Source organism: Miscanthus floridulus, chromosome 4, assembly GCF_019320115.1.
Source record: "Miscanthus floridulus cultivar M001 chromosome 4, ASM1932011v1, whole genome shotgun sequence".
NCBI lineage: Eukaryota > Viridiplantae > Streptophyta > Magnoliopsida > Poales > Poaceae > Miscanthus > Miscanthus floridulus.
The window spans coordinates 34,712,622-34,856,800 of NC_089583.1; the positions used below are offsets into that span (position 1 = coordinate 34,712,622).

The 144,179-nt window shown below is 44.1% G+C and overlaps 1 pseudogene; it reads right to left on the reverse strand.

The window, feature by feature from the left end:
• Window positions 1–36,262: 36,262 nt before the first annotated feature.
• Window positions 36,263–37,732, reverse strand: LOC136548377 (putative F-box/LRR-repeat protein At3g28410; annotated as a pseudogene).
• Window positions 37,733–144,179: the final 106,447 nt, after the last annotated feature.

Consider the following 144,179-nt stretch of genomic DNA (forward strand, 5'->3'; position numbering starts at 1 on the left):
GTGGCTGTCAAGCCACTGCCGGTTAGAGACACAAACCGACAGTGATAGTTGTCATCACTGCCGGTTCGGTCACATCCCAAATCAATTTCTGGTTTTTAGAGCCAAGAACCGATAGTGAAGGGTCAACACTGTCGGTTCTCCTAATTCCGGCAGTGAGGCCAACAGTGAAGCGCTATTCTATAGTAGTGGAGGATGGGTCCTCTAGATCCGCAACAGACGGTTGTAAGCGACCAAGGACAAAAATAAAATATTATGGATATATATTGGTATCAACCTATAATAATAACATAAGTTATGGAAAGAACTAAAGAATACGGCCTGCGTATAATTGGTTCACAAAACTTGGTGAACAGAGATAGCTGGGCTTCCAACTGAAGATTTTCTCTTCGTGAGCAGCACTTCCCGCACAACCATTACCTCCACCAATCGCCCAGAGATTCTTCACATGTTTTGGAAGGCTCCAGTCTCCACTGTCCAGACCAGTGGGCAGAGCGACGATGTGGAGAGGTGAGCTTCGGACGGCTCCAGGCCGAGGATACGGACAGGCCTGGTGGCTTAGCGAAGTAAAGCAGCCCAGGTGATGACTGATGCGGACCACACAATTACATGCCACCTTCGCTGTCCGCTGATGACGAACCTACAGTGACGTCACCTTTCATGACGCTACAAGAGTGAGACACGGAGCGCCGGAGAGGAGAAATAATGTCTTCAATTACTTTACCTTTTTGGGACAAAATTAACCAGACGTTATTTTCTTATCTTCTAAACAAATGTCAAGTGTCACTATTAGCTAGTAGGAGACGAAAAAGGAAAGGCGGATGGTGCAAACTCTGTGTCCCACTTGCTTACTAGGTGATAAAAACTTGCACTACATATATAAGATAACCCTCCTTAATGTGGGTATTACCATTATTGCCGCTCATCAGAGCATACTGATGATAAGTTGAAAGTGACGGGTGTTGATAGTCTCATAGGCTCAGACCCTGTACATCACTAGTATGACATTCATCATTATCATCAGTGATGAGTCCACTGGTACATAAAAGGATTATACTGGCCGTAATTTTTGGATTTCCGCTAGTTGTTTGTGAACCGCCAGTGTAAAAGGCCAATGAAAATCTACATATTACATTGTCATCACGATAGTAATTACATTGGCTGTGACCGGTAGTGATAGTTGAAAAAAAGATGGAAAATATGTGTTTTTTAGATTCAAACTCGAGACCTCAAACGTTCGTATTCCCTCGAGTGCACCTACACGACACATGTGGTTATACAGCTGATGCTGTTCTTTTAACTACACATCTTCGAATCTTACGTTATCTATTCGATACTGAAAACAATCTCAAATGAAAAAAATTGTTAACTGCAATGTTGTAGATCTTATTTTTAGGAGTCAGCAGGGGAGCCCCCTACTTAAATTTTTTCATTATATAGAACTGTCCAAGTTACAAGGCTTTCCAAGACAAAAAAGAAAAAAGACAGAAATGTTACAAAAGACTCTCTCCACAAAGTAAGAGGAACACTAAAGATGTAGAATTCATCGAGTACTAGAGCTTCAATGCTGACTTTGTTTTCATTTAACATTGTTAACCATATCAACTTTGATCCGAGAACTGGTGGTTGATTGTTAGTTTTGTTGTAATGTATGTAAATTTACACTGGCGGATGGTATAATATAAAATGGTTTATATTGATGGCATCTTTTCACAATCCATTAGTGTAAATGATTTTCTAGAATTTGTAAATTAGGCTAAAACAATAGCAAAAAGAAATTACAAAGCCATAAGTTTTTCACGCAAGATATACTAGTCTGGGGCTATAGAGGATCAAACTCACGATCTCAGCCAAGACTAAACAGCAGATATGTTCTTTTTCTTCGCTTTAGTGAGTATTGTAATGCATATTTAAGTGACTGAAATGGACAGAAAGCCATATAGGTAAGGTATTTTCGTTTTCGGGCCTTATAGATAAATTAAAAAAAAAGAGGTCATAAAAGAAAGAGACAGTTTTTTGAAAGCTAAACAGGTAGTTCTCTCAATTACCTCAGTTGTGTGTGTGTGGGGTTTGGGGGCTCAAGCGTTACACAAGGACTTTGCCAATGTCAATAATCCATTATTACTCTATTTGTGATTTTTCCATGTCCCTTTCACTATTTTGCAATAAGCTTCCTCTCCTTCACAAACTACACTAGTCAGGACTATTATCCAATGTTTGGCAAATATTTTGATGACTACTAGTATGTTTCAAGTGGCACTATTCATATTAAAATTGCAGTTGCATTATTAGTGTCCTAATAACGTCACGGTCAAGGCGCTTGTTTGACAGGCTGCCTCTGCCAGTAGTTACGATCGCAGCATGCACTGTCGAGTGGGGCAATGGCAGCGTCTCCACTCTGACGCTGACGGCTGACCACCACGTGTCGCTTGCTCTCCCTACTCTCTCTCTAGTGCTGCGTGAACGGCAGAGGAAGAAGCTTGCGTTATGGGTGGGGTCCATTGGAACGAACGGCCAAGATCGAGGATGACCTCACGTCGTCTAGTGCACTTGCGTGGCACAGATCCTAGGTATCGGTCCTGTAGTTTTCAAAAAAAAAAGGTTATGGTCTTGTCAAGCCTTTGGCCCGTGCAGAGGCGGGATTTTTTTTTTAATTTTAATCCTTTTTTAATAAATATTTTAATATTAATTGCTCCCAAAAGGTATTTATGCAAACTGGCCTTTTTGGTCGTGCCAACCGCGCTGACGTGATAGTACCACTATCGTGCCACGTGCGCTGGCGCGATAAGCCGAGCCACGCTGGCGTGCATGGTTGACCAGAGCTGGCATGGCGGAGTGTGGGCCCCGACTTATCGCGCCAGCGACTCCGGTGCGACAGCACTGTCACGCCAGGCAGGCTGGCATGATAGGGCGAGTTAGGTTTTGGCCGGCCTGGCCCATTTCTTTTCTCTCTCTCTTTCTCTCGGTCTCCCTTTCCTTGCCCCCGACGTCGCGCGCCGCCGCCGCCCTACCACCAGGCCCGGGGCGCCACCACCGCGCCACCCCCGGCATCCCCCACTCTGTCGACCCTCTCTCTCCCTCTCCATCTCCCTCCGTTCCTGAGACCCCCAGGGAGTAAGAGGGCACAACCTCGGTGCTTGGACGCGGCGGCGCCGTCAGCCGGCTTCCCATCACCAGCGAGTGGACTCCCAGCTCCATGGAGTGCAGTACAGTGCCAGGTTAAACTCCCTGTCCTTGATTTATTGATTTGTTAGGTCATTTGACTAGGGTTAGCAAATTTGGGATACTATGAATGGTTGTAGCGTTGGTTATTAAAATTTGCTGTGTTGATTAGGTTTAGGATATACTCTTCCCGTGGATTCGACGTAAACTATGTGTTGCATGGACCTAGTGTTGGTATTTCTTAACGCATACGGAAATAATTTGCAAGCACATGGAATTACCATTGTAGCATTTCACCCGAAAGTATTCAGGGTATCGTATTTTCTTAGGGAACGGATGTGTAAGAGTCTCTTAACTAGTTCACCTAAGATAACAAGAAGAAAGATAGCTCAGGTACCGAGGTTTTCTAGGGATAGAGATCCTAAGCTAAGATAGCTTTGCCACTATATACTTAGTTCGGGCACCGGATCACACCTGGTCTGCCAGGCGAGGCCAGCCTGTAGCCTACGTCAAACGTGGACATGGGGGAATACGAGGGACGGACAGGGCTATCACCACATGCTGCCTACCCCTCAACCGTGGGGAACAAGATAAATGAAAGTAGCCTCTAGCCTAGATACCATGTCTATGCTATTGACTACTACTCTAGCGCCATACAGGGTTGTCCGTCTTTATCAGGAGCCCTCTACAAGAGTATCCGCTATGAGAACAGACGATGAACCCGCAAGTAAATAGTAAACAAGACTAACTTAAAGTAGAACTCACTACCAAAGATAAACACAAACCTTTGCACTCCAAATAGTACTAGATTCATTGAGGTACAAGTAAACAGGGAGCCGACCTTCCCAACATTCCTTCTGCTATGTGTACAAGGGGTCCCAAGTACACAAATGGAGGTAGCCAATAATTCTGGTACTTCTCCACCTCTTTTCCTTCCTCACTCACTCCCTAAACTAAACTAAAGAGCTAAGATATGAAAGTGGAGCTCCTCCTTTTCTTACTACATTGTGTATCTTGTGTTGTGTGCTTTCCAAGTGTGTTGTAGAGGGAGGGTTGCCCCTCTATTTATACATGAAGGAGAGGCGGTGCTATGACTATTCCTATCATGAAGCCCATGCACCACCGCCTTCTACATGGAGGCATGCAACTGCCACATGAAGGAGAGGACGAGCAGTGCCAGGTGGGGGGCTCCTGACCCTAGGGGGTGGCCAGCCCTTGACTGGCTCCCATCACCACCGCCTTCACATGGTAGGTTAGTGAGTGCTCCTAGGCCGCTCCTTAGGTGGTATTCTGCACAGATATCTTAAATTGATGGACCTTTCTATTTATTCTTTGCGCAATTCAGCATTGGAAAGCGCCTTTTGGTGTATTCTCCAATGTATTTGTGCATATGTCCTATAAAAACAATAATCTTTCAAATACATGTGGAACTAGGTCAGTGGTAAATGCATGTGTTTAAGTTTGTTAATTTCTCCCTTTTTATGTCATAATTGGCGGTCGAATTTGGTCGTTAAGGACCACCAATAAGCTCCCCCACACTTAGTCCTTTGCTCATCCTCAAGCAAAGTTTAGAGATAAAAGTAATCAAGAGCATAACATCCTAAGATATATGCCTTACATAAAAGTTATTCCAACACATTCTTTATACCAATGGGATATGTGGCGTTAGCTAACATGTTTCCTTGGGTTGTTGAAAAGTGGAATAGTCCTTAAAACAAAGTCATCTCCCCAATTTCACATCTTAGCAACTTGGAGTTTCGGAGGTTTTTTTCTCAAGAAAAAACATAGTTCACTTTATACTCCTCAAATAGCATTCTCAAATCACTCAATGGTGTATAAATCCTTACCAAGGCATAGCAATGTTTTGCCTTCTCCTACTTCTAAAAAGGTTTATGTGGAGCTTTAGGTAGGGATAAGCAATATAGCATACTTGTATTGCATGTTGTAAAGTCAAATCGAGGATCCAAGGAGAGAAGTGTCATATTCTTAGATCATGACGTGCATGTGTGTGGCCTTTTATAGATATGACCTATCTCTATAACTTATTATTTTGAAATATGGCTATCTTTCTTCCTTCCCCTTTTTTCAATACATGAGTCTTCAAGTGCTCATCATTTTTTTTTTCTTTTTGAACGTTGGACCTTTATGTGTCCATTTTTTTACTTGGACCTTCATGTGTCCACATATTTTTTATCTTAAACTTTTTGCATAGCCTATGTCTCTTATTTCTAAACCATATATTTAGAGAGAGATCACTATCTTTTAGAATATGGAGTATTTACCTAACAAGTGTTTTTTATCTATTCCCAGTGTAGGAGCAGAGTTTTTGGTGGGTCTAAATGGAAGCATGTTTTTGCGCACTCCCAGTGTAAGAGCAACATATATATGTGGGTGTATGTGATCTTAATCTTGGGAGCATGATAAATCTCTCAACAAGGGTCAACAAGACTCGACCAAACTCAATACAATAACAAGGAGCGTATGTGGAAGGCTTGAAACTTACAAGATGTATATTTGGCTTTGGTAGGAATGGCTCACCAATTGAGGAGTATGTGATACTACGGTTTTATAACAATTTTTTATCAAAATAAATTCTCCAAGTACCTTGAATAGAAATAGTAGGATTTCTAAGTCAGAACTATATCACACCTCACAACAACTTAGTCAACATAATTTTCCTATTAGAATATTTTCCCACAAGCATAAGTGTATGTATATGGAACAAACTTTATGCAAGCTTCTGTCTTAAACATGTTATGAACATGTCGCTTTTCAAAATTTTAAGTGAGGTGAATAGGGGCATTGTTCATTAGGAGAAGATATTAGGGATAAATTGAGTTTAGTTTTAGTGATCAAGATTTATGTTTGTTTAAACTCAAAGTTAGAGGGAGTTGAGGGTTATGTTGCACAAACCATCATTACAGATGAAGGAGCTACGAGAAGTCAAAGATGGGTTGGCTAAACCAGAGGTCTAGCCGATCCTCTTTGGGGCCATCTATTCTATCCTTCTACACGTTGGATCATTTGATGTTGTGCAACATGTTGGGGGATCTCAAATGTGTGTTAGTTATGCTTGAGAGATCTCCCCCACACTTATTGTTGTACCTACTTTTTATTTAACAAAGAAAAACAAAAAGAAACAGACAAGAGCTCTACAAGTTGAAACCCTAGGGAGCCTTAATTTTATTATAATTATTACTTTTATTTTGTTATTTATTATTACTATTATTATTATTATTATTATTTATTTCATTTTATGGTTTCACCGAACTTTCTATCATTTAGCATAAACAAGGCTAAGGTAAAGGTCGAAAAATAAACATAGCCTTGATTTATCTCCATAATAGATTACTTCCATTGTTTATGAAAGTAGTACTCAATGTTCATTAATCAAATTTCAACACAATGTCAAATTTTGATCAAGGAAGGCTATTTTAACCTAAGGACCATGCTTAATTAAAAAGCCTAACGATGTACCTTAAGAATACACCCAAACCAGAACATATGTCATGAACAAAGGAAGCATGAACTTGTATAAGGGTGAACATTTTATTTACCTTTGCATAACTGAGTTTTACCCACGACATTTATAGATGGAAGCTTTGAAGCTGCTGTAGGGGCGGTGTATATGGTCCATCTCAGGTTATCACCAAGGTTACGTCACACACACAACTAGTGTGTATGGACAATGGGCTTTAGTGATAACAAAGGTCTACAAGAGGAGAATGCTCCTTCTTTCTCTTCTTTTGTTTTCTCTATCTTTTTTTTATCATTCATTTTTTATAATAGATTTTTTTCTTCTAAGAGTTTTATTTTGAATTAAGAATTCAAATTTTTAATCTAGAAATATTTATTTGGAATTTTAAAGATAGCTAAAGATTTACCTTCGGCAAGGGCTCACCGTTTTAAGTCCGTTGAGCAGGACTTCTCCATTGCATTTTAGCTTGAATTGGCATCATCTCATCCTAGAGATGGACAAGGATGATTGCACTTTTTATTTCTGCCATACCATCTTGATCTTCATGTGGTTTAGCTTGGTGGGTGTGTGATCCATGTTTCTTTTGATCAAGGTTTCATCCCTGCATAAGGTTAGTGGACAATACATACCCGTGGGATTTAACGAATATTTTGAAACAATAGTGGTTGATGTTATGAGATAAAGGTTTTCCTCTATGCTAAAGAAAAGTGGTGTTCATATACGTTCAATTAGCAAAGAGAGTCCTTTCTTTTTTTTGATTCAAAAACTTTGTTTATTCAAAGTTCACCAAATGAGTTTTGATTTATTTTCGTTATGAATTCATCTAAAGGACTTACCCACATAAATTTGATAATATTCTACACGGGTTAGTCCATGCATGCAACTAGAGTCTATATTTAGCAGTTTTAGTTCAAAAATCAAACTAGACTCCATGTCCAATTTGATTAAGGTAGGCTAATTCACCTAAGCACCATGCTTAATTTAAATAGCCTATGGAAGCATGATCATTATATCCAAACTAAGCACCATGCCCAATTTAAAAGGTGTACGGCCAACATCCAAACCAAAGCATACTGGAATAGAAAAAGATGCAAGAAAGTAACATGAGATTCACTTAAACGGAGGTGAGAACTTTGAATGGTGAACTAGAGAACCATTATTGTTTTTTATATGCAGGCAATGCAAACAGGGTGGATGAGTTGAATTTAAACAAGCAAGCCATGGTTTTTGAAAAGGAAATTAAATGAGTGACATGCATGCAAACATGCAGTGGTAGAAAGTGATGAGGACATCGCCACGCTGGACACACCGACGCCATGGTCTTCCCCAAGTTGCAATTCGTTTCCAACTCAGCTGCCACGTCGTCCTCGGATTCAGCAGACACGTCGTCACTGTTTTGGTCATAACTTCCTCATACGACATCGAAACGGGCCGTTCTTGGATGCGTTGGAAAGGGGACGACGATGCCGTCGTTTTGGATCTGGTCCCAGCTCCAGAAGGTCCGTGGATCATTCTGTGTGACCACGGCAAGGTGCTGCATCACCTATTTGGGCCAACTTGGCCATGTATCGTGTCGGGCCTTAAGCCCAAGTTGTGGGCGCCCAACCCCTGGCCGTCCCCAACCCTAGGTCGAGTCTTAGACTATAAACACAGCCGCCGCCGCTGCTATACAATTGGGTTTTGTTTAGAGTTTAGTTTTCCCTCGAGAAACTGAATCGTTCATTGTAACTGTGGTGACAAATCCTTTTACAGTGATCCAGGGCCCCTGTTCTTGATCTCCTCCACTGTGTCGATTAGTCCTTTGGAACCGAGTTCTTGAATCCTCTATTGATATTCGTGTCATTCATATTTGCAATTTCAGATTGCGTGTTTTACCTTCTTGCTTGTGCTCTTCGATTCGCTTGCAGGAAAAGCCTTCTTGGCGAGGTCAATCAAGTTGTGCTTGGTTGATAACCAACGGAGCGGTGGTGTAACTGGTTGCAGGGTTCGAATCGTGTCTGATTTGAAGCCAGGATCGCCAACGTCGAGATCTCCACAAATCGAACTTACCGGCTACCTCTCAGAAGATCAGGGCCTGTACTCATCAGAAAGTAACTAAAAATAGGAAATATATGTTTGGGTTGGTTCTCTCATACCTTGATTAATTGTACCATCTCCCACAATTTGTGATTGAATTGTGAGTGATGTAATGTAGTTGTTCCATCACATTTGATGCTTTTGTTTTTCACTTGATGATGACCTTCTCTCTTTTCTGCATATGGTTACCTTTCTATGAAATGGCAGGGTGGAGGTGTTGATTGTTCATGAATGATCGGGCACCCTAGGCTCGTGATGATTGTCTTTTTTTATTATAATAATTTTTTAGTGAGGCAGGGCTAACATCATTTTTCTTTTTAACCAAGATGGCCTTTTGGTGAGACTCTCACCATTCTCCCCCACACTTGGACTTTTGTGAAAATCAAGTGTGTAGTGTTGGGGGTCTCCTTTTGAGTCTGTCGTATCACCAAAGGTCATCATGGTATGTAGTCGATGCAGCTCCTATGATTTCGAGCATCGTATGTCCCCTATTCTTCTTGATCTTAACCTGTCATGGTTAGCAAAAAAGAATACCCGAAGGTGCATACTAACTTGAAAATATGATCTTGCTGTTATTGATAAGAAAAAGTTGTGTGTGTGTGTGTGTTTTATGATAATTCGGGGTATCTCCCGGCAGTGCTTAGTTTATGGTTATAAGCTTGACCGCCAAAGCTAGGACAGAATTTATAGCTAGAAGCTATGATTGGCTTCGAAGGTGGTGGCTCTAAGAACATGTCCTAAGGAGCAGAAAGATATATATATATATATATATATATATATATATATTGAATGAAAGGGCTACATGGTGAAAAAGAATAGAAGGAATAACATTTATTTGAAGGGAAAGATAAAACACAAGGATACATGGGTCAACTAGGTTCGGAGATAATTACAACAACCATTCCTCGGCAACGGCACCAGGAATGCTTCTTGGTATTTTTAAACTCATACAGAAATAATCCGCAAGTGCATGGAATTACCGTTGTAGCATTTCACCCGAAAGTATTTCCTTAGGGAATGGATGTGTAAGAGTCTCTTAACTAGTTCACCTAAGATAACAAGAAGAAAGATAGCTCGGATACTGAGGTTTTCTAGTAATAGAGATCCAAAGCTAAGATAGCTTTGCCACTATATACTTACTTTGGGCACCGGATCACACGTGGTCTGCCAGGCAAAGCCGCCCTATAGCCTATGTCGAACCCAGATGTGGGGGAATACGAGGGACGGATAGGGCTATCACCACTTGCCACCTACCCCTCAACCATGGGGAACAAGGTAAACAAAGGTAGCCTCTAGCCTAGACACCATGTCTACGCTATGGACTACTACTCTAGCGCCATACAAGGTTATTCGTCTTTACAAGGAGCCCTCTACTAGAGTATCCACTACAAGAACGGATGACAAACCCGCAAGTAAATAGTAAACAAGACTATCTTAAAGTAGAACTCACGACCGAAGATAAACTTGAACCTTTGCACTCCAAATAGTACTAGATTCACCAAGGTACAAGTGAAGAGGGAGTCGACATTCCCGACATTCGTTCCGCTATGTGTACAAGGGGCCCCAAGTACACAAATGGAGGTAGCCGACAATTCTGGTACTTCTCCACGATAATTCTCCATTTCTTTTCCTTCCTCACTTACTCCCTAAACTAAGCCAAAGATCTAAGATATGAAAGCGGCGCTCCTCCTCTTCTGGCTACATTATGTATCTTGTGTTGTGTGCTTCCCAAGTGTGTTGTAGAGGGGGGTTGCCCCTCTATTTATACACAAAGGAGAGGCAGTGATGTGGCTATTCCTAGCATGAAGCCCATGCACCACCGCCTTCTGCATGGAGGCATGCAACTACCACATGAAGGAGAGGACGAGTGGCACCCGAAGGAGGCGACTGACCCTAGGGGCGGCCGACCCTTGACTAGCTCCCATCACCACCGCCTTCGCATGGTGGGTCAGTGAGTGGTCCTAGACCGTTCCATAGGTATTCTGCATAGATATCTTAAGCTGCTGGACCTTTCTATTTATTCTTTGCGCAATTCAGCGTTGGAAAGCGCCTTTTGGTGATTCTCCCATGTATTTCTATATTTGTCCTATAAAATGAATAATCTTCCAAATACATGTGGAACTAGGTCAGTGGTAAATGCATATGTGTTTAAGTTTGTTAATTTCTCCCCTTTTATGTCTTAATTGGCTATCGAATTTGGTCGTTAAGGACCGCCAACACCTAGGTAGTTGATGCATGGGGGATTTGGTTGGGTTAGTGTGTTTCCTTTGTTGACATGGACATAGGTAGTTGATGCATGGACCTATTGTAGTGTATTAGTGAATGGCTATGATTTATTTCCAAAATGCGTAGTTCATTTCTTGTTGTGTTCGTTCATATTTTGTAGATGGATCGGTTAGTGCGATCGCTTTATGGTGGCAAAGTTAAAGGAAATGGGGAGTTTCAAAGCATGCAAGAACATGTTTAGTTCTTTAGTACACCTCCTACCTTTCATGGTTTGATTAGGCAATGTCAGGATAAATTTGGGTGGCCACTAAGATTGAGAGGTCGATTTGACTGTGGGAAGAAATGAGCACACTTTGTGTTGATGTCTTTGTCATGTGAGGATGAATGGAAGAACTACATAGAAGTTGTCAGGTGTAATAGTGTTAAGTGCTTGGAAGTTGTTGTGGAGAAGGGGTCTAGCCCAATTGTGGTGGCTATGGATGATAATGTGGATGTGGAGCCTATAGAGAACATTACCCAAGACAAAGAGTTACAGGCGGTTGTGGTTAGAGAAGTTGACAGGTCATGTGAGCCCGATGCATTAAATGATGATTTCGAAGAAGAAATGTTTGTTGAGGATGGAACACATGATATGGATGACATATCCCAAGGATTGGAAGATGACGAAGTTGATGTTGCCTCCACGGATGAAGATGACTTTACTTTGGGGCCAAGTACTTTGGATGATGTGTTGAAGGACGAGTATAGGTCTGAGCCTAGTAGCGAGGACGAAGGTGATTATTTTGAGGTAGGATTTGTGGATGCAATAGGAGTCCCAGCTGATGGGTCATTGAGAATGGAGTACAATGACATCGAATTGAGGCAATTGAAGGTTGTTCATGTCGAGGTACCCTCGGTACCAAATTTCATGGACATTAGTATGGTTTACCAGGCAATATGTGACACCAGTTTGATGTTGCTGGCTGATGCGGTATTAGATACTGAGAAGGAGGAGATTAAGAAGAGAATGGTATTTGATACATTGGAGTATCTTAAGTATTTCCTGATGGATTATGCCATTCGGTTTCACAGGCCGTATTATGTTACTCACTCCAACAAGAAGAAGAGGTACATGGTGCTTTGCAAGAATGGATGTCAATGGGGTCTATGGGCTCAGAGGTAGAGAAACAAAAACTGGAAGATTCGCAATGTGAGGCAACCTGACACCTATCGATCTTGGAAGCTAAAGGGCGTGCATGCCCAAAACATAGCCTGTTACCTTGGTCGTCGTCTTGTTGGCACGGTTGGGGTTGATAGTGACACATCTATTTTAAGCATGATCAAGACCATATTTGGGTTCACTGGTTATAGAGTGAAGTACTCAAAGACATGACGGGCAAAGCAACATGCTATAGAGTTGCTATGGGGCAACTAGAAAGAGGCATACAACCAAGTTGTTAGGATTACAAGTGCCATGAAACACTTTAATCTAGGCCATAGGCGATATCCTTATGTGGGTCGCATTGTGAAGGACGTGGATGGCGTTTCGAAGCATGTTCTATAGAGAGTTTTTTGGTGTTTTGCTTAGTCCAGTGGAGGCCTTCAAGCATTGTCGTCCCTTAGTACTTATTTATGGTACCTTCTTGGTAGGCAAGTATAGGGGCGTATTGATGATTACTGTTGGAGTGGACCTAGACAATAAACTTGTCCCTTTAGCATTCACTTTGGCTGAGGGTGAGAACAATGATAGTTGGTGCTGGTTCATGAAGCTTGTGGGATAGAATGTCCTCTGTTCATCTTGAAACATATGCATGATCTTAGATCGGCATCACATCGATAGATATGAAAGAGCATGTAGATGGATGCCCTCCTCTTGAGCATCGGTGGTGCATGAGGCACTTTGTTGCCAACATATGGAGAAGGCAGAAGAAAGGAGGTAGTGTAGAAGTTGAAGTCACTATGTGGGTGTCAAACCAAGGAAAAGTTCGAAGAGATGCTTGTGGAGTTACATAAAGTCCTCAGTGCTAGGGCAAAGAGTTGGCTTGAGGATCAGATGCCTCAAAGGGAGAAGTGGGCTCTTGCATTCAATGCCAAAGGTCTTCGGTATGGCTTGATGACTACCAATTCTTCAAAATCATTCAACAAGGTGTTCAAGGGTATTCGTGCAGTCCCCGCGTTAGGTATTGTGGAGTACTCATTCAGGAAGTGCAATGAGTACTTTGTCAATCGATGGAACACAACAAGGGCGTCCAAAGAGAAATGGGGTAGAGCTGGTAGAAAACACTTGGATCTCTTAGAGACGATAGCTTCCAACCAAATAGGGGAGGCCTTTGGGCCATCAAGGTTAATCTACAATATTAGGTCAGCCGGAGGAACGAACCCGAGGGGCAAGAATTACGGTGGTAGGAATTATAGGGTCGACCTTGACAAAGCAAAATGCTCTTGTAACATTCCACAACTCTTCCATGTGCCTTGCTCGCATGTCATCACAGCTTGCAGATGCAGGGGTCTAGACTAGGAAAGTCAAAAGTTCATGTCACCTTTTTAACTCATGTCAAACACTCTCAAAGTGTGGGAGTCAAGCTTCAAGCCTTACCTTGGTCCAACATAATTGCCCGAGTACTATGGGTTGGATTATGTTCCTAACCCGGACCTTTTGAAGACAAAGAAGGGTAGAAGGATGAAAAAGCGGCTCTAAGGAGTTTTGGATACATCAAACGGGTATGGTGAAGATATGTATGGTTTTGGAGACTTTGATGAGGCACCAGGACAGGTCCATTGCTCCAAATGCCACAAAACTGGTCATACCGCTGCCACTCATAAGAAGCATATGAAGTTAAAGAAATTAGAAACATGGAACGGGAGTACTAGTGGTTCTAGGGTTATAAAGGTACATAGATTAAAATAGTTGTTGCTTATATATTCCATACATTTCTCCATTGTTTTGTACCATATAACATGTTTCATTTACTATTTGCATATTCTAACGTTGTGTTATTGTTTTCACACTTGCCGCATGGCGCACCCACACTACCCCCTTCTTGAGACCTATGATGACAAGGACCACTGAGCGCACTTGATGGTCGACGAGGGTATGGTAAGTGATTTACACACAATATTTTGTTTTTAGGTATAATGTGTTAACCCCGCTATCGATTGTAACATTTTTTTGCAGGCCTTTGTCCCGCTGTGTCCCTGAACTCACCGACCACTGGAGTGGGACGAGTGCTACGCCTAGTACCTATCAAGAGCCATAGCCGGTTTTCTTGGCCTGCTCGAGTTATCAATCCTAGTCCCCTCATCACCGCCTTCGTTGACAGGTGGTGTCCAGAGACCATAGCTTCCACCTACCCTCTGGAGAGATGTCTATGCTCATGCAAGACATTGGCTACCTTTTGGGCCTTTGCTTGGACGGTCCGACAGTGATAGGCATGATAGATATAGAGAACTAGAAGGATTTGGTGGAGTAGTTTACCAGCCATCGACCACCCAACTCTGAAGAAGGGAAGAAGGAGTAGAAGACTTTGGGTGTCAGCTTAGCCTGGTTGCAGCAATGCTTTAACAGGTGCCCACCCCATGCATCAGTGGATGTCATTGAGAGGCACGCTCGTGTCTGGCTATGTCACATGATCGCAAGCTTCCTCCTTCTAGACGCTTCTAGGAAACACCATCTCCTAGATGTTCCTAGCCCAGCTGCGTGAGCCATGGGAAAACATCGCCCAATATAGTTAGGGGTCTGCCACTCTTGCTTGGTTGTATTGGTAGCTATGTGAGGCAGGGCAACACAAATTCCAACACAGGTGGTTGCATGTACATGCTTGAGATTTGGATTTGGGAGAGCATTCCTATCGGATGGGTGCATAGAGGCCAAGTTCCGTTAAGTACCTTACATTTGTTTGGTATATGTGTTTCATATGGTGCATGCTTATAATTGTTTTGTTTTTTAGGCATGAACACATGGTGATTGTAGCTCCCCCGTATGCTACCTTTGGAAGTCAATTAAGTCAGTTCGGGGTCAGCCGTTATGGCGCTATGTTCAATACTCGAATGATTTGGATGTTTTAACTTTGAATCAGGTATGTTCTACCACCAATGCTTCCATTTGTTTTCTTAACAAAGTATCAACAAGGCCATGTACTAATTAACACAATTTATAGGTTGAATGTGATCCATATGATAGGCGAGATGTATGTGATGTAGACTAGGCCCGATCTTTCGAAAGGTATGATAGCATCGATTGGTGGAGACTCGACGTTCATGATCTAGGCTTCGAACCAAGACTGATTCAGACCCCCACAACCGTTACACCACTGCTCTGTTGGTTATCAACCACACGAATGCGATTGACCTCGCCGAGAAGGCTTTCCTGCAAGCGAATCGAGAACACAAGCAAGAACGAGATAAATGCAATCTGAAATTGCAAATAAATATGAGGCTTATGATAATGAGAAAGAGTTCAAGTCTTTATTCAAAAGGACTAATCGCCACAGGCGAACAAGATCAAGAACTGGGGCCCTGGTTCACAGCAAGCAGCCTTGGCGGCGACAGTTGCAGCAAAACGATGTCTGTTTTATGAGGAAATCAAGAACTAAACAAAGCCCAAACCATAAGGAGAGCGACGGCTGGTATTTATAGAGTCTTCGACTGTCACCCCCCTGGATGCGCTCCCTAATGGGCCCAAACACGATACACGGTCCAACGGAACCAAAAGACGGTGTCGCAGCACCCTGACAGATTCTGGATGCTAACTTGTTTCGACGATTCCCATTGATTCCGAAGGTCTTTTGATATGAAACCAACTGGGTTAGCTTCCTTATCCAATTAGCTTTCTATCCATATGTGGATCATCGAAAACGGAGTCTGGATGCATCCTGGGTGACCAGTTTAAGGCAGACTGGTCCTGGAGGATGAGGCAGACTCGAACTTGAGTTGCTTTGGGCCTCCACCTCGGGGACTCGAACCGAATTAGCCTCGGACCTCCTTCTTGACTTGGACACCCTTGCTGGCCTCCTACCCCTCCATACCATGTGCCAAACATGGTCATATGCATGGCTGTCATGTCCTCATCATCCTCCCCTTCTTGACGAAAAGCCATCCTCGGTGTCAATTGTGCTTGAAACTAATCCTGCACAACATAAAGGAGAACGGGGTTGCGAAAACTAAAGGGAACTGAAATAATTGTGAGAAGGAATGTGACCATGTTTCCAAGTTTGTAGCATGTCATCTCGCATAAAAATTTTAGCAAGCATGTAGACTCCATGATCTGAACGCACATGATGTATGTCAACACTATCCTGCAAAAGATTAGAATTAACCAAAGACAATGCAGGAATAGATGATCTAGCAGACATAGGTAGCAACCAACAATGCTCCCCTTCTTTGAAGTGAACTTGTTTCTTTGAGGAACATGAGAAAATGTTTGTATTATTACTGGCTGACCTCTAAACGATCATAATCTTGTACAACAAAAGGAGAATTCATATTACTGCGAATGTATACGTGATGTATCATGTATTGTCCCTTATTGTTATATTTGCCAATAACATGATATGTATGTTTAGAAAACTAAGGCAAATCAACATATTTAAATAGGCTCTCCTCCAAACATTCTAGGTTACACAAAACATCAAATTCAATGTAACCCAAAGTATATAAAGAAGACAATAGTTTGAACTCATCAGTTTTAGTAGCAATATGAATAACATGTTTATTTTCAGCGCAAGTGGTTGGTTCCAAAACATGTAAAACTGAAGCATCATCAACCAATTCATCTTTATCACAAGGAACATCAAGCAAATCATCATGGGACAAAGATAAATCAAGAGAGGGTTCCACTAACAATTGCTCTATGATAGCATGTTGTGTGGAAGAATTTAGTACATTAAAACAATTCTCACCTTCTGTGAGTGTAGCACCATGGGCATTACCTGTGTTTTCAGCAGGAGTAATAGGTGCATTGTGAAGTGATGGTTCTGAATTTGCATATGAGGTTGTGAGCTCCTTATTTTCTTCCATGTCATCCTCTCGCTTATGTACATTATCCTACAGAAGGTTAGTCATAGCAAGAGGAATAACAACATACTCTTCCTCTAAATGGTACACCTCATCATATGAAGTCAAAATAGGATGTAGATTAACAAAGGTTTCTCACATAAGAAGTTTCATATCATTCCAAGTTTGAGGTTTATCAGAAGGATCTAAAGACTCCCACCAAGATAAAGCAGAATGTCGTAAAACACTAGCTGCATTTTTTACCTTCCTCCTTGGACACATAAAGCGAGTAGCAAATATGTTATCGATGGTAATTTCCTACTCTATGTACTCATCAGCACCTATACCATCATAAGTCGGTGGATACGAACAACCTATCATTGTTAGAAGACAGCAAAAGACAACACAAAAGTATTATTCCTACCAACTACTTAGGTTGTGGATAAGGAAAAACAAGGCACTCAACTCTCAAGCGTCTTACCACGGTCTTACAAGTGTTCTTACCAAACCAACAGGCGGTGCAATCGCTACGCTTTGCTCTACCCTGGAGCCACGCGCGAGCGAGATGGAGAGGGCGAGAGAGTGAATGAGCGCGTGAGAGCAACGGCGACCGAGTGCTCTCCTTTGTGGCATGGTAGGGTGGGCTGGTGTTGGTGTATGGCCGCCACGCGGCACACACGGCCTGCGTTGGTCGGCCACGACATGCGCGGCAACACCAATTTCAGTTCGGATGAAACCGCTTGAAACTCAATTTCCTCTCCACCATAACTCCTAATCCGTGGTGAATCAGTGGAAACTGTGTTGGTAAAAGTTGTAGAGCTATGTGAGATCTCCAACTTTGCTTTAGGGACTAACATCTAATTCATCATGGTTAGCAAGTTACAAAGCTCTAAAGTAGTGCACTTGAAACTAAAATCAGCATTTTGGACTTAACAAAATTTCTAAGTCTAGAAACAACATTTTGTTGATTCTTGTGAGACCTATTTGACCTTGTTAGCCACTGAATTAGCTCATGACCCTTAAATAAAGTTTGTTCCACATAAGATAAGCTACAACTTTTATTATGGGTGCACTACCATGCAAACAAGCTGTGCTATAGTTCAACTTTGGTCAAAGTAGGATCATGAAAAATTGGCCGATGTCATGAATACAAACATCGTTCCATTTACCATCCTAGACATGTCTAAGGTGTTTTTGTGACCTCACAACCATCTCTTGCATTGGTCACACATGATCACAAGCATATGCATGTATATAATCAACGTCACATGTGATAATATGTAAAGAATAAGATGAAATTCCATATGCTGATGCTCATGCTCATGAATGCTTGGATGATGCTTGTGCTCATAAAATGCAAGTGCCAAATGCAATGCTTAACACTAGGGTGTTATAGCCCTTTCTATCAACAAAATATGGTCGGTAGTCTACCGAGGGGTATACATGTGGTAGTAGATGAATCGGTGGAGGTGTGCATGATACGAACCAGATGATAACAGCGACACAAGACAGAAGATTTATACAGGCTTAGGCCATCAGCTTGACGTAACACCCTACATCTTGTGCTCTATTATTTTGTATTAATTGTATTTCAGATTCGATATCCCATCTAGCGGACCCCTGCCTCTCCTTATATACTCTAGAGGGGTAGGGTTATAAGGAAAATATCGTATTTGGTATTGTACAATATATCACATCTTCATTCAGTCTTGCGGTGCACGCCTAGATCTTGTGGGCTGGGCAACCTTTGGGCGCGGTCCATGTCTTGTATTGTGGGTACCAGGGGCCATACCCTCATAGCTAGTCCCTGAGCACCTTGTATCCTTTGAGCAACGCTGTGTTGAACAAGTCTGAGCAGTTTGATGTGAAGCCAATCAGTTTAACTAGTGATCCGAGCAGTGGAAGTCAAAGCCGACTAGTTTAACTAGTGAACTAAGCGGTGAAAGTCAAAGCCAACTAGTTTAACTAGTACATAGATCTCAGACTTAGCCAAGTAAGGCTTGCCAGAAGGATGTAAGGGTCTCAAGATAAAAATTTAAAAATTCTCCACCTTAGGTGAAGTGTAGCCACTTAGACTCCATTTGCGAGGAATTATCCATGATTTAGTCAATGAGGGTAAATCAAGAAAAGAGCACTACATTCACCGCTAGGTGACGTCTCCGAGCCTGCTGGAAGATAAAGAATGAATCTTGTAGGAGGGTCAAAGAAAATAAATATGAAAGCTTGTTGACATCATCTAGCATGTGCGTATCAAGACCCAGACGTGCTGCCCAAGATCAGCACGCTGATTCGAACAACATGGAGCAAGCTGATAGCACACCAATGAGACATAGCAAGATCCAAACGCCAAGGCAGTTCCCAGCTTAGCTGGCGATTCTTGCACAAAGAATCTGAATGCTGAGTCCCTACCTTAACTAGCGATGAAGCAACAAACAATCCAAACACCGAGGAGTCCCCAGCTTAGCTGGCGAGCCCCCAGCGTAGCGGACGATGAAGTGACAAACAATCCGAATGTCAAGGAGTCCCTAGCTTAGCTGGCGATAAAACGACAAACAATCCAAACGCTGAGGAGTTCCCAGCTTAGTTGGCGATGAAGCGATGAGTCCCTAGCTTAGCTGGCAATGAAGCGATGAATAATCCAAACGTCGAGGAGTCCCTAGCTTAGTTGGTGATGAAGCGATGAACAATCCAAATGCCGAGGAGTCCCCATCGTAGCTGACGATGAAGTGGTGAACAATCCGACCAGTTGGTTGGTGAAGAATCGAGCATTGAGCAGCCCAACCAACTAGTCAACGGTGAAGTGAGCACCAAGTAGAAGTGAGCGCCAAATAGTCTTACTAGCTGGTTGGTGACAAAGGTCATGAACCTAGCGGTCCGACCAGTTGATCGACGGAGAAAACGACAGCAGAGCTTGCCAGAGACATCGACCTTAGGTGAAGTGTACACACTTAGGCTTCATTGGCGAAGTTAGATGATCATCATCCATGACTTAATCAAAGAGGATGTTAGTATTGATACATATGCTGCAAGGTGCAATGTATACATTGTAGTCCCCGAGCCTGACAGTAGGTGAAGAAGACACCTAGTGTCAGGATCAATGAATATCAACGATTGAGAAAGAAAACAGGAACTTAGCCAACCGTTAAATTTGATACAAGCACCACAAGGTGCAATGTATACATTGTAGTCCCCGAGCCTGATAGTAGGTGAAGAATGCACCTGGTGTCAGGGTCAAATAAGTACAATGATCAATTAATCAGAATAACTACGTCCTAGCTTAGCCGAGCACACAGCTAGCACCTAGCTTAGCTGAAGACCAGTAAGAAGAAAAATAGTACACTCACTGCTAGGTGAAGTGTACACACTAAGTCCCTGAGCCTGCTGTAAGATGGAGTAGCATCTTGTAGGAGGATCAAATAAATAAGTGAAAAGGATGAAATCCCCATGCTTAGCACAGGACATTGGAGTAAAATTTGGAGAGTGTTGAGCACTTAAAAATGGAGTGCTTAGCACTTTACCATTGGAGAAAATTAGAGAGTGCTTAGCACTTAAACCGTGGAGAAAATGGAGAGTGCTTAGCACTATACCGTGGAGAAATTGGAGAGTGCTTAGTACTATATCAGGGCAAAATTAGAGAGTGCTTAGCACTATACCATGGAGAACATAGGAGAGTGCTTGGCACTTGACCGTGGCAAAATTTGGAGAGTGATTAGCACTTGACCGTGGCAAAATTTGTAGAGTGCTTAGCACTTTATTGTTGGAGAAAATTGGAGAGTGCTTGGCACTTAAACCATGGAGAAAATGGAGAGTGCTTAGCACTAAACCATGGAGAAATTGGAGAGTGCTTAGTACTATGCCATGGAGAACATAGGAGAGTGCTTAGCACTTGACCATGGCGAAATTTGGAGAGTGCTTAGCACTTGACCGTGGCAAAATTTGGAGAGTGCTTAGCACTTAACCATGGTGAACATTAGAGAGCATGGAGAGAGCTTAGCACTATACCGAGGAGACATGTGGAGCATTCTATCCCAAGATTCTTGTGCATGCTTAGGAATATGGGCATCACCGAGGAGCCATTGCCGCCCACTCATGATGCAGGGCACTACTGCTCGTGCATGTTTAGGTGCTAAGTTGAGGACAGGCTACTTCTGGATAACACAAATGAAAACGTGACTGGTGGATGGTGATGAAATTGCCTAGCCCTCGAGCTGTTATGGCCTGTCGTCATGACGGCGGTCGCTGTTGTCACAACACTGTTCTTTGCGGTTGTCATCATCATGGCACAGCATGGCTTGCTTATGACTCAGGCGGCTCACTTAGCAGCTCGCTTGGTGGCTCGGGCGGCTCGAGTGGCTATGCGGAGTTGTAGGCAAATTGGTGTAATTAGAGCCTGATGGAGTCAATTTGTGTGGGGAGGTGAAGCCCTTGAGCATGTCTGACTGAAGCGAGGGCGCAGTCCCATTTGAATGGTGATAGTATGCGTCATCTTAAAGATGTTTAGCATGGAGAAAAGTCATTTGGAGAATAATCATGTAGAGAATAGTATGAAGAAATATCATGGTAAAAACTTTATTAAATATTCATATATACGAAGGTACTTATCTTTAGACATAACGTATGATCGGTGGCATATGACATTATCTGGTCGGCGTTGACGAAATTGCTCGGCCCTCGAGTTTTCCAAACTGTCATCATGGCGGCGGTCGCGGTTGTCATGGCGCCATTCTTTCGTGGCAATAATCATTGCGATGCGGCAGGTGGTTAGAGCGAGTAGTCCAAGTGACTTGCCTAGCGGCTCACTTGGTGGCTCAGCCGTCTCACTTAGTGACTCACTTGGAGGCTCGAGCGGCTCGCTTAGCGGCTGGCTTGGCAGTTTGCTTTCAATGTAGTTGAACTCAGCGACGAGAAATCAAGGTCGACACCTATGTAGTCCAACTCGACGATGCGCAACTGATGGTCCTTTTCTCACCCTTGAGCCAAGCTTGCAAGACGGTTGCTGCGTGCAGTCGACAAGGTCCGTGCTATCAGCGTGAGACGACACTGAGCAGTCATGAGTGTAGCCTGCCAAAATAATCACGCACACATATTTAGATATCTAGATGTATATATATCTCATAAGATATTTGATTAAATATTTAAAGATTGACTTAGCTTGATTAATTTGATGGTATCAGATTTGATGACCAAAAGCCTCTGTACGTGTGCATGCGTGAAAGGCACATATACACATACACATACATGCGGAATTTGCATGCATGGACTTGGTTCAATTGTTGATGTGGCCTTTGATCCTTCTGGTGATGATGCACGTAATGACCAGCACCGCTTGCGATGTCTGATCAAGGGTCGCATGGACCCCATCATGTGGCAGCGGTTCCATCGCTAGATTTGTTGAAGACGAAGTGCAAGCACTGCTATACGTCATGATGCTGATCGTCGAGGTCACCTGTTGATCCCGCGACAAGTTGCCTTGAGACGCTGCAGTCCCACGACAGGAAGAGCGCCACCACCAGATATCATCATGGGATGACGCTCGTAGGTTGTCGAAGGTTGTCACTGCGATCTAACAAATTCCCAGGGATGATGTTGATGATCTTGAGGTCCATCTAGTTTGCCACAGGATTAGCATGCACACCTCCTACCTGGCGTGCCACTATCAATGAAATCTTGTTGGTAGTCTACCGAGGGGTATACCCGTGGTAGTAGATGAATCGGTGGATGTGCGTTTGATACGCACCAGATGGTAATAGAGACATAAGACACAATATTTATACAGGTTTAGGTCGTCAGCTTGACATAACACCCTACATCATGTGCTCTGTTATTTTGTATTGATTGTATATCAGATTCGGTATCCCATCTAGGGGACCCCTGCCTCTCCTTATATACTTTGGAGGGGTAGGGTTACAAGAAAAATATCCTATTTGGTATTATACAATAAACCACATCTTCATGCAGTCTTGTGGTGCACGCCTTGATCTTGTGGGCTGAACCACCTTTGGGGTGCGACCCATATCTTATCTTATGGGTACTGGGGGTCATACCCCCACACCTCCCCCTTATAGAAATCTCGTCCCATGATTTGAAAGACCTACCATTTTTCATAGAAAGTTAGATAAACCTCTCGTAGATAATTCTCCCTTTCCCATGTTGCATCCACTTCACTTCCATGATTACTCCACATCATTTTGTGAAACTTGATCACACGGTTTCGAGTTACTCTATCCTTGCTATCTATGATTTGCACCGGCTTCTCTTCATAGGCTAGATCCGATTTTAACTTGATATCTCTAACCTCCACTCTTTCTTCTGGAACACGTAAGCATTTCTTTGATTGGGATACGTGAAAAACGTTGAAGATAGCCCTCATTTCTGGAGGTAACTAGATCTTGTAGGCTACTCTTCCGCTTTTCTCATTGATTGGATATGGACCTACATATCTACGTGCAAGCTTTCTTTTCACACCAAACCATTGTACCTTTTTCATTGGTGACACTTTCAGGTATACATAATCACCTACTTCAAATTCAATGGGTCTTCTTCTCTTGTCTGCATAACTCTTCTTCCTTGATTGAGCGGCTTCAATATGTTGTTGAATGATATGCACCTGCTCTTTAGTCTCTTTGACAAAATCAATACCATAATATCTTCTTTCTCCAGGTTCAACCCAATTCAAAGGAGTTCTACATTTATGGCCATACAAAGCTTCAAAAGGAGCCATCTTAATACTCTCTTAATAACTATTGTTGTAGGAAAACCTAGCTCAAGGTAGCCACTTTTCCCATGAACCCTTTAAAGAGATGACACAAGCTCTCAACATGTCTTCCAATATTTGATTTACACATTCAGTTTGCCCAGAGGTCTGAGGGTGATAGGCAAAACTTCTGACTAAGTTGGTGCCTAACATCTTGTGCAAATGTTCCCAAAAATGAGTAGTGAACTGAGGCCCCCTGTTAGACACAATGTTTCTTGGCACACCATGTAGACGTACTATGTGGGAGAAATATAACTTAGCATACTCATGCGGTCGGTAGTCGGTTTTGACTGGAATGAAATGTGCAGACTCAGTTAGGCAATCCACAATCACCCATATGGAATCAAAATTCTTATGAGTAGGTGGAAGTTCAACAATAAAACCGATTCTAACTTCTTCCCACTTCCAACCTAGAATAGACAATGGTTGGAGCAGTCCAGTAGGCTTCAAATGAATAGCCTTGACTCAGCAACAATTATCACATCTAGCAACATAAGCTGCAATTTCCTTCTTCATTTTGGTCCACCAAAAACAGGTCTTCAAGTCCTGATATATTTTACTACTACCCGGATGAATGGATAGTTTATAAGAGTGAGCCTCACCAAAGATCTGGTTTCTAAGTTCCTTATCCTTTGGCACTACCAATCTATCTTTAAACCATAGAACACCATTGTCATCTATCCTGAAATGCTTAGTCCCTTGCTCTTTTGTCTTTCTTTTGATGTGGAACACACCCTGATCGGTCTTCTGAAGCTCAATGATCTTGCTCTCAAGAGAACAACTGATCATAATATTGTGGAGCACAGTAGGATGTAACAAATTGAAGCCATATTCTAACAAAGAATTACAATGAGACTTTCTACTCAAAGCGTCTGCATCAACATTTGCTTTGCCAGGATGATAATGTACTTCTAAATTGTAATCTTTGATCAATTCTAGCCATCTTCTCTGTCTCATTCAATTTGGGTTGAGTGAACATATACTTAAGACTCTTATGATCTATGTAAATATGACACATTGCCAAGCAAATAGTGTCTCCAAATCTTCAATGCATGGACAACTGCTGCTAATTCTAAGTCATGGGTTGGGTAACTGACTTCATTCTTCTTCAGCTGACATGAGGCATAAGCAATGGCTCGGCCTTCCTGCATAAGAACACATCCCAAACCGGTACCTGAAACATCACAAAACACATCAAAAGGTTTCTCGATATCAGGTTGTGCCAAAATAGGAGCTGAAGTCAACAAAGTTCATAAAGTGTCAAAAATAGCTTCACATTCCGGAGTCCACACAAACTTCTCATCTTTCTGAAGCAATCTTGTCATTGGCTTGGTGATTTTAGAGAAGTCCAGAATAAACCAACGGTAGTAACCTGCTAAACCAAGAAAACTCTGAACTTCGTGAACTAAAGTCGGGGCCTTCCAATCCATAACTTCTTACACCTTAGAGGGGTCTACAAAGATCCCATTTTTAGACAGCACGTGCCCTAGAAAAGGTACCTTCCAAAGCCAAAACTCACACTTGCTAAACTTAATATACAACTTATATTCTCTTAGCCTAGTTAGAACAACTCTTAGGTGCTCTGTGTGATCCTCCTCGTTTTCTGAATAGACTAGAATGTCATCGATAAACACAACCATGAACTTATCCAGCTTGGGCATGAACACCGAATTCATCAGATACATGAAATATGCAGGAGCATTTGTTAGCCCAAAGGACATGACCAAATACTCATATAAGCCATACCTAGTGGAGAAAGCAGTCTTAGGTATATCTTTCGGCCTAAATTTAATTTGATGGTAATCAGATCTCAAATCAATCTTGGAGAACACCTTAGCCCTTGACAACTGATCAAACAAGATATCAATTCGAGGCAAAGGATACTTGTTCTTGACTGTTACAGTATTAAGTGGTTGGTAGTCCACACACATCCGCAAGGATTTGTCTTTCTTCTTCACAAATAAGGTAGGACAACCCCACAGAGATGAGCTAGGTCGAATCAGACCTTTCTCTAAAAGCTCTTGCAATTGAACCTTAAGCTCGGCTAGCTCATTTGGTGGCATTGTATACGACCTCCGAGAGATGGGTGTTGTACCTGGTAATAACTCAATCTTAAACTCTACATTCCTATCGGCTGGCAACTAGGGCAATTCATCTGGAAACACATCTGAAAACTCACATATGACCAGAATATCAAGGAGGGTCATGCTCTGAATAGCACAGGCTAAGTTTTGGAGATGAAAACTCCTAGGAAGTGGCACTAGGAAAGCATTGTTACTCTGGGGTTACCCCAACATGATGGTTCTAGTTGAAGTGTCAATGAGAACTCCATGGCCACTCATCCAATTCATACCCAAGATTACATCTATCCCCAACCCTGGCGATACTACAAGATCTGAGGTATACTCTCAGTTGCTTATTGAGATGCGCACATCTCTAACTATCTGGTTGGTAGAGATATTATTTTTAGCTACACTTATGCAATAACCACCCTTATCTACAGTAACTACCCTCTGATCATGCTTGGATGCAAATGTTTGACTCATAAATGAATGTGAAGCTCCAAAATCAAACAAAACAACTGTGGGGTATTGGTTTACAAGAAATGTACTTACAGTAACAACTTCACCTAAAGGGATCTCTTCTAAGGTGGTATAGTGCACGTGTCCCTATCATGCATTTGGATACCCTACTTCTGGTTGTTGTTCTTCTTGGGATAGGGGAAATTTCTTCCTAATGGCTAGGCTTGTTGTAGTTCTAGCATGGCATGTTGCTAGGTGGAATGCTGGAGCTTCCTTGTCCTATGCTACCCTTTGGTAGGGCAACAGAAAAGGTCTTGCGATACACTTTCTGGGTCTAACTGGTTTGTACCTTCTTCTGAGGTGGTCTATACTTTGGAGCAGGTGGGCGGAACTGAGGTCTTGCTGTAATAGGAGCTTTTGACTGAGATGCACTTGCTTCATAAGCTCTCTTACGACTCTTAGATGCTGAATAGATGTTGTTCTAATTCACCTAAGTTAAAGCATCACTAACAAACTCATTGAAAGTGGCACACTTACTATTAGATAGAGTCTTCATCAACTTTAGACTAAGCCCCATCTTGAAACTAGCAATGTTTTTTGCATCAGTGTCAACAAACTCTGTGGCATACATTGAGATATTGTTGAAGGCATGCAGATACTCGGTTAGGCTCTTGGTACACTATGTCAGCTTCATGAATTTTGTATGCATCATGCTCATAAGACCTGGGGAATATAATGTCCCCTAAATGCAGCCTTAAACTGGTTCTAGGTAATTTGAGCACTCTCAGGCAAAGTGGATTGATGATGACTCCACCAAATGCCTACAGGCCCCTGCAGCTGGTGTGATGCATACTCTATGTTCATGTGCTCTATGACCCTTAAGAGATGAAACTTCTATTCAATTGTATTAAGTCATTCATTTGCCTGCAATGGCTCCTCTGCTTCTTTAAAGATTGGAGGTTTGGTGTCAAGAAAGTACTTAAAATCGCTGAACTGTTAGGTTCAACCCTTGGCATTGGTCCCTTCCCCATCCATGGCCGGCATTCTGCGTAAGACCATGCACCACTTCTCCCATGGAATGTTGGGTTTTCATGAGCTGGGCCATCATCTCTACTGGCGTGGGATGCGGTGGTGGTGGGAGGTCCTTAGTGTCATTGCCATGGGAACCACTACCACCCGCATCATCTCCACCTGCTCCCCTACGAGTGCACATCATCTACAGAATTGCAATCACCAGTAATTATTGATGATGTTAGAAAAATTGTAGAGGAATTATATAATTATGCTAAACTAAATTTACTAGAGAGAATTTACATTCATACAATAAAACAGAGGCATAATAATTCATTTCCACAACACAACATCACCAATTATATTACTTAGCGATCACGCAATGCATTCACGTACATGCCAAATACTTGCCAGCGCACAAACTAGACATTTAGTGAGGTTCAACAATGACATGGATAAAACATGCAAGGTTCCAAGATTACATCAAAGGAGTACATCATGAGATCAAAACCTAAATTACAAGTTCATTACAAAAAGGATCGAAGATATAGAGCTAGCGCATCTAGCTAGGTACTATAGCTAAGCTATGCCTCGGAGTGTTGCTATCGATGTCGGACACATCATCCCCATGGTCGTCCTCAAAAGGCTCGACCTCCTCCTCCTCCTCCTCCTTAGCCTCAGCCTCGGCATCCACCTCCATGCCATCGTTCTCAGTAATCAACACATTGGGATCTTCTTCCACCGCTGGAGCTAGAGGAAGAATTGAGTTCACCATGTTGTTGACATGATGAACATCCAACTAAAGCTCCTCAATCTAGCGTTTGAGTTCCTGCTCTCTGTGATCAAACTCGGTTGCCTGCCTAGTAGCCTGAAAGACAGTCCAGATTCTAGCTACCTCCCTAGCCTCAGCAAGGTGAATGACCTCATCCCTCTTAGCATGAACGTCCTATATCTCTGACCTAGCTACATCTCTTTCTACAACAGCTTTCACCAACTAAACCTGGCGAGCTTCCAAAGCTATAATAGCATTATTGGTTTCCCACTGAGCGTCTCTAGCTACCCTCCGATGCCTGCGCACGTGCCCTATGCTCGCTGGAGCTCTAGCTTGCAGTTGACGTAGCTGTCTTGGCAAGAGTAGAACATCTTTAGGATGGCGAACATAGCGCTCATAGTAGCACTAGAGCTCTCTCCTTGCTCATCATGGTCTCTCACCAGTGCATTGCTGCCCGGCTGCATCCAAGCGGTCACTGACGGATCCACCTGAGGAAAGGTTCTGGCTAGACCGTTGATGAGCTCATCACCAAACACCTGACAGATCTCATTCAGTGCCGGCAAAGCTACCACTTGGCACGTTCCAAAGGAGACTGCCCATTTGACTCAATACTCCAACCTTGCCACTATGGATTGTCTGCACAGGCTGGAATGGTCACCCGCACATCATACCATGGCCGCTTCTTAGCTGCCACTTCCCTCCAGAAAGTAGCGGGGTGGCTCAGCATATCCAACAGAGTTAGCACCCTCCACAGCAAGGTAGGAGTGCCAAACACAGCCAGGAACATGTCACTGCGAGGCGGGGTTCTTGGTGTTACCATCTGTAGCAAAGTGTGCAACTCTTGTGAGAGGATATCAGACGTGAGAAGAAATTTAATGAATGGGGTAAGCAATTATAAGGGAGGGAGGAATGGAAAAATGTAAATGATACATGCACGTTCCGTACGTCCTCATGAATCTTAGAAAAAATTTAAAATTCTAACGACATACACAGTGGCATACATACGTTCTCTCAATATATGTAACTAATCGGGCTACACGTTTCGTTGTTAGTGTACCTGCACAAGAATTTCATTTCAGCCCAACCCAACAATTATATATGCCAAAATGTAAATGTGGACTCGAGATTGCAACTAAATACTTCCATATATATATATACCCATACATATACTTCTATATCAAAACTACCCAAAAGTAAATATATGCTACTCATACATATAAATATGCATCTACAGCCGTATCGAAGCTAACCCACAATTAAATACCTTAGTATATATATGGGACATATATATACTGCAGTACCAAAGCTACCTCTCCCCTTAGACCGCATGCTCACCCTTGCGGTCTTGCCACTCTTACCTTGGGCCTAGAACCAATTGATCCATACATTACCACTCAAGTAATGGCATCCATACAATAGCACGCCCTATGGACGACGAAAGTAAAAACCCCCATGTTAGTACTTATTTAGCCACCTGATAGTCCTTAACTGGGCATAAAGGATATGACCACTAGCACACTCTAAATTTAAAATTCAAATTTTAACACACCAAGTTCAAATAGCGGAAGCAAAATAGTTTGACATCAACATCACACTTAGTTCAAATACATGCTAGTACCATGATCATTTCCAACAAAAGCATAACAGAGAGGATAACTTAGGAGTAACATGCTCCGTGGTTTAGTCCTCATCCACGGCAGGATGAAGGTAGTTCTTATAGTACCCATGATACATCATATCATCTATAATAAGAGAGAATAAACCCTGAGTACGAGAATGTACTCAGCTAGACTTACCCATCGTAAACCAGAAATAATATGATACCAAGAAGTATGCAAGGCTTTATCGGTGGAGTTAGCTTAACAACATTTTGCATAAAGCTTTAGCATCAAATTGAATATCTATTCAATTAAGCATCTCTAAATTAGCACCTATACTAGAGCAATCATGTGATTAAGCTAACAAGCATTAGTAACCATATCCGGTGTATTAATTTGAGCATCCTCATAACCATCAAGTTTCATCAATTAATGCTATGTTGCCACTGCTCAGTCAAGTTCTCACTATCCAGGAGAGATGATGACTTGAATAGATTCCAACCAGCTGGAGAGTTATTCCTAACACAAACCCATACTTCACCTGTCGGGGTCGCGTTAGGTCACCTTTGGTACAACTTAGGTACAGTCATGGGTCCGATCAACGCCTGCACCCTTAGGGATACTACCAGTCCGCCAGGAAGTTCAGGCTTGGCCTGCCCTTGGACTCACGCCACTAGCTCCCCGCACACCCCTACTTCCTCTAGTGTGCGCACTTTCACTTACCAGGTCCTAGCCTAAGTTGAGCTACTCGCCTTCACGGTCGAAACGGCTTATCTGGCCAACGAAATGCTAGGCATGTGTTCATCATGATATGAGGACGTACAATGAATCGGTCCTTAACCGACACAGATGGGGATAAATAGGCACCAAGACTTCCATGCCTTGTTGCTTCTCTATCACAATCCCACCTAGTCTCCTTTTATTCATCAACACATGGTTATTTCTACGATAGCAATTATAGCCAACCGTGACTAGATATCTACCTATATCTTGCTGGGCATAGGAAATCACTCGAGTTCTATCGATCTATGCATGGCTAAGCATATATTCAATCCTAGACCTACATAGGATTCAAGATATATTTATCTGAACAAGGAAAGTATATGTAGCAAGTGGTTCCAATCAACCCCTAGTACTTAATGCATCAACGTAATAGGTCTTAAGTTGATATTTAGAAAACATAGGAGGCTTAGAATACTACAGGGCTTGCCTTTCAGAAACAAGGAAGTTTGGTGATCAAGACACTTAGGAAGATTTTCTACGTTGACTCCTTCTGCTTGAACCTCCTGCTCCTAGGCTGCCTGCTCCTCCTCCTGATGCTCAGGTTCGAACTCAAGTAGCATCACTCCTTTCGGGGAACCTATTGCATGCATATGCACAAATAAGTATCATGAATGCATAAGAGATGAGATGACCTGATGAAGTGTATACGCATGAGCATGGTTATCCACAAGATGTTTGATAAGTTTAACATTCATTGACCAAGTAGATGTATAACTTTCTTCTAGTCGATCTTTACTGAGTAGGTGCATATCTCTTCTATAGTACAAGAAACATACACTCACCAAGTTCTAGTAACCAAAGGTAAAGTTGTTCATCATCAGTAAGAGGCTTAGAACCTATAGCTAACAGCTGATCTCAATTAGCCTAAGCATCTACACAAGCATCATATAAGAAAAACAATTACAATTTGACTTAGTCATTTCTTGGACTGTAAACAACAGCTACTTATTTTGGCCATATCTAGAGTTCTACTCAACCTAATACTATGATCTTGGACTTTATGAAAATCTTATAAAACTGCCTACAACTTTCTTATAGTCATCTCAAGATGATTCAATGGCTATCAGGGTCAAACAAAGTAATTTCCCAAATTTATCTAGAAATTCTAGAGAATATGTATTTCTAGAGACCAACTTCCAACAGTTATAACTCTCAAACCATTTAGCCTATTGTCATTAAAATTTGACACAAGCAAGATAAGTAAGTTATATACAACTTTTTTATTGACAGGATTCATATCAAACATCATTTTACCAATGCAATTTACTTAACAACATAAACTATCCAAAACAGTCACTATAATTGAATTATAGAGCAATTAATATTTTACTGCATACAAACAATCAAATTTGGGCACAACCAATGATAATAACAGTTCATAGACATCATATAAACTTTAGAAAATATAATGGTCAAGCCCAAGTAAATTATTTAAATGCCTTTATTAATTTATTTGGACATTAATGTGAAATAAGGAACATATATCAAAAGTGTATAGTATCTTATGAGAAAATTACAGTAGCCTACATATGACCCCAAAAGTCTACTGTACAAATTTCATGACATTTGGATAAGTATAGTCATCTCTACTAAAATAACAAGTTGCATAGGCTTATTTTAGCAAAAATAGTTTAGTCTAGTGAAAAGTGTCAAACAACATATTTCATATTTTTCTTACTTTCATCCTAGCACCATAACACTGTGTAAAAAATTTCATGATCATAAGTTATGTATTTTTACCCCATTTATTTTCACTAGAAACTAGCAATTAATCAAGGTTAAATAGGAAGACTATATTCCAAATATACCTACAATAGATTTAGCATTTTTCCTAGCTAGAGCATGTGAACACAAGACCAGTAAAATTGGAATGATAATTTTTGCATTTCCCTAGCTCAAGATATGCATTTTACAAGACAGAAACAAATTTAAAAGCACTTATCTAGCTCATTTTAATTCCCTAGAAAAATATCCCAAACAGTAGGTTTCATATTTTTATCAAACAGTACACTTTATAGAGAATCCAACAAAATTTGGATCACTCAATTTGGACACTCTTAGCTCTAGATATAAATTTTTGAAGTTTGCTACAAAATCAGGAATAATAAATAAAGAAAATCAAATTTCAAAGGTCCATAGGTCAACGGGTCCCACCCGTCAGCGACACAGGGGGAGAGGACGACGCTAACCGGCCAGAGCTCAGCCAATGGTAGCGTCTTCACCGTCGTGACCTACACGACATCCCGCGTCGACTGGTGCCCTTGGTTGGCTCAGCGGTTCGCCGGAGCTATCTCACCGGCGAGCATGGCGGCTCGGCGGTGGAGTGCGGTGGTGGACTCGCCGTCTCCGGTGACGACACGGCTAGGTAAGCATGGCTATAGGTTCCATGGGCTCTAGTGGAGCTCTCGAGTTAGGTCTAAGCCACGGACGGAGCGGCGGTAAGGTCTGGCCACGTGCGCGGAGCTGGGCGACGCCCAGTGCACAGCGGTGGTTCTTACCATTCTAGCAAAGGGGCTATCAGGCGACCTGCCTCAAACATAGGCTATGGATCTAGAGCTCAAGGTGACTCAGTAACAGGCACCATAGGGGACTAAGGGTGACCGGTTGGGGTTGGCCACTGCGAGCGCGTGCTTGCGGCCATGGCGGGCGTGCACGGTGCGGATGTGTGTTCCTGTCACTGACGAAGCGGTAGCGGTTAAACGGACGATGGCTCTAGCTTCTAGGAACTACGACAAAGACTAGAGGAGGGAGGGAGAGAGAGCGAAGATGCATGTGTTGTGGCTGGCCATGGGCGAGCTTGTGCTTGGTGGAGCACCGCGGCCATGGCAGCTACAGCGACACGACAATGTGGCCTTACCGGTGCTTGTCTAGTGGCGCTAGCTACTTGGGATGGTGGAGCAGCTCATAGTGGAGCTACATGCAAGGTGGATTTGGTGATGGTGTGGTGGTGGTGATGCTGCTTGGCCGGCGATGATGCGGTGGCGGCGTCGCTACGCTTTGCTCTGCTCTAGAGCCGCACAGCGAGCGAGATGGAGAGGGCGAGAGAGTGAATGAGCGGGTGAGAGCGAGGGCGACCGAGTGCTCCCCTTTGTGGCATGGCAGGGTGGGCCAGCACCGGCATATGGCTGCCACATGGCTCACGTGGCTTGTGCTGGTCGGCCATGATGCATGTGGCAAGGCCTATTTTAGTTCGGATGAAACCACCTAAAACTCGATTTTCTCTCCACCATAACTCCTAATCCGTGGTGAATCAGTGGAAACTATATTAGTGAAAGTTGTAGAGCTATGTGAGATCTCCAACTTTACTTTAGGGAGTAACATCTAATTCATCATGGTTAGCAAGTTACAAAGCTCCAAAGTGGTGCACTTGAAACTGAAGTCAACATTTTGGACTTAGCAAAATTTCTAAGTCTGGAAATAGCATTTTGTTAATTCTTGTGAGACCTATTTGACCATGTTAGCCACTAAATTAGCTCATGACCCTTAAATAAAGTTTGTTCCACATAAGATAAGCTACAACTTTTATTAAGGGTGCACTGTCATGCAAACAAGCTATGCTATAGTTCACCTTTGGTCAAAGTAGGATCATGAAAAATGACATTTTGTGTAAACTAGGACTTAGAAGCAAAATTGGCCCATGTCATGAATACAAACATTGTTCCATTTACCATCTTATACATGTCTAAGATATTTTTGTGACCTCACAACCATCTCTTGTATTGGTCACACATGATCACAAGCATATGCATGTATATAATCAACATCACATGTGATAATATGTAAAGAATAAGATGAAATTCCATATGCTCATGCTCATGAATGCTTCGATGATGCTTGTGCTCATGAAATGTAAGTTCCAAATGCAATGCTTAACCCTAGAGTGTTACAATGCCAATGTACAACGGTGGTTGATTCTGCTGCTCATGAGTGCCCTAGCTCGTTGCATCCCGCTAACGGCAGAGGCATTGTCCAGGGCATGGTTCGATCATCAAGTCTAGTTTCCCCATGCGGCGAGTCTAGACTAGGTAGTAGCCGATGATGGGCATTAACCCATTGGTTCGAGCAATCTCATGATTCGATGCGGCCACCATAGGCCATTCCTCGGGCGAGCTGCCATGAACCACGGGCCTCGGGCTTCCTAGGTGGAAGTCTTGGCCACAACCAGCTATGAGAGAGGGCACTAGTCCCCCTATGCTGGTGAACTCTAGGATGTAGCCCCCGTGGGGAGTTCCAAGAGTATGCCAGCCATGGGTCATGGGACCTAGACCTCTAGCGCGGAGGTCCAGGCCATAGCTGAAGGCGGAAGTGGGCGCTGGCCCTCAAAGGTGGTCAACCACGTGGTTCCCCAAAGGGATGTGAACAGACGAGGCTATTCCCCGAGCGAGTTTGCTGTGAGCCATGGACCTTTGGTTTCCTGGATGGGAGACCTGGCCACGATAGGCAATGAGTGAGGGTACTGGCCCCTCCTAATAGGTGAACTCTAGGATGCAGCCCCCGAGAGGAGTTCCAAGAGTGTGCCCGCCATGGGCCACAGGATCCATATTTCTAGGGTGGAGGTCTGAGCCAGTGGCTGTGGGCGGATGTGGGCGCTGGCCCTTTATCGCCGATGGGCTCGTAGTTTTTGTGGTGGATATGGCCATCGTTGGCCATTTTGCGAGCAAGTCCACCGGTGGTGCGAGGAGCCATCGCTTCCTTAAACAATCAAGAGTGTGCGACTATCCCCTACCTGGTGCGCCAACTATCCGTGTTTCATAAACCGAACTAGTAAACTTATACGATTGTCATGCTGCTCTACAAAGACGATGGTAGCATACATAAGAGACGAGGATTTATACTGGTTCAGGCTAGGGCCCTATGTCTAGTCTCAGAGATGATCGAGTGCGCGTTCCTTGCTTGAATGCTCTGAAGTTCTTACAATAGGGGGTGCAAGAATGGTGGAAGAGGTAGGAGAACCAAAGCTAGGCGATGGGCTACCCGAAGCGATGCTTCAGGAGCCCTACTATGATGGAGAATGAGTGAATGAGTAGGGGACTCATAATGTCTGGAAAGTGTGCCCTGGCTGCCCTTATATAGAGTTCGGGGCCAGGGTGCATACAAAGTAGGAGGTTCTCCTAATCAAAGGGTCATGAGCCTAAGGGAGGTCCTAGCTTACTTGGCTTGCAAGCTACAGCCATCTTGTGGAGCACATCTAGGCATGGCTACCGTCATTGCTTTGTGGCCGCGTCATAGCAGGGTGTGGCATGGTGCCTACTGTGTCGGCCGTGGCAGTACTGTAGGCACGGTGGTAGTTCGCCAACTGTCTTGTGTGATGTGATCTCCGCTGTGGTCTTTGTCCTTGTCTCCTGGTTTCCTAGGGTGCGATACATGAATTGGTAGCCGCCTAAAGGTCATCGATCACCTAGTCGTCGCTGAGGGGCTAAGGGCCACAATCCCGATCGTCGAGGTTGTGGCTCTCGTTGGTCCGGGTGGCCTTTAAGTCAAGGCCCCCGTCGTGAATCCCATCCCATAGTGGGTGAGATCATACATGCATCTTGTTGGGCCGTATCTAGCTGGTGGTTGTCATGCCTGTCGTCACCACCTCAGGGCGGTGTTGTCTTGTCTGACCTTTGTGGCGTAGGGCTAGCATCTGATCGGACCAAGGTGACTATTGTCCTCTCGGTCCTTATGGGGTCAGTGAGGCATGACGGCCCTTGCTAGAGTAGGTGTACTTAGCGAGGCTCGGCCTCTCCCCATCCCTTTCAGGGGTCATGACAAGGGTGAGGTCAGTGCGCTTTTCGTGCGCTGTGTGGCTAAGGCAGGATGATGAGGCCGTGGCCGACCCTAGCCCTAGCGTCTGGCCTGGCTTCCTCGGCTCGGCTAGGTCTCGGTCATTCAGGCCTTCGCTAGCTAGCGTATTACGGGCCATATGGTCTGCTAACTAATCGGTGCCCTGAGACCCTCCGGGGTTATAGCCCCTGATAGAAAACATTTTAAGAAGCCAGTGAGAAGATCTAGATCAGGAGCAATGAGGAGGGCTAAAGTCTTCATAGTGCGCATCACATTGGGTAGGCTAATAATAGGCACATTTTTTGAAATAAGGTATGAACATAAACCATATGGTCTGGCGAGGGGCGACAATATACAGACATGGAAATGCATTGGGCTAAGTGAACGATGTAGCGGTACCTTCGAAAAGCATGGTTCCAAGCTAAAATATGGGGATGTCTTCATGTAGAGAGCCCAATGTCTTCAGTTTGGTTATGAATAACCTAGATCACCAGGCCATAAGTTGGAGGCAATGGGATAAGTGTTTCTAGGAGAGGGGCGTCCTCAACGATTAGCTCTTCTAGCTTTACCTCAAAGCCTTCCACACCATCCGACACACCAGCTCCGAAGGGTCGGGGAGCTGATCTGTAGATGGTGGCAACCGACATTACCATCTAGAACTAAGCTCTCTTAGGATAGCGCATCCAGATTCCAGATAGGACGGCATGGAGAGCAGTCCTAGATATGTGGACCTTGGCAAGTGTGAGGTGCTTGAGGTTTGGGAAATTTAGACTGCGATTTGGGAGTGTGAGCTGGTTGAGGTATGGGAAAATGAAATTGCAATATGGAAATGCAATCCCCTTGCATAAGTGTAGGGCACAGACTGAAGGCAAAAGATGGAGCACAGACTGTGGAAGTACACTGTATGAACAAATCTCCAACTCCGGGAAGTCGTTGATCCTGGGGGATTGCATCAATATGTCGACCAAATGGAAGTCGTTGCCCCATAGGTGATAGGTGATGTTAGGGACATGGGCTACTATTAGTAACAGATGTTGTGTTTTGGACTTGGGCCTGCGTGCCTCTTACTGCTTGGGCTTGGCTCGTGTAAGGAATAGTATATCTACCTCGTCTGTGGAGAGAGAGGGTATCAAGAATATTGTAATCAAACACCTATCCTAATCCTGTTATCGCTATCTTCCTTCGTGCACTGTTCATCTTCTCCTTTGATCCCTTTGCTGTCTATTGCTGTTCAACTCCGATTCCTCTGATTTGTTCCCTATTCTCTGCAATCTAGTTCTAGGTTGCTAAGAGGTGAGTGAGAAGCGACGGAGAGGGCCCTTGTGCGTGCTCAAGAGGCTGCAGATGCACGGAATGTGCGCATCCTTTCTGAGGTTCTCGTAACTGATATAGGCCTCGAGGTTGAGAGGCGCGGTGCGCCAAAGGGGTCGCCACCTGGCGAGAGAGGATCTGGGTGCGGGCTCCGTCCTTGGTCGGGAGGAGGGTGATGATGTTGTCAAGAATCTCGTCGGGGAGGCGGCTAATAAGATCCGGGCCCCGGGGCGGCACTGGCAGTTCTTGGCCATGGCGCCGTCCCTCCTCCAGCCTCCTCTTCTTCCTCTTGGCTCTTGCATCCATAGTGGCACCACGCGTCCACTGTAGCAAAAGGAGCACTGGGTGGAACCGTGCAAAGCATGATCAGAAATTTCAGTAGAGAAATCGAAATAACCTAGTTGCTCCGAAACCCTAACCAAAACCCCCAACAGGCGCCACCGTCGTGCTCCGGGTATTTACCTCCAAGATGACCATCCACCCGCCCGCTAGGGGGCTTTTTGGAATTCAACCATTATGGGAAGTGGGCTTCGTCAAAATGTCATCCTGCAATGGGGCTTCGCCGGATCGCCATTATGAAACATGGCCACCATGTCAAAATGCCATTGAAGAGCTTTGGGACTCTTTTCTTCCTCTTCTGCCCCTGCCCCTTTCCTTTTTGTTTCACAGGATGTTGCTCGGACGGAACGGGGGCGTCACAAAATGGAACGGGCGCTCTTCTTCATCTAGCACTCATCTTCTCTGAGCACGGAGAGCTACCCACACCCACCCGCCTCCCCTTGCCCCCACGCCGAGCACCCCCACGCCTAGCATCACCCGCCTGCCCTGCACACCATGGCTGGCCCCTACTCACCTTGGCGGCATGACTGCAATGCCTCCCCGTCGTCGTCCCCCACGCCGGCCATGGAGTACAACACGACGGCTCCTGTTGCTCGGCCTCCCACGATGAACAAGCATGAAGAAATGAAGAACAACAGGTGCTGCCTACCTACTGCACGTGAGTGATCGGGGCTGCTAGCCAAGGACAAGCAGCGCACTGCTGGCCCTGTTGTTCGACCCTATGTACAAGCAGAAGAACAGGAGACCGATGCCTTCAAGAATAGAAAAAGGGCGACAACAAAATCGACGAAATCTGACTCAAAACTCCATCATTCACTCCCAAATTTTGCGAGAAATTCAACTACCTACGAACTCATCCCCAACAAATCATCTCTTGGGATTAACCCAAACTCCGGAAAATCTAGAACAGGAAATCGGCGCGAGAGGATCTAGGTGCGGGCACCATCCTTGGTCGGGAGGAGGGTGATGATGCTGCCAAGAATCTCGTTGGGGAGGTGGCTGATCAGGTCCAGGCCCTGGGCGTTCTTGGATGTTCTTGGTCATGGCGTCGTCCTGTCTCCAGCCTCCTCTTCTTCCTCTTGGCTCTTGCATCCATAGCGGCACCACCGCACCACGCGTCCACTACAGCAAACAGAGCACTGGGTGGAACCGTGCAAAGCATGATTAGAAATTTCATAGAGAAATCGATAATACCCGAGGTTTTAAATAGCTGCCTAAGCCATTTAGCTTTCTCTATCCAAAAACAGGCTATAGCCTGCTATAGCGGGCTATAGCGGCAGCTAAGGGCTAACTTGGACATGAAAAAACTTAGCTAAATCCTTCTCAAACAGCTATAGCTGGAGGTAGTGGAGGCTATAGCCGGAGATTTAAAACCTTGATAATACTTAGTTGCTTCGAAACCCTAACCAAAACCCCCTTACAAGCCCCTATCGTGCTCTGAGTATTTACCTCCAAGATGACCATCCGCCCGCTAGGAGCGGTGCCCTATCTACGTGACCCTCTAATCCTTGCCGACTCGCGCGTTACGTAGCCACTTAGCGCTGAGGCTGAGGGGAGGAGAAATTTTAATATTTAACTCTGAATTCGCAAGCCTATCAGTATTTGACATCAAATTCGCAAGCCTTTCAATATTTAACCCTGCGCACGCGAATTGTTTCACTTCGAGGGATTTCTGAGATTTTCTCTCCTTTCCTATTTCTAAATATCTCTTGTCACTGTTCAGCACATGGGAAATGACCGAACTACCCCTCCCTCTTTATCCTTTCTATCCTGGAGCCCATACTTAGCTAGTTCGCATCCTTCTACGTCGGGAGTCGCACGGACAACAGGAAAGGACCTCCCAATATCTGATCTTGCTATGGAGAAAGGACTAGTGAGCAGGGTTAAATATTGAAAAGCTTGTGAATTCGCTTGCAGAGAAAGGACTAGTGAGCAGGGTTAGACACGATGGGAAAGGACCTTCCAATTCACGTGCACAGGGTTAAATATTGAAAGGCTTACGAATTCGATGTCAAATACAGAGAGGCTTGTGAATTCATGGTTAAATATTGAAATTTCTCCGAGTGAAGATAACTAGTGAGAGAAAGAAAGAGTGAGGAAGGGGAAGAGACTAGAAAACCCCAGCGACAGTGATGACACGGCGCTGCTGCGGCCATCGAAGATGAACGGGCCCCGCATGCGCGGAGTAAAAAAGAAGAGCCCCCGAAACAGGGAAAGTCAAAGCGTCGTTTACTCCCATCCCAATTTAATTTCCTTTCCCAAGTCAGGATTTTTTTTATTTTGATAACGAGCGATTGTATACATAAGTTTAAAAAAAGAATAATTTACATGGAGTAAGGCTCCCAGGATATCTGAAAGAAAGAAGGGCTAAAGGGGCATGTGCCGACTTTTAAAAAAAATCATGCGCCGAGTTGGAATAGTAGAAACCGAAAGAAGAACAGAAGAAAATCTTGCACTAGTGGCAAGGCTATGAGCTTTTACATTATCAGTTCTATTGATCTTGAGCACCTGATGCAATTATTTGGTTTTGAAACCTGAAATATATGTAGTGAAGAGTTTAAAGTTCTAGGGTTCAGCACCCCTGGAGCTTTCTCCTAGGATATTGACCATCGTCTCATTGTCTGAGAAGAAGGCTGCTTCATGCAGACTGAGAAGATTGGAAATTCTTGCAGCCATCACTAGTGCTCCAGCTTCTGCCATCAACACCGAGGATACATGTTGGATTTGTGCCACCACATAAAGATTACGACTTTGTGTTGGGGAGAAGATAAACACTCCAATTCCTCCTGTTTTTGGCTTGATTTGGTTCGGTTTACAGACTGATGGTAGCATCGGCATAGCACCTGGGGCCTGAAATAAGGGCTGGGATGGAGATTTGGACTGAACATCTGAGATCCATCGCCTGTTGATGCTTCATGATTGTCTGTTGGTCATCTGTGTGTGTGTGTGTGTGTGTGTATATATATATATATATATATATATGAGTAGACAATGTTAGATAATCTTCTGCATCTCTTGTGTGAATACACAGTAGGGGAACGCGGCGCTGAAAAGAGCTCCCTGCTATTGCACTGTAGTAGCTGCAGGGTAGGCGCCGAATGGCTCACCTGCTGCCCTATAGCCACAGCGGGGGCAAGCACCAAAGTCAGCCCTGCTATGACATCTAGTAACTATAGCTGCATGGCAGCTGTACTAGGAATAGATGGATAGAGTTGTATATATAGTTTGCCACTGCAACTCAGTAAAGACAGAGTTTAGATTTGCCATCTCCTATACAGAGCTCCGGCCAACACTGGTGTCTCTGTTGTGTGTGTGCTCTGTTCTCCCTCCCTTCTTCTACCTCTAGTCCATAGTGTGTGGGCGGCAACGACAGTTCGTGGTTGGCATCGCTAGTGTGTGCTCAGCAACACAGAGCGAGTGGTCAGATATCTCCGTACCAGAGATCGAGGGGCCAACAAGTGGTATCGGAGCTCCGTACAAGCGCTGTCGTCGGACTAACCGCTGGCGATGACGGACGGTTCGAAGATGGGCGAAAGCAGTGGCACTGTTGTGGCTGCCCAGCCACGACAGGAGGTCGTTGTTCGCACGGCGCGGGAGGTCAGCGGCACCAGTTGGCCGACGCTGACTCGCACCAACTATGGAGAGTGGTCGGTGACCATTAAGGTCAAACTCAGAGCCCAACGGCTCTAGAATGTTGTTGACAAGGGCACCAAAAATGAAGAAGATGACATGTCAGCGTTGCAGGCTATCCTTGCTGTTGTACCAGCGGAGTACAGGGAGCCGTTGGGGGCAAAAAGCTCTGCTAAGGAGGCGTGAGAGGCTATTGTGGCGATGCGCATTGGTTCCGACAGCGCAAAGAAGGCGACAGCCCAGCTTCTGAAGCAGGAGTACGCCAACCTCAAGTTTAAGGATGGTGAATCGGTGGAGGACTTCTCCCTTCGCTTGTAGATGCTCATCAGTAAGCTGAAGAGCCATGGCGTCACCATCGACGAAGAGGAGTCGGTTTCCATGTACCTCCACTCCATGCTGGCAAAGTACATCCAGATCGCTCTCTCCATAGAGACGATGCTGGACTTGTCCACCATCACCATTGAGGATGTGACAGGCCACCTACGGACGGTGCATGAGCGCCTGGAGCAGGCGATAGCAATGAAGGACAGTGGCAAACTACTGCTGATAGAAGAGGAGTGGGCTGCTCGGAGGAACTCCGGGGTAGCCTCCTCCAACCATGGTGGCGATGGCAAGCGCCGTGGCAAGGCTTCTTCGAAGAAGAAGAAGCAGGTCGACCCCAACGCCTACCGGCACTAGTGGGAAGACGAGCCATTGGGCATGGGAGTGCCCAAATCGCAAGCAGGAGAAGAAGGCTGAGGCTCATCTGGCGCAAGCTGATGATGTTGATGAAGCCACTATCCTAATGGTGATGTTCTGTGCACTACACGACATTGAGGCTGGGGAGAAGGAAAAGGTGACGATGGTGGAAGGACCTGGAAAGGCCCTGAAAGTTGTCAACCTCGATGAACCGTGCACCCAAGTCCACCTCAGACGTGTGGGTGGTGAGCAGGAGCAGCGGTGGTATCTAGACTCTAGTGCCAGCAACCACATGACGGGCTCCAAGGTAGCCTTCTTCGAGCTCGACGATGATGTTACCAGGTACGGTGAAGTTTGGTGACGGCTCAAGGGTGGCAATCCAAGGGCGCGGCACCATCATCTTCAGGTGCAAGAACGGTGAGCACCGCACACTAACGGATGCATATTACATCTCATAGTTGCATTCAAGCATCATCAGCAATGGCCAGCTAGATGAGCGCGGTAGCAAGGCACTGATTAAGGATGGAGTCCTTAGGATTAGGGACTAGGAACATCGACTTCTTGCCAAGGTGAAGAGGTCCCAGAACCGGTTGTACCTGCTCGACCTGAAGGTAGAGCAGCCGATGTGCCTGGCGGCAAGGCACACAGAGGAACCATTGCTATGGCATGCCTGGTTCGGACATCTCAGCTTTGACACGCTTGGTCGTCTAGGGAAGATGGTCCGAGGGCTACCCCACATTGAGCACGGAGGTGAGCTATGTGACAGCAGCCTAGCCGAGAAGCAGAGGAGGTTGTCATTCCCAAAGGTGGACAAGTATCACATGATGGACGCTCTTGAGCTTGTCCACGACGACCTCTGTGGGCCAATCACGCCAGCCACAAATGGTGGTTGGCAATACTTCCTCTGACTCGTGGATGATTGCAGTCGCTACATATGGCTGCAACTCCTGACGAGCAAGGACGAAGCGGCGGGGGCAATCAAGAAGTTCAAGATACGCACGGAGGCTGAGAGCGACATGAAGCTCCAGTGTACTGAGGACTGATCATGGTGGCAAATTCACTTCGGTGGTGTTCGTTGCGTACTATGTGGATCAGGGTGTGGTACAACACCACACCGCACCATACTCACCATAGCAGAATGGTGTGGTGGAGCGACAGAACCAGATGGTGGTTGGCATGGCTCGATCTATGATGAAGGCCAAAGGCATGCCGGCAAGGTTCTAGGGTGGGGCGGTGACCACGGCGGTGTTCATCCTCAACCGCGCTCCCACCAAGGCCCTGAAAGGCAAGACACCGTTCGAGGCTTGGCATGGACGCAAGTCGAGTGTGTCCTTCCTCCGGACATTCGGCTGCATCGGCCATGTCAGGAAGACGAAGCTAGTCCTGACCAAGCTGGAGGACTAGAGTACACCGATGGTGTTCCTGGGCTATGCGGATGGTACCAAGGCATACCGGCTCTATGACCCATGTGGAAATAAGGTGCTTATCTCACACGACATCGTGTTCAACGAGAAGGCGGCCTAGGACTAGAACAGTTCGAGCATGGGGGAAGTTGGTGGCTTCACCAACACCTTCATTGTCGAGCACTTGATCATCCATGGTGGTGGAGACGCTGGGGAAGAGGTGCCAAGCACTCCAGCGATAGAGCTGAGCACTTGCTGAGGAGGTGCTAAGCACTCCGGGAGGGGTGCCGAGCACTCCAGGAGTGGAGCCGGGAGGTCCTGTAGTGGTGGTGACCACTCCTTGATAGGTGCTAAACACTCCCATAGCAGAGCTGAGGGGTCTTGCAGTGGTGCCAACCACTACAAGATGGATGCCGAGCACTCTGGGAGGGGTGCAGACCACTCTAGGAGTGGTGACGAGCAGTCTAGGAATAGTGCCAAGCACTACAATCGAGGTGCCAAGCACTCTAGCTGTTGTGCCAAGCACTCTAGCAGAACAGGGAACTCCATCGACTCTGATCGAGATCGTTGCACCTCTAATTGACATCACTGAGTTCATGGATGCCTTCCACGAAGGTGAGAAGGTGTGGTTCCATAGGCTGGATGACATCATCGGCGGCATAGGGCCCTTAGGACTGGCAGGTAGGTGGCTCAATGACCAAGAGCTACTTCTTGTCAGTGTAGAGGAACCACCCATGTTCGCGCTGGCCGAGAGCGATGGAAACTGGTGATGGATGATGCTAGAGGAGATGAAGGTGATCGAGGAAAAAGAGACTTGGGAGCTCATCGATCCACCTCCAGGATGCCGTTCGATCGGCCTGAAGTGGGTGTATAAGGTCAAGCAGGATGAGCATGGAACCATTGTCAAGCACAAGGTGCACCTCATCGCCTGAGGCTTTGTTCAGCGTGAGGGCATCGACTTCATGGAAGTCTTTGCGCCAGTAGCACGCATGGAGTCTGTCCATTTGCTACTAGCCTTGGCAGAAGCAAAGGATTGGCACGTCCATCATATGGACATAAAATTGGCCTTCCTCAACGATGAGCTGGCGGAGACGGTCTTTGTCAGGCAACCTCTAGGTTTCACCATCAAGGGAGCGGAGCACAGGGTGCTCTGACTGCGCAAGGCGCTCTACAGGCTGCGGCAGGCCCCACGAGCATGGAACACCAAGCTTGACGCCATGCTGGGCGAGTTTGGGTTCACAAGGTGCACAACCGAGCATGCGCTCTACACACGGCGATAGGGGAAGAAAGAGCTCATCGTCGACGTGTATGTGGATGACTTGATCGTCATCGGCACATGTGCAGAGGACATCGACAGCTTCAAGCGTGAGATGGTGGCTCGTTTTCGAATGAGCGATCTCAGCGCACTCTCCTACTATCTTTCTTGGCATCGAGATGAGATAGGAGAAGGAGGCACTCATGCTCGGTCAGAGTGCGTACGCCTCGAAAGCTATTGGAGCAGAGCGACATGGCTGAGTGCAAACCGTGCATGACTCCGATGGAGGAGCGGCTGAAGCTGACGAAGGACAGTACTGCAGCAAAAGTAGATGCAACACTCTATCGGAGCATCATCAGGCGGTCTACGCTATCTAGTCCACATGAGGCCGAATATTGCGTTCGCTGTGGGCTACGTCAGTCGCTTCATGGAAGATCCCAGAGAGTATCACTGGGCTGTGGTGAAGCGGCTACTGCGCTACATCAAGGGGACGGTGGATCAAGGAGTCATCTTCCCCAAAACCAGCGGGAATAGGCTGTAGCTTACTGTGTTCAGCGATGCAGACATGGCGGGGGCATCGACGGATGGCGGAGCACCTCTGGCATGCTCGTCTTCCTTGGGTTAGCTCTAATTTCATGGCTGTCGCTGAAATAGAAGGTGGTGGCACTATCTACGTGCGAGGCAAAGTACATAGCGGCGGCCACAGCGGCGTGCCAAGTTGTGTGGCTGTGTCGGCTACTGGGAGAGCTGACCAGTGTGGAAGCTCACCCACCAGCACTGATGGTGGATAACTAGCCCGCCATCGCCCTCGCAAAGAATCTGGTTCTCCACGATAGGAGCAAACACATTGACGTCAAGTTCCACTTCCTCAGGGACTGTGTCAATGGAGGGCAGATCAGTCATCGAGTTTGTCGAAACTGGTTGGCAACTTGCGGACGTCCTCACCAAGCCGCTCGGCCGTCTTCGACTCACGGAGCTGAAGAAGATGATCGGCATGGAGGGGGTTCAAGGGTAGTAGAAGGATTATGGGAAGAATTGTTAGATAATCTTATGCATCCCTTGTGTGAATGCACAGCAGGGGAAGGCAGCATTGAAAAGGGCTCCCTATTGTTGCACTGTAGCAGCTGCAGGGGTAGGCGGCGAACGGCTCACCTACCGCACTGTAGCCACAATAGGGGCAGGCACCAAAGTCAGTCCTGCTGTCACATCTAATAACTGTAGCCTCCTGGCAGCTGTACTAGGACTAAATGGATAGACTTGTATATATAGTTTGCCACTGCAACTCAGTAAAGACAGAGTTCAGATTTGCCATCTCCTATACAGAGCTCCGACCAACGCTGGTGTCTCTGCTGTCTGTGTGCTCTGTTCTCCCTCCTTTTTTCTACCTTTAGCCATAGTGTGTGGTCGGCAATGACAGTTCGTGGTCGGTATCGCTAGTGTGTGCTCGGCAACACAGAGCGAGTGGTTGGATATCTCCGTACCGAAGATCGAGAGGCCAACAGACAATACCCCACATATTGTTGTGGGAATTTTGTAGCTTTGTATAGGAGGAGGACTTGTAGAGTGAGAAATAATGAAACTATAAAACAAAATATGCACATGTTTATTTACGGTCTATGTATGGGATTCCGAGCATCCGTGTCGACCTTAGGCTGTTCCATTGGCCATTGGTGCAGCATCCTGAGCCACCTGCTTAGCTGCACTTCTCACAGCGTTGTTGTTGTACCAGCTACTGCAAATTCTACTGTACTAGTAGCAAAAGGTAGAGTATTGCACAGGAAGCAGCTATGTTTCAACCAGACTCTGGCGAACCTACAGAGCAGCTATCTGTTCATGGAAGGGTTCCTCTAGGGACTTAGATCCTGATCATATAGTATATACCTAAGCAGTGATCATGACAGCAGCCGGGCCAGGAAGGATTCAATTGGGCTCTTCAACTTAGACTTTGGGTGAAAATTGACCTTTAAGGGCTACTTTGGCAGCAGACACTACTGCAAAAAAAAACTTTACCGAGACGTTTGGCAAAGGGGTTTGGAGGCAATGGGCATTTAAACCGCCTCTAATGCCTAGTATTAACCGAGGTGGTCACAATTAACCGCCTCAAAATCTATTTACGAAGGCAGTTAAAAAAATAACCGCCTCATAAAATTTATTAACCGAGGTGGGCATTATAAGAGGCCCGCCTCGAAAAATCAGGTCATTTTGAGGAGGCTTAGCAAAAGCCCATACCAATCCACCTATCAGGCCTATATATACAAGGAGTTAGGGTTTCACTCAATCATTTCTCCCTCCCTCAGCCGTCTCTCCCTTTCTCCCTCACCCGATCCATCTCTCTTCCACTCTCTCCCTCACCTGATATAAGGAGTTAGGGCAGCACGGGCATGGGCGGCTGGCCAGGGCAGGGCACGCTCAGGCGCCCGACCAAGGTGGTGTGGATCTCATGCCCTGTGGCGGCGGCATGGATCTTGTGCCGGCTCCCTCTCCCGCACTGGCGACCCTCTCCTCTTCCTCTCCTAGATTTGGTGACCGTGGATGGGCTGCATGAGCTGCGCAGAGGAGCACCGACATGGGGCGTCGGTGTGGAGCCCCGGCGTGGCCGCAGCGGATCCAGTGTGGGTGCAGTGGATCCAGCGCCTCCGACCGGCGTCTTCGGCCAGGACGCAGCGGATCCGGCATGAGTGTAGTGGATCCGGCGTCTCCTACCTGTGTCTCCGGCGAGGACGCAGCGGATCCGGCGTGGGTGCAATGGATCCGATGTCTCCGGCCAGGACGCAGCAGATCCAGCATGGGTGCAGTGGATTCGGCGTCTCCTACCTGTGTCTCCGGCGAGGACATAGTGGATCCGGCGTCTCCGGCAAGGATGCAGCTGATCTGGTGGTGGGTGGCTGGATCCCGGTGCTGCACACGGTCCAGCCAGGATGCTCGCACCGGTGAGCAGCTGCGGCGGCAGCGGTGGGTGGATGGGCTCGGTGGGCCTGTAGATGGGCTCGCTGGGCTTATCCGCGGGTTTCTTTACTTTTTATTTGATTTACCGAGGCGGACATTTTAACTGTCTCGGTAAAGATTTATTTACCATGACCTTTTGACCGAGGCAGTTGTGATGCCCGCCTCGGTAAATCCTTTTTGCCTGCTTTGGAAAAAGTTTACAGTAGTAGTGAGAGGAGAATTTTCCCTGGGAAGATAGCCCCACGGAGTGGAAAATTTTGAATTTATGATTCCCGCCTCTTCCCAGGGCAAACAACCACGCGTGGGGGCGTTTTCGTGTTGCCGTTGGGCAACAAGTTGTCTGGCACATGGAAAATAGGACATCATACATGTCCTTGCAGTCTTGCAGCCAAAGTATGTGTTAGAAAATTGAACTGAGAATACACATAATTTTTTTTAACCAGGAATACTTCTGCCAAAGTACATCAACAAAATTGAAGCAATGTCTTAGAAAATCAAGAAAAATCACAATTTTCTGAATAATATAAGGAAATCACCACAGATCAATGCCAACCATAACATTTTCATGAACATAATGCATGGAAAATCACAAGACCAAAATTATTTGACATAGTCCAATACATAGAAAATTTAATTCAAGTGGCAAATTCAACCTAGCTAATCCATTCGTCACCCAATCATAGATCATCTCCATGCAGATATCCAAGACATAAATCAAAAAATAAATTATGGTTTAATTCCTTTTCATAAGCTTCTCATAGGCACTGTAGGTGCATTTTTCTTCTGAAATCATAAATTGCTTCCACCAAGAGCTCTGCAAGTAAACACAAGGAAAAGATTAGCAGCTAGAGACATACCTAAAGTAAACTAATCAAAGTTTTAGAAACTAGAAATCAAAGTTTACTAGAGAGCTACTCTGTTGTTGCTATTACTAAAAATTGAAGTTTCAGAAACTACACACAACTCTGGTTTCAGAAACAGCACTGAACATCACCTCTAGGAAATTTCCAAAAACGAATCAAATCAAAACCGAAAGAGCTTGCTCTACTCAGCAAACAAACAAAAGCATCATGTGAAAAAATAGACATCATAGTAGCATGTAAAAAAATAGTCTCATGCAAAAATAAAACTGCATTTTATCTTAGCCGTGAATCAAGCGTGGCAACAACAAGCAACCATACCAGCACTCAGTACCTCACATCCATACATGTCCATCTAGCTTAATAGATAGTATCTCAACAGTGCATAGCAGACTGTTTCCCTTCAGGTTATAGCATGTTTGCATATGTTTTACTGCAACTGTTTCATGGTTTGCTCTTTATGTCAGGCTCAAGTCAAACAAGCTGCTTATACATGAAGCTCGTACATAGCGATCAGAAAATTAAATTGTTATTCCTAACTAGAGGATAGATTTACAATTATTTTAGTGACTCTTGTTTCCTTAATCCTTATCTTAAGAAATTTAGGCTGTCTATAAGGCCTTAAAGTCTGTAATTTAGAACAAGCTTGTATGCGATTAGTTGGTTAGATCTCAGTTATTGCCATATAGGCTTAGCAGAATTATTGAAACATTGAAGTAATAAAGGAATTGTACATAGTGTAATAGCCGAACTTAGCAAAATTAGTTGGTTTGTGGATGCACAGGGCTTAGGTGGCCCCAAGGCTACCTACATTTGAGATACTAATTAGCCAAGAATGAGGTTGTGAGAAGAGAAGAGGGAGAAACCTTAGCTAGAGCAGGGAGATCCGGGTGGAGGTCTTAAGAGGTGCTGTCGTGTAGCCGGCGGCGTCGATGATGCTCATAGGTGGCACAAGGGTAGCGGTAGCAGCGTCCTGGCTCATGGATCGGTAGCTCCAAGATCTACTAGAAGCAATGGAGATGGGGGTCAAATCCTAGTGGGTCGAGAAACTACTACAAGGAAGGAGATGAGGTGCATTGACCATCAAGACGGATGGCAATGACGGTGGAGATGGCTAAAAGCCCTAGTTTGGTTTTGGATAATTGTTGAAACCTATGTACTAACCTTTGTCATGAGTTGTGATATGAGTTAGGTTGGTACAATCCAAGTGAGGAGCATGGTGGCACTCAAGTGATGGTGATGATCACATGAATTGATGAGATGACCACATGTTACGATGATCAAGTGCTCAACTTGAAAAAGAAGAAAGAGAAAAACAAAACCCTATGAAGATCTAGGCAAAGGTACAAATAGGGGTTTTGTTTCGGTGATCAAGACACTATAGAGAGTGTGATCACGTTTAGGATAGATGGTCGTACTATTAAGAGAGGATCTCAACTAGACAATTAGGTCATCTAGTGCCACTAGGTGTTGGACTTCATGCATTGCATTTAGGCCTAGTGCACATCGGAGAGCAAGCGAAAAATATTGATTGAAAATGTTTTTGAGAAATGCTAACTTGGCTCTAACATGTTTTGAGAAAATACTTTGAGAGTTAGCATTGCTTGCGGGAAGTAGCTCGAGTTGCCATGGTTCGAATCACGAAAAAGTTTGCAACTCGGAGAGCTAGTGGAGGTGCTGGGTTGCACTGCCACCGCCTGTCTGATGCAGCGCCACCCCTGTGGTGGTGCCCACCAGGACATTGCCGAGAGCAGCAGGTTTAGGGAAGTCACCGGACATACTAGTGTACACTGCCTCGGGCACGATGGTGCACCGCCACTGGATGTCCAGTGCCACCGCCATTTTTCTCTGGAGACGGGTGCAAGCGAAGGGGGGCACCGCCATGCGTGTGGCTGTGCACCACCCTATTTTTCTAGAGAGGGTCATTTTCAGGGACTTGGCTAGGATGGTCACTGCCACCCCTAGGGCTGGTACCACCGCCATGCCATATCCGGTGACCAACGGCTAGTTTTATAGCCATTAGGAAGTGACCGTTGGGGCACCACCACCCTTGGGACGATGGCACACTGCTGTGTTCGGTGCCACCGTGTAGACAGCTCCAAGGGGTACAACGGCTCTATTTGCTTGTGTGGCTATAAATAGATGGTGTGGCCAGCCTTGGCCACTCTCTTGGCACTTCATACACTTGTGCACACCATTTGGGAGCTGAGCAAACACAATCCACTCACTTGCACACTTGATTTCATCATTTGAGTGAGATTGGTGAGACTCTAGTGCATTGCATTGAGTTGCATCGTCTTGTGGCACTAGTTGGGTGATTTGGGCTAGTTGTGAGCTTGTTACTCTTGGTGTTTGTCGACACCTAGATGGCCCGGTGATTGGAGGATCGTTGAGCAGAGTTGGTGATTGCCTCTGGCCTCGATCGATTGCTTGTGCGGGTTCTTGACCTTCTCCTAACGAAGAGCCAAAAGGTACTCTATTGGATTGTGAATGTCATTGAGCTACCTCACTTGTGGGTAGGTTCTTGCGGTGTTCATTTGGTGGATGAGGTTCATGCAACACCTCTTAGCCTCCGAACCACCAAATGTTGGTCGACACAACGGGGACTAGCATGCTGGTAAGCATGTGAACCTCGAGAGAAAAATCTTGTGTCTCTTGTGTGATTGGATTTCTCCCGATGATTGATTGGCTTCGTCTTGTAATTGGTTCATTCCTCGACACGGCGGTATAATCACCCTTCTCACTCCATTACTTTCTTGCAAACTAGTTGTAGCAAGCTCTTTAGTGTAGCTAGTTTTGAGAGCTTGCTTGGTAGCTTCGTTTCATCTAGTGTAACTCTTTAGTGTGGCCTTGTTGACGGCTCTTAGTGAGTAGTGACTTAGCCTCTTGTGTGCCTAGAGATTATAGTAACTAGAATTGTTGGGTAGGTGGCTTGCAACCCTTGTAGAGTTAGAGCAAGTTTGCATTTTGCCATTTAGTTTACTAACAAATTACTCTAGTGGATTTGTAGAGTTTTGAATAGGCTATTCACCCCCTCTAGCCATATTAGCACCTTTCAAGTGGTATCAAAGCCATGGTCACCGTTTGATTGAAGGCTTAACAACATCGGTGTCAAAAGATGGCTCAAGTTGTGTTCAACCATGTGGGGGGCAAACCATCATTCTTTGATGGTACATGCTATGATTATTGGAAGGGAAAGATGAAGATGTATCTTGGTTCAATCAATGATTAAGTGTGGAATGTGACCGAGTGTGATTATACTATTATTGATCCCAATAATCTCACAAACCAAGATAAGACCAACAAGCAATGCAACACAATGGCTCTCAACACCATCTACAATGCCATTGATTCCAAGGTGTTTGAGCAAATCAAGGATTGTGAAAGAGCAAGTGAGGTGTGGAAGAGATTGGAAGAAATATATGAGGGCACATCGGTAGTGAAGAGTGCCAAGCTATACGTCCTCTAGGACAAGTTGACAAGCTTCAAGATAAAGGATGATGAAAGCATTCTGGAGATGTTTCATTGTTTGCAAGTGATTGTCAATGACTTGAAGGCTTTGGGTGAGAAAATCAATGATGATGATGTCTATCATTGGTTCTTGATGTGCTTACCTCCAAGATTTGAGATGTTGAGATTGCTCATCATAAGAGGAGGATTGAAGCAATTAACCCCTAACCAAGTACTAGGTGATGTCATGACACAAGAGACGTACCATGTGGAAAGGGAAGGGCTTGACAAGGATGAGAAAGAAGGAAGATGAAGACAAGAAGAAGAAGAGTGTAGCATTCAAGGCTAACTCATTGTTGGTATAAATTAATGCACACAGAATAATCCACAAGCACACGAATATTATACCGATGTAGCACTTCACTGGGAGTACCCAATTTTATATCAAACTCACGAAAATGTGTGTGAGAATAACTAAATCTAACTTATCCCAACTTCACAATCAAGGCTAGATAATAGGAGCGTAGAGGAGACTGCTAAAGTCTTCTAGTTTTAACTTCGGTAAGCTTTGTCTTCTATTGTTCAATTCTAGGGGTATTACTAGAGAAAACACAGACAGAGTATGTTTCCTATAGCAACAATGTCCTGCTAGGCCTACTAATGGGAGGTGGACTACAAAGAATTCAACGAGGCTATAAAAGTCACCCTCATGAGCTATCACCGATCCAGAAAATAGGGTACATCCATGAGTAACTGAGTCTAAGCAGCACTCTTACACTATGAATACTACTTTAACCCCTTCTCCATTTACACTAGGAGTTGGGAGCTTAAAAAGACTTTCACCCTACTCCTTGTTATATTCTAGTGGGGATCAGTAGATAATCAATTCTCATCGATTCCCCACCCTGCTCCCTTCTAGGAATCCAAAAGTACTCAAAAGAGAGTCACAAACCTGAAGAACAAGATGCTTACTTGAATTAGAAGTCGATTACCAGAGAAATCTTAGAAGCAAGCTCAAGAAGAACTTGATTCCACCAGGGTACAAGCTATAGAGAGAGCACCAACAGACCGGGACTCCTTCACACTCTTCCCTCTCACTCTATCTCACTATTTCTAATACAAGACTAGATCCTATCAAGGACTAATCTTCTCTTGATTGCTAGCTATGATACTGGTGGACATATGAATTAGAGTTTCTGGCTTCTTAGCTCTTAGGATCAAATGAAGCATGCCCTAGAGGGGGTGCATGTAGGTATATATAGCCTAGAGCGTCCGACGTGAGCCCTTGGATCAAACCGACTTAAAGAATGGCGGAAATGCAATCCTTAAGGCGGTGGAGAACCGACATAACAACGAGATTGATAGGATGGGACCCACAGGGGCCAAGTAGCCTCCAAGTGGGGCCGAGCAGCCCCACATGTCAGAGACACCTATCCTGGTTCGGTGATTCGCCTTCTGGAGTCTTCCCACATTGATTACGCGGTGGAATTTCGTGATTTCTTTTGACGAATAGGTCCTCCTTGGTGGTTTTCTGATTTAATCCTGTTAAATACAAAGATTCACCAAAACTCATGAAATTTGTTAGTTTAAACCTCTAAGTATACATTGGTGATCCATTTTAGCCATTTATACAAGTTATATTGATGGTTTATGATGAATGTTAACTACCGTCAATAAACTCTCCCACACTTAGGCTTTTACTCATCCTCGATAAAAGGATGGATTACTTAAGACATAACCTTAGGACAGGGCATCAACATAAGACCATTCCCAGTCATACATGTACTCTAGCATTCAAAGTGTTTACCATGAAACTTTGGGCGGTTGAAGAATGGAATAGCTTGAAATAGATCACCATCTTCCTTCAGTCAAGTCAATTGGAGAAACTTTTTAAGATTTTTGAAAACAAAACATAGCTTACCATCTCCATTTGTAGTACTCTCAAATCACTCTATATATATGGTATTTTTGGATCCTTACCAAGGCATTGATGACTTTGTCTTCTTTTTGCCTACTTCTAAAAGCTTATGTGGAGCCTAGGTACGGATGAATATGAAAACATACTTGCATTGCATATATTGTAAAGTCAAAACAAGGATCTAAGGTGAAAAATATCATACTCTTAGATCAAGATGTGCATGTGTGTGTATGTATATATGGTGGCTAACCTAATTCTACTATGCTCCTTAAAACATATCTCTCTTGATTGAAACTTGGAAAACTTTTATAAGAAAATATGGGCTATCTTATTCATCTCTTTTTCTTTTTTCAAGCAGGCACCTAAGTACCCATTGTTTTCAATATCTTAGACACTTGTCCATTATTTCCAATACTTTTTTTCTAAATAACTTTTGCATAGCCCATGCCTCTCTTTTCTACAATTGAAACTTTTCTAGAGAGACATTTACAATAACTTGGAGCATTTATCCTATCAAACTTATTTTTGTGTCTATTCCCAATATAGGAGTAGAACATTTTGCAATGGATGGAAAACATGTTGTTGTGTACTCCCAGTGTAGGAGCAGCAGATATATGTGGAGTGTATGTGTTCTTGATCTTGAAAGCATGATAAGTTTCTCAACAAGGGTCACAAGGTTTGACCAAACTCAACACAATGACAAGTAGTATATGTAGAAGGTTTCTCTAATCTATATTTGGATCTAGTAGGACATTGCTTACCACAAAGGAGAGGTGTATCTATTCTTTTAACTTTTTGAAATAAAATTCTCCAATAACGAGACATCAAGAATCAAGTTCTCACTATTCTACTATATCTTATTCCACAACAACTTAAGTAACATGGGGCCCCTAATAATAAATTCCCAATAGCATGACTTCCAGGAAAAGTATTATGTGAGTCTATCCTTTAGTCATGACTAAAATAATCTTTCCTCAGGTTTTAAGTTGTTTATCAATTGATTCTTAATTCGGTTTGTAACGGAAAACAAAACATATAAAAATAGGGTGTATTGGGCTCAAACTGGACCATGGATGAAGCGCGAGGCGAGGCGATGTTGTGATGGGCCGGCCGGCCCATAGAGGAGGTCGGGCGGCCCACTCTCGGGCCCATTTTGGTCCAACTTTGGTGAGCGTGGTTCGTGGTCTATTGCTTTCTGAATTTCATGATTTTCGTGATTGAATCTCGTCTTGTTGTCATTATGTGTCTCCCCCACACTTGTTTTCCTATATACCTTTATGCACAACATGTGGAAGCAAAACACATATCCAAAAGAAATAGAGAGCAGATAATAATAATAATAAGACTCCACTAATATATAAGGCACTTTATTACACAAGCACAAACTAAACACAAATTTTTGATGACCTATCACAAACTTCAATATTCTAACGATCTGAGCTAAATGAGTAACCTAAATATATAACCTAATCACTCATGTCTTATTATTGACTATCTAATTCTTACTTCTTTAGCTTAACAACAAAGTGATTTAAAGCATTAAGATTGCGCTATAGGCTCTTGCGATAGATGTGTTCCTCATTGATCCTTTACTCTATGGTATGGATAACATTGGTGAGGTCTTCAATCTTCTTCTCTAGGAGGGCCATAGTCATCCTTGGATGCTTCTCAACCTCTAGGATAGGTGGTGATGGCACCTTCCTCTTCTTCTCCTTCGGTGGAACAACCTTGATCTGATCCGGCATAGCGTGAACTCCATCAATGGTGGTATGAGGGGTGACCGACTTGTATTTTGCACATGTAATGTCTCCAAATTTATTTGTCTTCACTTTGGTCAGCACCTCATGTCCATTCGAAGGAAGGAGGTTGATCTCCTTCGTCACCTTGATCAACTTCTGAACGTCTAGACGAGGCTCTTGTTGGAGTGGTTTGTCTTCAAGAAGTGGACACGGCGGTCGTGGAACAAGGACCGTACGATGGATGGCTTGGGCTAAGTAAGATTGGCTTGAGCGAATGGGGGTAACTTCAGGAGGAACGACGGTCAGCGCAAGCGCGTCAGGCTTCTTGCTAGGATCAAAACCATATGGGACGATCTCTTTGTTAACCATGAAAACTAGAAAGGACGAGAGCTTTGTTGCTATTGGAGAGAGAAGGCTTTGATGGGATGGCTATGGAGGAGGTAGAGGCTTGCTTATATAGGGGGAAAACTTGCAGCAGGTGTCAAGATCTATCCATATGGGGTCTTGTAATGAGGAAAACCGAATACATCAAAACTTTGGGATTTCAACAAGGAAGGATATAGAAGACACGAGAGAATTGACCGGGTGAGAGGCAGATGACAAGTAGGTTGGGGCGGCCTCTAGGTGGGGCTGGGTGGCCCCACATGTCATCATCTCGTGGGGATTTTTCCCATGGTGGTTTCTTATCTCTATCTAATCCCGAAAAGTATATTTTCGCATTACAAAACATACAGAGGATGGCAGAGGTGTAAATCTATGGTAAAATTAGGAAATCTACCTCATCCAAATCCTTGGTAGCTTTTTAGGTTCTAAAAAGATCTTAAGACGATGGCCATTTACCTTGAATAATGTACCTTCATCATTTTGAAGTGTTACCGCTCCATGCGACAAAGTGCTTATCACCTTGAATCATCCTTCCTATTTGCTCTGAAGTTTTCCATGCCCGAACACTACTAGAAATCCTTTGATCTATGAAGATTTGAGAATGACGAATCAGATTTTGGTCACTGAATAAGGTTCATTCATGACGAATCTACCTTGATCGTCACAGACATTGGATGTGGTCGTCAGCCCCTTCGTACAACTGTGACGAATTAGGAAAAATCATCACATAAATGTACTGAGCTTTGTCATAGAAGTGAAACTATACATGTGTCTGGGAATTGAACCCAGCACCTGATAGTTCAGCAGTGAGTTGACTTACCACCAGAATTCGTATTTAGGGATGGGAACATTGTTTTCTTATTGGAATTTAGGATCATTCATATGACCTCATGCGTGGGCCAAACACCGCCTGGGCCAACCTGTTTCTTGCGCTGGGCCGCTCGTGCGCTCAGTGGACCATTGAGCCCGCAGGTCGCTTTTCCTTTTTATAAGATTTTATCTATTTCCATTTAAATCTGAGAACTTGTAAAAGTTGTAATAAATAAAATAAAAACCGTAAAATGGAAAACCAAAGTTTGTTGAACTCTGAATAAAAATCTCTACAAAGTGAACATATAAAACACCCTGTTTTAGTCTAAAATATTTGCTGCAATTGTTAAACTAGAGTTTAGTATAATTAATTATATTAGTTTCTGTACTCCAAAAATTATGAAATTTGTATGTTAGCTTACTTTTGGCGTGTAGGGTTTGTGATAAAAATTTCATGATCATTAGATGTGGTATTACTGAGTTATCAATTATCTTACAAAAATGCATGAAAGAAAGAAAAAAAGAGAAAATGTGTGACCTTGCTCAAGCCGGAGAAAAAAGTACTTGAGAGAGGGGTCGAACTCTGGACCATAAGCATCATAACTTTTGGCTCTACCATTGAGAAGTGCCATCTTTTGTGTTAGTTATTGCATTTTACTCTCTATATATATAGAAGTATCTACGATAGCAGGTAATGCACCTCCACCATCCACTCATGAAGTTCATCAAGAATAGCAGTTTTTTACTTTTTAATGCAAGAATAAAATTTGAAAGTAGTTTATCTCACTCATATGAACTCCAAATTGGATGATTCTTTTTCAAATATTCGTATAAAATCATTTTTACGATTTCGAGCACTTATAGCATGTCATCAAGTAAACAGAGAAGACTCATATATTGAAATTCCGATTTTTGAATTGTTGGACAACTGTGATTTCTCTTTTTAATCTCTGACTAAAACTTGTAACTAGTCTTTCTCCCTCATACTAACTTCAAATGTGTTGATTTTTTCCTTAATGTTTCTAAAATCATGCTCTATCAAGTTATTGTGTTCTTACTGCTATTATTTTGGCAATCTTTTCTTGTGACTTCATTTGAACAATTCAAATTTTGAATTTCAAAAAAGACAACTTCAAACAAGATTTTAAAACACTAAATGATTTCAGTTAAAAAAAGTCATGAATATAATAGTTGTAGTACTCATCAAGATCTGCAACTTTTAATTTGATCATTTCTTCATTCGACAAAGTGGTGGTACACATTGTTCACAAATTCATAAATCTCTCACATAGTTTATGAAACTATATGAGAGATATAGCAATTTGTGAACAATGCGTGCTAACACTTTGGATGAAGAAATGATCAAAATAAAAGTTGTAGATCGTGATGAGTACTACAACTTTTATTTTCATAACTTTTCCAGTTCAAATCATTTGGTGTTTCAAAATGTTATTTGAATTTGTCATTTCTTGAAATTCAAATTTTAAATTGTCCAAACAAAGTCACATGGAAAGATGACCAAAATAAAAGTTGTATATCTCGACGAGTTACACAACTTTGTTGTTGATAACTTTTCTATTTGAAATCATTTAGTATCCCAAAAATTTATTTGAAGTTGGCATATTTTGAAATTTAAAATTTTGAATCGTACAAACGAGCTCATATGGAGAAAGGACCCAAATCAAAGTTGTAGACCGTGATGAGTTCTACAACTTTGTAGTTGATGACTTTCCCATTTAAAATCATCTACTGGTTTACATTTTAGTTTATAGAATATTTGTTATAATTTTATAGAAAAAATCATAAGCAATTATGGGCCAAAACTTTGAAACGGTCTATTTCTATGTAGCCCAACAAAAGCAATCTACTTAGCCCACGATGTCAACCGTACGATACATGATCGGACGGCCTACCGCCCTCACTATAAAACTCGGATGCCTGCACCCTTCACCGAACCCTAGCCAAAAATTCCCCTCTCGCCTCACTCCTTCCACTGCCTGGTTGAAACCCTAAGTCCCTAACTCTACCCAATTGTTCTTCTCCTCCACGTAGCCTACCTCCGCATGCCTACACACCTGGATCCATGCAGCCAGCAGGCCATAGTGCCTCCTCTCATGAAGACTCAGATCCCGCACATCATCCTCTCGCGGTGGCAGAGGAGGCCATGGGAGGCGCGGGGAGGCTCCCCGGTGTCGATCCGGCCAAGGGCGGTGCGAGGGAGGCTCCCTATCACAGCTACGGGGTGATGGCGTAAAGAGGAGAAGTCGTCTTATCTACTTGAAGGCGTAATCGGCCATATTATGTAATAGAGACTCTATGACACATGGGTCCTGTGGACCAGTAGCATTTTCGTTATATACTGTACTGTGGCATGTAAGACATTTTTATTGAATATTCAGAAATAGAAAACGTGAAGCAGAGAGGTTCCTCTCGGCTCCGTATCAACTTCGGCGATCCATCCTTGTGCGCTCACATCATCGGCGATCGCCGTTGGTTACGGGTGTTACAGGTGGTATCAAAGGCAGTAGTTCCTCGGATCGCTACCCTACCCTACCCATCCCCAATTCACTAGCCAAATACACAAGGCAGCGGCGTGATGGTAGCTCGACTTTGTACTGAGCACAAGCGCACGGCGATGGCATGTCAGGACCTCATAGGATCAATGAGATCTGGCGAGAGCGGCGGCGGTACGAATCTGCTTCACCAGCGGATCCAGGCAGCACGGCAGCGGCGCGACGGGGCTAGACATGCACTCGGTGTCCACATCTGCGGCTCATCTTCGACTGGGGTTCGGCATCGACATGGGGTTCGGTGGTGGAACCATAGTGAGCACACCCCTTCTCGCTCACTCTCTCTCTAGCTAGCATCGATTTACAGCGGAGGGTTGCAGAGCGCCGGTCTCTGTGTAAAATTCCGTACGCTGTGGTTGATTGTGGAGCGGTGGTGAACGGTGAGGAAGTGTCCTTCGATTTGGGTTGCGGAACAGCATTTCTGTCTAAAATTCCTCGGTCAAGCCTCACTTCTAGGCGATAGTGATCTTGTTCGGTGTTGCACGCGGTAGGGGAGGACAGTGTTTGAACCTGTAGCTTCACCAATTTTTCAAGTTTTGGTCTCTGTCAGTGATCCATCATGGCACCCTCCAAGCCAACAAAACCGTCAGCACAGACGTAGATCTTGCTAGGCCACATGGTGACTCATGCTAATGAAGAGCAGAGCTGGTGGAAGGACATGTTGGACCATCTAGATTTGCTGTCAGAGAGAATGAATTCAATGGGGGTCACTCAGCAAGAGGTGAAGAAGCAAATCACTGAAACTAATTTGAAAGTGGATCTCTGTACTAATGAACAATGCGAGTTGGCTAAGCAGGTCAAGGCCAATGGGCAGGCAGTGGCCCATCTGACCCTTAGGCAATTTGACACTGAAGAAGCGTACCTCAGTGAAGGATCAGTGCTAGCTGAAGAAGAGGAAGTCATGTTTGAGAATGTATTTGCTAAAGGAAAGAAGACAGCTGAACCATCCAAGCATTTCAAACAGCAAAAGCATCATCCTAGGGAGAGTTTGCCTCATCATACATTGCCTAAGATGCATTTCCCTGCTTTTGATGGATCCCAACCAAAAATTTGGGTGGACAAGTGTCTTAATTATTTTTCTATCTATGCCATCCCTGAAGAATTGTGGGTGGAGGCTGCTACTATGCACTTGCAAGAGAATGCAGCTAAGTGGTGGCAAGCTTACAAGATGACCCATACCAATGTTTCTTGGAAATAGTTCATCAGAGACATGCAGGAGACATTTGGCATTGATGATCATAGGTCTACACTGAATGATTTGCTAGACTTAAAACAAACAGCAACTATGGAGGAATACACCTCTCAATTCAAGTCTCTGCAGTTTGATGTTGCAATGCATGATGGCCACTATAGCCCATTATTCTTTGCAACTCAGTATGTTAGAGGACTGAGAGATGATATTAGAGCTGTGGTGGAACCTCAAGTGCCAGCCACTATTGAAACAGCTACAGTATTTACAAAGATCCAATAAAAGGTTGTAGATAGGCAAAAGCAGAAGTTTTAGAATAGGAATGTTCAGAACAAGCATCCTCTGGCCAGGACAGACAATAAACCAGCAAATCACTATGGGAATCTTTGGAGAGACAAACAACTCAGAGATTATAGGAAGGCTAACAACTTATGTTATGCCTATGGAGAAAAGTATGAGCCAGGACATGTGGAAATTTGTGGCAAGAGAAACAAACCACAGATCAATGCCTTAGCAGTGAATGACCTGGATAGGGAAATTAATGAAGATTTACTAAATGAAATGGCCATTAATGAAGCTCTCACTGAGACTTTTGGACAGCTTTCACTCAATGCATTGGCAGGAACTGAATTGACATATTCTATCCAATTGAAAGCCACTATGAGAAACAAGACCATGCTTATTTTGGTAGACACAGGGAGCAGTCACTACTTTGTTAGCTCTCATTTTGTCCAATTAAACAATCTTCCAACTACACCAATCTAGCCACAGCGGATCAAGTTGGCTAATGGGCACTGGATGACCACAACAGCACAAGTGTAAGGATTAGAATGGTATGTGCAAGGCCATACATTTCATACTGATATGATAGTCCTAGATCTGCTACCATATGATGCTATCCTGGGGTATGACTGGCTCAAGGCCCATAGTCCAATGCAATGTGACTGGAACCTGAAAACTATGCAGTTTCAGCATAGGAACAAAGACATTCTTCTTAAAGGTATATAGCCTCCACCATTGGCACTTAACACCATTTCAGCTAAGCAAGTGTATAAGTCTACACAAGGCAATGACATTTATGCATATGTCATGGTGGAACCTGCACCACCTCACTCTGATTACTCCCAACAACACGGTACCAAGGATGAAGAATTGCAATTGCTATTACATCAGTATGCTAATGTGTTCCAGGAACCTACTGACTTACCCCCGCATAGAAGCTATGATCATGCTATCTCCTTGTTTCCTGATGCGGTACTAGTGAACTCAAGACCATACCATTATTCTCCTTAGCACAAAACTGAGATAGAGAAGCAAGTGCAGCAACTATTGCAAGCTGGTTTGATCACCCACAGCCATAGTCCCTTTGCCTCCCCTATGCTATTGGTGAAGAAAAAGGATGGGACCTAGTGCTTTTGTGTAGATTACAGAAAGTTAAATGCAATAACAATCAAGAATAGGTTTCCCATGCCATAGTGGAAGAGATTTTGGATGAGTTGACAGGTGCTAAGTACTTTACCAAATTGGACATGAGATCTGGGTATCACCATATTAGAATGCTGCCAGTTGATGAGTACAAAACTGCTTTCAAGACCCATCAGGGTCACTACCAGTTCAAGGTCATGCCATTTGGCCTGACAAATGCACCTGCTACGTTTCAATGCATAATGAATCAGCTTCTGCAACCATTCTTAAGATAGTTTGTCTTAGTATTTCTTGATGACATCTTAATCTATAGTGCCACCAAACAAGACCATCTTCTTCACATCCAGCAAGTCTTGGAAACACTGAGAGCTCATAAGTTCTATTTGAAAGCCTCCAAGTGTTCCTTTGCTCAAAGCAGTTTAGAGTACTTGGGCCACATCATCTCTGACAAAGGTGTTGCTATTGATCCATCTAAGACAGCTGATATGCTGAATTGTCCAACCCCAAGAACTGCAATGGAACTCAGGGCTTTTCTAGGTTTAACAGGCTATTATAGGAAATTTGTGCAAAAGTGTGGTCTGATTGCCAAACCACTGACTCAAGTGTTGAGGCACAAAACCTTTCAGTGGACATCTCAAGCTCAGGAAGCTTTTGACAATTTGAAAGTAGCCATGGCAAATACCCCAGTACTTGCATTACCCAATTTCCAAGAGCAGTTTACTGTTGAGACAAATGCATGTAGTGATGGAATTAGGGCTGTGTTAATGCAGAAGGGTCAGCCCATAGCTTATTTAAGCAAGGCCTTGGGTGACAAGCACACAAGATTGTCCATCTATGAGAAAGAATTTCTAGCATTGATCATGGTAGTTGAGACATGGAGACCTTATCTTCAAAGGCAGGAATTCCTCATTCTCACTGACCACAAGTCTCTTTCCTACTTGAATGAGCAGAATCTGCACTCAGATATGCAAAGGAAAGCCATGACTAGATTAATGGGAATGCAATTCAAAATCATATATAGACAGGGCAAGGAAAATCATGCAGTTGATGCTCTTTCTAGAGTTACTCATCTCATGGCAGTTCAAGCAGTCTCTACCTTACAACCTCAATGGGTACAAGAGGTATGTAACACTTATGCTACTGATGCCAAGTCCGAACAATTGTTAGCACAGCTGGCTGTAACCAGCCCTGATGAAAATGGATTCAGTTTGGAAAATGGGGTGATCAAGAAACATAACTTGATTTGGGTGGGTCAAAACTCTGCTATGCAAACCAAGTTAATTGCAGCCTTCCACTCTAATGCCCTAGGAGGCCACTCTGGGGTCAATGCAACATATCACAGATTGAAGAAGTTGTTCATTTGGCCTGGTATGAAAAGTGATGTTGATAGCTTTGTTAAACAATGTCAAATCTGTCAACAATCTAAGCATTCACATACACACCCATTAGGCCTATTGCAACCACTTCCTATTCCAGCTGGTGTATGGCAAGATTTGTCAATGGACTTTATAGAGGAGTCACCCAAATCTGAAGGATATTCTATGATTTTGGTAGTGGTCGATAGGTTGACAAAATTTGCCCATTTTCTTCTTGGCAAGCACCCATACACTACTGCTACCATTGCACAACTGTTTCTGGAAAATATTGTGAAGTTGTATGGCCTACCAAAGAGCATTGTGACTGATAGAGACACCATTTTTGTTAGTCACTTCTAGAAGCAACTGTTTAAGCTATACAAGGTCGATCTGTCACTTTCTACTGCCTACCATCCTCAAAGTGATGGTCAAACTGAAAGAGTAAACCAATGCTTGGAGATGTATCTCAGATGCTCAGTTCAGGATTCCCCTAGAACATGGAAGAGCTGGTTGTCACTAGCCCAACTATGGTATAATTCTTGCTTTCATAGTTCCTTGGGGTGTTCTCCATTCAAAGCATTATATGGATTTGATCCCAACTTGGGCTTGGTTGTATCCACATCTAAGACTGCACCCACAGAGGTATCTGAAGTGGTGGAGGCAAGGGAAGCTCATCTCCAACTCTTGAAGCAAAGACTTGAGCAGGCTCAGAACAGAATGAAAATGTAGGCTGATAGAAATAGGACTGATAGAGAATTCAGTGTTGGGGATCAAGTACTGCTAAAACTTCAGCCCTACACACAGTCCTCCATAGCTAGTAGACCTTATCCCAAGCTTGCTTACAAGTTCTTCGGCCCATATAAAGACAGCAAGGAATGGCAAGGTGGCTTATAGACTGGAATTGCCTGATTCTAGCAACATTCACCCAGTCTTCCACATATCCCAACTGAAACCATACACCCCCAACTATACACCTGTCTTTTCTACTTTGCCCATGCTAACTGATCTGTAGGCTGCTGAAACTGAACTTGAGATGATCCGAGATCGTCGGTTGGTGAAAAGGGGGAACAATGCAATCCCTCAAGTCCTGGTGACATGGTCCGGTCTGCCCAAGTCGATAGCCACCAGGGAAGACTACCATGTGCTGCGAGCAAGGTTTCCACATGCACCTGCTTAGGGACAAGCAAGATCTTCAGGCGGGGGAGGTGTCACAGCTATGGGGTGATGGCGTAAAGAGAAGTCGTCTTATCTACTTGAAGGCGTAATCGGCCATATTATGTAATACAGACTCTATGACACGTGGGTCCTGTGGACTAGTAGCATTTCTGTTATATACTGTACTGTGGCTTGTAAGACATTTTTATCGAATATTCGGAAATAGAAAACATGAAGCAGAGAGGTTCCTCTCGGCTCCGTATCAACTCCGGCGATCCATCCTTGTGCGCTCACGTCGTCGGCGATTGTCGTCGGTTACGGGTGTTACACTCCCGGCCTCGATCTGGCGGCAGCACAGAGGAGGCCGTAGGCCCCGGTAGTGACGACTCTCCTGCCGCTAATAAGGGCAAGCCGGAGCACGCATGGGCGCGCCCAGCTTTGACGAGATCCGAGGCGTTCACGTTCACGGCCGTGCTCGCAGCTCTTCACCACCGGGATCTTCTGCGTCTTCCTTAGCGCCCCACGTGGCGAGTTCGGGCAGGGCAGATCCTCTGCCTCCTACGTAGCCTCGCCGACGTTCGCTTCAAGTAAGCAAATCCCTGCCCGCTTGCTTGTTGATTCCCCAATCAGCCTTTTATTTGGATCGAAGCTATTTCGTATCTGAGACGCGTGGTGTAAATTGTACTGCAAGCATGGTATCTATCGATTCACTAGTGCTAGTTTGGGTGTGATTTCGGATGCCGATTTCTGAGGACTAGGCTGTTCTCCAACATCAGAATAACTTGATGGAGATGTGAGATTTCGTGATGCGTGAGATCCAAGATGAACACACGGTGCAATCAAATAATAATGAAGACTTGTTTTTGTAGATGCAGATTTAGACAATCAATTAGGAACATCAGATATATTGGTTACTTATTTCAAGTAAGGGGACAAAAGAGGCTTGCTTTCCTATTTGATCTTGCAGTGGCTGCAACAATTGGAGACTTTGTCTAAGTCAAAACCTCGTTAGGAATTAGGCAAGATTATGAGCTCATTGGCTGTACAAATTTCAATAGTATAATGGCTGTGTACGGCTACTTGGTTTCTTTCTTGCTGTAATTATCGTGGACAGGGACTTGCTTTCTTTCTTGCTGTAAATTTTCTCTCTCGGGAGTCAATACTCAGTACCACTATAATTCTTCTCAGGTTAATTATCAGGGGAAGTTGCGTGTCTATTTTTCAAAGCTCCCCATTACCATCATCCATACAAGATGAAAGATGCTACCCTCGTTTATGTTGGGTTTTACATGTTAGAGAAGTATTTAGTTATAGCTATAAGAACTGGACAATGTTGTTGTGGTACCAAATTAATTATTTACAGTTTTTTGGACTACTGTACTCTTATCGATTTAATTAGATAAAGTAAATATTATCATTTTATCCATACCTCTTGTTGAAGTTTGGTACAAGTTCCTTATGCTTGGTTGTGCATCTGATACAAAAATTTGAATCTTGTAAAGTTACTGGCACTAATATAAGATCCTGGATCTAATATGATTCAAGAGCTAGGTTTATTTTGTAGTTCTCCATCAAGATAACATGATTTAACCTTGTAAATAGATATTTAAACCTGACTTAGTTATTCGAAATGTAAATCTGAACATTCAAGCAATTTGGACTATAGTTTTGGATATTGTTTGGAAAATGCTTTCTTCTTGTAATGATAGCTCAGTTTGTTTAACATTTTGAATTTATATCAGATCCATATGTTCTGTTTTTATTAACTAAATACACATAGGGATACTCAGGCACCATCTGTAACATCTTGGGCTTTGGGCCAAAAGGAATTTATTTAGATGCTTTGCCTTTTTTGTTTCAAAAAAGCATTCAGCACAAGTAGTTTTTTATAATATCTTATTTTTTTATGTCTTACACAGAAGAATCAATGGCCAGTTGTGCTCAGGACCTAGCAAGCAATGGAGGAGTTCAAGAAGAAACAAAAAGCTAATGATCTGATCCTTCAGCGCATCTTGAGCCTCAACTTAGGTAATTGAGCTACATAGCTTGTTCCTGTCCTGCCTGGGTTCCCCTCTAGTTCCATGGAGTTGTGCTGAGCCGTGTCGGTACTGCTGGTCCTCATAAGTTACTGAACTTGGTCTGTCGGTTGTCGCTTGTGAACTTATTTTGTGATTTTGTTAGTTGATTATGAACTTGTGGTTCCAGTGATGTGAACCTATGAACTTGTGGTTCCCCTATGTTTGGAACTTCGGTTGTATGAACACTAAAGTTGTGATGTATGAACCTACAATTGTGTATGGTGTATGAACATGTGCTGATATGTGAAATTATGTTCTGTTTCTAGAATGAGTGCTCAGTCCGGGCTACAATGGTACTGCCTATGGATTATATCAAATTCGTCAAAATTCTATGATGAAAAAAACGTCATCCCTCATGTGTGCCACGTCATCCCTCATGTGCTACCACGTTATCGCTCACGTGCTGCCATGTAAATGCACATGAGAATGCCATGTTTCAATCATAAAATTGTACATGTATCAACCTCACCATCATACACGTGTCGACCTCTCCGCCATACACGTGTCCACTAGAACGCTGGTTGAAACAGTTCAGTGATGGGGGCAAAGTCATCATGGTTGTAACTGTATCTGTGACGAAATGCACCAAATCATCACTGTGCAACAACTGTGACGCTACAAAGATGATGAACATAATTTCATCAAAACTTCATCATAGATATATTTCCATGACGTTATTTACCTTTACTATGACAAAAGTGAATCTTCTTACATGTGGACTTTTTTAGTAGTGGAATAATTTAACCCTAGAACTAAAAAGTAATACCTTATCATACCATCTTTTTGATCCTCCTTGTAAATCTTTTTGTCATAGTAAAGGTAAATCTTGGCGTTGTGATATGCTTTTTGTTCTCCCCTTGTAAATCTTTTTCACGCCATCTTTTTGTTCTCTCCTTGTAAATCTTGGAGTTGTGATATGCTTTTTCACGCCATCCATCAAGCTCAGAGAGTTGCATCTTCCTCTTGGTTCCTGCAGCTTCAAAGTCCATGTTCTAACGCTTGATGGCCCAGTGGGCTTTGAATTCTAGCTCAACAACTAGTCTTCCCGTAGACCAGTTGATATGGTGACATTCCAAATGGTGTTTTATAGGCCATTCTGTAAGCCCATAATGCATCAGATAGTCTATCCTTTCATGCAGTCCCCATCTCATTGACCGTCTTTTGTAGAATGTTTTTTATTTGTTTATTTGATATTTTTGCTTGGCCACTTGTCTGAGGGTGGTATGGAGTAACGATGTTGTGATGGATTCAATGCTTTGACAAGTAATTGTGAAAATTCTTGTCAGTGAAGTGAGTACCTCCATCAATAATCACCATCCTCGGAACTCCGAATCTTGGAAATATTGTCTCTTCAAACATCTTCTTGGAGTTCTTAGTATCAGCAGCTCTATATGGCATGGCTTCAACCCACTTGGAGACATAGTCAACTGCCACCAAGATGTATTCATAGTTCTTTGATTTTAGAAAAGGTCCCATGTAATCGATTCCCTAGACATCGAAGAGCTCAATCTGGAGCTTGTTGGTGAGTGGCATGGCATCTCTTGAATTAATGTTCCTGTGCCTCTGACAGTCTCCACACCTCCTGATGAAATCCTTTGTGTCTTCATACATGGTTGGCCAGAAGAATCCATTTTGCTAGATCTTTGAATGAGTGTGGAATGCACCGTAATGTCCTCCATATGGTGATGAGTGGCATCGCTCGATGATCCTGATACCTTCTTCTGCCGATACACACCTTCTAAGCAGGCCATTAGAACATACTCTAAAGAGGTACAGCTCATCCCATATGTGGAGACGGCTTTCATAGATAAACTTTCTTTTATTCTCTCCGGGTGATACATAACCTGCAACCATAAAGTTAACAATATTTGCGTACCAAGGGTCAGATTTTGTGACTTTGAAGAGCATATCATCCCGTAGTGAATCATTGATAGGCAGTTCCTGCGAATTCTCAAACTATATTCTAGACAAGTGATCAGCAACGGAATTTTCTACTCCTTTTTTATCTTTTATTTCTAAGTTAAATTCTTGGAGTAACAGAATCCATCTTATCAATCTAGGTTTAGCATCATTCTTAGTGAGCAGGTATTTTAAAGCAATAAGATCAGTATAAACAATCACCTTAGCTCCTACTAAGTAAGATCTAAACTTATCAGTAACAAAAACAATAGCCAGGAGTTCTTTTTTAGTTGTTGCATAATTAAGTTGAGGTCCTATCAAAGTTTTGCTAGCATAAGCAATTGCATGATGCTTTTTATCTTTAGTTTGTCCCAAAACTATCCCCACAACATAATCACTAGCATCACACATAATTTCAAAAGGTAGTGAACAATTAGGTGGTAGAATGATTGGTGCAGAGATGAGTGCTTTTCTTAAGAATGTTAAAAGATTTCAAACATGCATCATTAAATTCAAAGGAAACATCCTTACCCAAAAGATTTGTAAGTGGTCTAGTAATATGAGATAAATCTTTTATAAAGCAGCGATAAAAACCAGTATGACCAAGGAAACTATGGATCCTTCTGATATTTACAGGAGGAGGTAACTATTCAATTACTTTAATTTTAGCTCTATCTACCTCTATCCCTCGTTCAGACGCCAAGTGTCCAAGCACTATTCCTTCTCTAACCATGAAATAACATTTTTCCCAATTAAGGACTAAGTGCTTTTCTTCACATCTTTGCAAAACCTTGTCTAAATTTTCAAGGCAATCATCAAAAGTTTTTCCATAAATAGAAAAGTCATCCATGAAAACTTCCATGTTTTCTTTAATCATATCAGAAAATATAGACATCATGCACCTTTGAAAAGAAGCTAGAGAATTACATAATCCAAAAGACATTCTACGGTAAGCATAAGTTCCATATGGACATGCAAAGGTAGTTTTGCTTTAGTCATCTAGATGAATCAATATCATGTGATAACCTGAATACCCATCAAGGAAATAGAAAAAAGAGTGATTCACTAGTCGCTCCAACATTTCATCAATGAAGGGCAACTGAAAAGTGATCTTTCTTGGTTGCCTTATTAAGTTTTTGGTAATCTATACACATCCGCCATCCAGTGATGGTTCTTTATGGGATTAATTCATTCTTTTCATTTTTAATAATGGTCATGCCTCCCTTTTTAGGCACAACTTGAACAGGGCTAACCCACTCACTATGCGGTATAGGATAGATAATTCTGGCATGCAAGAGTTTCAAAACCTCTTTCTTAACAACCTCCCTCATCACATTGTTATGCCTACGCTAGGGCTCCCTAGAAGGTATAGAGTTAGGATCTATAGGGATGCGATGGATGCAAAGAGCAGAGCTAACTCCCTTAAGGTCTTGGAGTGAATAGCCAAAGGTAGAACGATGTTTTTCTAAGATAGTTAGCAAGCGGAGGAATTCTTCCTAAGAGAGTTTATCACTTATGATCACAGGAGAATCTTAATCATTATTGAGAAAAGCATATATAAGACCAGAAGGCAGGGGTATGAGCTCAATGGTGGGCTTAGGTGGTTCTAGCAATTCATCTAGAGGTTCAGGCTCCATAAGATTTTCATCTTCCTCCTCGATGAAGAACTAGGAATCATCTTCAAGGTTGGGTTCGATCAAATAGTCAAGAGATGCAACCTTAACCTTTTCCATTGGGTCTCCCTCATGAATTGGCTCACTCTTCAGCATTTAGAGAATGAGTAATAGGTACACAAAGTTTAAAGTTTTTCCCAAGCCTTATATTCAACTTCCCCGTTTGTACTTATTGGACAAGTCTTTCAACTAGTTGTCCTATCAACAGGTTGAACTCCATAAAATCAAAGATATAGAAGCTCAGATGAACCTTAGTCCCTTTTATCTAGATAGGGAGGACATATAGAATTCCCAAACTTGGGAGATTGTATCCTGAAAGACTTTTTAATAACTTTGTTGTTGGGGTAATGGCATGTGTTTCAATAAATCAAGAGCAAAAGATGCAGACATGATATTAACACCCACAACTGGATTGTAAAGAGCATCGAAGGGAGCTTTGTTAATTTGGCAGCGAATGGACATAGAAGGTGAATCTAAATGAATCACATCAAAGGAAAGCTATAATAGACACTAGCCTCTTTCATAGTCTTTTTAAGGAAAACTTCCTCATAAGGGTCTAAAGATTCTTCATTGGATGATGATTTCCTAGACTTCTGGGGTCTCCTCATGGTATGGTAATTCGAGGTATTTCCATATTCATAAAAAAGTTCATCCTCGAATTCAACCATGAAGTCAAAAATTGGAGTTTCCTCCTTTTCTGGTGGTTCAAGATTTGGGATAGCTAAAGTTGGTGATGGGTCTGGTAAAAATTCAGGTTAAGCTATCTAGGATTCTTCCTCTAATGGCTTCTCTTCTACTTCTCCAGGATTGTTCTCTAAGATTTTTGTAAGAATGCTTCTCCCTACATTTGCGGAGACATGCAAGAACAAGCCTCCTGAGGCCGTATTAAGAAGCTTTGAGGTTTTCCTATCAAGACCCATATAGAAGTGTTGAAGGAGAATAGGGTCTTGAATGGCAAGGTCAAAGCCAGTATTAATAAGAGTATTAAAGCATTCCCATGCCGTGCCTAGAGATTCTTTTTTCTTTTGTTTAAAAGATAGAACCTCTGAATAAAGTTTGACTACCCTAGAGATGGGAAAGAATTGCAAGCAAAAGCTCGAACACAAGGCTTCCCAATCTCCTTGTCTACTCCCTATGGTGAGATTGTGTAACATAACCGTCTAATTTATAAGAGCACAAGTACAATAGCAATCACCGAAACGATCAAACCATCATACTTGAACCCATATAAACCCGGTAGTCCGATGAAACCATGAAGGATCTCAGGCAACCAACGTACAAACCAAGATCATACATGATTCAACACAACTAGTCACATGTTACAATAGGTTCACAAATAGTTCTCATACATCGGAGTTTCAACAAAGTTATTACAACTCAAATTTAAAAGTAGTGAAAACAACATAGTTTCAAAAGATCATCAAGATAGTTCAAATACATAGCTAGTTTAGGATCATCTCCAACAAAAGCACATAGGTGAGATGATATAGAATGACCATGCCCTTGGTCTTACTCTCCATCAACAGGAGGAGTTATGTAATGCTTGCAATAACCATGGTACATCACGTGATCTGCAACAAATGGGAATAAACCCTAAGTACGAGAATGTACTTAGCTAGACTTACCCATCATAAACCAAAATAATAAGACACCAAGGAGTATGCATGGCTTTAAAAGGTGGAGTTAGCTTGACAACATTTTTGCATAAAAAGCTTAAGTGATATAACTTGGAGATTTAGTACCTCTAGCATCAATTTGAATACCTATTCAATTAAGCATCTCTAGATTAGCACCTATACTAGAGCAATCACTTGTTTATGCTAACAAGCATTAGTAACCATATTCTGTATAAGAATAATTTGAACATCATTATAACCATCAAGTTTTCATTAATGCTTCTACGTTGTCATTGCTCAATCAAGTTCTCACTATCCGGGAGAGACGGTGATTCGAATTGATTCCTACCTAGTTGAGAAATTTATTCTAACACAAACCAAGGCACACCCTACAAAGGTAGCCTCAGGTCACCTCCTATTGCTGCGCTTCCTAATGCTCTTCCTAGGGATCGGCTTCGTACTCCAACAAAGTGATTTCTTCCGTCGCACCTATTGCATGCTCATGCAAAAAGTGAGAATCATGAAAGCATAAAAAGGGTCATGGATGACATGTCATGATAATGCGCATGGTTAAATGATGACTATCATATTAGGTCATTAGGATGATAACAAGGCTAAATTCTTATTTACTGAGTAGGTGCATATCTCTTCTCTAGAAATGTTTAAGAATCCACATTAAGTCCATTTCTGGACCAAAACACAACAGCAACAAGTTTAGATCATAATAGGAGTTCTACTAAACCAATAGCTATGATCTTGGACTTTCTAGAAACCTGGTAAAATTACCTATAACTTTAATTTAATCACCAAAAGCTAATTCAACTACTATCCTAGCCAAAATAGGTAAACTTCCTAGATCTGTCTAGAAATTCTAGAGAGTAAGCATTTCGGAAAACCAACTTCTAACAGCTATAACTCTCAAACCATTTGGCCTATTGCCATGAAATTTTAACACAAGCTAGATAAAGAAATTCCCTACAACTTTTATTATTAACCATTTTTTATAGAAAACTCAATTTTTACCTATGCAAAACACCTAGCAATAGAATCTATCCAAATCACTTCTATAATTGAATTTTAGAGCCATAATATTTTACTGCATACAAGAAATCAAAATTGAGCACAACCAAAGGTACCAACAGTTCATAGACATCATATACCGTCTAGAAAATATGATGGTCAAGCCCAAATAATTTATTTAAATGCCTTTATTAATTCATTTGGATACTAAGGTGAAATAAATAAAATATATCAAAATGCACAATAAATTCTAATAAAATTACAATGGTTCATATATGATCCCAATAGGCTACTGTAAAATTTCATGCCAAAAATACAAGTACAACACCCTCTACATAAATGACAAGTTATAAGGGCTGATTTTAGTGAAAATAGTTATCCATATTGAAAAGTGTCAAACAACAGATTTTATATTTTCTTAGCTTTCCTAAAACCCATTAACATTGTACAAAAATTTGCATGGCAATATGTTACTTATTCTTATCCCAATGAATTTCCTTAGAAAACACCATTTATTAAAAGATAAATAGAAAGACCCTACTCCAATCAAGTTTACTGCAAGTTTAACATTTTCCTAACTAGATCAAGTCAACATAAGATCAGCAAAATTGGAATCACAATTTTATCACTTCCTAGCTCAAGTTATGCATTTTACAAGATTGTAAACAATTTAAAAGCACTTATCTAGCTCCATTTAATTCACCTAGAAAAACATCCCAAATAGTAGGTTCTATATTTTTATCAAATACTACACTTCATGATGAATCCAACAAAATTTGATTCACCCCATTTGAACACTCCTATCTCTAGATATGAATTTTTGAAACAAACATTCAAATCTATGAAAAATAAGAAAATCAAAACAAACCCAGTGACTGACAGATGGGGCCCGCTGGTCAGCAGGACCCACGCGTCAGCGACATCGGGACTGGGGAAGTGTTCCGATGAGCCAAATCTCACTAGCGACGATGGTGACACCAACGTGTTCCCCACAACGAGCCGCGTCGGTTGGTGATGAAGACACGACATAAGGTTCACCGGAGATGGCTCGCCAGCGGCAATGGCGGACGATGGAGGTAGCGCCGCGGTACGCCGGTGTTCTCTGGCCATCATAGGCTCTGGTGAGGTGCGCTACGACTTTGTGGAATCCTAGCAAAGCTATCTAGGGTGGTTAGGGTTCTAGTGAGGCAGTGGTGAGATCTGACCACGTGCATGTCGTGATGGTGACGCACAGAGCACGGTGGTGCTCTCGCCATTTCGGCTAAATGGTGGCAAAAGGCAGGTCTCCGTCATGCCATCTGCTAGGTCTAGTCTTACTCAACCTAAGGCATGCAGGAGAGAAAGGAGGCAATGGGTTAGCTCGGCAATGGTGAGCTCGAGCACCCTAGCAGCCATGGCGACCGCGGTGGGAGCGGCGATGTGTTCCCGCATGACCAAGCAATAGCACCTAACCTAGTTCCTGCCTAAGCACAAGGATCACAAAGTGACTATAGACCAGAGAAAAGGAGGACAAGAGGTGCGGTGGTGCAGCAACGATGGCGCTACATGGTCGCAGAGCTAGCGGCAACAATGGCGAGCTCGGTGTTTCACTGTCGGGTGCGAGAGCGAGCGAGGGAGAGGAAATGAGCGAGAGAGAGAGCAGACAGGCTCATCGTGGCAATGTTGAAGCCCTCCCTAGCCAGACTGTTGGGGCTAGCACTAGCATATGGCCACTAGATGGCGAGCACATCCTGATGACGGTCGACCACTATCGGCCGGCCCTTAATCAGGCATGAGCCATTTTAGTCCGACTGAAACCGCCCCTTCCCCACTCTATATCTCTCAAACCAGCGCGATTCAGCAAAAACCATAGTAATCAAACCTGTAGAGCTTCATGAGTACTCCAACTGTTCTTAAATGAGTTTAATATGAATCAGCCTAGTTAACAAACTACATCGCATCAAACACAGGTACATCAAAACTGTAAACCACTTCCAGACCTAGAAAATTTTCGAAGTACTAGAACAGTATTTTATTGCTACTTGAGAGCTATTTTTGGGCATGCTATGCACTAAATTAGGTCTTGACCCAAAAATAAAAGTTGTTACTCTTGTCAAGTGCTACAACTTTTCTTAGGGGTGCACTACCATGCAAACACTCTATGCCATAGTTCAACTTAGGTCAAACATACAACTTGAAAAATGGTAACTTACACTATAACAATGACTTAGAAGCCAATTGGGTCCAAGTCATGAATACCAAAGTTGTTCCATATGACATTCTAAACATGTTTAAGGTACCTCTAAGGTCCCACGAACATTTTATACCTTGGTCAGATGTAAACCCTAGCATATGCAAAACATTTAGTGACAACACTTGTGATATAAGTAATCATAGAGATAAAATTTGAGATGCTCAAGTTCATGAATGATCAATGATGCATGTGCTTGTGTAATGCCAATGCCAAATGCATGCTTAACACCAGTGTGTATAGCCCCTCCCCCCTATAAAACGAGATTGGAAAGACCTACCAATCCTTGTAGAAAGTGGGGTAGGTGTCACACAGAAAATCGTCCTATTCCCACGTTGTATCTTGTTCACTATGGTTGTTCCACACCACTTTATAGAACTTAACCACCTTACTTTGAGTCACTCTCTCCATTTCTTCTATCACCCAGATAGGTTTTTCTTCTTAGGTCAAATCAGATTGGATCTTGATATTAGTGGATTCAATGGCTTCTCCGGGCACACAAAGACATTTCTTCAATTGAGATACATGGAAAACATTGAAGATGGTGCTCATCTCTGGTGGTAGTTGAAGTTTATAAGCTACTAGTCCACATTGCTCAATAATTTTGTTTGGGCCCACATACCGGGGCACCAACTTTCACTTCACACCAAATCGCTGTACCTTTTTCATCGGTGATACTTTCAAGTACACGTAATCACCAACTCCAAATACAAGAGGACTCCATCTCTTGTCTGCATAACTTTTCTGTCTTGATTGAGCAGCTTCTATATGTTGCAGAATGATCCGAACTTGCTCTTCGGCTTCTTTGACAAAGTTAATACCATAATACCTTCTTTTGCCTAGCTCAACCCAATTTAGAGGAGTTCTACACTTATGGCCATATAAAGCTTCAAAAGCGGCCATCTTGATGCTTTCCTGATAGCTATTGCTGTAGGAGAACTTAGCCAAAGGTAGCCATTTCTCCCATGAACCCTTTGAAGATATTACACAAGCTCTTAACATGTCTTCAAGAATCTGATTTACTTGTTCTATTTGCCCAATAGTTTGAGGGTGATAAGTGGAACTTCGAATCAATTTGGTACCCAACTGATTATGCAAATGTTCCCAAAAATGATTTACAAACTATGAACCTCTATCAGACACAATGGTTCTTGGTATCCCATGCAATCGCACTATGTGGGTGATATATAGCTTTGCATATTGATGTGGGCGGTAAACTATCTAAACTGGAATGAAATGTACAAACTTTGTTAGACGGTCCACAATTACCCTAGATGGAATCATTACCCTTCTGAGTGGTTGGAAGACCAACAATGAAATCCATGCTGATTTCTTTCCATTTCCAACCTAGAACAAGCAGTGGTTGGAGTAGCCCTGCTGGCTTCAAATGAACGGCTTTGACTCGGCAGCAAGTATCACATCTAGCCACATATGCAACAATCTCTTTCTTCATCTTTGTCCACCAAAACCGGGTTTTAAATCCTGGTATATCTTGCTACTACTAGGATAGATGGACAATTTATGTCAGGGACCAATACTAGGATACTCGAAGAGGAGGAGCTAATAACCATCAACACTAATACATTCGAGCGGTCAAGAGCGTGACTACACCTCTTGCTGAGCTCCACCTCATCTGACCATCGAGGCCATGGGTTCTGCCTTGTCCAACCCATGAGGGTTGGCTCTGCCTCAGTGGACACTGAGGTCGTGGGCTCTGCCTCGCTCGACCCCTGAGGGTTGGCTTTGCCTCGGTGGACACTAAGGCTACGAGCTTCGCCTCGCCCGACCCCCAAGGGTTGGCTCCACCTCGTCTAACTTCCAAGGGTTGGCTCTGTCTTGTCCAAAACCTGAGGGTTGGCTCTACCTCACTCGATGTCTAAGGGCCAGCTCCGCCACACCCAATGTCTGAGGACCAACTCTGCCTCATCTGACGTATGAGGGCTAGCTCCGCTTCGGCTGACTCCTAAGGGTAGACTTTGCCTTGGCTAACTCCCGAGGGTAGACTCCGCCTCGGTTGACTCCCAAGGGTAGGCTTCGCTTTGGCCAACCCTTGAGGGTCGGCTCTACCTCAACCAACATCTAAGGCTGGCTCCGCCTCACCCAATCCCTTGGACACAGTTTCTAATGGAAGCTCAAGTCGCCGCCATCAACTATGAGCTAGAAATTACTACTCAAGGTCAAACTTCTAGAATCGTGCAGGGAGCGGTCACATCTCAGCATGACCCATCCCCACAACATGTCATTCTAAAGAACTCACATCGCCCACGGTGATGGACATGTGGTCACTGTGATGCCAACTCCCTGCCTGACCACCATCCAATGTCAATCGACCGATGCTAGTTGACTGGCACTATATCACTAGCCCCCTACATGGCCCTTTTCAGGGGACTCTTTGACCATTCCATCCACTCGGATGGGATGAAAGACAAGAACAACGCATGACGCCTGCACGTATGCTATAGTGGCCAATAGGACCCCGGTACGATGCTGCTGCTACCATGATCTATAGGGGAAGTAGGACCCACGTGAAGAGGAGGACGACATACCTCTAGGAGCCTTATTTCTCTTTCTTTTTTCCCTCTTCCCTTTGGCTATAACCCCTGCTTTCCCTTGGCCTATAAAAGGGAAAGCATGGCGTCCCACATTGGGACATCGAACAAGTGCATCACATAGCATCAGTTCACCACACCATATCAGACACCGAGCAATCGAACCACAAAGACTTGGGAGCTACCTCCCTCTCTCGCTAGTTTGTAACCCCCTACTACAAACTTGGTGTTGGTAACATGAGTAGCCCAAAACTGTATGTAGGGATATTTGGCTCGAACCAGTATAACCCTTGTATCCTCTTAGCACACCATCCGAGCTAGACGCACAATATACAAATTTACTCATTGGTGTTTACTCAAAACACTGACAATTGGTGCACTGGGTAGGGGTCTTTTTATGCGTCTCGACATCAACACCAGGCCTCGAATGGCTAATCGCAACATCAGCTCAGTCCCAAGCATGCACGGGGGTTTTGGGAACTTGGACTTCATCATTACAACAGAGGGAGAGTTGGTGCGGTCTTCTGCAGCCACACAACCCCTCCTCTTCACTGGCCTCAATGCAATCACCGAGGCACCACGGTCCTAGTGCATGAGTGTCTTGGCCTCCACCACAACACTTGTGACACCCTCAACGCCCGCAGGCATGCCCACGGTGATGTAAAGGAGGGGGCTAGCCACGGCTACCATCCACATTAGGGCAAACGCTATGACAATGGTGAGGACCAAAGCCCAAGCCTTGACTTGATTGGATGTTAGGTCTTTGGCCGACATGCCCTCAAGGGCAAGGCAAAGCAGGATGAGGACAATGACGAAGATGCCTCTAGGCCTCCCAATAAAAGGAAGAACAAGCGGTGGCACGGGTGCTCTCTAGTGGCCAACACTGACCACACGGGGGGCAGAAGTCTATGGAGGGCACCCTAGGCCACTTTGACAAGCTGCTTGAAGGGCCATGCCCGAACCATGCTTTCCCCATCAAGCACATGTATAAGGACTGTGTTCTTTTGAAGTAATTCTTGTCTAGAAGCTCTAACAAGGGGGAACATAGGATGGAGCCCGGCTAGATGAAGCACATGACGTCGCCCTCCTTCACTCGGCCAAGTATGCAAGGACCGCCACAAGGTCTACCCATCGTAGAAGGTACCATACATCATCACGGAGATGTTCTGGCCAGGCGCCTACAAGCTCAAAACCATCAGCAGCGAGGTCTTCATCAACGTTTAGAACATTGGGCAGCTATGTCACTTTTACACTTAATAAACGCACACCTTCTCTTACTATCAGTTTCGCTGTCGAACTCCCTGATCTTTTGTGACACCCAACCCTAGCAAATGGTGGGGGGTCAGGGCCTCACTCGGGGACTAATAAGAGCATATCTGTCTGGTAGATAATCTCTATGTCCGACCCTTTCTCATGATTAAGACCTAGAAGCAAAGTTTGTGGAAATAAACCCTGAGTAAAACTGGTTGGACCATGAGAAACCTATGCCCCAATGGCTACGGTGCCTTTGCTCACCAGCATAATCAGAGTTTCTTTTACACACCCCGGGCTTTTTTGGGCCTTAGCCATGGATAGGGCCAGTATGTGTTTCAAATTCTATCTTCCTAGCAAGCGTTCTTAGTGCCTGACCCCCTTTCACATTAAGACCTAGGAGCTAGGTTTGTGGGAACAAGCTCTGAGTATAACTGGTCAGGCTTTGGAAGACCTGCGTCCTAGTGGCTACGGCGTCTTTGCTCACCAGTGAGATCAAAATTGGCTCACCCGCATCCCGAGCTTTTACAGCATTAATGACAAAAAGGGTTAGAATGCACTAACCTTTTTATACAAAAAGGGGAGAGGAGCTAAAAAGATGTTTGCTATAACATAGTTTAAGAGCTTGTCCATTTATTACATGTTCTCCACCTAGCTTATCTGCCTAACTAAATTCTTGCGTGGGATATCCTCATCCTCTATGTCCATAGGAAAGTCTTATCTCAGCAGGTAACACAAGTCGATCGGATGGCTTGGCCACTACAGGGAAATAGATAGGGAGCAGTAGGATGCCCCGCGCAGGTTATGCCGACACCATCGCAAACAATGGACTCAGATCTCGCTCGATTATGTCCAGTAAAAGCTCCCCGAACCCATCACTCTTACCATAGAAATAAATCCTATGCCTAGGTTGACCAAACTGCTCTAGGAACCTATTGAGAGACGAGCACATGCCTACCCAAATATTCCCCATGAAGGATCCACCGAGAAATAGTTCACCTTCAAAGGTTATGGGCCACCGCAGGTAAGTGGGATATGGTGCTAAAAACGCTCCCATAGCCCATTAACGCCCAAGAGTTCGAAGGCTGGCCCACCAGTGGGTTCAAGGCTACTCTAGGGCACCCTAGAGTGAGGGGAGGTTAAGGACATGCCCGCTAGTGTCCAATACCCAAGGCACAGTGAAGCGCCATGGGCCTCTCGACCCTTGTTTCATGTCTTGGATGATGCAAGGTCCATCGTTTTCCCTGAAGAAAGGCATCGAGCCCTCAGACCGGTCGAACGGATCTGAGAACTATATGGACTGACCACTAAGAACCTAGAGTTAGTCACTAGCTGACCTTGAACTGGGCCGCCATGAAGGGCATGCTGGGGCTCCACTCGAACAAACCCGTTAACAACTCACCGAGCACCATGCTCTGTCCAGTGAGGAAAGCACAGCATGGCTCAACCCCTTTGTTCTAGCGAATGGATGCTTGAGGGACGATGATCACAAGATGAACTGACCCCCCAAATGGACCCTTGCTATGCACGGGGGCTCAGGGGCTTAGCATCGCAAAGAGACTAAACGCGTGGTCGTAGACAAATGATGAGTCACCTCTGGTTGTGGAAACCGAGGGTGGAGTAACACAATGAAACATGGCTGACCCCTACCAAGCCCCACTGGTTGTTGGGGGCTTAAGCCACCCGACCCTAAATCGGGAGACCGGGGTTCAAAGGCCGACCCGCGAAGGGCTCGAGGCCGCCTCATATCAAACAAGGGCCAGCAGAGAAAATGTAGATGAGCCCCAGCAGCCCTTGCCTGACTCACCTAGAAGCAGACAGGGTCATCTCAACCTTCTTGTTTGATCCTAACTCCCAGCCGAGCCCATAGAATCCCCATTGTGGGGGCATGTGTTGGAAAGCGGGTTAAGGAGCAGTGGAATGCCACATGAGGGCTTTGTCGAGCCTGTCATGACCAACGGACCTAGAATCCACTCGAGCATGCTCATTAGCGAGCTCACCGAGCACGTCACTCGAGCCATTGAGGCAAGTGACATTAGCTCAACCCCTCTAGTTGCAGAAACCACGGATGGGGTGACAATCACAAAGTCAAGCTGACCCTTGATCAAATCCCAGCTGCGCATGGAGGCTCGAGAAAAGTTGGACTCACGAGGAGACCAAACACGTGGTCATAGAATGATAGATTGAATCCTAGGGAGGGGCTACATGCGAAAATAAGAGACATTTTCTCTTACTAGTCTCGCTATCCTCTCCTTGATCTTTAGTGACACCTGACCCAACAACAGCAAGGGGTTGGATCTCACTCAAGAGCTGATAAAGGTATAAATACACCCTTTCTAAAACAGTCGTCGTGCCCGACCTCTTCCTCACATTAAACCTAGTGGCAAGGTCTGTAGAAACAAACAATTAAGCATGGCTAGTTGGACTACAAGAAACCTATGCCCCTATAGCTATGGCACTCTTACTCACTAGCATGATCAGAGTTTCCCTGCCTACACCTCGGGCCCCGTGGTCTTAACAAACAGAAGGGTCAGAACACACGAACCCCATTTCCACACATAAAAAGGGAGGAAAAACAAAATCAGCCAAATAAAACAAAATGATAAGTTTATGTGATAGTGTAGAAGGGTTGGAGTTTGTTTGCTTGTTATATGAATGATTACTCGACCTATCTGACTAACTAACCCCTCTAGGGGAGAACTATGTCTTCTATTTTGTCCGCCAGGTCTCGCAAAAGAGGAGCCACCGCCATCTCTATCTCATCTAGCTCATAGGCTTCGTAGCCAGGCGTGAAGCTGAGGCTCATTGTCTCTAGGTTGATGCTATCCCCATAATGAGAATGAACAATCATGAAGGATTGATGGACCCTAGCGCGAAGGTCGTTCCTCTCGAGCTGGCGCACCCGCACCATGATCTCGATGGCATAGGCCACGAGCAAACTGGTCCCCTCAAACCACACCACCTCTAGGTCATCACAAACCACTCCAAGGGTGGCACTTAGGATACTGAAGCTCATCGCTCTCTGCCTAAAGGTTCCTCCTCGCCTCGGTGAGGTCCTGCAGCTAACCCAGTAGAGATGCCCTCAGCCTCTAGCCTTTGGGTCATCGTGGTTCCAAGCTCGGCCTAGAGGGAGCCAATCTTCTGTTGCACGTCATCGTGCTCTCGAAGGACCTAGTCGCACTCCTCGTGAGCCGCACCATGCTTTGAGTGGAGGCTCTCCGCGGTTTGGAGCAACTCATCTCGCTCCTTGTGTAGCTGAGCGACTACCATAGCATCTTGACTCACCCTCTTCTCTATGGCTATGAGCTTCTCCTTGGCCCCCAGCTCTAGCTACCACTTCTTCTCAACCTCTACCAAAAGGTCGAGGATCCGGTGGTGGGTCTCGGCGTCCTTCTAGAGTAGCTCTAATGTAGACTAGGCCCGATCTTCCGAAAGGTATGATAGCATCAATTGGTGGAGACTCAACATTCATGATTTAGGCTTCGAACCAAGACTGATTTGGACCCCTACAACTGTTACACCACTGCTCCGTTGGTTATCAACCATGCAAATGTGATTGACCTCGCCGAGAAGGCTTTCCTGCAAGCGAATCGAGAACACAAGCAAGAATGAGATGAACATGATCTAAAATTGCAAATAAATATGAGGCTTATGATAACAAGAAGGAGTTCAAGTCTTTATTCAAAAGGACTAATCACCACAGGTGAACAAGATCAAGAACTAGGGCCCTGGTTCACAGTAAGCAGCCTTGGTGGCACAGTTGCAGCAAAATGATGTCTATTTCATGAGGAAATCAAGAACTAAACAAAACCCAAACCTTAAGGTGAGCGACGACTGGTATTTATAGATTCTTGGGCATCACCCCCCAGGATGCGCCCCCTAATGGGCCCAAATACGATACACGGTCCAACGGACCAAAAGACGGTGTTGCAGCACCCTGGTAGATTCTGGATACTGAATTGTGACCATGATTCCTATTGATTCTGAATAGCTTTTGACAAGAGACCACTTGGATTGGCTTTCTTATCAAATTAGCTTTCCATCCATATATGGATTGTCAAAAACGGAGTCCGAATGCGTCTTGGGTGACCAGTTTATAGCAGACTGGTCCTAGAACCCGAGATGGGCTCCAACTTCAGTTGGACTGGGCTTCCACCATGAAAAAATGAATTGGACACCCATGTTGGACCTCCTCCTCTCCTTGGCTTGTATGCGACAAAGTAGTGATGTCCTCATCATCCTTCCTTTCTTGAATTGAAGTCGTCCTCGACTGAAGTAGATTGTCTCCTCCATTGGATGACAGCAACGATGGTTCCAGAAGAAGACGTTCATCTTGGTGCCCCATCCTTCGCAAAGGCGGCTGCCATGATGGCTTCCCTGATGGGAATTCATCCTCCTTCTCCTGCAAAAGGTTAGTACCAACAAGAGGCATAGCACTAGGAGTAGGACCAAGTGGACATATAGGTGATGTACAAGTAAGAGCATAACATGGTTCATCATGAACAGCAAGAACAATATTTTAGAGCAAATAAAACTTCTTTCATGTTACTTGAAGGTTCATTTAATGGTTTGCTAGAGTCATTATCAAGGCCTTTCTTTTTCTTTTCAGCAAGTTCCTTTTCATATTGCACAATTTCAGCAGGTGTTAAAGGAAGTAAAGCAATGGTCTTTCCTTTAAACATAAAAGTATATCTATTTTGCCTACCATGATGTACAACATTATTATCATATTGCCAAGGGCGGCCTAACAAAAGTGAACAAGCTTGCATAGGCACGACATCAAAATCAGCATAATCATGGTATGACCCGACAGAAAAATGCACACGAGCAGATTGTGTTACCTTTGCCTTACCACTATTGTTGAACCACTGAACATAGTATGAATGTGGAAGAGCACATGTAGATAAATCAAGAGTCTTGACAAGCTCAGAACTTACCAAGTTATTGCTGCTCCCTCCATCAATTATAGCACAAACACGGAAATTATTGACAATGAGGAACATTTGAAATAAATAATGGCGTTGTAGCTTGTCTACTGGCTCAACTTGTGTACTCAAAACACGCTGAATAAGGATTGATTTGTAGTCTGCAGTGCATGCCACACTATCAATTACCTCATCAGGATCTTCAGCACTATCTGCAAATTTATCTACATAAAGATCAGTTGCAAGTGCAAATTCATTCTCTTCATCACTAGCACTAGCATACCCTCCATCATCAGTAGCAATATATGCGTGTTTGCTAGGGCATTCTTTAGCAATATGTCCCATGCCCTTGCAGTGGTGGCACACAACTTTAGAAGAGCTGCTAGAGGAAGGTGTAGCAGATCCACTAGAAGGTGTGATAGGAGAACTCTTCTTTACAGGCGCTAGTGGTGTCTGCACATTAGAAAATTTACTGATCTCGGTTGGACATGAAGGAATGGATGGAGTCACAGATGGAATCGTGGATCGCCTAGGTTGTCGTCCCTGTACTTCCCTTTTAGCTTTAATAGCATAATGATATAGTTGGAAAAATCTAGTTCATTCTTTATAGTCAAGAACATCCTGTATTTCACGACGCAAATCTCCAAAAAATCTAGAACGCTTATCCATTTTATCCTCTTGTATGTTACTACGTGCTAGACCAATTAAAAGCTCCTGATAATATTCCTCAATAGTCTTACTACCTTGATTTAAACATTGCAGTTTTAATCGTAGATCACGCTGATAGTATGGAGGAACAAATCTCAATTTCATTCATCATTTAAGTATAGTCTAGGTTTGAGGTATTTAAGCATTAGCATTAGCATTATTGCAAATATCATTCCACCAAAAAAGAGCAAAACTAGTAAACTCACTAGTAGCAAGTCTAACTCTATATTCTTTAGGTACTTGATGGGAGCTAAATTTTTTATCTACAGCCATCTCCCAATCTAAATATGCTTCAGGATTAGCAGAACCAAAAAAAAGGAGGTATCTTAAACTTGGTTTTAGAGAAAGGATCATATTACCTTGGTTGTTACCTCCCATACCGCGTCGGTTAAAGTTCAACCGATTACGGTTACGTGCATCCTCAGCACGTTGTTGAGCTTCGGCTTCAACCTTCGCGTCGCCATCATCCTCCTTAGAGAGATCATCATCATCATCTTCAGGACGTGGTTTAGGATGTCGTTGTTCAACATCTTCAATCCTCTTAGCCAAATTGGTGATTTGTTGAAGGATCTCATTGAACTTGTCATCAAGAACGGCACGAAGCTCATTCTTAGAAACACAGTCATTGAAATATGTAGGTGCGTCCTCGTTTCCTTGGCCGCTGCCTTCGGCTTTTCCTGACATGATTAGTAGAAAGGAAAATACAACACAAATAGTATTATTCCTACCAACTACTTAGGTTGTGGATAAGGAAAAATAAGGCACTCAACTCTCAAGCATCTTACCACGGTCTTACAAGTGTTCTTACCAAAGCAGCAGGCAGTGCAATCGGTCAGTGACTGTGATACCATTGTAGCTTGAGTGTAACAGTTGCAAGGCAAACCTGTACTTGGTTAGAAGAAAGCGGAGCTTGGATAGGCATAATATAGTAGCAAGGAATAGCAAAATTCGCAACTGAATAGCAAAGCTAAATAAGTATCCCAAGTACTTAGTCTTAGTTGTTGGCCTACTCACGTTCCAAGTATCAGATGTATCAAGTGATGTGAACAGCAAGAATATGATTAGGAACAAGGTACAAATTAGCACACACAAACACAGCTCAAATGGCGCTCTCTATGTGCTCCTCTAGATATTGTTCCTCTTTTGCCCCTCTCTTTTTTCTATTTTTTCGGCTATCGTTGTTTTTTTTTGAGAAATTTTGACTTTTTCTTTTTATTTTTTTATATTTTTTTTTACTTAGGAGCACAAAATAAGTAGCCATAGAAAATATGAGCTTAAACAAGTGAAAGATGTTGTCTGTGGAATTTCCAGAAGACATGCTCGAAATCGATAAAAACCTTGTGACCACGAAAAGAGGATCTTGTGACCACTTTTTGACCAAAATAAAAATCTCCGACACTGACAAGACGGGGGATGGACAGATCCAAATTTTTTTTCTGATCGATTTTGATATATGGAACGTCAAAATCCGAGTTCGTATACGAAAACTAGACCAGTTTTATGAACGCACTCCGAATTAGAGGATAAAATGGGAACAATGTGCGTAAAATTGGTCACGGTAGCAATGATTTGATGGAAACAGTGAAGACAAGTGTAGGAAATTAGATGGCATGGACTAGGGTTTGATGGATACAAAGGAAACTCAACAAGACTTGGAGACGTTCACGGATTATGATGAAAAATAAAGGGGAAAACACAAACTGGACTAGAAAACGATCTAAAACCAGCAACCAGAACTTGACCTAGGGCACAAACTCAACAACGCGAAATAGAGAAGAAATTGCATGACACAATGAGGCTATAGGACAGGGAATATGTGTCAATGTATTTTTTTTGGCTTTTTGTGGACAATAGGTAATGCAAAAACAGTAACAATCTAAAAGGGGAAACAAAGTTATACCTAATGGGCAACAAGGTCTCTGATACCACTTGATGTAGACTAGGCCTGATCTTCTGAAAGGTATGATAGCATCGATTGGTGGAGACTTGACGTTCACGATTTAGGCTTCGAACCAAGACTAATTCGGACCCCCACAACTGTTACACCACTGCTCCATTGGTTATCAACCACGCGAACGCGATTGACCTCGTCGAGAAGGCTTTCCTGCAAGCGAATTGAGAACACAAGCAAGAACGAGATGAACGCAATCTGAAATTATAAATAAATATGAGGCTTATGATAACGAGAAGGAGTTCAAGTCTTTATTCAAAAGGACTAATCACCACAGGAGAACAAGATCAAGAACTAGGGCCCTGGTTCATAGCAAGCAGCCTTAGCGGCAAAGTTATAGCAAAACGATGTCTGTTTCATGAGGAAATCAAGAAATAAACAAAACCCAAACCCTAAGGAGAGCGACGGCTGGTATTTATAGAGTCTTGGGCGTCACCCCCCATGGACGTGCCTCCTAATGGGCCCAAATACGATACAGTGTCCAATGGACCAAAAGACGATGTCGCAGCACCCTAGCGATTCTAGACGCTGACTTATGACCACAATTCCTATTGATTCCGAACAGTCTTTGATGTGAGACCACTTGTATTAGCTTTCTTATCAAATTAGCTTTCCATCCATATGTGGATTGTTGAAAACGGAGTCCGAATGTGTCTTGGGTGACCAGTTAAGGCAGACTGTTCCTAGAACCCGAGATGGGCTCCAACTTCAGTTGGACTGGGCTTCCACCATGAAAAAGATGAATTGGACGCCCATGCTGGACCTCCTCCTCTCCTTGGCTTGAATGCAACGAAGTAATGATGTCCTCATCAAGCTCGTCCCTATCCCTCCTGACCTTGGTGGCATCCTCATCATCCTTCCGTGACCTCGATGATAGAACCTCGAATGCCCTCTTGGCCTTGTCCGCATGCCGACGGCCCTCAGCCACCCGCAATCAGACACTATTCACCTCCTCGGCAATGGGAGTCAGCTCGGTCACCTTCAGCTGGGTGGTAGCAAGCTGGGCCATCACCTCCCCGTGTAGCCGCACCTCCTTGATGAGGCGGTCCTAGGTTCCCTTCTGCTCATGAAGGAACCATGACTTCCCCTGGCTACAAGCAAAAAGGGACTGAAAGAAGACGATGGTCGGAATACAAGAATATGCGGAGAAAGGAAAAAGTTAGAAGCAGGATCAAGCAAGTACCCGGCCAGCTAGAATGACAACATCAGCCAAGGCACTCCGGGCATGGTCCAGAGCTTTAAGCACGGACGTGACTCCCACGTCGAGGCTCTCCCGCACCATTGTAACAACCCAAAAATCCACACACCAAAAATACCAACTACAAAATTTTTCTTAGAACCCCCATGTGATGATGAGTGTCATGTATAGAAACCCAACCTAAGAGATGCATTAGGTCTAACCCCAACCCAAGTCAACACATAAGCATAGCATGACATTAGTTAATTGTGTTTATTAAAATTCTAACAAATAAAGTATTGCATACATTGTTAATTCAAAATGTGATTTGGATCTCCATTTTTGTTATGATATGCTTAACAACTCCAATAAAGTAATAAACCATAAAATAATTAATACTCAAACCAAAGAATAAAGGTTTAAAGAGAAAAACTAATTGTATTTTTGTATAACAAAACCATACCTATTTTTGTTATACAAAATAGTTAAATAAATTCCTAATATTTATATAAGAATGTTGTGGGCCTCATATCTAAAACTCCAATGAATTTGGTGCACCAATTTTGAATACAAATTCCAAAACCAAATTTGAATTCAAACAATGGAGAAGAAAAGAAAAACAGAAAAAGAAGAAAAGGGAGGAGGCCTTGCAGGCTCGGCCTGCTTGGCTTCATGGCCCAGCCAGCAACCGGCCAGCCCTGCCAGTGCACAGCAGCCGGCCAGCCCACAAGCTCATGCAGGCCCAGCAGCCAGCCCACGTGATGCCCATGCCCACGTGCCTCCCCGCCTTAGCTTGCCGCCGCTGCCACATGGGCCCCGCATGTCAGCCCTCCTATTCATCTTCTCCACACCACGACCTGACCGCTCACGTCGATTCCTTTCCCCGACCGAGCCCCGATAGCGTTGGCAGCGGCGGGCCAGGGCGTCATGCCCAGGTCATGGCCCTATCTCCTTGGCGCCATGCCCACGAAACCTCATGCCACCGTTGGATGCATCGCACGCCTCTCCACCGATCGATCGCCGTCCGCCATGGAAGCTTGGAGCTTGGCTATAAAAGCCCGGCCTCGGTTGCCCTAGCGCCCTGAGCTCGTCCCATCACCCCGACGCCACCTAGGTGGCTGTCCACTTCACCACTGAGCCAGAGAAGGGAGAGGAAGAAGGAAGGGAGAGGGAGAAAGCAGAGGAAGGCGCCATCAGAACACCTCCGAAGTCACCGGAGCCGAGGGCGATGCCTGTCGTCATCATCACGGTTGTGGGTTGGCACTGCACGGCTTCCGGAGCTACATGGCCTCGAACCGCCACTACATCGCCACCCTATCGCCATCGACACCAATGGTGAGCCCCTAGTCATCCCCCTGCTCGCCACCGGACCGCACCGTGCTGGCCATGGCGCTCCACATCGGGAGCGCGTAGGCCAGGGCCATCTCCGGCCTCTGGGAACACCCGCACCCACGCACACACCCGCGACCACGCCATGACCACGCCGCTAGAGCCCCATAGTGCACCCGCGTGCCTCACCGTCGTCACCATGTCACCGTGGCCGCCAGGGAGCCCCTACCGGCCACCTGGAAGCCCGAACCCCCGCCTTGAGCCCTGGATGCCTTCACCGTGCACCCACGGATCCATAGAAGCCCCTATCTGCCCAGCCGAGCCACCGGAGAGCCAGCATGCGTGACCTCGCCACCGCCGAGCACCTGCCGAGCCACCAGCTGCCGTGGCCAATGCCCTAGCAGGCCCCGGCCACCACTTAGACCCCAGCATCATGATCGCCGTGGCCTAGGGAAGCTCTTCCCCTCCCCAATTGGACACCAGCACCACCACGGAGGCTCACCAATGAGCTTGCCACCGGCAAGAGCACCGCCGCAGGAGAAACAGGGGAAACTCCCCTCGTTGGCCACCCACGCGTGCACCCGGTGCACATGAACCGTGCCTTGAGAGAAGAAGGGTGGACTCAGTCCACCGTAGACCTATCTACGGTCCATGGACCAGCGTCTCTTGGTCCACCGTGAGCCACGCTCATGCCCACAGCCGTAGACCACAGCCCAGTAGAGGCCCACGGCTACGACGTGGCAGCGCCACAGCTTGCCACGTGTCGGGCCCGACCTGGCCTAGACCGGCCCAACCTGAGTCCGTCAAAGCCCTGTTTGAGACCCGGCCCACGTTGACCATTGATCGATCAACGTTGACCATTGACCTAGCCCCACATGTTAGTGGCACAGACACTCTGGAACCACATGTCAGATGCTGATGTCATGCTGACGTCACGTGGGACCCACATGTCAGAAGCCAATACAGCCGGGGTGACATCATGTTGACATCACATTGACATCAGCTGCTAACGTCAGCAGCCCTGGCCCACACGTCAGTGACCCTGACTGTTGACTGTTGACCATTGACTAGCTCGTTGACCTACATTGACTTCGACCGGACCCACATGTCAGTGACCCAAGAGTCCCTGGACCCACTTGTCAGAACTAATGACGTTGCTGACGTCATGCTGACGTCAGCTGGACCCCACCTGTCAGCTCAGAACTGAGACACTGATGCCATGCTAATGTCAGCATGCCACGTGCACCTATCACTGCGTGACACATGTCAGCCTAGGATTAATCCAGCCTTTTCCCATTTTCAGAAATGATTTAAACTTCGGAAATTCATAACTAATTCATACGACCTCAGAAAAATATGAAACTAGGATCAAAATTCATCTAAAATTGAGCTCTACGCAATGAACCCATATTTGAGTGCATTTGGCTCTTTTGAATTTCCAATGCTTCTTTGTGCTATTCTATAGACGTCGCTAACACGACTATAATGTAATTGTTTGCAGACTCGGAGGAGAACCAGATAGACTGAGGATCATGAGTACCGTGAGGAGTACGGAGATGACTACACTGAAGGTGCCACATCCTACCCAATCTCGTAGCACCTATTATGCATGGCTATTATAGAACTGCTACTACTTTACTTTACTGCTATAATCATACTATGATAGGACTTGCATGGTAGAATGCTTACTTGATGGCCTTTACCTTGATGCAACCTTACCCCTGCATACCCTGCTATTAGGGTTGGGTAAAAGGTATATGAGGTGGTCCTGGGTGTGAACCAGTGATGGGAAGAGCCCGAGATGGAGGTGCTATGGTGGCACAGTAAATGGAAACCCTGATGAAGGCATTCTGGCTTAGTCATCCCTAAGGACTTACTAGTACTCAGATTCACCAAGAAGCCTTACGTACCACTCACCCTATATGGTGCAGGACTGGCCGGACTACTTGGTAGGATATTGCCACTACTGCTAGGTTGATAGCGGATAGTGTAAGGAGGTACAGGGCGTAGAGGATTTCTCCCACACCCTTCCAAAACTTCATGGAGACCTTGTGGACCTAGCTCATGACTCATAGTTTCAGCCACCCCAAACTAGACTTGGGGTGTACCAGGGCTAAATGGTAGAGTGGACATTATCCTAGGCTAGCAAGCGGCTAGAATTCAGCCCAGTTAACGACAGTCAGCGAGGAAGGTGGATCTTGTGGTTATGTAAAACCTCTACAGAGTCTATGGTTGATCGAACGATACATGTGCTGACTTGTCGGCTATGGACCTTTCCTGGGTTTCGCTTAAACTAGATAGTCAGATGAGTCCTTCTCTTCTTCCCTCGTGAGAGAGTGTCAGTTGTAGCTAGGGGCTACGGGCCATGAGGCAGTGCCGAGAGGGAGTTGGCCTATCGACTGAGCAATGGTATGGTGTTGATGGAGATGGTGGTATATCGATCCCAGGATCAAAACCTGGCTCTAGAATGGGAATGGGGTGGAATGTGTGTAGGAATGGTGTTAAAACTTGACTACACTTTTATATACTTGATATGCTAAATACATAGGAAACCCCAGCCTTATAGGTTCCTTTTGACTATATCCAACTTGCATCCAATTTCCACAAAGCAATGCTCATAGGGTTGGGAGTGGCCTAGTACAAATTGTACTGATAAATTTTGGCACACAGGTTCTACAGAGGAGTATAGCTCCGAGGAGTTTGACGGTTGAGGGATTCGTTCCTATGCTCGAGTTTGGCGATCTTATCTTCAAGCTATTCTGAATGAATGCTACTTTTGATTCCGCTAATGCGGCGATGTAATAATTTATGTAATTCCACACTATTTGTACTCTGATATTATCGTTGTATGGATGTGATATTTGACTGGAATTTAGGTAATATGATCTACAACGGTCTTATTACACTTCGACGCTGTGGATTTCCCTTTGCGGAAATTGGGGTCGCTTCAGTTGGTATCAGAGCCATACTTGACCATAGGATGAAACCCTTAGAAATGGACGATAGAATAGGACAAGAATAGCCCTTCTTTTAGTTATATACCGACCCTACATTTACTTTTATGCAAGGCTTATCTATTATGGACCTGCTAACACCTATTCCTTAAAACATGCAGATGACAACGAACATCGACTGGCCGCCTCTAGGACCGCTACCTCTAGACCACTGCCAAGCTTACCTTCGACCTATGTGAGCTCGGGGGTTTTGCACAGACCCTCTACCGAGTTCTCGTCACGTTAGGTGTCCCTAACGAGCTTGTCAAGGTCACCTGCACCGGGAAGCCAGCTCAGGAAGGAAGAATCAAAGGACCGATTGTCACCTCAGTCGAGTTCCCTAGCTAGCACTACCTTACCTTCTATCCTAGCTTTCACCGAGTTGACTATAGAGGACATAGTCGAGGAGGGACTACAAGCTATCTCACACAAGGCACTTTGTAGAGTGATGAGGCACCACTACGAGCACCTAAAGACGATAGAGTTCCGTCTACTTCCCTAGGCCCTTGACCTCAGCCTTACCCCTAGTGAGCAGAGATTCATAGCTGGTAGAGTTATCTTGGCTGAGGAGGACTGATGCCTTCATGTCTCAACTATCCACCTACTAGAGCAGGATAGGTATGTGACCCAGCTAGAGCAGAGGAGACATCAGGACCAGGCCCTTCAGTGGGAGTACCAGGAGCGAGACTCACAGAGAGCACAGGAGCGAGCTAGCCTACTGGAGACAGTTGCCAAGCTATAGGATGAGCTCACCCATCATGAAGAGGTCCACAGAACCAAGGTCATAGACTTATAGGACAAAGCCGCTAACCTAGGCAACAGGAACTGCTACCTTGATAGCAAGGTCTTGGAGTTGTAGAGAGAGTTGGATGACAAGAAGGCCGAGTTCAACCGCAGAGGAGATAGAGAGAGATCCAAGGGGATTGATATGCTAAAAATCCAATCTCAGAACAAGACCATGACTCAAGATCTAGAGGAGTTTAGGAAGAAGGCCGTTCGCAACCAGGGTCACCTAATCGAGGCACTCAGGTAGATCGAGTACCTATAGGACAAGTGTGAGAGGACCTGGCAGGCTTGGCAGAAGTCTAACAAGAAGCGCCTTAGGGAGATGGAGGGTATGTGGGATCAGCTACCCAAGGAGATTCGTAGCAAGATGAAGCCTAGGGTAGAGGAGTTTGAGTTAGCCCTGACTCGCCTCAACCTAGACGCCTGCCCTACCCTACCTAGAGCCAAGCCTACTGAAGGAGCTCACCAAGGCCCTGAAGTACATGTCTCGACTCCACAAGTCTGATGAGGGGATCGAGATTGAGAACAGTCATATCCCAGCTTGTGGTGTACAAGTTAGAGTAGAATGACCCTACGTGGTCATGAGTCATGACAGTAGCTTCCATAAGTTGTACCCCATGATGTACCCCTTATGAGATGTATTATGAGACATTATGCGTAGTATGATTCTCGCACGTCTTTAAGTATAGCTACTGGAGATGATGCTATGTAATAAAACCCATGTAATGAATGTTTTTGGATCTTATTGCATTTTATGGATCTTATTGCTTCTTTGTAATAAGTGTTGGATAGAACAAATGTTTTTCTTTAAATTGTCAAAATCATGTAATCATATTGAATTATAAGCCCTTATGGCACAAACACTAAATTCTCTATGATCTGTGTTGCAGATGCCGAACCGCCGATCTAATCACCTGATGAACCGTGGATGTGCGCCCACCCCCGAACCAGTCGAACCAAATGGGGGACGTGGTGGCAACAACCGTGGCCGTGGCCGTGGCTATGGATGTGGAGGGATACCCTTCCACCTAGAGAATACCCCGCTGCCTGAGGAGAACATTCCTCCACCACCACCACTGAACCTGGCAGAAGTGATGGCACAACAGACCTAGCTTCTTGCAGCTCTTATTGAAGGACCAAACCGTCACCAGGGAGGTCAGCAGAATGACTTCCAAAGGAAGCTGGAAGGATTCCTAAAGCTAAGGCCACCTACCTATGATGGCACCGACCCTGACCCGCTTGTAGCCGATGACTGGCTCAAGGAGATAGAGAAGAAGCTTGACCTCACTACTTTCACCAATGATGAGTGTGTTGGAGCAGCCGCACACCAGCTCACAGGTGCAGCACGCGCCTGGTGGGACAATTTTAGTGATTCCCATGAGGACCCTACTAACATCTCGTGGGATGAGTTTGCCGAAGCATTTACTGAGTACCACATTCCCAAGGGTGTCATGGACGCCAAAGCTGAGGAGTTCTACAACATCAAGATGGGAAAGGACAGGGTGACTGTGTACACTACTCATTTCACCAATCTTCTTTGCTATGCACCTTCCTATGTTGTGAACTCTGAGAAGGAGAAGCTGTACTATTACCACAAGGGACTTAACCCTCATATCAAGCTAAAGTTTGGTGGTATTGACAGTAACACATTGCATGCTCTAGTGGATCGCTGCATCCAGATTGAGAAGGACTATGCTGAAGCTGGAGAAGAGTACAGGGAGAGAAAGCGTAAGCCTGAGGAGTCCCTCCATGGACGTGATTGCAAGAGGTTCCACAGAGATGCACCATCTAGGGAACGCTCTCGCCACAACAGGGATGACAACCTTGGATCGAGTAGGGGTAGTGGAGGCTACACCACCAAAAACTCCTGCCCTGCTCAGGATTGTTACATCCGGGACCATTATGCTCAGGACCGCAACACCCAGGACCGTTTCAACCATTCCCGCTCCGTGAATGAACGCCCAGCATAGAACCGCTCCACACCAAGCACGGGAAACTGGAAGGCACCCGTGCCAACCCCTATAGGCAGTACGCCTTTCACCTGCTTTGCTTGTGGCCAACCATGTCACAAAGCCACTAAATGCCCTCAGAACTCAGCTGCTCAGAAGTCTCAGTTCAAGGGATCTGCTACTCGTGGATGTCTCAACCATCTAGACGCCGAGGAAGCACAGGCTGCCCCTGACGTTGTGTACGATATGTTTTTAGTTAATGGCAATACTGCATCAGTTCTATTTGACTCAGAAGCAACTTGTTCTTACATATCATCCAAGTTTGAATGAGAACATGACCTGTCTGTAACCCCATGTGAAAAGCCTATCATCACCAGTTCACCTCTAGGAGACCTAAAATGCACCCACATCTATAAGGGAGTGAGTCTAACCATTGAGGGTCTTATCTTTAAAGCCGACCTAACCCTGTTACCTTCCACTAACCTAGATGTCATCTTAGGCATGGATTGGCTAACCATTCACCAAGGTATCATATCATGTTCACCTAGATATGTCCAAGTGACCCACCCATCAGGCCAAGTCATTAGATGTGAACCCCAGTCCAGAAAGACCACTTCTATCCTATGTGCCCTTAAAGCCAGTTCAGAATCACAAAAAGAGGAGAAGACAGTTCATGATGTGCCAGTGGTCAAAGACTATCCTGATGTATTCCCTAAAGAATTACCGGGTATGCCCCCAGACCGTGATATAGAGTTCATCATTGATCTTTTGCTGGGAATAGGACCTATTGCCAAGAGACCCTATCAGCATGTCAGTTGATGAACTGGCTAAGCTCAAGAAGCAGCTTGATCAGCTCATCTCAAAGGGATATATCAGACCCAGTGCTTCACCCTAGGGATCCCCTGTTCTGTTTGTTAAGAAGAAGGATGGCTCAATGAGAATGTGCATTGATTACCGAAACTTGAACGCAGTCACCATCAAGAACAAGTAACCCCTGCCAAGGATTGATGATCTGCTTGATCAGCTTCGAGGTGCCAAGTATTTCTCCAAGATTGACCTCAGATCCGGCTATCATCAGATGAAGATTCATGAGAGTGACATCCTGAAGACAGCTTTCGTGACTAGGTATGGGCAGTTTGAGTTCACCGTGGTATCCTTTAGACTCACGAATGCTCCCGCATACTTCATGAACATGATGAATAAGGTTTTCATGGATGAACTGGATAAGTTCATGGTAGTATTCATTGATGACATCCCTGTCTATTCACCCACCGCTGAAGAACATGAACATCATCTGAGAACGGTGCATGAGAAACTAGCCTAACATCAGCTCTACGCAAACTTCAGCAAATGTGAATTTTGGCTACAGAAAGTTGCCTTCTTGGGCCATGTATTATCAACTGAAGGTGTCGTAGTTGACCCGGCCAAGATTGAAGCTATGAAAGAGTGGGATCAACCCCATAATGTGACAGAAATCAGAAGTTTCTTGGGATTGGCTGGATATTATCGCCGATTCATCGAAAACTTCTCCAAGATAGCCCGTCCAATGACCAACCTTCTGAAGAAGACTAAGGAGTTTGACTGGACGCCTGAGTGCGAACAAAGCTTCTAGAAGTTGAAACAGAAGCTTACCACAACTCCTGTGCTAGCATTGCTTGATATCAGCAAAGATTTCATGGTCTATTGTGATGCATCCCATCAAGGACTTGGTTGTGTACTGATGCAAGATGGGAGAGTGATAGCATATGCATCTCGATAGTTGAAGGAACACAAGAACCGTTACCCAACCCATGACCTTGAGTTAGCAGCAGTTGTGCATGCCTTGAAGATCTGGAGACACTACTTGATAGGCAACAAGTGTGATGTCTATATGGATCACAAGAGCTTGAAGTACTTTTTCACTCAGGAAGATCTAAATATGAGGCAACATCGATGGCTGGAATTGATCAAGGACTATGACCTGGAAATTCACTATCATCCGGGAAAAGCTAATGTAGTCACAGATGCTCTCAGTCACAAGAGTTACTATCATGCCTTGATCACTGAATCCGTACCACCTGAGCTCAAGGAAGAGATTGATGATTTCCAACTAGAGATACTACCGCATGGCTTGTTGAATGAGCTCCGCATACAATATGATCTCACAGATCATATCCGTCAAGCTTAGATGAGTTGTGAAGAGATCGAATATCTCTATGGTCTAATGAAACTAGGCTACAAGACCAACCACCAAGAGGATGAACAAGGAACCATCTGGTTCAAGAATAGAATCTGTATTCCATCTAACCTAGTACTACGAGAGGAAATTCTGTCAGAAGCTCATGATTCCAAGTACTGTATTCACCCGGGAGGTTCAAAGATGTACCAAGACTTAAAGAAACACTTCTGGTGGAAAGGCATGAAGACAGATGTTGCAGGACATGTGGCATGTTGTGACACCTGTAATAGAGTCAAGGTTGAACATCAAAGGCCTGCAGGTTTGCTAAAGCCTCTTGATGTTCCCGAGTGGAAATGGGAGAGCATATCTATGGATTTCATAGTTGGATTGCCCCATTCGCAGAAAGGCAATGATTCCATCTGGGTGATTGTCGATTGTTTGACCAAGATTGCTCACTTTGTACTAGTTAAGACCAAGACCAATGCTGAAAAATTAGCAGATCTATATATTGAGCATATCCTCAGACTGCATGGAGCTCCTTCTAGTATTGTATCTGATCGTGGTCCTCAGTTTGTGTCCCAATTCTAGGAAGCTCCGCACAAGTCCATTGGAACCAAACTCGATTTCAGTACCGCTTATCACCCATAGACAGATGGACAGATAGAGCAAGTGAATCAGATCTTACAAGACATGCTTCGTGCTAGTGTACTGAGTTATGGCTCTGATTGGGAGAAATGCCTACCTTATGCAGAGTTCTCTTACAATAACAGCTACCAAGCTAGTATCAAGATGCCGCCATTTGAAGCTCTGTATGGTAGACCTTGTAAGACACCTTTGATGTGGTCCCAACCGGGAGAAAGATCATTCTTTGACTCCACCAAGGTTCAAGATGCCAAAGGAGTTGCTCAAGTGAAGGAGAACTTGAGAATTGCCCAAAGTCGATACAAGAGCTATGCTGACAAAAGAAGAAGAGAACTTGAGTTCAATGTGGGAGACTTTGTCTATCTCAAAGTATCCCCGCTACGTGGAACTATCAAATTCCATGTGAAAGAAAAGCTTGCCCCTAGATTTGTTGGCCCATACAAGATTTGCAAGAGGATTGGAAAGCTCACCTACAAACTTGAGCTACCCGAGGAATTGATGGGTGTACATCCCGTATCCCATGTCTCACAGCTATGCAAGTGTTTGAGAGTGCCCAATGAAGTAGTTCAAACTGATACGCTTGACATACAAGATACACTTGAGTATAAAGAACATCCTATCAGGATTCTGGGCAGAGATACCAAAGAGACCCAAAGTAAGACTATCCCTATGTGCAAGATCCAATGGAGCAATCACACTGAGAGAGAAGCAACGTGGGAGAAAGAGTCTGACCTCTGGCTACGATATCCTTACCTCTTTGAAGAGTACGTTACGCTTTAATCTCGGGGCTGAGATTCTATTAAGGGGGTAGGACTGTAACAACCCAAAAATCCACACACCAAAAATACCAACTACAAAATTTTTCTTAGAACCCCCATGTGATGATGAGTGTCATGTATAGAAACCCAACCTAAGAGATGCATTAGGTCTAACCCCAACCCAAGTCAACACATAAGCATAGCATGACATTAGTTAATTGTGTTTATTAAAATTCTAACAAATAAAGTATTGCATACATTGTTAATTCAAAATGTGATTTGGATCTCCATTTTTGTTATGATATGCTTAACAACTCCAATAAAGTAATAAACCATAAAATAATTAATACTCAAACCAAAGAATAAAGGTTTAAAGAGAAAAACTAATTCTATTTTTGTATAACAAAACCACACCTATTTTTGTTATACAAAATAGTTAAATAAATTCCTAATATTTATATAAGACTGTTGTGGGCCTCATATCTAAAACTCCAATGAATTTGGTGCACCAATTTTGAATACAAATTCCAAAACCAAATTTGAATTCAAACAATGGAGAAGAAAAGAAAAACAGAAAAAGAAGAAAAGGGAGGAGGCCTCGCAGGCTCGGCCTGCTCGGCTTCACGGCCCAGCCAGCAACCGGCCTAGCCCCGCCAGTGCGCAGCAGCCGGCCGGCCCATGAGCTTGTGTTGGCCCAATAGCCAGCCCAGCGCGACGCCCACGCCCACGCGCCTCCCTGCCTTCGCTTGCCGCTGCTGCCACACAGGCCCTACATGTCAGCCCTCCTGTTCATCTTTTCCACGCCATGGACCCAACCGCTCATGCTGATTCCTTTCCCTGACCAAGCCCCGATAGCACTGGCAGGGGCAGGCCAGGGGGTCACGCTCGGGGCATGGCCCTATCTCCTTGGCGCCGTGCCCACAAAACCTTGCGCCACCGTTGGATGCATCGCATGCCTCTCCACCGATCAATCATCATCCGCCATGGAAGCTTGCAGCTTGGCTATAAAAGCCCGGCCTTGGTTGCCCTAGCGCCCTAAGCTCGTCCCATCACCCTGACGCCACCTAGGTGGCCGTCCAGTTCACCACCGAGCCAGAGAAGGGAGAGGAAGAAGGAAGGGAGAGGGAGAAAGCAGAGGAAGGCGCCATCGGAACACCTCCTAAGTCGCCGGAGCCGAGGGCAACACCGTCGTCATCATCACGGTCACGGGTCGGCACTACACAGCTTCCAGAGCTACATAGCCTCAAACTGCCACTGCATCGCCACCCTATCACCGTCGAAACCAACGGTGAGCCCCCAGTCATCCCCCTGCTCGCCACCGGACCGCACCGTGTCGGCCATGGTGCTCCACACTGGGACCGCGTAGGCCAGGGCCATCTCCGGCCTCTGGGAACACCCGCACCCATGCACACACCTGCGACCACACCATGACCACCCCGCTGGAGCCCCGTAGTGCACCCGCGCGCCTCACCGTCATCACCATGTCGCCATGGCCACCGGGGAGCCCCTACCGGCCACCTAGAAGCTCAAATCCCCGCCTTGAGCCCTAGAAGCCTTCACCGTGCACCCACAGATCCGCAGAATCCCTTATCTGCCCACCTGAGCCACCGAAGAGCCTGCATGCATGACCTCACCACCGGCGAGCACCGCCGAGCCACTAGCCACCATGGCCAACGCCCTAGAAGGCCCCGGCCACCACTTAGACCCCAGCATCATGATGTCATGGCCTAGGGAAGCTTTTCCCCTCCCCAATTGGACACCAGCACCGCCACGGAGGCTCACCAGTGAGCTCGCCACTGACAAGAGCACCGCCACAGGAAAAATAGGGGAAACTCCCCTCGCCGGCCACCCGCGCGTGCACCCGATGCACATGGACCATGCCTGAGAGAAGAAGGGTGGACTCAGTCCACCATAGACCTGTCTGCGGTCCATGGACCAGCGTCTCTTGGTCCACCGTGAGCCACGCTCACACCCATAGCCATACACCATAGCCCTAGTAGAGGCCCACGGCTACGACGTGGCAGCGCCACAGCTTGCCACGTGTCAGGCCCGGCCCGGCCCAGACCGGCCCAACCCGAGTCCGCTAGAGCCCGTTTGAGACCCAGCCCATGCTAACCATTGACCATTCAACATTGACCATTGACCTAGCCCCACATATCAGTGGCACAGACACTCTAGACCCACACGTCATGCTGACGTCACGTGGGACCCACACGTCAGAAGCTAATATAGCTAGGGTGATGTCATGCTGACGTCACGTTGACATCTGTTGCTGACGTCAACAGCCCTAGCCCACACGTCAGTGACCCTGACCATTGACCATTGACCGTTGAGTCGCCCGTTGACCTACGTTGAATTTGACTGGACCCACATGTTAGTGACCCAAGAGTCCCTGGACCCACCTGGCAGAACTGATGACGTTGCTGACATCATGTTGACATCAGCTAGACCCCACCTGTTAGCTTAGAACCGAGATGCTGATGTCATGTTGACGTCAGCATGCCACGTGGACCTGTCACTGCATGACACGTGTCAGCCCAGGATTAATCCAGCCTTTTCCCATTTTCAGAAATGATTTAAACTTTGGAAATTCATAACTAATTCATACGACCTCAGAAAAATATGAAACCAGGACCACAATTCATCTAAAATCGAGCTCTATGCAATGAACCCATGTTTGAGTGCATTTGGCTCTTTTGAATTTCCAATGCTTCTTTGTGCTATTCTATAAACGTCGCTAACGTGACTATAATGCGATCGTTTGTAGACTCGGAGGAGAACCAGATAGATGAGGATCGTGAGTACCATGAGGAGTACAGAGACGACTACACTGAAGGTGCCACATCCCACCCAATCTCGTAGCACCTATTATGCATGGCTATTATAGAACTGCTACTGCTTTACTTTACTGCTATAATCATACTATGATAGGACTTGCATGGTAGAATGCTTACTTGATGGCCTTTACCTTGACACAACCTTACCCCTGCATACCCTGCTATTAGGCTAGACACACGCTTACTGCTATATATAATTGCTTACACTTCTACTACGCTTATACTACATTAATGCATGGTGGAAACTAGGTTATCTGGACTATGGGGAGAGTGCTGCGTGTGTGACTTGGGTGTGTGGAGGGTGAGGGTTGTGTCGACCAAGTTGGAGTATACGACGAGCCTAGGGCAAGTCATGCTATGTGGTGCTACCTGGGCACCCCTAGAATGGATACCTGTGGTGGGTAAAAGGTATATGAGGTGGTCCTGGGTGTGAACCTATGATGGGAGGAGCCCGGGATGGAGGTGCTGTGGTGGCACAGTAAATGGAAACCCTGATGAAGACATTCTGGCTTGGTCATCCCTAAGGACTTACTAGTACTCAGATTCACCGGGAAGCCTTATGTACCACTCGCCCTATATGGTGTGGGATGGACGGACTACTTGGTAGGATATTGCCACTACTACTAGGTTGATAGCGGATAGTGTAAGGAGGTACGGGGCACGGAGGATTTCCCCCACACCCTTCTAAGACTTCATGGAGACCTTGTGGACCCAGCTCATGACTCATAGTTTCAGCCACCCCAAACTAGACTTGGGGTGTACCAGGGCTAAATGGTAGAGTGGCATTATCCTAGGCTAGCAAGCGGCCGGAATCAGCCCAGTTGATGACGGTCAGCGAGGAAGGTAGATCTTGTGGTTATGTAAAACCTCTATAGAGTGTATGGTTGATCGATCAATACATATGCCGACTTGTCGGCTATGGACCTTTCCTGGGTTTCGCTTAAACTAGATAGTGAGATGAGTCCTTCTCTTCTTCCCCCATGAGAGAGTGTTAGTCGTAGCCAGGGGCTATGGGCCATGAGGCAGTGCCAAGAGGGAGTTGGCCTGTCGACTGAGCGATGGTATGGTGTTGATGGAGATGGTGGTATATCGATCCCAGGATCGAAACCTGGCTCTGGAATGGGAATGGGGTGGAATGTGTGTGGGAATGGTGTTAAAACTTGACTACACTTTTATATACTTGATATGCTAAATACGTAGGAAACCCCAGCCTTATAGGTTCCTTTTGACTATATCCAACTTGCATCCAATTTCCACAAAGCAATGCTCATAGGGTTGGGAGTGGCTAGTACAAATCGTACTGATAAATTTTGGCACACAGATTCTGCTGAGGAGTATAGCTCCGAGGAGTTTGACGGTTGAGGGATTCGTTCCTATGCTCGAGTTTGGTGATCTTATCTTCAAGCTATTCTAAATGAATGCTACTTTTGATTCCGCCAATGCGGCGATGTAATAATTTATGTAATTCCACACTATTTGTACTCTGATATTATCATTGTATGGATGTGATATTCGACTAGAATTTGGGTAATATGATCTACAACAGTCTTATTACACTTTGACATTGTGGATTTCCCTTCACGGAAATCGAGGTCGCTTCAACCATGCTCTCGGTGGCATCGTTGAGGGTGAAGAGCATCAATGCCGGGTCCTCTGGATTTGTCCACCGGAGTAGGGGTTCACCCCGCATAGACGAGTGGCTGCCTCCCAACATCAGGGCCAGGGATGATTCCCCGCTGGTCCTCTCTACCACCGCCACAACATCCAAGAGACCCCTCGGCTGCATCCCCCTCTGTCTAGCATATGTCGAGCGCCGTCGCTTGGGCCGTCGGTGGCGCAGGTTGCGATGCTACCTTGGGCGTCGCCATAGTTGCGTCTGGCTATGGCCCACCTATCCCAGCCATTGCCACCTTTACCTACATTGGTGGGACCTCGACCACCTGAGTTATGCCTACCATGGCTGGTGCCACCAGCACTGGAAGGCAGCTCCATCTCCCCATTGTCGGTAGCATATCGCCTCCATTGCTGGCTACTCGGCGACATTTGAGGGCGTCCCTTGAGCCCCTGTGCACACTTGTCCTACTAAGGGCACGGGCGTCACCATGGGTGGCACCTGATCGGCTGGTGTTGTGATCACACCAGCACCACTCCTGCCCGAAATGGGCGCGACGCCAATCGACGGCTACCGCCCTGCTTGAAAGGCGACGCTCTTCTTTAGCGCTAGCACCAAAGGATTACACCGCTTCATGATGCTTCAAAGAAAGAAAAGCATAAGTCACGATGAAAATAGAGAAAAAATAGAGAAATATAGAGGAGCTGGTGACTTACATTGGTGTTGTTGGTGGCGGATATGTTTGGGGGCCGAACCCCTAGACCCCTGATCCACCTCATCGGGGTGGGGCCATTTCGAACCCGCCCCCTGCTCTCGATCAGAGGGGCTTGCTCCCCTGGCATCTTGGGCACGATGGTGGGGCCACCCACCTCCACTAACACCTCAGGCATAGCATCAGATCCGCCTGCTCTTGTTGGCTCCTCGGGTAGACTGATGGTCCAGCCTGTCTCCGCTGGTCCCATGAACGCTGCCCTCCCCTCCATAGAATAGGAAGGGCCTAACTCCTACAAGGATGACCTGATACCTGTCAACACATCCTCACTCCCTAGGTCATCACACTCGATGTCGTCGACTACCTCATTGTTGTCTTCCTCATCATCATCATCATTATTGGTGTCCTGCCCTCGCTCCCACTCCTACAGCTTCTGCTACCTCTTCCTCCCATTGTCCTCCTTCGCCTTCCTAAGCTGCTCACCCTCAGCGTGATTTGCCACCCTCATGGATGAATCCCTCGATAGTAGAGCTGGGTGATCCATAAGGACAAGGTCCCTTGGCTAGTCCCCCATCTCAATGTTAGTGTTAAGGGGTCATGAGATCAATTGAAGAGATGGCATGAAGAGAGGAAACTTATGAAGTTGGTGTAGCCCAGTTCTGACCGCATTGGAGGATGCCCCTGGCACCAGGTACACGAAATCAAGAGGGACGCCTACATTGTCCCACGAAGGCTCCATCACCTCCTTGATGTGCTGCATAACTTTAGAGGTGGAGAGCGCTCCCTCGGCCAGCACTGTCCTGACGAATGATGCCTCAGGTGCCATCCCATATAGTGGAAGCATGCGCCTCATCAGCGGCGCCACCCTCCTCGCATGGTAGGCCCCAATGATGCCCGACCCCTTTAGGCCCCTCTCCTTCAGGATGCAGATGGCGGTGAGGTGGTCTAGGATCTTCTTCTTGTCCTTCTCTAGGACACCCCACTTCCTCCATGAATCCATGGCCTCTTCGATTAGGTGCTTGGTGAACTCTAGCAGGGGGCGGCAGTGTTGTTCTTTAGATAAAACCACTATGAATGTCACCCCTTGTTGGAGGTCAACAGCCACATCACCGGGTACTCACCGACCCGATTTTTGTGGAGGTGGATGCCAGCGCATCCCATCGGTGTATGCAGCTCCTACTTGTTGCTCTTCTCCCTCTTCTTCTAGAGGGCGACGGTGAAGAAGTACTGCCATAGATCGCAGTGGGGACCAATCCCTAGGAATCAATCACATAGGGCGACGAACATCGCCATGTGCTAGATTCCATTGGGATTGAGGTGCTTTAGCTCAATCTTGTAGTAGTGCAGCAGCCCCTGAAGAAATTTGTGCATAGGGGTAGCGAACCCATGCTCATGGAAGTACGCAAATGACACCACATAGCCATTGGGTGGTGACGATGTGTCCTCCTCACCGAGCAGCAGCCACTCCTCGGCCGTGGTCCACGTGTAGAGAAGACCATGACAGACGAGGCCCTCCTTACGCTGGAAGGTGATGTTAGAGCAGCACCATGAATCCATTGCAAGATGACAACGGGTGCATGCGAGGTCGACGGTGGCTGCGATGCGAATGAAGGAAGCCTAGGCAATTTGCGGTGGAGGTTGCAGATGCAAAGGCAAGAAGGCAAAGTATGAAACCTCAGGGGTGAACCCTTTGGTTTTATAGGGGTGACAGATGAGAGAAACCAACCATCCTCCTAGATCTCCGTTCCTTCCATGATCTTCTATAATGTCACACCACAGGATATGCGCACGCAATCCCTATCCTTTCCCTTAGAAGACTCATCGGATGTTTGGCCTCCCTAGGTGGGCCACGACTCATTGTGAATGAGAAGAATACGGATCAAAAAACACCTTTGTGGCCCGTCTGGGCCTAGGGGTTTGATGGTTGGCCCATCAACAGGTTCGATAGCTACTCCAGGCACCCTTACGATAATGGATGGAAAGGGACGAGTCTCGCAAGTAGCCAGTACCTAGGCACACGAGCGCCATAGGCATCTTAGCCTATGATTGAGTCTTAGCCAGGCTGACCCTAGCCGGATACCCACAAAATAGGATGCCATGACCCTAATCAAACTATCTAGCTAATGAACCACCAAATCTCATGGCCATACCCACGAAGGGTACGGCCTTGGCAAGAAAGAATCACCATTCCCAGGACATGCCATGGGTGAGAAAAGAAGGCTAGGACCCTTAGAGTCCTCCCTTTCAAAAAACCTCCAAAGGAGTATTCTACTCCTCCATAGGCTTGGGGGCTACACCCACTAGGTGCACTCGCGCGCACCCACTAGCAAGTCAAAAAAACACAGGTGATTCTACCTGAATCACCCAGGGGATTGAGTGCTACTATCAGGGACCAATACTAGGGTACCCAAAGAGGAGGAGCTAATAACCATGAACGCTGATACACCCGAGCGGTCAAGAGTGTGACTACACCTCTTACTGAACTCCACCTCGTCTGACCATTGAGGCCATGGGCTCTGCCTTGTTTGACCCCTAAGGGTTGGCTCTGCCACAATGGACACTAAGGTCGTGGGCTCCACCTCGCCCAACCCCCAAGGGTTGGCTCTACCTCGGTGGACACTAAGGCTGTGGGCTCTGCCTCACCCGACCCCCAAGGGTTGGCTCCACCTCGGCTAACTTCCAAGGGTTAGATCCGTCTTGTCTGACCCCCCAAGGGTTTGCTCTGCCTCGCCTAACATCTGAGGGCCAGCTCTGTCTCGCCCGATGTCTAAGGACCGACTCTGCCTCATCCGACATCCAAGGGCTGGTTCTACTTCGGCTGACTCCAAAGGGTAGACTTCGCCTCGGCTGACTCCTGAGGGTAGACTCTACCTCGGCTGACTCCCGAGGGTAGGCTCCACCTTGTCTGACCCTCGAGGATCAGCTCCACATCGGCCAATGTCTGAGGGCTGGCTCTGCCTCACCCGATCCCTTGGACATGGTTCCTAACAGAAGCTCACATCGCTGCCAACCACTATGGGCTAGAAAGTACTACTTAAGGTCAAACTTCTAGCATCGCGTAGGGAGCGATCACTTCTCAGCACAACCCATCCCCACAACATGCAATTCTAGGGAACTCACATCGCCCACAATGATGGATGTGTGGTCACTATGCTGCCAACTCCCTGCCTGACCACCGTCCAACGTCAATCGACTGGTGTTAGTTGACTGGCACTGTACCACTAGCCCTCCACATGGCCCCTGTTAGGGGACTCTTTGACCATTCTGTTTGCTCAGATGGGATGGAAGATAAGAACGACGCATGACGCCCACATGTATGCTGCAGCGGCCAACAGGACCTGGCACGACGCCTGCTGCTACCATGATCTATAGGGGCAGCAGCACCCACGTGAAGAGGACAGCATACCTTCGGGAGCCTTATTTCTCTTTCTTTTTTCCCTCTTCGCTTTGGCTATAAGCCCTACTTTCCCTTGGCCTATAAAAGGGATAGCATGGTGTCCTACATCGGGAGATCGAACAAGTGCATCACATAGCATCAGTTCACCACACCGTATCAAACACCGAGCAATAGAACCACAAAGACTTGGAAGCTACCTCCCTCTCTCGCCAGTTTGTAACCCCCAACTACAAACTCAGTGCTGGTAACATGAGCAGCCTAAAACTAGGTGTAGGGATATTTGTCCCAAATCAGTATAACCCTTGTGTCCTCTTAGCACACCATCCGAGCCAGATGCGTGATATATAAATTTACTCGTTGGTGTTTACTCAAAACACCGACAATTTAGAAGAGTGTGCTTCATCTAAAATTTGGTTCCTAAGTTCTCTATCTTTAGGTACAACAAGCCTATCCTTAAACTAGAGTACACCTCTCTCATCTAATCTAAAATGTTTAGTCTCTTCTTCTTCCATCTTTCTCTTGATATGAAATATACCCACGTTGGTCTTTTGGAATTCCATGACCTTAGCTTCAAGAGAGCAACTGATAGTGAGATTATGTAAAACTACATGATGTAGTAGGTTGAAGCCATCTTCCAGTAATGGTTTGCTATGATACTTCTGGCTCAAAGCATCTGCAACTACATTTGCCTTGCCCGGATGATAATGCACCTCTAGGTTGTAATCCTTGATTAACTCTAATCATCTTCTTTGTCTCATGTTCAACTCAAGTTGCATGAGGATGCACTTGAGGCTCTTGTGATCAGTGTAAATGTGACACACATTGCCAAGCAAATAGTGCCTCCAAATCTTTGAAGCATGAACTACCATGGCTAGCTCTAAATCATGAGTTGGGTAATTAACCTCATGTTTCCTCAATTGACGCGAGGCATAGGCAATGACTCGGCCCTCTTACATGAGCACACAACCTAAACCAGTACCAAATGTGTCGCAAAACACATCAAATGGTTTTTCTATGTTGAGCAGTGCTAAAACCGGGGCGGTGGTCAACAAAGTCCGTAAAGTATGAAAAGCAGCTTCACACTCCAAAGTCCACACAAATTTCTCATCTTTCTGAAGTAATCTAGTCATGGGTTTGACTATCTTAGAGAACTCTAGAATGAAATGACGGTAATAACCTCCTAATCCAAGGAAACTCCAAACTTCTTGTACTGAAGTCGGGGCCTTCCAATCCATAACTTCTTGCACTTTGCCTAGATCTGCTGAGATTCCATCTTCAAATAACACATGACCAAGGAAAGGTACTTTCTTTAACCAAAATTCGCATTTGCTAAACTTAGCATATAGATTATGTTCTTGCAACCCTGTTAAGACAACTCTTAGGTGTTCTTCATGATCTTCTGCATTCTCAAAATAAACTAAGATGTCATCAATAAACACCACTATGAATTTATCAAGTTCAGGCATAAACACCGAATTCATGAGATACATGAAATGGGCAGGAGCATTAGTTAGTCCAAAAGACATGACAAGATACTCATATATACCATACCTAGTAGAGAAGGCAATCTTAGTTATGTCTTCTAGCCTAATCTTAATCTGGTGGTACCCCGATCTCAAAATGATCTTGGAGAACACTTTAGCTTTTGATAGCTGATCGAACTAGATATCAATTCGAGGTAATGGATACTTGTTCTTGATCGTTATCGCATTAAGGGGTCGGTAGTCCACACACATCAGCGAAGATTTATCCTTCTTTTTCATGAATATGGTAGGACAACCCCACGGTGATGAGCTGGCTCGAATAAGACCTTTTTTGAGAAGCTCCTGTAATTGCACTTTGAGCTCAGCTAATTCATTGGGTGATATCCTATAAGGCCTTCGCAAGATAGGTGTCGTGCCTGGTAATAATTCAATCTTGAACTCTATATCTTTGTCAGGCAGTCACCTAGGCAACTCATCTAGAAACATGTCCAAGAATTCACACACCACCGGAATGTCAGCAACAATCACGAGCTAGGATAGCATTAGCTACATTACAGAGGTCAAAATCTCTGAGAAGTGGTACTAAGAAAGCATTCTTACTGTCTGGATCACTTAACAGAACCACCTGAGTGGAAGTATCAATAAGAACTCCATGGCCACTCATCCATCTCATTCCCAGGATTACATCTATTTCCAACCCGGGCAATACTACAAGATCTATGGTATACTCCCGGTTGCTTTTGGAGATACGCACATCTCTAACTATTTGGTTAGTGGAGATTTGATTTCTAGCTACACTTATGCAGTAATTTATCTATAGTAACTACCCTCTAATTATGCTTGGATACAAATGTTTGACTCATAAATGGATGCGATGCCCCAGAATCAAACAAAACAACTATGGGATGTTGGTTCAAAAGAAATGTACCTGCAGTAACAACTTCACTGGTAGGAATTTCTTCAATAGTGGTATAGTGCACATGTCCCTTACGCACATTGGAATTACCCTGCTTCTGGTTGTTCTTCTTGGGATAGGGGCAATTTCTTGCCTAATGGCCAGTCTTGTTGTAGTTCCAGCATGGAATGCTGCTGGGTGGAACACTGGAACTTCCTTGTCCTGTGTCGCCCTTTGGTAGAGCAACAGAAAAAGCCTTGCGATACACCTTCTAGTTCTAAATAGTTTGCACCTTTTTCTAAGGTGGCCTAAACTTGGGAGCCGGTGGGTGAAACTAAGGTCTCGCAGCAACTGGAGCTTTTGACTGAGAAGCGCCTGCTTCAAAGGCTCTCTTCAAACTCTTGGATGCAGCATAAATGTTGTTTTGATTGTCTTGAGTTAAGGCATCACTAACAAATTCATTGAAAGTGGTAGACTTGTTATTAGCAAGAGTCTTCATCAGCTTGGGACCAAGACCCCACTTGAAACTTGCAATTTTCTTCTCATCAGTGTCCACAAATTCCATGGCATATCTTGACAAGTTGTTGAAAGCATGTAGATATTCAGTCAAGCTCTTGGTACCTTGTGTTGGCTTCATAAACATGGTATGCTTGATACTCATAAGACCTGGAGGAATATAGTGTCCATAGAAAGCAGCCTTAAACTAGTTCTAGGTAATGTGAGCATTCTCAGGCAAGGTGGCTCAGTGATGACTCCACCAAATGCCTGCAGGCCCTTGCAACTGGTGGGATGCATACTCAGTTTTCATTGGCTCAGTCAGCCTCAGTAAATGAAACTTTTGTTCAAGTATGTTCAGCCATTCTTTAGCTTGGAGTGGCTCTTTAGCTTCCTTAAAAATAGGTGGCTTGGTATCCAGGAAGTCCTTGAAATCACTATATTGGTTTGGCTCTGCACCCTAGCACTAATGCCTGCCCTAGGTGACTTGTTGCGCCATGGTGCGCATAGCCTCGCCCATAGCACTTGCCCTTTAGCGAGCATAGCCATCAACTCTACCAGAGTGGGTGGTGGCAAATCTTCATTGTCATGACCATTCAAGCCACTACCCCCAGCACCATCATTCCCATTGTTCCCCCCGGCTCCAGAATGGGTGCAAGGCATCTACAGAATTGCAACAATAAGCAATTATTGATGATGTCAAAAAAATTTAGAAGAATTGTATAATTATGCCAAACTAAATTTACTGGAGAGAATATAAATTCATACAATAAAACAGAGGCACAATAATTCATTTCCATAACCATACATCACCAATTATATTACTTAACGCCATTCGCAATGCATTCCATATATGCCAAATTGTTTGCCAACACAATGGGCATTCATTAAAGGTGCAACCACAACATGGATTACATGCAAGGTTTCAAGAGTACATCAAAGGGTACACCATGAAATCAAACTAATTATGAGTTCATTACATAAATGATCGAAGATAGAGAGCTAATGCATCTAGCAAGATACTAAAGCTAAGCTACTCCTTAGGGTGGTCACTATCGATGTTGGACACACCATCATTGTGGTCATCCTCAAAAGGCTCAATCTCCTCATCTTCAGGCTTGTCCTCGGCATCCACCTCCATGTCATCGTCCTCAGCAATCAACACATTGGGATCTTCTTCCACCGTTGGAACATTTGGAGGAAGAATTGGGTTCACCATGTTGTTGAGACGATGAACATCCAGCTGAAGCTCCTCAACCTGAGGCATAAGTTCCTGCTCTCTATGATCAAACTCCATTGCCTACCTAGCAGCCTAAAACATAGTCCAGATTCTAGTTGTCTCCCTAGTCTCAGCAAGACAAATAGCCTCATCTCTCTCCACATGGATCCCTTGAACCTCTGCTATGGCTGCATCCCTCTCAGCAATAGCACGGACAAACTACCCCCGACAAGCTTCCAAGGCTGTCATATAATTACCTATCTCATTCTAAGCTGCTCTAACTACCCTCTTGTGCCTACGCACACATTCTCGCATCCTACGCTGTGCAGCCTATGCTCTTTAGAGCTCTTGCATATAGCTGATGTAGCTATCCTAGGCGAGAGTAAAACATCCTCATAATAGCATACATGGCACTTGTGGAAGAATTACTACTTCCTACTCTTTCATCCCGGTCTCTTACCAAGGCATTAGTGCCTGGTTGGGTCCAAGCAGTTTGAGATGCGTCCACCAGAGGAAAGGATCCGGCAGGACCATTGACAAGCTCAGTCCCCAAACTCCTAACATATCTCACTAAGGACCTCGAAAGCTGCAACTTGGGCACCCTCCCAAGGTGTCTGTCCAGCTGACTCCACACTCTAGCCTTGCCACTGTGGGTGATCAGCATGGGCTAGGATAGTCACCCGTATGTCATACCACTGTTGTCCCTTAGTTACCACTTCGCTCCAAAAGTAGCAAGGCGGTTCCGCATACCCGACCAAGTGTAGTAACCTCCATAGTAGGGTGGGAGTTCCAAACAGTGCCAGAAAGGTGTCGCTTGCAACAGGGATTCCTAGGGCTGCCATCTGTATCAAAATGGTATAACTCCTATGAGACAATGCGATCATAGAAAAGGGTTACATAACATAATCTGAAACTTATAAGGGGAGGAATCATGTAATGATATGAATGAATGATTTATCATGATGCATGCATGTTCCATATGTCCTCACAATCTTAGGAAAAATTAAATCCTTAATGATATATGCGGTGGCATACACAAGTTCTCTCAATATAATGGTAACTAAACGAGCTACATGTTTCATTGTTAATGTACCTATAGAAGATTCATTTCAGCCCATCCCAACAATTAAATGAACAAGAATGTAATCTGGGCTCTAAGTCGAATATATGAGGGCGGCAAACTTAATACTTCCATATATATATCCTAATATATATACTTCTATATCAAAGCTACCCGATGATAATTTATTACCCACAATTAAATAGTCACATCAAAGCTAGCTCTCCCCAACCACACGCTCACATCTTGCGGTCATGCCACTCATTAATTTACCTTCTTACCTAGGCATAGAGGCATTCGATCCATACATTACCACTCAAGTGAATGGCATCCATACAATAGCACGTCGTATGGACAATGAAAGTAAAAACTCATCCCATGTTAGTACTTAAATAGCCACCTAATAGTCCCTAACTGGTCATAAAGGAGATGACCACTTGCATACTTTAGATTTTATACATTAAAACCTTTGTTTTAAATACACACATGACAGGTTTAATGTTGAACCTTGCTCCGATGCCAGCTATAACAGAATCGTCTAATTTATAAGAGCACAAGTACAATAGTAATCACCAAAGCGATCAAACCATCATACTTGAACCCATATAAACCTGGTAGTCCGATGAAATCACGAAGGATCTCAAACAACCAACATACAAACTATCGTACATGATTCAACACAACTAGTCATATGTTACAATAGGTTCACAAATAGTTCTCATACACCAGAGTTTCAATAAAGTTATTACAACTCAAATTTAAAAGTAGCAAAAGAAACATAGTTTCAAATACATCCTCAATATAGTTCAAATACATAGCCAGTTTAGGATCATCTCCAACAAAAGCACATAGGTGAGATGATATAGAATGACCATGCCCTTGGTCTTACTCTCCATCAACAGCAGGAGTTATGCAATGCTTGCAGTAACCATGGTACATCACGTGATCTGCAACAAATGGGAATAAACCCTAAGTATGAGAATGTACTCAGCTAGACTTAACCATCATAAACCAAAATAATAAGACACCAAGGAGTATGCATGGCTTTAAAAGGTGGAGTTAGCTTGACAACATTTTTGCATAAAAGCTTAAGTGATATAACTTGGAGATTTAGTACCTCTAGCATCAATTTGAATACCTATTCAATTAAGCAGCTCTAGATTAGCACCTGTACTAGAGCAATCACTTGTTTAAGCTAACAAGCATTAGTAACTATAGCCGATATAAGAATAATTTGAGTATCATCATAACCATCAAGTTTCCATTAATGCTTCTACGTTGCCATTGCTCAATCAAGTTCTCACTATCTAGGAGAGACAGCGATTCGAATCGATTCCTACCTAGCTAGGGAATTTATTCCTAACACAAACCAAGGCACACCCCGCAAAGGTAGCCTCAGGTCACCTTTGGTACAATTCAAGACTAACTCATAGGTCCAATCAGCGCCGCACCCTTAGAGATTCTACCAATCTGCCAGGAAGATCGGGACCCGGTCCCACCCTTGGGCTCACGCTATTAGCTCTCCGCACATCCTTACTGTCTCTAGTGTGCGCACTTTCACTTATCGGGGCCGGCCTAAATTGAGCTACTTGGCTTCACGGTCATATCATCGGATCCGGCCAGCTAAGTGCTAGACATGCGTTCAACATGACATGAGGACATACAGCGAATCGGTCCTTAACCGACACAGACGGGGATAAATAGGCACCCAAGACCTCCATGCCTTGTTGCTCATTTATCACAATCCTGCCCGGTCTCTTTTATTCATTGACACATGGTTATATTCCACACTAGCACATATAGCCAACCGTGATTAGTTATCAGCCTATATCATGCAGGTGATAGGTAATCACCTGACTTCTACCAACTAAGCATGGCTAAGCATATATTCGATTCTGAACCTACATAGGATTCAAGATATATATATATATGGACAAGGAAGATATATGCAGCAAGTGGTTCTAATCAATTCCTAGTACTTAATGCACCAACATAAAAGGACTCAAGTTGGTAGTTCGAAAACATAGGAGGCTTAGAATGCTCCGAGACTTGCCTTTCTCAAAGGTTGAGGGCTGGTGATCTGGGCACTCTAGCAACTGTTCACCATCAGGCTCGCCTTCTCCTAGGACCTCCTATTGCTGCACTTCCTAATGCTCTTCCTAGGGATCGGCTTCATACTCCAACACGGTGATTTCTTCTGTCGCACCTATTGCATGCACATGCAAAAAGTGAGAATCATGAATGCATAAAAAGGGTCATGGATGACATGTCATGATAATGCGCATGGTTAAATGATAACTATCATATTAGGTCATTAGGATGATAACAAGGTTAAATTCTTATTTACTGAGTAGGTGCATATCTCTTCTCTAGAAATTTTTCAGAATCCACATTAAGTCCATTTCTAGACCACAACACAACAGCAACAAGTTTAGATCATAACAAGAGTTCTGCTCAACCAAAACCTATGATCCTAGACTTTCTGGAAAGCTTATAAAATTGCCTGCAACTTTCATTTAATCACCAAAAGCTGATTCAACTACTATCCTAGTCAAAATAGGTAAACTTCTTAGGTCTATCTAGAAATTCCAAAGAGTAAGCATTTCGGAAAACCAACTTCTAACCGTTATAACTCTCAAATCATTTGGCCTATTGCCTTGAAATTTTAACACAAGCTAGATAAAGAAATTCCCTGCAACTTTATTACTAACCATTTTACAGAAAACTCAATTTTACCTATGCAAAATACCTAGCAATAGAATCTGTCCAAACCACTTCTATAATTGAATTTTAGAGCCGTAATATTTACTGCATACAAGAAATCAAAATTCTACACAACCAAAGGTACCAATTGTTCGTATACATCATACACACTCTAGAAAATATGATGATCAAGCCCAAATAATTTATTTCAATGCCTTTTTTTAATTCATTTGGACACTAAGGTGAAATAAAGAAAATATATCAAAAAGTACAATAAATTCTGAGAAAATTACAATGGTTCAAATATGATGCCAATAGTCTACTGTAAAAATTTCATGCCAAAAAGACAAGTACAGCACCCTCTACATAAATGACAAGTTATAAGGGATGATTTTAGTGAAAATAGTTATCCTTATTGAAAAGTGTCAAACAATAGATTTTATATTTTTTTAGATTTCCTAAAACCCATTAACACTATACAAAAATTTGCATGGCAATATGTTACTTATTTTTATCCTATTGAATTTCCTCATAAAACACCATTTATTAAAAGATAAAAAGAAAGACCCTACTCCAATCAAATTTACTACAAGTTTAACATTTTTCCTAACTAGATCAAGTCAACATAAGATCAGCAAAATTAGAATCACAATTTTATCACTTTCCTAGCTCAAGTTATGTATTTTACAAGATTGCAAACAATTTAAAAGCACTTATCTAGCTCCATTTAATTCTCCTAGAAAATCATCCCAAACAGTAGGTTTTATATTTTTATCAAATATGACACTTCATGATGAATCCAACAAAATTTGGTTCACCCTATTTGGACACTCCTAGCTCTAGATATGAATTTTTGAAACAAACATTCAAATCTATGAAAAATAAGAAAATCAAAACATACCCAATGACTGACAGATGGGGCCCGCTGGTTAGCAGGACCCACGCGTCAGCGACACCGGGATAGGGGAAGCGTTCCGGTGGGCCAAATCTCACCAGTGGTGAGATCACCGGCGATGATGGTGACACCAACGTGTTCCCCACAATGAGCCACGTCGGTTAGTGGTGAAGACACGACCTAAGGTTCACCGGAGATGGCTCGTCGATGGCAATGCTGGATGATGGAGGTAGCACCGCAGTATGCCGGTGTTCTCTAGCCATCACGGGCTCCAGTGAGGTGCCCTACGGCTTCATGGAATCCTAGCGAAGCTATCTAGGGTGGTTAGGGTTCTAGTGAGGTGGCGGTGAGCTCCGACCGCGTGCATGCAGCGGCGGCGACGCACAGAGCACAGTGGTGCTCTCACCGTTTTGGCTAAATGGTGGTGAAAGGCAGGTCTCTGTCATGCTATCTGCTAGGTCTAGGCTTACTCAACCTAAGTTGAATGAGAGAGAAAGGAGGCAATGGGTCAGCTCGGCAACGGCGAGCTCGAGCACCCTGATGGCCATGGTGGCCACAGCAGGAGCGGCGGTGCGTTCCCACATGACCAAGCAGTAGAATCTAACCTAGTTCCTTCCTAAGCACAAGGATCACAAAGTGACTATAGACTAGAGAAAAGGAGGACAGGAGGTGTGGTGGAATGGTGTGACCATGGTAAGCCGAGCGCACGGCGGCGCTCCGACGAGATCATGGCGACGGCGATGCGAAATGTGCCCTTACCAAGGCTTGGCAAGTGGGACTAGTGGGTCAGGGTGGAAGAGGTGACTATGACGAAGCAGCTGGTGAGTTGAATTGAGCAGTGGTGTAGCAATGATAGCACTACATAGTGGCGGCACTAGCGGCAATAATGGCGAGCTCGGCGTTCTGCTGGCGGGTGCGAGAGCGAGCGAGGGAGAGGAAATGAGCGAGAGAGAGAGCAGACGGGAGCGTTGTGTCGAAGTTGAAGCCCTCCCCAACTAGACTGGTGGGGCCTGCATCGATGTACGGCCGCTAGATGGTGAGTGTGGCCTGATGATGTTCGGCCACCACCATCCTGCCCTGAATCGGCATGAGTCGTTTCAGTCCGACTAAAACCACCCCTTCCTCACTCTATCTCTCAAACCAACGTGATTCAGCAAAAACCGTAATATTCAAAGTTGTAGAGCTTCATGAGTACTCCAACTTTGCTTAAATGAGTTTGATCTAAATCAGCCTAGTTAACAAACTACATTGCGTCAAAAATAGGTACATCAAAACTGTAAACCACTTCCAGACTTAGAAAATTTTCGAAGTACTAGAACAGTATTTTATTGCTATTTGACAGTTGTTTTTGAGCATGCTACACACCGAATTAGGTCTTGACCCAAAAATAAAAGTTGTTACTCTTGTCAAGTACTCAACTTTGCTTAAGGGTGCACTGCCATGCAAACACTCTATGCTATAGTTCAACTTAAGTCAAACATACAACTTGAAAATGGTAACTTACACTATAATCATGACTTAGTGGCCAATTGGGTCCAAGTCATGAATACCAAAGTTGTTCCATATGACATTCTAAACATGTTTAAGGTACCCCTAAGCTCCCACAAACATTTTATACCTTGGTCACATGTAAACCCTAGCATATGCAAAATATTTAGTGACAACACATGTGATATAAGCAATCATAGAGATAAAATTTGAGATGCTCATGTTCATGAATGATCAATGATGCTTGTGCTCATGCAATGCCAATGCCAAATGCATGCTTAACACTAGGGTGTTATCGATTGTACCAACATTTACCTTTTCCTATCAAAGAGAAGGGACAAAGAGCTTCCATCGTAAGGTTTCGTCTGACATGCTTGTAATGCGTAGGCATGCACAGGTTTGCTCAAACTCATTTAGGTGGGAATAGGGGTTTTCATCATCTTCGCCCAAAAAGGGTTGATCATAAACCATGTTGATTAAATGTGGGTGCAGCTCATAGCTAGATGTTAAGATAGGCTTTGAAGACTCATTTGGTTGTAGGTTTGCGCACGTAGGTGCACCATATTAGTAGATAGGGGTGGAGTCTAGAGCCACAGTAACAAGAAAAAGAAAAGATAAAAGAATAATGATACAAGGATAAGCTAGGTTCAAAGTTAACTCAGCAACCATGTCCCCGACAACGATGCCAGAAATGTTTGTTAGTATAAATTAATACACACAGAATAATCTACAAGCGCAAGGATATTATACTGATATAGTACTTCACTAGGAGTACCCAATTTTATATTGAACTTGAAGAAATGTGTGTGAGAATAGTTAAATCTAACTTATCCCAACTTCACAATCAAGGTTAGATAATAGGAGCGTAGAGGAGACTGCTAAAGTCTTCTAGTTCTAACTTCGGTAAGCTTTGTCTTCTATTGTTCAATTCTAGGGATATTACTAAAGAAAACACAGGAAAATTATGTTTCCTATAGCAACAATGTCTTGCTAGGCATACTAATGGGAGGTGAACTACAAAGGATTCAACGAGGCTATAAAAGCCAACCTCCCAAGCTACCACTGATCTAGAAAATATGGTACATCCACGAGTAACCGAGTCTAAGCACCACACTCACACTATGAATACCACTTTAACCTAGGAGCTACAAGGATTAAAGTACTCAAAAGAGAGTTGCAAACCTAAAGAACAATATGAACAAGATGCTTACTTGAATGAGAAGTCAATTACTAGAGAAATCTCAGAAGCCAGCTCAAGAAGAACTTGATTCCACCTAGGGTACAAGCCGTAGAGAGAGTACCGATAGGCTAGGACTCCTCCAAACTCTTCCCTCTCACTCTATCTCACTATTTGTAATACAAGAGTAGATCCTATAGAGGACTAATCTTCTCTTAATTGCTAGCTATGATCCTAGTGGACATATGAGTTAGGGTTTCTGGCTTCTCAGCTCTCAGGATCAAATGAAGCATGCCCTAGAGGGGGGTGTAGGTAGGTATATATAGCTCGGAGCATCCGACGTGAGCCCTTGGATAAAACCAACTTAAAGAACGGTGGAGATGCAATCCTTAAGGTGGTGGAGAACTGACATAACAACAAGACTGACAGATAGGACCCACAGGGGCTGAGTAGCCTCCAAGTGGGGCTGAGTCGCCCCACATGTTAGATACACATGTCCTACTTCGGTGATTCGCCTTCTGGAGTCTTCTAGAGTCTTCCCTCATTGATTACACGGCGGAATTTTGTGATTTGTTTTGAGGAATAGGTATTCCTTGGCAGTTTTCTGATTTAATCCTGCTAAAAACACAGATTCACCAAAACTCATGGAATTTGTCAGTTTAAACCTCTAAGTCTACATTGGTGATCCATTTTAGCCATTTATACAAGTTATACTGATGGTTTATGATGAATGTTAACTACCGCCAACACTCATCATCCAAGAACAAGGGCAAATCCAAGAAACAAGAATCAAGTGATGATGAAGATGCTAGTGACATTGATGATGAGGCCATGGCTCTCTTTGTGCGCAAGATGGGCAAATTCATGAAGAAGAAGGGCTATGGTGCAAGAAAGAGAAGAGATCACAACAAGGAGTATGTGAGGAGATGCTACAAGTGCAAGAGCAAGGATCACATTGTAGCAGATTGTCCCTACAATAGTGATAATGATGAGGATGACAAGAAGAAAGAAAAGAAGGAGAGGAAGGAGAAGAAGGAAAAGAAAGAGAAGATGACCTTCCAAAAGAAGAAGAAGGGTGGAGGCTATGTGGTCACTTGGGATAGTGATGTCTCATCTGATGATGGTGATTCTAGTGATGATGACAAGATGTCTCTCAAGAAGCACTAGCAAGCATTGCCATCAACAACAAGCCTTCCATCTTCGACACTCCATCGACATGCCTCATGGCAAAGCCTACCAAGGTAAAATATGATGTGAGTGATGATGATACTTGTGAAAGTGATGATTGTAGTAGTGATGATGATGAGGAGGAGTACACCAAGGAGGAGATCTTGGACATATGTGAGCAAGTACACACTTACATTGAGATGAATAGAAATGAGTGCAAAGAATTGCGCAAGAAGATCTAATCTCTTGAGCAATCCTTTGATGAGCTCAATGCCACTCATGAGAGGCTAATGGAAGCCCATGAGAACCTTGGCAAAGCTCACTCTAAGCTTAAAAAGGCTCACTCCTCTCTTCTCGAGCAAGTCAAGAAGGAGGAAGCCAAGAAGGAGCAAGTGATTGTGTCATGTGATATGGGACTAACATGTGATATTCTTGATGAATCTTTTTATAAGCCCATTGTTGTTGCTCAAACTAACCCCTCTTGTAGCACTACCACTCCTACTTCACTTTTGAGTGATGGTTTCACTTGTGATACCTCACTAATGGTGGAAAATAACACCCTCAAGAAGGAGGTGAATGAGCTCACTCGTTCCTTAAGCAATGCCTATGGTGGAGATGCCCGCTTGCTATAGTGCTTGGGTAGACAAAGGTTTTCTCTCAACAAAGAGGGATTAGGCTATAACCCCAAGAAAGGCAAGGTGGCCTTTGTCACTCACAAGACTAGTTTTATGAAGGGCAATGGTCGGTTTTGCAAAGATGCAAGCAAGTGGGTCATTGAAAGGTCCTATGGCTAGAGGGGGATTGAATAGCCTATTGAAAATTTCTACAACAACACTTAGCAAATATGTTAGACAATTAAATGGTGAAACGAGTGTTGAGCTAGCATACTAAAAGAGCAAGCCACCTACCACAATTCTAGTAACTAAGATTACTAAGCACACAATTTGCTAAGTCGCTACACTAAGTTAGTGAGCTCTTAAAGGCTAACTAAAGAGCCTCACTAACCACTAGACCCAACATAAGCTAGCTCTCAAAACTAATTACACTAAAGAGCTTAGCTACACTAAGAATGTAATACAAGAGAGGGTGGTGATGATTATACTGACATGTCAAGGAGTGAGCCAATCACAATGAATACCAAGAAATCCTCGGACAAGATGACACACGATTTCTTATCGAGGTTCACTTGCTTGCCAGCAAGCTAGTCCTCGTTGTGACAATTCGCTCACTTGGAGGTTCACATGCTAATTGGCAACACACACCAAACCCACAATCGGGTGTCACACAACCAACAAAAGATGAGGATCACACAAGCCACGAGCAATCCACCAGAGTTGCCTTTGGTGCTCAGATGGGGAAGGCATAAGAACCCCTCATAATCATAATGATTGGAGCTTGAGACAATCACCTTCCTCCGCTCGATGATCCACCAATCACCGGGCCATCTAGGTGTCGGCAAACACCAAGAGTAACAAGATCTCCACTAGCCCAAACCACCCAACTAGTGCCACAAGATGCTAGAACATTAAGCAATGCACTAGAGGCTCTCCGATCCCACTCAAGATGATGAAATCAAGTGTGCAAGTGAGTGGAGTGGTGTGCTCAGCTCTCAATGGGTGTATGTAGCTATTAGAAGTGCCAAGAGAGTGGCCAAGGCAGGGCACTAGCTCTATTTATAAGCCCACAAGCAAATAGAGTCGTTACCCCTTTGGAGCCGCTTTCTGCAAGCACACCAGACATGGTGGTGGTGGCACTGCCCTAGGGGTGGTGGTGCCCCTCCAATGGTCGGCCCAACGGCTAGTTTGACTCACAGGTAGGCACCAGACATGTGGCAATGGCATCGCCCTGGGGTGGCAGCGACCACCCAACCAACTACCTGAGAGACCAAGTCTCTGGAGAAAAGAGGCGGTGCACCGCCCTCAGGGTGGCAGTGCCCGTAGCGGTGACCTCCCTGTTTTTCCTTGCTCTCTAGATTCCTATGATGGTGCCACCGGACACCCATGGAAGTGCTAGGGGCAATGCACCTCCCTGCATATGGCAGTGCACACCGGTCTCTCCGGTGGCTGCCTCACTCTTCCTCTTCTCTGTCAGGTCTAGGTGGGCACCGCCCTAGGGGTGGCGGTGCCCCACCAATCATAGACCAATACAACTTTTGATCCACCATGTTGCCACTTGTATTACTATCCAAATTTCCATTTGTTCCCATTGGTGTACTTATGGCCTTTTCTTCATTCATGCCAAACTTCTTGATCATGTCTTTGATGTACTTGCCTTGACCTTATACCATTCTTCAATTATTTGATTTGAAGACCAAGGAAGTAACTCAACTTTCCAATCATGGACATCTCAAACTCATTAGCCATCATTTTGTCAAATTCTTCACAAAAGTCTTGATTGGTTGATCCAAATATAATGTTATCAACATAGATTTGCAGCACAAACAAGTTCTTACCAATCTGCTTGGTGAAAAGAGTGGTGTCAACCTTGACCATCATGAACCCTTTAGAGAGGAGAAAGTCCCTTAATCTCTCATACCATGCTCTAGGTGCTTGCTTCAAGCCATATAATGCCTTCTTCAACTTGTACACATAGTTGGGCTTCTTGTCATCTTTAAAACCGGGAGGTTGCTCAACATATACTTCTTCATTTATGTAACCATTGAGAAATGCACTCTTGACATCCATTTGATAGAGCTTGATGTTGTGGGCACAACCATAGGCTAGCAAGATTTTAATTGCTTCCAATCTAGCAACCGGGGCATATGTTTCTCCAAAGTCAAGACCTTCAACTTGTGTATAGCCTTGTGCTACCAATCTTGCTTTGTTCCTTACTACTATCCCATCTTGATCTTGCTTGTTTCTATAGACCCATTTGGTTCCAATCACATTGTGGTTCTTTGGTCTCTCTACTAGTTCCCATACTTGATTTCTAGTAAAGTTGTTCAATTCTTCAAGCATAGCATTTACGCAATCAACATCCATCAATGTTTCTTCTATCTTCTTTGGTTAAATGGATGACACAAATGAGAAGTGCTCATAAAATGATGCTAATCTTGATCTTGTTTGTACACCTATTGAGATATCACCAATAATAGTGTCCAATGGATGATCTCTCGCAATATTAGTTGGTTGGAGTATTGAGACATTGTTGCTTGCACTTGCTTGATCATTGGGTTGAGATGATGTACTAGCCACTTGATCTTGCACATTGTCATGAGAGCCACTTGAACTTGCTTGATTAGTGTCAACTAGGCACATTTGAGTTAGAGAGCACTTGCACTTGATCATCTTCATCATCAATCACTTGCCTAGGCCTTAATTCACCAACATTCATATTCTTCATGGCATTTGAAAGTTGAATGCCTCTAACACCTTCCAAGTTCTCATTCTCATCTTGGGAACCCTTGGTTTCATCAAATTCCACATCATGAACTTCATCAAGAGTACCACTTGCCAAATTCCAAACTCTATATGCTTTGCTTGTAGTGGAGTATCCAAGTAAGAATCCTTCATCACACTTCGTGTCAAACTTACCCAATCTAGTGCCTTTATTCAAGATATAGCATTTGCATCCAAAGACCCAAAAATGCAATATTGGGCTTTTCTACCATTCAAGAGCTCATATGGTGCCTTCTCTTTCAATGGGTGACAATACAAGCAGTTGCTACAATAGCAAGTCATGTTGATAGCTTCAACCCAAAAAGATTGACTCATATTGTATACACTAAGCATAGACCTTGCCATATCAATGAGTGTTCTATTCTTCCTCTCAACAAGGCCATTTGATTGTGGAGTGTACTTAGCCAAGAGTTGATGTCTTATTCCAAAATCATCACACAACTCATCAATTCTGGTATTCTTGAATTTGCTATCATTGTCACTTCTAACTCATTGTGAATGCCCTTGACAAATGATTTGAATGTTGCAAACACATCACTCTTGTCTACTAGAAAGAATGCCCAAGTGTATCTTGTATAGTCATCCACTATCATAATATTTGTTTCCACCGATGCTAGTGTATTATGTTGGCCCAAACAAATCCATGTGCAACAACTCAAAGGCTTTACTAGTGCTCATTATGCTCTTCTTAGGATGCGTGTTTCCAACTTGTTTGTTATCTTGACAAAAGCTATAAAGCTTATCCTTTTCAAAAACAACATCTTTCAAGCCTCTAACCAAGTCATGCTTGACTAATCTATTTAATTGTTTCATTCCAACATGACCAAGCCTTCTATGCCATAACCAACCCATACTAGACTTAGTGAACAAGCATGTTGACAAATTGAGCTTCACTAGCATTGAAATCAACCAAGTATAGATTCTTATATATAAAGCCTTTGAAGATCAAGTTAGAGCCATCTACACTTATGATCTCTACATCATCAACCCCAAATATGCATTTGAATCCAAGATCACACAATTAAGCCATGGATAGCAAATTGAAGTTCAAGCTCTCAATTAGCAACATATTTGAAATGCCCATGTCATTGGATATTGCAATCTTACCAAGCCCTTTGACCTTGCCTTTGCTATTGTCACCAAATGTGATACTATCATAACCATCATTGCCATTGGTATTCATTGAGTTGAACATTCTTGCATCATCGGTCATGTATTGAGTGCACCCACTATCAAGAACCCAATGCCTTCCTTTGGCTTTATAATTGACCTGCAAAAGATCATTTTTAGGTACCCAAACTTGCTTGGGTCCTTGAAGGTTAGTGACCAAAATCTTTGACACCCAAATGGCTTTCTTCCTTGAGCCCATCCATGATGCACCAATGAACTTGTTTACACCAGAATTTGGAAAGAGGATCTCAAGAGCTCGAGAACTCCCAAAATCATGTCAGCAAGGAATCGATTGCGTGTGGATCGGAACCAGCTGATTCGGATGTAGTGCTAGAATCGGCTTTCTTCAGATAGCGCCAGTAGATAACGACAGAGGCTATGATCGGCACTGGGACGAGACATGCTGGACTCTACAAAAAGGGAAAGATTAGAGTCCAAGTTATCTTAAATTAGGAATATTTTCATTATGCCAAAGATTGTATTGAGTCATACTCGCGCAAGGTTTGTTTTTAGGCTCTAGGTATAAATACCAAACCCCGGCTATTGTAAAGGACATCAATCAATCAAATACAAAGTCAATTATTTTTTTTGCTCCGACCACCCCTTAGGAGTAGGAGTAGAGTAGATCTTGGCGAGTTCTTCAGCGAGTATGGCTGCATCAATCCGATCGACCTTCACTGCTTGTCTGTAAGTACTGTCATGGTTTATACCTCTGTTTGTATGGCTGCATCGATCCGGTCGACCCCCACCGCGACTCTGGTATAGGCTAGTTATCAATTCTTGTCTAATTCAAGTATGGCCTGTGTGATTCTGCCTCACACCCCACTGCTTGAATTAGATCAAGGTCAAGTTATTGGCTCTACCTTAGTATGGCAGTCTTTGGTAGATTCATTAAGTTACCGATATTGCTTATTGCTTTCATTTTTTATCTGAATTACAGCAATATCATTCTGCCTGATTGAGATTGATCTGGATCGGCCTTATATCTTGTTTAACTCATCATTTGCTAATCTAAAACTGATCTAATCTACATCTTAAGCCATGAGTTATGTTTTTTATCGGCTGTTTTGCGTCAATCTTAATCGTGCATAGCAGTGCGGTTAAGGCATGTTCGATCTTGAGTAGATCTATTAGTTAATGAAAAACCATTCCTATGGCCTGTCATCATGGCCTGTGGGATCTGTCTCTCACCCCACTATTGGCATCATAGAGTGGGGATCATTAGTTAGTAGATCCGTTCCTGAGAAGGCATAACCTTAACTGTGCGCTATGTCTGAATCGGCTGTTTAGCCGATATCGAATGCTTTCACTGAATAGTTCACATTACAAGATCATTGAAGTAGAGATAAGTTGAAAGATGTGTTAGCCCCATAATCTTGTTATTGTATTATGGCCTGCATGATTCTGCCTCATGCCCCACTGATATTAGTAATGAGTTAGGGTCGTCAAGTCTATTGTTGTTTCTACGGCCTGCATGATTCTGCCTCATGCCCCACTGGTCGTGGCGATAGATGAGATTTAACATGTTCATTAGATTTATCTTTATTAAATGGTTAAGAGATGTTGAGTTGTTTCTTTAAATAAAAGGAGTTTGGTTACTTGTAATCATTGGGTCAGCATAAACCAATCATCATTGATATCTTATTGCCATTGATTAATATTTGCTTAAATAACATTTATCCTAAATGATAACCGATCCTTCTTATATAACCCCATGAGCTTTAATCGATTCATTCTTGTGAACATGCTGGGATCAGCTATTTAGTTGATTTCCTCTCATATCGGCTCTCAGAGCCGCACATTCGGGATTGTCTGGCAACACCGGCATGCTCCACCCTTAATTACTGATAAGCTTTCTCTCCATGTTTGCAGGGTCAAATTGACTGGCATGTCTCAGGAGGATTGCGTGGGATCAACCACCCTTGCGCTGAAGCCAGGCAGATCTACTCCATCGAGCGGACCCTTTTGGCTTGCTACATGTGTCCTTGGCACGAAGGCAAAAATTCTGTGTCGACACATGTTTCTGGCACGCCCGGTGGGACCCCACAATCATCATGGCAGCTCAAAACAACAACAACATCCTTATGGTACACTATGAAGACCTACCTGATGAGGATAAGGATACCATTGGCAAGGCTACAGAAGAATTTCAGAAGAAGTGTTTGTTGTCCTACACCAAAACACATGACAGCATAATTATTCAGAAATTTCCACTACCAAGAGTTCTACTATATGGGTAGATAGATATAGTTGAAGCTGAAGACAAGCATTTCTTTATAGAAGCCATAGATAAATCTATTCGTGATGCCATATCAAGCCACAAGAAGCTTTTGTTGATGCATTTCACAATGCCATGAAAGAGGTGATTCATGGGATTCCAGTTGGTCAGGTTGGATTGACTTATTACAACATTCTAGATCCATCGACTCAAGGGACTAATCAAGTCGGTACCAGCCATCAAGAAGGAGTACCAGCTGGTAGTGGTTTTGTCTAGATACTTCAAGGTTTATCTGAACAAACTCTAGGTACTGCTACGAATCAGGTACAGTACAATCCTCGACCATCAATACAGCATGTACAATAGCCAACGGGGCAAAGTCAGAACCAGATGATCAATTTTGTCACATCAAGCCATATACTATCGTTGGCTCAGAAAATAGCACCATCAATTCAAAAGATCCATAGAGATATAGATCCTTATGTCTATAATTAGAGACTTCAAGCAGCAAGCTAGCAAAGGACCTAACAGATTGAGATTCCACAAGGCTATCACTATGGCATGGATTATAACACCCTCCACATGATGCCAAATCTTGGATATCAAGGCACGCGAGATTTCAATCCATAGATGGGTCAGCAAGTAGCGAGAAATCCAAATCTGCATGCTGATGAGTTGCTGCTGAAGGTGACCGAGATGATGAAGAATCAGTTTAGTTTGAAGCTGAAGGGGATGACCTTTTCATACAAACATCCATATCCAAAATGGTATGATTTGGTCGCTCTTCCTACAAATTATAGGCTCCTAGAGTTCGCCAAGTTCACTGGTCAAGACAGTACAAGCACAATAGAACATGTTAGTCGGTATCTTACACAATTGGGTGAAGCATCAGTTGAGGATGCCCATCAGGTTTATTTCTTCTCCTTATCCCTATTAGGACCAGCCTTCACTTGGTTCTCATCACTACCAGTCAACTCCATTGTCAATTAGGCTAACCTGGAGAAGAAGTTTCATACATATTTTTACACTGAGACTGGAGAAAAGAAGATTACCGATCTAATGACCATGAGACAGAGGACTAATGAATCAGGCACTAAGTTTCTTTAGAGATTCCGAGAGACTAGGAATTTGTGCTTCTCGTTGAGTTTGGCTGATGATCAGCTAGTTGCTTTAGCTGTCCAAGGAATGTTGTCAATGTGGAAGGAAAAGCTGCTAGGACAAGAATTTGACAACTTGGGTCAATTGGCTCATCGAGTAGCAGCGCTCAACAGCCAATTCTAGAGTATGCACAGAGACACCCGATTCTAGAAGAGTACCACCATAGCCGAAGCTTATGATCCATACTCAGCAGATGATGTCTATGAAGATGAAGAAGAGGAGGTTGTTGTAGCTGATTAGAATTGGGGCAAGAAGACAGTAATGGTGCCAAATCCTTGGGGAAGAAGAGTCAAGGAGAGCTATGACTTTGATGTCATGAAATCGGACAAGCTCTTTGACTTTTTACTTGAGAAGGGCCAGATCAAATTGCCGGACAATCATGTTATGTTGCCCCCTGAACAGTTGAAGAATAAGAAGTTCTGCAAGTTCCATAATGCTACTTCTCATTCCACTAATGAGTGCAAAATTTTCCAGCAGCATATACAGAGGGCTATTCAGCAAGGGAGGCTCAAGTTTGATACACCTCGGAAGATGAAAATTGATGATAATCCTTTCCCTAGGAGATCAAAATATGGTTGATGTTGGGATATTCAAAGGAAAAACTAAGGTCCTAACATCAGCCAAATCAAGAAAAGATGGAACAGTCAATCCCAAGGTGCAAATATCATTTGATGAATACAGAGAGGTTAAAAATGTTGTGATCAGCAGAAGAGCCGATACGAGCAGGGGGGCGTCAAAAGATGGAGCTACGAGGCCACGAGTCATATCTCGGATCCTGTTGAATAAGCTGGTGATGGCAGAAGGAAAAAGATCATCAACAATGGTTAGAGGATCAAAAATACTAGCATCAACTGAAAGAAGAAAGGTATGAAAGGAAGCAAGCTAAATTGCACTGGAATTGTCCTTTCTTCAGATACTACTGGAATGAAGGTCTAAAATTGTCCACCAGACATAACTGTCCAGAATGCAGTAATCAATATCGGGAGTTTAGGCAATCTCAAATCAACTGCCGGTCTATCCATGCCTAGAATGCATATCATCATAATAATATGGATCGGTGCTTAAAAATAAAAGTATTCATGATCGGCTGGGAAAGAGAGTTGTTGACCAAGACTGGGCTGATCATGAAGAAGGAAACAACTAGAGGGAACATGTTTGGCAGGAGGGCCAATGGTGCCTCGAAGGTTTAACAAGAAGCCAGAAGAGAAGAGTGCAACGCCTAAGAAATAAGGAGATGGAATAGGCTCATCCATTCGGTAAAACTCAAGTGTGGCGTACCAAGCAAATAGCTGATAAGAAGCAACCATCGGCTAATATCCAAATGGCTTTTCTGTTGCTATCAGAATTTAGAGCTCCGGTACATCAGGAAGTTTATTCAGACTTTGATGAATCAGAGTATGAAGAGATGGTTGCCAAGTTGACGATTACACACCAAGCGATATTTGATAAGCCAGTCAAACATCGGCACCTAAAGGCTTTATACATGAAAGGTTTTGTTGATGGGAAGCTAATGAACAAAATTTTAGTGGACGGAGGTGCTTCTGTCAATCTTATGCCTTACACTACTTTTCATAAGCTTGGCAAGGGACCAAGAGATTTGCTTGAGACCGACATGATGCTTAGAGACTTCAGAAGGAATACATCTAAGACCTGGGGGCAATAAACGTCGAGTTAACAATCGGGAGTAAAACTCTGCTCACCATGTTCTTTGTCATTGATGGAAAAGGCTCATATAGTTTACTCCTCGGTCGTGACTGGATTCACGCAAACTATTGGGTGCCATCAACCATGCATCAATGTTTGATTCAATGGCATGGGGATGATGTCGAGGTGGTTCACGCTAATGAGTCTATGAGCATCACAACAGCCGATCCAGTGTTTTGGGAATTAGGAGACTTCAAATGCCTTTCTGGCAAAACATGGGAAGGAGGCTTCATTAGGATTAATAATGAAGGCCAACAGCCGATTCAAGCAATTAGCTCTGAAAGTTTGTTTTAATCAGTAATCGTGGTGTTGCGTCGGCCATTGAGTTAAGGAAAAGTAAACATTGAGTCTTGAAAATGGATTTAGGCCGACATATGTGAATGTTGAATTAGAGTGTAAGTGTGATTCAGAGTTAATGGATTTCTTAAGAGAAGTTCTGTTTCATTTAATAGGATGCTTGACTCGGATTGATCGATCGTTTGATCTTTGGAATGAAAAATGCATGAAGAGATGTTATTCTGACATCTAAATTTGATAGCCAATTCATTCTCGGCTCCAATCACTGGTACCAGGAGGGTATCGCCTCTAGTTCAAACAGTAAAAATCTTCAAAGACAATAAAAGCCGATACGATATGTATCACCTATAGAGCAAAAAACAAAAAGAGTAAGAAACATTCGCAATCATATACGAAGGCATTGCATTGAAGCATATCCATAAAGGAATAGGGGTCTTTGTTCAATGGATTACCCTAAGAACAAACTAATCAAAGGCCTTGTTCACTACATCTTGAGCGAATGTGATGTCTACTATGGCTTCCATGGCCGTGGTGAATTCTTCAAGTAGGTCTTCATGCTCCTCAGGGCCATCACTCATTGGGAAACCGGTCTCCATGGTGTAGAGCTCATACCCAGGTTGGACTTGCGCCGCGGTCAGCGCCACTGCTGCACCATGATGAACACCATGGAGGGCGATCTCCCAAACATGGGCCGGGATATCTTGGAGACGAGTGTCAACATGGGAACCCCATGCATTGATGACATCCATGGCTGCGTTCACTGCCAGTTGGAGGGACTCCAACTGTGCTATCAGGGCTGATGATCACAAAAGAGGAAGAGCTATCAAGATAAAAAAAAATAGCCGAGATCAGAATAAAGATGTTCCTAAGGCTCGACGTACCTGCCACCGTGGCATTCGATTCAGTTAGCCACGCTCGAGCGGCATTGGCCTCTTCCTCGGTCGCATGAAGAGTGGCCTAGGAAACCTTGAGGTGGATCTCCAGTTGGCCAGTCTCCCAGGTTGCCTTAGAGTAACTGATTCTGGGCCATCCTCCACTCATGAAGGTAGCACCGGGCATCATCACCGTTGTAGGAATCAAAGGAGTCCAACGATGAAGCCGGCATAGAAGATGCGGCGTCAGAGGGCCCACTGGCCCTAGGAAGGGGACGGAGACTGTCATTCACAACAAACCTGTAGGCGAGTTAGAACTGTTCATCATCATAAACAAGAAATGTCAATCTCACCTCATGTGCTGCAGACGCTGGTTCATCGGCATATTCTCTTCAGGGATTTCCTCTGCCGCGCGCTTGCCTCGGTGGTCTTCGCCGGCCATGAAGAATGATTGGATCTACGAGAGGGAGAAGAAAGAACCGCTATAGGGTGTTCAGCAGGCAGAGAAGAGTGAAGGAACAGTTGCAGATGGAGATGTGTTCGAGGCAGAAGCCATTGGCTGGTATTTGAAGACATGAAGCAAAGGGACGGACGCCTCGAAACGCGCAAAAGGTAACCACAATTAATAGGAGGCAAAGCACCACTTCACCAGTGTCAAAGAGAATATAGCATTAGATGACCAAGGATAGAAGATCGAAGGGCTCTCTTAATGAAAGTCATGTTTCCAGATTTAATTAAATTAAGATCAGAAGTCTAGGATCGACTATATCGAATTGGCTCTTTGGCCGAAACAAAAATGCAATTGAACAATAGGGAATATGATCGATTCTACACAAGCTAATGATCTCGAGGCTGATTCAGATAGCTCGACCTATTCTGATCATAACCAGCAGTTCCCATTTCTCTTGTTGAATGATATCAGGCATCTTAGCCAGACTGGACTTGTGACAATCATTGGCAGTAAGATTCTGGGAAAGACCTAGCATGGAATACTTTTGAGAGGCAAGAGCAGAGGAGCCGAATGATTTACCAACCGAAGACTGTAAGAATTTAGTAATGGACAACTCAGAAGATTTGAATTACTTTCGGTTGCGTGCTCTCAAAAACTTTGAAGCCGATAAACTAAGGGTTGAGGGTCAAAATTAAGCAATTTTCTAAAGGAGACTTAGTCTAAAAAATAAAATCGCCAGGGGGCAGCAGATTTGGTGAAAGGTCACTCAACTAGGAAGGACTTTATCGGATCAGATGTTGTGTGCCTGGTAACACTTGTATTCTGAAGATACTGAGAAGGGAGAGGAAATTCGGCAGAGCTATCAAATGAGAAATATTTGAAGGAATATTACCCTACCATTCGGATTAACACTTAACAACTGATTTGCTCGGCCGTCAGTTTTAATAGCCGATACCGGAAGGGTATCGTTGCTAGCGAGAGGGTAAACTTGAAGGGGTGAAAAGCCGGTGTGAGGTGTATCGATTATGCCAACATAGTGATGCATACAAAATGAATCACGAAACAAAGGAAAATCACTCAAAGCAAGAAAGTTGTTTGCTAAACGCCACCTATTACTACTTCCCCAAATTACAAGATATCGTGGGGTGGATACATTGACCAGGGATTAACTCACTAGAACTTCTTTGGATTGAAGGGAGTTTGAATTTCCACAAGGCCAAAACTCATTGTGAACCAAGTCGCATCGGCCCATCAATAAAGTTATATCCGAGAGGAAGAAAGGTCGCTCGCCTAACATATGCTCAACAGATTTCTCAATAAATTGAGGAAATATGGGGAAAAGCCTGAGGCTTTCCCAGTGGGTGTTTGGAGGAATAACAAGGGGAAGGTGATCAAACATTCTGGCCCTTGCAAACACTAGAACATCTTTGTGAGCATGAAGAGAAGACTCAGGTAATATCACAAGGATTCTTCTAACCGCAATGACTAGTCTTCTTGCTCAACGAGGCGCTATGATAAGTAACGCAATCACCCTATGCACAAGAATTCTTCTAGCTGCTCAAGATCTTCATAACAAGAGGGCAAACCATGGAGGGTCTAGCGGAACTAGAGGCACTCGAGAGAGTAGATGAAAACAAAGCATGGCTGAATTGTTGAGTTGCTCTCGCCAGAGTCAGATGGGCATTTTATAGCCAGCCTAGGAAGATAAATCCAAAGGCCCGTGAGGCTCCGTAAAAGTTTTTGAAGCATGAGCTCATGAGCTGACATAGGTGGCAACAGATAGTAGACCCCTGATCAAGATTCTTTACCCATGACGGTGGACCTATCGGGAACACAGACATGGTAATTTTAGAATAAAATTTCTTTTATCCCAAAATTGGGGGCATGTGTTTACACCAGAATTTGGAAAGAGGATCTTAAGAGCTCAAGAACTCCTAAAATCATGTTAGCAAGGAATTGATTGCGTGCGGATCGGAACCAGCTAATTCAGATGTAGTGCTAGAATCGGCTTTCTTTAGATAGTGCTAGCAGATAACGACAGAGGCTATGATCAGCGCTGGGACAAGATATGCTAGAGTCTACAAAAAGGGAAAGATTAGAGTCCAAGTTATCTTAAATTAGGAATGTTTTCATTATGCCAAAGATTGCATTGAGTCATACTCGAGCAAGGTTTGTTTTTAGGCTTCAGGTATAAATACGAAACTTCGGCTATTGTAAAGGACATCAATCAATCAAATACAAAGTCAATTACTTTTTTCAGCTCCGGCCACCCCTTAGGAGTAGGAGTAGAGTAGATCTCGGTGAGTTCCTCAGTGAGTATGGCTACATCGATCTGGTCGACCTCCACTGCTTGTCTGTAAGTACCGTCATGGTTTATACCTCTGTTCATATGGCTGCATCGATCCGGTCGATCCCCACTGCGACTCTAGTATAGGCTAGTTATCAATTCTTATCTAATTCAAGTATGGCCTATGTGATTCTGCCTCACACCCCACTGCATGAATTAGATCAAGGTCAAGTTATCGGCTTTACCTTAGTATGGCAGTCTTTGGTAGATTCATTAAGTTACCGATATTGCTTATTGCTTTCATTGTTTATCTGACTACAGCAATATCATTTTGCCCGATTGAGATTGATCTGGATCGGCCTTATATCTTGTTTAACTCATCGTTTGCTAATCTAAAACAAATCTAATCTACATCTTAAGCGATGAGTTATGTTTTTTATCGGCTATTTTGTATCAATCTTAATCGTGCATAGCGTGCGGTTAAGGCATGTCCAATCTTGAGTAGATCTATTAGTTAACGAAAAACCGTTCCATGGCCCGTCATCACAGCCTGTGGGATTCTGTCTCTCACCCCACTATTGGCACCATAGAGTGGGGATCATTAGTTAGTAGATCCGTTCTTGAGAAGGCATGACCTTAACTGTGTGTTATGCCTGAATCGGCTGTTTATCCGATATCGAATGCTTTCACGAATAGTTCACATTATGAGATCATTGAAGTAGAGATAAGTTGAAAGATGCGTTAGTCCCATGATCTTGTTATTGTATTACGGCCTGCATGATTCTGCCTCATGCCCCACTGATATTAGTAATGAGTTAGGGTCGTTAAGTCTATTGTTGTTTCTACAGCCTGCATGATTTTGCCTCATGCCCCACTGGTCATGACAATAGATGAGATCTAACATGTTCATTAGATTTATCTTTATTAAATGGTTAAGAGATGTTGAGTTGTTTCTTTAAATAAAAGGAGTTTGGTTACTTGTAATCATTAGCTCAGCATAAACCAATCATCATTGATATCTTATTGCCATTGATTAATATTTGCTTAAATAATGTTTATCCTAAATGATAACCGATCCTTCTTATACAACCCCATGAGCTTTAATCGATTCATTCTTGTGAACATGCTGGGATCGGCTATTTAGTTGATTTCCTCTCATATCAGCTCTCAGAGCTGCACATTTGGGACTATCTGGCAACACCAGCACGTTCCACCCTTAATTACTGATAAGCTTTCTCTCCTTGTCAATTGTAGGGTCAAATTGACTGGCATGTCTTGGGAGGATTGCGTAGGATCGACCACCCTTGCACTGAAGCCAGGCAGATCTGCTCCATCGAGCGGACCCTTCCTGACTTGCTGCGTGTGTCCTCGGCATAGAGGCAAAAATTCTATGTCGATAGAACTTAGCATTCACACCATTTGTATCCTTAGTAAGAACATAGAAAGAATCAAGCTTAACTAAGGATACATTAGCATTCTTGTTCTTGGTCTTGCACTCATGCTCCTTATGACCAATTTGCTTGCAACTAGTGCAAAATCGTCTATTGTTCTTCACAAAACTAGTCTGTTGAGGAGCAAAGGTCGTCTTGCCTTTCTCTTTATAGAGAGAAGCTCTTTGGCTACCCAAGCACATAAGCAAGCGGTCCTCACCACCATAGGCTTTGCCTAATGCGTGAGTGAGCTCATTAACCTCCTTCTTGAGGGCCTCATTCTCAACCATTAGTGAGGCATCACAAGTGAAACCATCACTACTAGATGAGGTAGAAGTGGAAGTGCTACAAGAAGGGTTAGTGGGAGCAAAATGATAGGCTTATAGAATGATTCATAAATTATATCATAAGTTAAGCCCTTGTCACATGTTATAATATGCTCCTTCACATTTTGCCCAACAAGTAGAGAGGAATGAGCTTTTTCAAGCTTCCTGTGAGCCTTGCCAAGCTTCTCGTGGGCTTCCTCTAGCCTCTCATGAGATGCATTGAGCTCATCAAAGGCTTGCTTAAGGGCTTTTAGTTCCTTGCGCAAGTCTTTGCATTCCCTTCTCTTAATGTCAAAATGTTCTTTAGCATCTTCTAACATGTCAATTAGTTCATCTTTAGTGGGTTCATCATCATTGTCACTTTCACTTCATTATCATGTTCCTCATCACATCCATCATCATAAGATTGTACCTTAGTGACCTTAGCCATGAAGCATGATGGAGTGTCAAAGAGAGAAGGCTTCTCATTGATAGCAGTGCTTGCAAGAGCCTTCTTCTTGGTGGTCTTATCATCATCACTTGAGGAAGCATCACTATCCCAAGTGACCACATATGAACCACCCTTCTTTTTCTTCTTGATGGTTATCTTGTCCTTCTTCTCTTTCTTTTCCTTATTCTTCTTCTTGCTCTTCTTGTCGTCATCATCATTGTTGTTATTGTATGGGCATTGAGCAACAAGATGATCCTTCCTTCTACACTTGAAGCACCTTCTTCACTCTTCCTTGTTCTTGTATGAAGACTTCTTCCTTCTAGCAGATAGCCCTTCTTCACCATGAACTTACCAAATCTCTTGACAAAGAGAGACATCTTCTCATCATCCATCTCATCAAAGCTGAAGTCTTCATCTTCATTTGATGATTCTTGCTTTGCCATGCCCTTGGATGATGTGGCCTTGAATGCCACACTCTTCTTCTCATCATTCTTCTCCTTCTTTTCTTCCTTCTCATCATCATCTCTATATGGGTCATCGGTTATCACATCTCATAACACTTGGTTTGGTGTTATGGTGTCCAAACCACTCCTTACAAGCAATGTGACCAACATGCCAAATCTTGAAGGTAAGCATCTCAAGAACTTATGAGAGAAGTCCTTATCCTTCACTTCTTCACCAAGTGCTTTGAGATCATTGACTAGCACTTGGAGCCTATGAAACATCTATGGCACACTCATCATTCTTCATCTTGAAGCTTACAAACTTTTCTTTGAGAATGTATGCTTTGGCATGCTTCACCGCTTGAGTGCCCTCAAATGATTCCTCCAACTTCTTCCTAGCCTCATGAGTCATCTCAATGTTCTTGATTTGCTCAAATGTCTTCTCATCAAGAGCATCATGAATTGCACTAACAGCTATGTCATTGTTTTGGAGCAATATCTCTTCGGTCGCGGTGGGTGTCTCCAGATTAGCAACCTCAATCTTGGTCTCCACCACCTTCCATATCTTTCTATTAATTGACTTGATATGTGTGGTCATCTTTGACTTCCAATATGGCTAATTTGCGCCATCAAATTGGGTGACTTCTTAGTGTTATTGATTTGAGCCTTTTTGACACCGAAGGTTGTTAAGCTTCAAATCAAGGTGACCATGGCTCTGATACCACTTGAAAGGTCCTAATGGCTAGAGGGAGGGTGAATAGCCTATTGAAAATTTCTACAACAACACTTAGCAAATATGTTAGATAATTAAATGGTGAAGCAAGTGTTGAGCTAGCCTACTAAAAGAGCAAGCCACCTACCACAATTCTAGTGACTAAGATTACTAAGCACACAATTTGCTAAGTCACTACACTAAGTTAGTGAGCTCTCAAAGGCTAATTAAAGAGCCTCACTAACCACTAGATCCAACATAAGCTAGCTCTCAAAACTAATTACACTAAAGAGCTTAGCTCACTAAGAATGTAATACAAGAGAGGGTGGTGATGATTATACCGATGTGTCAAGGAGTGAGCCAATCACAAGATGATCACAATCAATCACAATGAATACCAAGAAATCCTCGAACAATATGACACATGATTTTTTACCGAGGTTCACTTGGTTGTCGACAAGCTAGTCCTCGTTGTGACGATTCACTCACTTGGAGGTTCAGGCGCTAATTGGCATCACACGCTAAACCTATGACCAGGTGCCACACAACCAACACAAGATGAGGATCACACAAGCCATGACCAATCCACTAGAGTTGCCTTTGGTGCTCCACCAGGGAAGGCACAAGAACCCCTCACAATCACAATGATCAGAGCCGAAGACAATCATCTTCCTCCACTCGATGATCCACCAATCACTGGGCCATCTAGGTGTCGGCAATGCACTAGAGGCTATCTAATCTCACTCAAGATGATGAAATCAAGTGTGCAAGTGAGTGGAGTAGTGTGCTCAGCTCTCAAAGGGTGTATGCAGTTGTTAGAAGTGCCAAGAGAGTGGCCAAGGCAGGCAACTAGCTCCATTTATAAGCCCACAAGCAAATAGAGCCATTACCCCTTTGGAGTAGCTTTCTACGAGGGCACTAGACACGGCAGTGGTGGCACCACCCTAGGGGTGGCGATCCCCTCCAATGGTTGGTCCAACGGCTAGTTTGACTCAAAGATGGGCATCGAACAGGCGGCGGTGGCACCGCCCCTGGGGTAGAGGTGACCACCTGGCCAACTGCCCAAGAGACCAAGTCTCTAGAGAAAAGAGGTAGTGCACCGCCTTTAGGGCAGCGATGCCCATGGCGATGACCTCCCTGTTTTCCCCCACTCTCTGGATTTTTATGGCGGTGCCTAGGGCGGTGCACCGCCTTGCGCACGATGGTGCACACCGGTCACTCTGGTGGCTGCCTCACTCTTCCTCTTCTCTATGGGGTCTAGGTGGGCACCACCATAGGGGTGGCAGTCCCACCAGATAGGGTGGTGGTGCCCCACCAGTGCACTCCACTCTTGGCCTCCTCTACCGATCACTGCCATAGGGGTGGCGGTGCACCGGATAGTTCATGGTGGTGCCCCGTGGCAGCACCCCGAGCCTGGCAATGCCTCCTTTTCTTCACCTTTTTCACCACCTTTGCAAATGTGCTAACACTCCAAGTGTTTCACCATCACGTGCAAGTGTGTTAGCATTTTCATAATCATTTTTCAAAGGTTAATCACTTTCTCACCGAATGTGCACTAGGCCTAAAATGCAATGCAAGTATTTCAACACCTAGTGGCACTAGATGATCGAGTTGTCCGATAAGAGCTCCCCTCTTAATAATATGACCATCTATCCAAAATGTGATCACACTCTCTATAGTGTCTTGATCACCAAAACAAAAAGGCCCTATTGAGATCACCTTTGCCTTGAGCACTTTTTGTTTTTCTCTTTCTTCTTTTCTAAGTCCCGGAGCTTGATCACCATCATCACATGTCCACAAACATCACTATGGACTTCATCTTGCTCCACCACTTGGATTGGACCATCCTATCTAGTCACACACTTAGATGAAAGGATTAGTCCAACTAGGTTTCGTCAATTATTCAAAACCAAACTATAGCTTTTAGGCATATAGAGCAATATTGCAAGACTAACAAGAACAAGCAATTTGATGTATCCTTAATTAAATTTGATTATTGTTACAAGCTTGTTAAGGGTGCCAATGGTGTGAAGGCTAAGTTTATTGGTACACCAATTGTGGGCCCAAAGAAGAAGGTCATCTGGGTGCCAAAGACCTTGGTAACTAACCTTCAAGGACCCAAGCAAGTTTGGGTATCTAAAAAGAATTGATCTTCTTTTGTAGGTCAATTATAAAGCCGGAGGAAGCCATTGGGTGCTTGAAAGTGGGTGCACACAACACATGACCGGTTATTCAAGAATGTTCAATTTAATCAATGCAAATGATAGCAATGGGGTTGATAGTATTACATTTGGTGATAATGGCGAAGGCAAGGTTAAAGGTCTTGGTAAGATTGCAATATCCAATGACTTGAGCATTTCTAATGTGCTACTAGTAGAGAGCTTGAACTTTAACCTAATGTCGGTAGCTCAATTGTGTGACCTTGGTTTCAAGTGCATATTTGGTGTGGATGATGTAGAGATCATAAGTGTAGATGGCTCTAACTTGATATTCAAAGGATTTAGATATGAGAATCTATACTTGGTTGATTTCAATGCTAGAGAAGCTTAATTGTCAACATATTTGCTCACTAAGTCTTGCATGGGTTGGTTATGTCATAGAAGGCTTGGTCATGTTGGAATGAAACAATTGAACAAGTTGATTAAGCATGATCTAGTTAGAGGCTTAAAAGATGTCACATTTGAGAAGGATAAGCTATGTAGTGCATGTCAAGCCAGAAAACAAGTTGATAACACACATCCTAAGAAGAGCATGATGAGCACATCTTAGGCATTTGAGTTGTTGCAGATGGACTTGTTTGGACCAACCACATACACTAGCATTGGTGGAAACAAATATGGATTTGTGATAGTTGATGATCTCACTAGATACACTTAGGTGTTCTTTCTTGTTGATAAGAGTGATGTATTTGCAACCTTCAAGACATTCATCAAGAGAATATACAATGAGTTTGAAACAACCATCAAGAAAGTGAGAAGTGACAATGGTAGTGAGTTCAAGAATACAAGAGTTGATGAGCTTTGTGATGAATTTGGAATTAGACATCAATTCTTGGCCAAGTACACTCCACAATTAAACGGCCTAGTTGAGAGGAAGAATAGAACTTTGATTGACATGGCAAGATCAATGTTGAGTAAGTACAATGTGAGTCATTCATTTTAGGCCAAAGCAGTCAACATGGCTTGCTACTATAGCAACCACCTCTATTGTCACCCCATGATGGAGAAGACACCATATGAGCTCTTGAATGGAAGAAAGCCCAATATTGCATACTTTTGGGTTTTTGGTTGCAAATGCTATATCTTGAAGAAAGGCACTAGATTGAGCAAGTTTAAGAAGAAATGTGATGAAGGTTTCTTGCTTGGTTACTCCACTACTAGCAAGGCTTATAGAGTTTGGAATTTGGCTAGTGGTACTCTTGAGAAGGTTCATGATGTGGAATTTGATGGAACCAATAGTTCCCAAGAGGAAGATGAGAATCTAGATGATGTGAGAGGCACTCAATTGGTCAATGCAATGAAGAACACGGACATTGGTGATATAAGGCCTAGAGAGGTGATTGATGTTGAAGATGACAAGAATCAAGTGCTCTCTAACTAAAATGTGCAAGCTAGTGGTTCTCATGATCAAAATCAAGCTAGTACAAGTGATGACAAAGAGCAAGATCAACAGCAGTGGCTAGTACATCATCTTGACAAAATGATCAATCAAGTGCAAGCAATCAAGTTCAAGTGCTCCAATAAACAAATATTGCAAGAGATCATCCATTAGACTCCATAATTGGTGCTATCTCAAGAGGTGTCCAAATAAGATCAAGATTGGCATCATTTTGTGAACATTTCTCATTTGTGTCATCTATTGAACCTAAGAACATAGATGAAGCTTTGAAGGATGTTGATTGGGTGAATGTTATGCATGAAGAGCTAAACAACTTCACAAGAAATCAAGTATGAATATGATTGGAACTAAATGGGTCTTTCACAACAAGCAAGATCAAGATGGGATAGTTGTAAGAAACAAAGCAAGATTAGTGGCTCAAGGCTACACATAAGTTGAAGGTCTTGACTTTGGAGAAACATATGCCCCGGTTGCAAGATTGGAAGTAATTAGGATCTTGTTAGCCTATGCTTGTGCTCACAACATCAAGTTGTACCAAATGAATGTGAAGAGTGCATTTCTCAATTGGTACATTAATGAGCTTTTGTATGTTGAGCAACCTCCTAGAGGTTTTGAAGATGAGAAGAAACCCAACCATGTGTACAAGTGGATTGAAGCAAGCACCTAGAGCACGGTATGAGAGATTGAGGGATTTCCTACTCTCTAAGGGGTTCATTATGGGCAAGGTTGACACCACTCTCTTCACCAAGAAGATTGGCAAGGACTTGTTTGTGTTGCAAATCTATGTTGATGATATCATATTTGGATCAACCAATCAAGATTTATATAAGTTTGGAAAGATGATGACAAGTGAGTTTGAGATGTCCATGATTGGAGAGCTTAGTTACTTCCTTGGTCTTGAAATCAAGCAAATGAAGAATGGCATATTTGTGAGTCAAGGCAAGTACATCAAAGACATGCTCAAGAAGTTTGGCATGGATAAGAGCAAAGCTATTAGTACACCAATGGGGACAAATGGAAGCTTGGATAGTGATGCTAGTGGCAATATGGTGGATCAAAAGATGTATCGGTCTATGATTGGAAGCCTACTCTATGTGACCGTATCAAGGGTGGATGTAATGTTTAGTGTATGCATGTGTGCAAGATTTCAAGCCTCACCAAGAGAAAAGTCATTAAAAGGCAATAAAGAGAATATTGAGATACTTGAAGCATACACAAAATGTTGGATTGTGGTGTCCCAAAGGAGCAAGATTTGAGTTGATTGGATATTCAGACTCTGATTATGTGGGATGCAAAGTTGAGAGAAAGAGCACATCGGGCACATGTCAATTATTGGAAAGATCACTTGTGCCTTGGTCATCAAAGAAGCAAAATAGTGTGGCACTTTCAACCGCCGAAGCGGAGTACATTTCTGTCGGTAGTTGTTGTGCTCAATTACTTTGGATGAAGGCTACTTTGAGTGACTTTGGAATCAAATTCAAACAAGTGTCATTGCTATGTGACAATGAGAGTGCTGTGAAGCTCACCAATAATCCGGTTCAACATTCAAGAACAAAGCACATAGATGTATGCCATCATTTCATAAGAGATCACCAAGTCATCATTTCAAGAACAAAGCACATAGCTATGTGTGATCATTTTGTTCCTCCTTATCATAGAGACTTACGTAAGAAATTGATGCGTTTAGAACAAGGAGAGAAATCTATACAGGATTACTATGGTGAGCTTCAAAAGCGATTGATGCATTGTAGTGTTGTGGAGGGGAACAAAGATTCCATTTATCGTTTCAATTCAGGTTTGAGGTGCGAGATTTAGGACATTGTTGATTATAAAGAATTTTACACTGTCAACTAGTTGTTTCAGTTTGCTATGCTTGTAGAAAAGGAATTGCAGGAGCATGAATAGCAGAGCAAGAGCAAGGTCAGCACCACATACACACCATGCTTGGCACCATCTTCGGGGCTAACCAAGCTAACCACTTTTTGGGCACCTCCACCAGCGAGCAAGCGACCAGCAACCTCTGGAGTTACCGCTACACCTAAGGCACCTCCCGCACGACCTTCAGATTTAGGTAAAAATTCTTTGCAGGGTGCCTACCAAGAGTGCCTCATCCATTGCATCGACAGGACACACTTTGGGCATTTAGTGCCACCGCTGCCATGGAATTGGCCATGTGCAGAAGGACTGCCCAAGTCAGCAGGCATACATTGCTATAGAAGATGGTTACATTAGTACCTCTGACATTGAAGATGAAGAAGACAAAGATATAGATGAGGAGGGTGGCGAAGTCCTTGGTGACGAGGCCACGGTGGCCTATAGGAGCATCATTGTATAGTGGGTGCTCAGCTCACAAGTACAGCAACCTGAGAAGCTACAATGCCATAACTTGTTCTAGATTTTCTTCATCATCAGCAACCATCGAGCACGTGTCATTATTGATGGAGGTAGCTGCAATAATTTGGTGAGTTCTGATTTGGTAAGAAGCTTGGCTTGACCACACACCCGCACCCATGTCCATACCATATTCAGTGGCTAAATGATTCTGGAAAAGCAAAGGTAACACAAACTTGTAGAGTTTCATTTTCCATTGGTTCTTATGCTGATTTTGTTGATTGTGATGTGGTACCTATGCAAGCCTGTTCACTCTTATTGGGTCATCCTTGGGAACATGACATTAATGCTACACACCATGGTAGAAGTAATAAATACACTTTTGTGCATAAAGGAAAGAAAATTACTTTGGTACCTTTGACCCCTGCTCAAATTGTACAAGCTGATAGAGAACGCGCTGCTAGTTTGAATGATCTTCAATCTAAAAATCAGCAAGTTGCTAATTCTATTCTCCCACCTAAAAAGGATAAGTCTACATCTATTTCTAAGGCCAAGGGGATTAAATTGAAGGGTGGTGTTATGCTTGCAACAAAATGTGACTTTGCTGAAATTTCTGATGATGATATTTGTTATGCTTTGGTATGCAAATGAGCTATGTTTTCGCTTGATGATATTGTTAGCTCGGTGCCTCCTGCTGCCACTAACCTTTTGTAGGAGTATGAGGAAATTTTTCCAGCTGAGGTACCCCCGGGGCTGCCACCTATGAGAGGGATAGAGCATCAAATCGATTTGATTCCGGGAGCAACCTTGCCCAACCGTGCTGCCTATCGAACCAATCCTGAGGAGACTAAGGAAATTCAGCAGCAAGTCCAAGACCTTTTGGACCATAGGTATGTACGTGAAAGCTTTAGTCCTTATGTTGTTCCTGTACTTTTGGTTCCTAAGAAAGATGGAACTTGGCGTATGTGTGTTGATTGTAGAGCCATCAATAATATTACTATTCAGTATCGTCATCCTATTCCTAGGCTAGATGACATGCTTGATGAGTTGTGTGGCTCTATAATTTTCACCAAGATTGACTTGTGAAGTGGCTACCACCAAATTAGAATGAAACTTGGAGATGAATGGAAAACCATGTTTAAAACCAAATTCGGGTTGTATGAGTGGTTAGTAATGCCTTTTGGTTTAACAAATGCACCTAGCACTTTCATGCGCTTAATGAATGAGGTTTTAAGAGCTTTTATTGGTTGTTTTGTGTTAGTTTACTTTGATGATATATTGATTTACAGCAAGTCTTTTGTTGAACATATGGATCACTTACGTGTTGTTTTTAATGCTTTACGTGATGCACGATTATTTGGTAACCTTGAGAAGTGCATCTTTTGCATGGATCAAGTTTCTTTTCTTGGCTATGTTGTAACTCCACAGGGAATTGAGGTGGACGAGATGAAAATTAAAGCCATAAAGAGCTGGCCGGTTCCCCAAACCATCACACAGGTAAAGAGTTTTCTTGGTCTTGTAGGATTCTACCGCTGCTTCATCAAAGATTTCAGCACCATTGCTGCCCCATTGCATGAGTTGACAAAAAAGGGGTGGTGTTTTATTGGGGAAAGGCACATGAGGAGTCCTTTGGCACTTTGAAGGATAGGCTCACACACGCATCACTGCTGCAACTTCCACACTTTGGTAAGACTTTTGAGCTAGAATGTGATGCTAGTGGAGTTGGCATTGGAGGTGTTTTGATGCAAGATGGTAAACCCATTGCTTACTTTAGTGAAAAATCACATGGCCCTGTTCTGAATTATTCCACGTATGATAATGAATTGTATGCACTTGTTCAGTTCTTTAGAGACGTTTATTTGTGGCCTAAAGAATTTGTTATTCATTCTGATCATGAATCGCTTAAGTATCTTCGCTCTCAACATAATTTGAATCATAGGCATGCTAAATCGGTTGAATTTATTGAATC